The 144,179-nt window shown below is 44.7% G+C and overlaps 2 protein-coding genes across 2 annotated transcripts; one reads left to right on the top strand and one right to left on the bottom strand.

Moving 5' to 3' along the window:
• Nucleotides 1-45,115: 45,115 nt before the first annotated feature.
• CYB5A (cytochrome b5 type A) lies at nt 45,116-77,943 on the bottom strand. The gene is made up of 5 exons (XM_019986849.2): nt 77,689-77,943; nt 53,328-53,456; nt 51,216-51,245; nt 47,356-47,390; nt 45,116-45,487 (listed from the first exon to the last, which is right to left on the bottom strand). Exons 1-5 carry the CDS (start codon nt 77,815-77,817, stop codon nt 45,406-45,408), a joined length of 405 nt encoding a protein of 134 aa, XP_019842408.1. The 5' UTR covers nt 77,818-77,943; the 3' UTR covers nt 45,116-45,405.
• A 13,695-nt stretch (nt 77,944-91,638) lies between these two features.
• Nucleotides 91,639-115,568, top strand: C24H18orf63 (chromosome 24 C18orf63 homolog). The gene is made up of 11 exons (XM_019986405.2): nt 91,639-91,802; nt 94,053-94,131; nt 97,023-97,079; nt 100,349-100,460; nt 101,175-101,216; nt 103,564-103,640; nt 106,153-106,262; nt 107,157-107,253; nt 107,433-107,518; nt 108,430-108,613; nt 114,468-115,568. Exons 1-11 carry the CDS (start codon nt 91,669-91,671, stop codon nt 115,566-115,568), a joined length of 2,079 nt encoding a protein of 692 aa, XP_019841964.2. The 5' UTR covers nt 91,639-91,668.
• The last annotated feature ends 28,611 nt before the right edge of the window (nt 115,569-144,179 follow it).

Here is a 144,179-nt window from a genome sequence, read left to right as displayed (position 1 = left end):
TCTTGCCTGGAAAAGCCCATGGACAGAGGAGCCTGGCGGGTTACAGTCAGTCCACAGGTTGCAAAGAATTGAGCACAACTGAAATAACTAAGCCCGCATGTCTTTTCGCTCTCTTTATTGTTCCTGTTTTGCCCCTTATTTTTCTATCCTGTTACTGGGGGTTGGCAGCTTGTCATTTGGGGACCATTCCCAGCTTCTAGGGGCCACTCCCATCCCCAGTCTCCTGGTTCCCGCCCTCCATCCTCAAAGCCAGCAAGATGGGCCATGCCCCTCTCACACCTCAAACGAAACTCTCCTCCATCCTCCCTTTCCTCCATTCCAACCCAGCCAGCAATGAGGCTTCACTTTTAAGGACTCACATGATGAACGTTGCCCAGTGTCAGGCACCCAGTAAGTAGCAGCACCAGGTTTGAAACCCAGCTATCTCACTATGGAGGCTGGGCCCTTAACCACTCGTAGAGTGAAGGTGTTAGTCACTCAGTCGTGTCTGACTCCTTATGACCCTATGGACCTGTAGCCCGCCAGGCTTCTCTGTCCATGGGATTCTCCAGGCAAGAATGCTGGAGTGGATTACCATTCCCTTCTCCAGGGGATCTTTCCAACAGAGGGATCGAACCCAGATCTCCTGCATTGCCGGCAGTTTCTTTACCATTTCAGCCACCAGGGAAGCTCCTGTTTCCTAATAAAAAACAGCAAAGAGAAATCAGCACTGTGCCAGCCACACTGGAGACCAAAGTGGAGAGAAAAGTCAGTTCTGCTGATCCTATCTTTACCCAAAACACCGATAGTTTTGCTTATCATGGATAATTTGCATTTGCTTTGACTTTTAATATATTTCACAGAAATGTTATTTACCATGATCTCTGGCTCTCCCAGCCCCGCCCCAAAGCTGTGTCCGAGGTGAGGGGCTCCCTCTCCTCGCCTGCCTCCCCAGGTCCTCAGGGGAAGGAGCACACTGCTGGTTCACCCAGGGAGAAGCCAGTTCTGACCCTCTGTTGGAACTGTTTGACTTGCTTTTTCATTGCTGCTGCTGCTGCTGCTGCTGCTAAGTCACTTCAGTCGTGTCCGACTCTGTACAACCCCATGGACGGCAGCCCACCAGGCTCCCCCATCCCTGGGATTCTCCAGGCAAGAACACTGGAGTGGGTTGCCATTTCCTCCTCCAATGCATGAAAGTGAAAAGTGAAAGTGAAGTCGCTCAGTCGTGTCCAACTCTTCGCAACCCCATGGACTGCAGCCCACCAGGCTCCTCCATCCATGGGATTTTCCAGGCAAGAGTACTGGAGTGGGGTGCCATTGCCTTCTCCAACGCATGAAAGTGAAAAGTCAAAGTGAAGTTGCTCAGTCGTGTTCTACTCTTAGCGACCCCGTGGACTGCAGCCCACCAGGCTCCTTGGTCCATGGGATTTTCCAGGCAAGAGTACGGAGTGGGGTGCCATTGCCTTCTCCGTTTTCGTTGCTGCTCTTATTGTAATCATACACGATGGCCGGCCTCAGCGAACCCTGCCTCTCTGCCTTACTGTTCAGCTAAAGTGTCTTTGTTCAGAAGCCTGTCCACCTGTGGATGGCAGGCAGGAAGGAACACATCCCGCCGCCTGAGTTTTGCCATTCTAGGAGATATCCACAAGATTGATGGCCTTTCTGCTTTGTTTCCTCACCTTCCTCCCATCTCTGATCCATAAGGGAACCTAGCACTCAGACCCAGGTGAGATGGTTATGTTCAGACATTTGTCTGTCATCTTCTCGATCAGCCAGTTCTCCAAATAAAGTCACATTCCCTGCCTCAACACCTGGTCTCCCAGCGAGCAGAGTGAGCTTGGCCTCAGTAACATGCTGATTGCACTGCGTGTGAATCTAGGCACACAAGCGTGGACTTAAAAGATATTCACAACCGAAAAGTTGAGAGGTTTTTTTTGTGTGTGTGTGTCTGTGTGTTTTGCTGGGAATTTTTAGGACTTAAGCCCAAGAAGCAGTATCTCAAGTGACCCTGGGAGAACCGCTCTGAGGAGGTGAGAGGGGAAAGCCAGGTTATATAGTTTTGCAGCAAAGGGCAGGTTCAGTTCAGTTCAGTTCAGTCGCTCAGTCATGTCTGACTCTTTGAGACCCCACGGACTGCGGCACGCCAGGCCTCCCTGTCCATCACCAACTCCCGGAGCTTACTCAGACTCATGTCCATTGAGTCAGTAATGCCATTCAACCATCTCATCCTCTGTCGTCCCCTTCTCCTCCTGCCTTTAATCTTTCCCAGCATCAGGGTCTTTTCCAAGGAGTCAGTTCTTCACATCAGGTGGCCAAAGTATTGGAGCGTTAGCTTCAGCATCAGTCCTTCCCATGAACGTTCAGGGCAGGTAGTCAGAACATCAAAAGATTATTGTTAACTAAAGAAAACCAAATGTCTGAAGCTAAGGAATTTAGACTTTTCTGTGTATGGGAAGATGCAAGAGTCCGGGCTCTCTGAAATCAGTCTTTTGAGATGCACCTCAGCTACCTGGGCCAGCGACCCGTGTTTTCCCGTCCTGAGTCTCCCGGGGGCTCACCTTAGGGGAGGGGCTGCAGTCTGATGGCTGCTAGAGGGCAGGTATTCCTTCCTTCCAGAGTGCCCTCAGGGCTCACCAGCTCATCATTAGTTGTGGCTGGAACAATGATGACTCATACGGCAGGAAATATTCCATTTCTCACAAGCAACTTCCCCAGACCCAGAATTATAAGCCGCTTAAAAATAATGACCCCCACATGATAGAAAATGGAAAATGAACCAAAAACTGTTCATAATAAGCAGACACACACAGAGTAGTAAATCTTATCTTTATCATTCTGTCAATCCAGAGGAGAGAAGTGTCATCAGGTAAAGACGACAGGACTACTTCTCCTCACTGGTGTGGGCTGCACTTTTCCGAAAGCGGCCCCAAGCTGTTCAGAATTTCATTTGCTCAGAAGAGGGAACTCTGGTTTTTGCTTCCCCGGCATCTAAGGCTCTGCGTGCTCTGTTTCTTTGTTTTGTAAACAGAGCAAGAGTATTAAGAAGCCTGTATAAAAGGCCAAGTTACTGTCTGAGGTGATCACACCGTGCCTGCTGCAAACGTCTCTCTCTCCATCTCTCCTGTCCTTCTCGCCCATGTGTCCTGGGAACGGCCATCTTGAGGAATGTTTCCCGAGCTTTAACCCTCTGGAGCCACTAGAGGGCAACAGACACCCACCAAAATGAATCAGGGTCATGAACTACAATAAACTGATAATTACAAAGGCATGCTTTTAAGACAACCATTTTTAGATTGTTTTTTAAAGAGTTTGTTCTTTTAGTATTCGTTTTATATATATTATTGTTTGCGATCCCATGGACTGTAGTCTACCAGGCTTCTCTGTCCATGGGATTTTCCAAGCAAGAGTACTGGAGTGGGTTGCCATTTCCTCCTCCAGGCGATCTTCCTGACCCAGGGATCGACACCAGGTCTCCTGTATTGTAGGCAGACGCTTTACCCTCTGAGCCACCAGGGAAGCCCTAAGATTCCCCTATGTATGCTAAGTCACTTCAGTCGTGTCCGACTCTGTGTGACCCCATAGACAGCAGCCCACCAGGCTCCCCCGTCCATGGGATTCTCCAGGCAAGAACACTGGAGTGGGTTGCCATTTCCTTCTCCAATGCATGAAAGTGAAAAGAGAAAATGAAGTCACTCCGTCGTGTCCGACTCTTAGCAACCCCATGGACTGCAGCCTACCAAGCTCCTCCGTCCATGGGATTTTCCAGGCAAGAGTACTGGAGTGGGGTGCCATTGCTTTCTCCAAGATTCCCCTAGGAAGTTCAATTAAATGTAAAGTAAAAAGCCGACTCATTGGAAAAGACCCTGATGCTGGGAAAGATTGAAGGCAGAAAGAGAAGGGGACGACAGAAGATGAGATGGTTGGATAGCAGCACCAACTCAATGGACATGAGTTTAAGCAAACTCCAAGAGACAGTGAAGGACAGGAAAGCCTGGCATACTACAGTCCATGGGGTCGCAAAGAGTCGGACACAACTGGACAACAACAAAAAGCTATTTACACAGCCTCCAAGTGCTCAACAAATGTTTAAACGCTGTGTATGCATTCTGTAAGAGTCTGTGCTGGACAGTGAAATCACAAAATTGAGCAAGATTCAGTCCTTGTCTCTGAGAGCAGACAGATTCGAAGCATAAATAATTCACTACAGCATTGGATGGTGAGCGTCAGGGTAGACCCAGGATAAGGCAGTGCAGATGAGGGAGGTCAGTGTTTTGTAGGTATGTGTGTGTTGGGGGCAGGGGGAGGGGAGTCAGCTAAAGACAGGAGCACAGAGGGAACATGACCAATGACCCCCATGAAAGCAAAGTGCGTGCATTTCCTGTGCAAAGTGGGGCGAGCTATATATTACAGCGTTTATCACCTGAGAGTTAGAGGGTCTGTAATCACCCCTGCACTCTCCCAAAGAGGCTTGTTCATCATCAGACTTATCAGAGTAAACACACAAACAACAAACCAGGGTCATCCCCAAGACCTGACCGCATCAGAAATCTAAAAGGACCTGCCAAGCACCGTAAGAAATGGACCTTTTTGAAACCCTTTAAAAGACATTCTTAATTTTAAAGAAAGCATAAAAACAAAACATATTTTCTCCGAAAGCCATGTTTTTCTCTAAAAACCTCCCTCCCCTCCCACTTTGAGAAGCCAGAGGAATCCAAATCCGGTGGGTGTTAAGCTGGGTCCTTGTGGTGAAGGGGGGAGGCTTTCTCCTCTCTTTGGACTAATGAGGAGGTAACTGATAAGTCATTGAACAAATAAAACGCCTGCCAATGAAAAGGACGGGTGCTGGCCTTTGTCCCACTCGCCTCTGCCCCAGGCTCAGGGCCAGCTCCGATCAGAGGGCAGTCAAGGCAACTCTGAGCCCTGAGAGGTATCGGCTTACCTCTCTGTCCCCAGGAGCTCCCAGCATGGCAAACAGGGGCAGGGGAGCCTGGGGGTGCAGACCCCCTTGGAAAGCCATGTCTGACGCCAGGCTGTGGCCCTCAACTGTCAGAGCCATGGTCTGGGGTACCTCCCCACCTCCTGACCCTGCTGAGATTTGGGTTCTCAGCAGAGGGAGAGAAGGGCAGCAGCCCCTCGAGGCGGGGGTGAGGCCTCCAATCCCCTCAGGTCCTGCTCCTGAAGACTGCACAGGGGCAGGAGTCAGTCCAGTGATGAGAATGGGAGGGATCTAAGGGCACCAAGCTGAAGAGGATGACGGGGCATCCTCAAGGGGGGCTGGCTTCGGGCGCACTGTCCAGCTCCGTGAGTGCTGGGCCCGGCGCACTCCTCTCAGTGTTCGGGCCTGAAATCCCCATGTCCTGGGGAGCAGGGACTGGGGACAGTCACCTAGATACGCACACAGCTTTAGTGCTCAGTGGCTTCCCAGGTGACTGAGACAGTAAAGAACCCTCCTGCCAATGCAGGAGACATGAGTACCATCCTTGGATGGGGAAGAGCCCCTGGAGGAGGGCAGAGCAGCCCACGCCAGTGTTCTTGCCTGGAGAATCCCATGGACAGAAGAGCCTGGAGGGTTACAGTCCAGGGGGTCACACAGAGTCAGACACGCCTGAGCACACACACAGTGCTCAGAAGACAGCGGTGACACAAAGAGCCACCGTTCCCAGCCCACAGGGACCCCAGGACGCCAGTGCCGCTAGAGGCACAGACCCCAAGTGGTCCAGGGGGTCAGACAGAATGACTCAGTCTGGCAGAAAGCGGTTCCTAGGGGCCAGCGGACACCACGTGGTGGGGGGGGGGCTGGGAAGGGACCCCTCCCACCCCCGCCACGAGGTACCCCCGCCTGCCAGAGAGACCACTCACACCCTCCAGAACCTGCAGACAGTCAGGTGCTCTGGTGAGAGCTGGAGGGCCTATGTGAATGGGGGGTCGGGGAGGGGGGTGGCAGAGGGGGCCAGGAAGGCCCAGGTGACCTATGTCCAAGGGGATCTCTCTGGACACAATGCAGAAGATACGCTTCTTAAACTCGGGATCCACGTGTTGTCCCTTTTGTGTTCCTTTGTCACCTTATGCAATTGCGCAGAGAGGAGACAGGCAAGGAGGCTGCTCCTCGCGCGGGCGGGGTCTGGAGGGTCGGTGGGCGGGACAGGAGGGGAGATGAGAGGGGAAGTGTGTCGGGAGGGGTGGTGGGCGGGGCTGGAAGGGCGGTGGGCGGGGCCGGAAGGGCAGTGGGCGAGGTCGGGAGTAGGAAGTGGGCGTGGTCTGGAGGGTCGGTGGGCGGGCCGTAGGGGCAGTGGGCATGACCGGGAATAGGAGGTGGGTGGGGTCGGGAGGGTCGGCGGGTGGGGCTACCGTGGAGACCCGCCCCCAAAGAGGAGGTGTTCCTCAGCTAAAGGAGCAGGATTTGGTTTCTGAGAGAGCAGGAAGGTTGAAGGTTAATTTTAAAATGTCAGCAAGTTTTTGAATTTGGACAAGAAGGACAGATTGTGAACGAGGAGTCTGGTTTGGGAAACACTGAAGGCAAAGGACTGGACAAAAGATGATATGAAGCAGTAAAAAGTCGGAGAATGATAGTGACATATGTCAAGCACACATCCAGGGTGATCACTATCATTTATGTCTATATGCTCAGTCACTTTGGTCGTGTCCAACTCTTTGTGACCCCGTGGACCTTAGCCCATCAGGCTCCTCTGTCCATGGGACTCTCCAGGCAGGAATACTGGAGTGGATTGCCATGTCGTCCCCCAGGGGCTCTTCCCCACCCAGGGATGGAAGCCAGGTCTCTTGAGTCTCCTGCATTGCAGGCGGATTCTTTACCTGCAGAGCTGTTGGGAAGCCCTATGTCAATTACCTATAATAACTAAAATCAAGGTATGCCTACCAGTAGAGCTGCAGGAGACTGGAGCTGATGAGTACAAGTGGCACCCCATGATAAACTATGCTCTGACACCCTTGAGGGCACTTGCAAACATTCCATTAATCTCTTCAGTGTTAGAAACACCTTTGAAATTGTATTTACACCATTAGCGTGTTCTGTTGATGCTGACACTCTCCTAAAGGAAGCTCAGGTTACCTCATCCCACAAACGAGTTCATGATGGTTGAGTGTGACTGTCTAATACTCGACAGGCATCTTAATAAGGATGGTTCCAGGGCTGCCAGAGGTAAACTTTGGTGATGGAGCTAGGTGCCAAAGAGATAAAATGGAGATTGCTAGAAGCTACATTCCAAGGTTTAAAATAGCATCCTTATCCCTCTAACGATGGGCTCTTTGTTCCTGGGATTATTTTTTAATATTTCATCTATTTCTACTGCACTTTGGGGCAATCAAGTTCTAAAAAGAGAGACTTCCCTTGCAGCCCAATGGTTAAGACTCTGAATTTCCAATGCAGGGTGCATCAGTTTGATTCCTGGTCAGGGAACTAAGATCCCACATGCTTCGCAGTGCAGCTAAAATTTTTTTTAAAAAATGTTCCAAGAAGGGAACCTCCAAATATTTGAATTAGAAAGTACAGAGCAGAACTGGAAAAGCCTCATGCCCACCTGGGGCAGCCTTCAGAAGCATTTCCAGTCCATCGCTGTGTGGCTTTCCAGGTGGCGCTAGAGGTAAAGAACCCGCCTACCCATGCAGGAGACATAAGAGATGCAGGTTCTATCCCTGGATGGGGAAGATCTCCTGGAGGAGGAAATGGCAACCCACTCCAGTATTCTTGCCTAGAGAATCCCATGGACAGAGGAGCCTGGCGGGCTACAGACCCTGGGGTCACAAAAAGTCAGACGTGAGTGACGGAATGGAGCAAGCACTGAGCTGAAGAGGTTGCATAACAGGTAAGAGGACCAGAGCCCTCACTTTTACATGTCTGTCCTGCCCGCTTCCCACAAAGCTGGCACGCATGCCACTGATTTGAGAACTCTGGACCCACTGACCACTGTCTTCTCTCAAATCCAAATGCCCTGGGGTCAGGGGGAGGCGGGAAATGTCGCCTCTTCCTCTAGATTGCTCCCTCTAGAGCTCTGAGCTGGGGTTTTTATTGTCTGGATGGAGAACGAGAAGGCAGAAATGAATACAGGAAAAGGCAAACTCGACTGGTGTGCCATTCTGGAAACCTTCAGACAACCAACTCTAAACATCCCCTCGTAATTATTTTACTGGAGTGAGGAGGAGAGTGAAGCAGATGTCACCTCAGAGTTTGGGAAGATGTCACCTTCCTGCACGAGGAGCCTCGTACTCTTGTGACCTGAGAAGCTTGAAACAAGCTCCTCCGTCTCTGTTTCCTCATCTCTGAGCCAGGATACTTACAATCCCTTCAAATCCTTCCGGGAGGAGGACGAGGACGGAGCAGGTATGCCGCAGTCAGAGGACGCCCAGCACAGCAGGTGCTAGCAATCACTGTTATTGTTACTTTCTCCCTGGAGAGAGAAGTAAAAGTCATCCCAGTCCTGTGTGCTGAGTGACAGTTGGCAGAAGGAGACAGGAAAAACGTGTCTTGGTGTAATAATCTTATTTCACAACAACCACATTCTGTGCCAGCAGTGCTCAGGTGCCTCAGACAGGCTGTGAAAGACATAAGCCCCTGATACTGGGGAGAAATGCTGGGAAAGAAGCAGGTCCAACCCCGTGGCCCAGGAGCAGGCGGCGGGTAGGTGCGCTCCATACAACAGCAGAGGCTGGGCGGATGGGACGGAGCTCCGCCTTCCGCTCTGGGCAGGATGCTGGCAGGTCTTCCTGCAGCTGGGGGTCTGGGGGGAGGCAGGAGGTGCCACTTCTATCTTTGTCCACAAAACTCAAATGCATAGATCTCCTGATTTTCTTCCTAAGTGTCTAATCTAAGTGAAGTGAAAGTGTTAGTCGCTCAGTCGTGTCTCTTTGTGACCCTGTGGACTGTAGCCCGCCAGGCTCATCTGCCCGTGGAATTCTCCAGGCAAGGATACTGGAGTGAGTAGCCATTCCCTTCTCCAGGGGATGTTTCCAATCCAGGGACTGAATGTGGATCTCCTGCATTGCATGTGGATTCTTTACCAGTGAATCAGCAGGGGAGCCTTCAGAGGCTTACTCACCTGTAAAATGATGGTAATTGTTGAGGTTAGTTGTGTCTTCCAAAAGGATATAGCTTTATATAGAAATGGAGTCTCTGCAGATGTAATTAACATGTAAATTAAGATAGGTCAGGCTGGATCAGGGACAGCCCTGTATCCAACGACTGGTGTCCTTATGACAAGAGAAGATGAGAGACATGGGGAGGAGGAGGCAGAGACCAGAGTGATATGTCTACAAGCCAAGGATCACCCAGGATTTGCCACCAAAAGTGGAGGAGTCAGAAAGTATCCTCCCCAGAGCCTTTGGGGGAGCCTGGCCCCGAGACACCCTGATTCGGGACTTCAGCCTCCAGAGTTGTTAAAGAGTGAGCCTCCCTGGGACACTTTGTTATGGCAGCTGTGAGAAACTGATGCAGTGACCTGATTCACAGGCTGGGTGGGGAGATTAATGGCGATTGCATAATTAAATGTTTACTGAGTGTCAACTTCCCTTTTCTTGCCTGTTCCCCAGGGACTGGGGCTCTAAATGCTTTCAGGGAGGGCTTTGATAGCCTTGAGAGCTCAAAGGCGAGAGCTCCAGGCTTGGAGCAATCTCATTCAAAATGCACAAGTTACATACAGCTGCCAGCTGCTTTTCCCCTGCCTCTTTCCCTACAGAAGAGAGTCCAGGTTAGAGCTGGTGGCCGAATGTTTCTATTGGCCCAAGTCCTGGCCAGCTTGGTGGGGAGTTTGGAGATGAGCAGAAGGAAGCTACTGAGCTGACTGTCCTCTCCTGTGATGGCAGAGGGACCTGGGGCCCGTCCCCTCCCAGCTTCCAGTGACAGGTCTGTAAGACAAGGGATGCTGGCCTGATGATCTCCAAGTCCTCTTCAAGTGCTGGCTTCCAGGGCAGCAGGAGTCCAAGACTTGGGGCTTCCCTGGTGGCTCAGATGGTTGAGAATCTGCCTGCAGTGCAAGAGACCTGGGTTCAATCCCTGGGTTGGGAAGATCCCCTGGAGAATGGAATGGCAACCCACTCCTGTATTCAAGCCTGGAAAATCCCATGGACAGAGGAGCCTGTTGGGCTACAGTCTACCGGGTCGTAAAGAGGGAGACACAACTGAGAGATTAACGTTTTCACACAGGAGCCCCCAAACACCACCGCCCCCGCAAACTGATGGCAGTTAAATAGTTTATAATTGTGAAAGTTTCCCCCAAAGAAAAGTTATTTTGTGAACAAAAGTCATGAGACAAAAAGCCACCACTGTGAGGTTACTGAAATTCAGGCCACAGGCAAATCTCTAAATGAAGCAGCTTAACTTTGTGGATCTCGCGCACTGATGAGGGCAAGAGTCCTTCTATCGAGTTTCTATTAAAGAATACATCCAGATAAGTTGGAGTTTTAGATCCCTTTGCATTTGGAAGTGGTTTAACCATAAATCAATCTGAGAAGAAAGTTAGCATGTAGCTACGTATCAGGAAAAAGATCAAGTACCTTCTGAGAATATTTCTGAAAGAAAACTATCCAAGAAAGATAAGTTTAACATCTCCTTATATATCTTTAGGAAGCAATCATCTCACTTAAAATGCAATTTAAATAGTTGAATATAAAAATATATATTTTCACAAATTGCAGGATTTCCTTCTTTCTCATGCTTGAATAATATTCCATTATTTATGTATATAATGTATATTATATATGTACTATATTTATTATATATCATGTATATGTGTTATGTATACATTATATATAACATGTGTTATTATACGTCTCATGGCTCAGATGGTAAAGAATCTGTCTGCAGTGTGCGAGACCTGGGTTTGATCCCGGGGCCAAGAAGATCCCCTGGAGAAGGGAATGGCAACCCACTCCAATATTCTTGCCTGGAGAATCCTATGGACAGAGTAGCCTGGTGGGTTACAGTCTATGTGGACACAAAGAGTCATTCAAGACTGAGCAGCTAATACTTTCACCTCACTTTTCATGTTATATATTATATATGTTATGCAATGCTTATATATCATGTATATGTTCTACATTATGTGTATGCATATCGTGTATGCATACGTATGCGGTGTGCTTAGTCAGTGAGTTGTGTCCGACCCGTTGCAACTCCTTGGATGGTAATGGAGTATTGTATGTATATACATGCCACATTTTCTTTATCCATTCATCCCCTGACAAATAGGTTTCCATTTCTGACATGTTGTGCATCACCCAGCATGAACATGGGGTGCAGACAATTCCCCCGCACCCTGTTTTCATTTCCTGTGGGTATATACCCAGAGGTGGGCGGCAGCTCTATCCTTGTTTTTGAGGAAACTCCACACTGTTTCCGAAGTCGCTGCACCGATCTACATTCTCGCCAGCAGCACACCAGCATTCCCTGCTCCCTACATTCACACTGTCACTTGTTCCCTCTTTTCTCTCTGATAGTATTCATCCAAACAGGTGTAAGGTAATGTCTCACTGGGGTTTGGATTGCATTTCCCTGATGGTTAGTGATGCTGAGCACCTTTTCACGTACCTGTTGGTGACGACATGGATGGATTTTGAGGGCATTATGTTAAGTCAAGTCTAAGCCTAATACTACATGGTATCATGTATATGTGGAATCAAAAATGAAAAAGTCAAACTTACAGAAACAGAGCAGAAAAGTGGTTGTCAGGGGCTGGGGGTTGGGGGAAATAAGAAGAGGTTGGTTTTAAAAGGGTACAAATTTTCAGCTAATAAGATGAATGAGCTCTGAGGATCAAATGTACAAATGCTGACCACACTAAACAACACTGTTGTATAATTGAAATGTGCTGAAAGAGTAGGGCTTAAATGGTCTCATACACACAAAAGATAAATACATGAGGTGGTGGTGAATTAACTAGATGAGGGATGCCTTTCACAGTGTGTATGGATATCAAGTCACTACTGTGTACACTTTAAATATCTAACAATTCTGTTCGTCAACTACACTGCTATAAAGCTGAAAAAAATTTAAAGTATGTTTGAAAAATATGTCTAAATTAAGAAGGCTGTGGTTGCACTAGGAAACGTGCTTAGGAGGGTGGTGAGCGGCACAGATTCTAGAGAAAGCCACAATGGAAGGTGAGAAGCGACGCAGGCCTGGGAACCACGGTTATCAGAGGCCCCGCGGCCGGGGTGCCGCACAGCGCAGACCCCCCACCCGTCCCCAATATCAGCTCACCTCCCAAGTGCTAACTTGTTTCTTGAGTGTTTGGATGCGTGCATGGGTGCTGCTCAGGAATAAACTGACACTGTGTGTAACTAATCTTGTGAAAGTCAGGCTTTAGGTTCGAATGTCTGGAACCAGATCAGCAAGCTTAGGCTCAAAAGAAACTGAAAAGGCCGTGGAATCCAGGCTTGAACAGCCAAATGGTAGGGAGGTCACGACCCCTCCCACAGGTGACGGCTCCTCCTCAGCAGAACATCCTAGGACATGGCCTAGGCTTAGCTCAACATTCAAAAAACCAAGATCATGACATCCGGTCCCATCAGGGGAAAAATTGGAAGCAGTGACAGATTTTCCTTTCTTGGGCTCCAAAATCACTGTGGATGGTGACTGCAGCCATGAAGTTAAAAGACGCTTGCTCCTTGGAAAGAAAGCTATGACAAACTTGTTGGTGTATTAAAAACCAGAGACATCACTTTGCCAACAAAGGTCCATATAGTCAGAGCTATGGTTTTTGCAGTGGTCACATACAGATGTGAGAGTTCAACCATAAAGAAGGCTGAGCAGTGAAGAACTTATGCTTTCAAATTGTGGTGCTGGAGAAGACTGTTGAGAATCCCTTGGACTCCAAGGAGATTAAACCAGTCAATCCTAAAGGAAATCAGTCCTGAATATTTATTGGAAGGACTGATGCTGAAGCTGAAGCTCGAACACTTTGGCCACCTGATGCAAAGAACTGAGTCCTTAGAAAAGACCATGATGCTGGGAAAAATTGAAGGCAGGAGAAGGGGATGACAGAGGATGAGATGGTGAGATAGCATCTTCGGCTCAATGGACACGAAGTGGAGCAAACTCCAGGAGCTGGAGGGCAGGGGAGGCTGGTGTGCTGCAGTCCATGGGGTTGTAAAGAGTCAGACATGACTTAGCGACTGAACAGCAATAACAACAACAACAACAGTCATGTGTGGCCTTAATGGGAGCCCAGCAATTCTGCCAGAGACATTTGGTTGGAATGGGAATGGCACGGGAAAGGGGACCACCTCCAAGTAAGTGGCAAGTTGTTGGGTGATGGTGGGGATGGTTCTCACCTGCAAGACACAGACATCCATCACATGGATATCCAAGGTGCAAGTAAGCAAGCTGATTTGGGGGGTTACTTTTTTAAGACAACTTCTGGTGGTCAGATCATACATAACTCAGTTTTTTGTACCTTTTACTCAAGAGTGTTCTATGTTGAGACCAGGGATTCAAAAACATCTTTCCTTCAACAGTCATTTAAGGCATGCCTATGATGAGCTTATGATCAGTGCTGAGGATCCATTGCTCAGAAGACCTGGTCCTTTTTGGGAGCCTTCTTATACTGCCATTGGGTGACTTTGCCATTCAGAACTTCAGTTTCTTCCTCAGAGTGACTGAGACAGTTGACACCCAGCTTCTCCTTGGTAACAAGGAGACACACGGCATAATACCCATACTCTAAAACATCCAAGATCAGTTATGTTCTATTAACTGGTGATATTAAACATGTATTGTGAAAGAGTGTTTTAGTCGCTCAGTTGCGTCTGACTCTTTGTAATCCTATGTACCATAGCCTGCCAGGCTCCTCTCTCTCTCTGTCCATGGAATTCTCCAGACAAGAATACTGCAGTGGGTTAGCCATTCCCTTCTCCAGGGGATCTTCCTGATTGTAGGATCAAACCGTGGTCTCCTGCATCTCCTGCACTGCAGGCAGATTCTTCTTCCCATCAGGGAAGATCTAAGTCTTTGTAGGTGAAGTTAAAGAGAGTCTTAAATTCATATTTTAAATATTTTCCAGTTTTTTAATGTGAGTAATGTCACTCAAGAAACTTTAGATGAGGTGCAGTGAGGTAGAGTTTGACCTTATTGATATGTTATTTTTTAGATGAAACTTATTAAGCAATAGTTGGTCAAGGTTTTAAGCTTTAAGAGCACTTTTAAGTTTCCTGGAGATTAAAAGCTCACATGCTTAAGTGAGTGAGCAACTCACTTTTTCTCAGAGTCATGAGACTAGTAAAAAATTTATCTTTCACTGGCTATGACTGAGTAGCTGGGAATCCATCCTATAAAATGCTTCCATGCAAAGGGCAGCAGGGTTGGGGGAATGGGAGGAGGAGGCAGAGGACAGTAGCAGGTTCACTGACACCAGGGTGTTATCAGCAGGAGTTGACTTGTGAGACGTTAAGTTTTGCTTTTCCAAAGAGCAATTGGCTTAAGATCTTGAGTATTGTCAACCAAAAATAAATCGGTATAGAAGAGTGAGAAATGGCATCTATCAGAAAAAATATACCATTTGTGTGATATAGGAATATTATTTCTAAGTCCATGACATATAATCAAAAGAGGGCAGCATGTCATTGAAATGGCAGAAATTAGAAAGCGGGAAAGATGAGACCCATTAGTTTGGTTCAGTGAACTGTGAAATCGTCCATATTCATGTCTGTTCAATTCCACTCAGTGCTAGAAGCAAAAGTGGCTTCAGAAAATGAATACCCACATTTGATCATAAAAATGCTGAATGTTTAATAATTATTTTACTTAGTTTCTTATAAACATTCATTGGGAAGGTGATATAATTGTATTATGCTGTGTGCGTGCCAAGTTGCTTCAGTCATGTCTGACTCTTATTTGACCCCATGGACTGTAGCCCACCAGGCTCCTCTGTCCATGGGATTTTCCAGGCAAGAATACTGGAGTGGGTTGCCATTTCCTTCTCCAGGGTATCTTCCCGACCCAGGGATCGAACTAGCATCTCTTATGTCTCCTGTATTGGCAGGCAGGTTATTTATCACTAGCATCACCTGGGAAGCTCGATTATGCTGCAAGCAGTCAGAAATAAAAGATCTTCATAGGAGAGATATAAAGGTGAATTACTACAAAATGTTTAATTGAACTAGTGCTTGCAGTGTAATTCATGGTACTTTGAAAATGCAATTATATATCAAAATAACCAGACATAGTTCTAACTGTGGGAAATGATATAGAAAAGAAATTCTATTTTTAGATATGCATGTCTGATAACAGTATTATTATTGTGATCTTAGCCAGGACTCCAGATTTAGAATATTTTCCACTCTCGAAATAGAGCACCTATTGGCATGTGAACTATATCTCGATAAAGCTGTTAAAACAGGGCATGTACCACGTTCAGAACACACATGAACAAAACTCACAGGTAAATCATGTATACTCTCAAGGACTATTTTCTAAACTATGATTCATTATTTAGATTTCATCAATCTGAACATGTTACAATTCTAGCCCAGAATCTGTGCCTATGTGAACATTACCTTACTACCAAAACCCAGGTAAGAGCTAACATTTATTGAATACCCACTAAATACAATAAGATGCTCCAAACACATTACATGAACTCACTCACCGAATTCTCACAGTGACATTAGGAAGTAGGAGCCGTTACCACCTCTGTTCTATCAGAGAGGAAACTCAGACACAGAGTCTGTACAGATCGCCTGAGCTCACCCACTGAGAGACAGGGCCAACTTCTGAGCTCAGGCAGCCTGGCTCCAAGTTATTTAGTTGTGTTTGCCTCTTTGCGACCCCATGGACTGTACCCCCCCAGGCTCCTCCATCCATGGGATTTCCCAGGCACAGATACTGCAGTGGGTTGCCATTCCCTTCTCTAGGGGTTCTTCCCGACCCAGGGATCAAACTCAGGTCTCCCGAACTGCAGGTAGATTGCCTCCCTCCAACCCTAAGTAGAAACATGAACCAATAGGAGTGCCCGCCTTCTCCCCATTTCTGCTCTAAACACCGGCTGCTGCTAATTACTAGTTAACCTGCTTTCTCTTTTGCATTCAAATATTTTCATGTTAAGACTTATTAATAGTTTTCATAATTTCAACCCTCCTCCCCAGGTGATGAAAACATAGTGTTAATCCACCTTCAAACCTTCTCAGGTGATGAATGGGCAGATAAAGGAAGTTTATCTGGAATCTCTCCTGTAAGGCCAGATGCGGGGGAGATGTGACCTACAGCCCTGAGTGGCACAAGGAATCAAGACAGTTGGGTGGCGATTAAGGTAATGTCCAATTTCACGCAGCCCACCTTCCTTTTAAAAAAAAAAATTGTATTGACGTCTACTTGATTAGAATGTTATGCTAAACCCACAGCAAACATTATCCTCAATGGTGAAAAATTGAAAGCATTTCCCCTAAAGTCAGGAACAGGACAAGGGTGCCCACTCTCACCACTACTATTCAACATACTTTTGGAAGTTTTGGCCACGACAATCAGAGAAGAAAAAGAAATAAAAGGAATCCAGATTGGAAAAGAAGAAGTAAAACTCTCACTGTTTGCAGATGACATGATCTTCTACATAGAAAACCCTAAAGACTCCACCAGAAAATTACTAGAGCTAATCAATGAATATAGTAAAGTTGCAGGATACAAAATTAACATACAGAAATCCCTTGCATTCCTATACACTAACAATGAGAAAACAGAAAGAGAAAGTAAGGAAACAATTCCATTCACAATTGCAATGAAAAGAATAAAATACCTAGGAACAAATCTACCTAAAGAAACAAAAGAAAAAAAAAAAGAAAGAAACAAAAGACCTATATATAGAAAACTATAAAACACTGATGAAAGAAATCAAAGAGGACACTAATAGATGGAGAGATATACCATGTTCACGGATTGGAAGAATCAATATAGTGAAAATGCTTATACTACCCAAAGCGATCTATAGATTCAGTGCAATCCCTATCAAGCTACCAATGGTATTTTTCACAGAACTAGAACAAATTATTTCACAATTTGTATGGAAATACAAAAAACCTCGAATAGCCAAAGCAATTTTGAGAAAGAAGAATGGAACTGGAGGAATCCACCTGCCTGACTTCAGGCTCTATTACAAAGCTACAGTCATCAAGACAGTATGGTACTGGCACAAAGACAGAAATATAGATCAATGGAACAAAATAGAAAGCCCAGAGATAAATCCAAGCACCTATGGACACCTTATCTTCCACAAAGGAGGCAAAAATATACAATGGAGAAAAGACAATCTCTTTAACAAGTGGTGCTGGGAAAACTGGTAAACCACTTGTAAAAGAATGAAACTAGAACACTTTCTAACACCATACACAAAAATAAACTCAAAATTGATTAAAGATCTAAACGTAAGACCAAAAATTATAAAACTTCTAAAGGAAAACATAGGCAAAACACTCTCTGACATAAATCACAGCAGGATCCTCTATGACCCACCTCTCAGAGTAATGGAAATAAAAGCAAAAATAAACAAATGAGACCTAATTAAACTTAAAAGCTTTTGCACAATGAAGGAAACTATAAACAAGGTGAAAAGACAGCCTTCAGAATGGGAGAAAATGATAGCAAACAAAGCAACTGAAAAAGAATTAATCTCAAAAATATACAAGCAGCTCCTGCATCTCAATTCCAGAAAAATAAATGACCCAATCAAAAAATGGGCCAAAGAACTAAACAGACATTTCTCCAAAGAAGACATACAGATGGCTAACAAATGCATGAAAAGATGCTCAACATCACCCATTATCAGAGAAATGCAAATCAAAACCACAATGAGGTTCCATCTCACGCCGGTCAGAATGGCTGCTACCCAAAAGTCTACAAGCAATAAATGCTGGAGAGGGTGTGGAGAAAAGTGAACCTTCTTACACTGTTGGTAGGAATGCAAACTAGTATAGCCACTAAGGAGAACAGTGTGGAGATTCCTATATAACTGGAAATAGAACTGCCATACGACCCAGCAATCCCATTGCTGGGCATACACACCAAGGAAACCAGAATTGAAAGAGACACATGTACCCCAATGTTCATTGCAGCACTGTTTATAATAGCCAGGACATGGAAGCAACCTAGATGTCCATCAGCAGATGAATGGATAAGAAAGCAGTGGTACATATACACAATGGAATATTATTCAGCCATTAAAAAGAATACATTTGAATCAGTTCTAATGAGGTGGATGAAACTGGAGCCTATTATACAGAATGAAGTAAGTCAGAAAGAAAAACACCAATACAGTATCAGTTCAGTTCAGTTGCTCAGTCATGTCCAACTCTTTGAGACCCCATGAATCGCAGCATGCCAGGCCTCCTTGTCCATCACCAACTCCCAGAGTTCACTCAGACTCATGTCCATCAAGTCAATGATGCCGTATACTAATGCATATATATGGAATTTAGGAAGATGGTAATGATGACCCTATATGAGAGATAGCAAAAGAGACACAGATGTATAGAACAGTCTTTTGGACTCTGGGAGAGGGCGAGGGTGGGATGTGTTGAGAGAATGGCATTGAAATATGTATATTATCATATGTGAAACAGACTGCCAGTCCAGGTTCCATGCATGAGACAGGGTGCTCAAGGCCAGTGCACTGGGATGACCCTGAGGGATGGGATGGGGAGGGATGGGGGAATGCATTGCACCCAGGGCTGATTCATGTCAGTGTATGGCAAAAACAACTACAATATTGTAAAGTAATTAGCCTCCAATTAAAAACAAACAAACAGAAAAGAATGTTGTGCTAATTTCTACTGTACAGCAAGTGACTCAGTTATATATATCTACGTGTATTCTTTTTCATATTCTTTTCCATTATGGTTTATCCCAGTTTATCATTTGTTGTTGGAAGTTTTCCTCTCTTGAAATGAGAATTGAAGCATCTAAACCATCAGGTTTCAAAGCTGTGAGAACAGAAAGCAAGAACTCTTCTGTGGGTTATTAGGTCCCACCCTGTTGTTCCCAGACAGAGGGCCAAAGAGCATCATCAACCCATCTACTGGCTTAAGACATCGCCATGTCCTGTGGGATGGTACCCAGCGTCCCTAGGGGCTGCCTGCCAGGCTGCTCTGTTCTTTCAGGGCCACTGATGGGGTGCGTGATAGTCGGCTGGAGGGTGAGAAGAGAGGAGCCCAGGGCTACATGTCTTCACCAGGAAGGAGGATGGTCCCCATACAGGGCTCCAGGACCTTGGGCAAGGGGTGTCTGAAGTTCACACAAGCATTTCATTCAGGGAGGACAAATCCATACCCAGAAAGGATGCCTTTCCATTCATGAAGAACCAGTCGTGATGAGAGGAGCACGACATCAGTACCTCACAGCTAGGTTTCCGGCAATGCCTCTCATCTCTGCCCCCCACAGTTACCATGCAATAGCATCCATCCATGGTTGTCCTGCTGGCAGACTGGGCCCTTGGCGGTGGTGGTACCCAGGTTGCCTTGAGAAAGAGGATGTCTGTGCTGAGCAGTTGAAAACCTCCATCTCTGTTCCCATGATGCACTGAGCCTCCATGGAGCTGGAGGAAGATTCTGGTCCACAGCATGGACCATGTCGTCCACTGACTACTGAGTCTTCTCTGCAGTAGAGACCCTTTGACAAGCATTTACAGGGAACAAAAATCCTGGGACCCCCCGGGGTTATAGGTCTAGGGGCAAAGGCAGGTGGTGAGAACAGACGTCAGCACACAGTCCTTATGCAGGAAAGCCTGCTTTCCTCAGACAGGGAGAAATCTAGTGAGACAGGCTGGAGCAATCGGAGTAGGGGTTGTCCGGGTTCTTAGTTGAGTCCACTCAGCTGTCTCCCTCCCAAATCCCCAGGTCCCTCCTCTTCCCCGCTAATGCCATAAATTTAACATAAGGGACTTACTGTGGTTGTCATTTGGTTTTCTTTTTTAAATATATTATTATTCACTTATTTTTGACTGAGCTGGGTCTTCATTGCTGCTCACGGGCTTTCTCTGCTTGTAGCGAGCGGGGGCTGCTCAGTAGCTGAGGCTGGAGGGCTTCTCATCGCAGGGCCTCCTCCTGTTGTTGGACACGGGCTCTGGAGCTCAGGCTCAGTAAGTTACGGCTCACTGTTTTAGCTGCCCCCTGGCATGTGGAATCTTCCCAGACTAGGGATCTGACCCGTGTTCCCTGTGTTGGCAGGCAGATTCTTAACCACTAACCAACCCCCCAGGGAAGTCCTGGTTATCATTTCTTCTGGCCGCACAATTAGATACTGGGCCTGATCCACAGCCAGGCCCGCCTTGTGGCTACAAGAAATAAACCGTTGTTTTGACGCTGACCTCTGAGTGACCTCTTGGATTTGTGCCTAACCCAAGACTTCCAGCTCAGAACTGGACGGCTGTTTCAGAAGCTTTCCAGCACCATCTGCGTGATCATTATTACTGCACATCAGTGGAATGTAGCCTCTAGTTTGTATCCCAAACCCCTGAAACCCAAACCCAAACCCTTGAGCATCCTAACTCAAACAACAGGTGACGGTTTAGCCCAGAGAGGTGGGAGCCATGGCAGGCCTGTCCAACAGAAAGCCAGCACCAGAAAGTGCAGCCACTGCCTGAGACCCAAGGAAACATGGGGAGAAAAGCCCCTGTGGCTTGTCCCTTCTTCCTGCTCAGTCCTCCGACCCTGGTCTCCATTGACTGAATCACCTTTCTGCTGTTTTTGTTCAGTAGCATAGTTGTGTCCGACTCTTTGAGACCCCATGGACTGCAGCACGCCAGGTTGCCCTGTTCTTCACCATCTCCCAGAGCTTGTTCACACTCATGTCCACTGCATTGGTGATGCCATCCAACCATCTCGTCCTCTGTTGTCCCCTTCTCTTCCTGCCTTCAATCTTTCCCAGCCTCAGGGTCTTTTCGAATGAGTTGGCTCTTCGCATCAGGTGGCCAAAGTATTGGAGCTTCAGCTTCAGCATCAGTCCTTCCAATGAATATTTAGTGTTGATTTCCCTTAGGATTGACTGACTAGTTTGAGAGTCTGGGAAATGGAGTCAGGGTCAGCCCCAAGTGACACAGAGCCAAACAGGGGACATATGAGGAAGAAATCTGAGGGCACAAACTGCCAAGGACCCTGCACGGCAGGCTTAGGGTGAGTAGAACCCAGGTACATAAAGCAGGTCATGCTCACAAAACGGGCTCTGATGGGCAACAACCCCAAGGACTCACCATGATGCATCTGAATGAACTCTTGTGACTTGTAAATAGAACTACTGAATGTGAATAAATGTCAAGGGCAAAGAAAACACAACAAAGGTAAAATCGAACAAGCAAATAACCATGTCAGATAAGGAGGTCACCACTCCCGATGTGAGGTTCTGGGTCCGGTGGATCCCTGTAGTCCACCTGGGAGGGGAGTGTGGACTTGCTCCGGGCAGAGCTGGAATGAGCTGGCCCCCTCGCCCACACACCTTCCAGATCACAGGTGCATCCAGAACTCTGCCCTGGCAAGCAGATTTCAAGCACCTCTTTTGCAACCCTCTACATATCTTTTCAAGACACACCAAGTATCTCAAGGAAGTCAAAACCATTGCTACTACCAGAGGTTAGACTGGGGGCTGGGGGTGGGGGAAATCAAACTTTTCAAGCTGCAAGAAGTCTTAGGGTGACCTCGCCTAATAAGGAGCTACCTACAAGTGACATACTGTCTATCTTCAGGAGAAAGACGTCTCGAATGTTACATTCAAAGGCTGATGCAGCCTTGCGATTCCTGATTTTAAGTTGCCATTTCTTCCATTTTGCAGAGGAGACCTGTTAACCCTGTTTTCCCTACAGAGGCCCTTCTGCAACAAAGTGTACTCATCACCACCCAGGGCTCTGCCACTGAAGAAATCTGCACCCAAAGAGGGGCGTGGCTTGCTGCCCAAGGTCACACAGTCAAGGGCAAAGCCCACATTGAAAACCCACCTTTCCTTGCTCCTAAGCCCAGCGCTCCTTCCTGTTTCAACCGGTGCCGGTTGCCAAGAAAAAGATGTGAGCTCTCACTTGAAGCCCAGGAGATTGCGATGAGGCAACAGACCTCTAGCCCGGCCCGATGGCCCCCGAGGCCAGGCCGCCCTGCGAATGATCGATTGCACCAGCCCCAAGCTGTGTCGCAAGACGGCTTGAAATATCAATCCCAACTGTGACATATGGGACTTCAAATGAAAAATTTGAGAGGAAGCCAGACTTGGGGCAACCCAGGCTCTCATTTGGGTAGAAAGCACACAGTACTTTGAATCCTACATGTCACGCACATTTATTTATCTCTTGTCTGGCTCTAGTCCTGGGCTCTCTTGGAACACGGGGCAAACATCTGTGATGGCAGGGGTCCCACGCCCTCCCTGCCTGCACCTGCCCACCACCTGTGCTAAGTGCTCACAGCTCCAGGTCTCTAGAAACGAGTGGTTCCAACAGGGAGCAGCACTTGAAAAATACATGCTCAATAGATGAAAGCGCCAATGAGGAGAAGGTGCTGGTCAGTCATCACGCTTTCTAGAGACTGACGATTCCATAGTTCCAAAGGTGATGTGCCACGTGCTCAAGTTCTGCTGGCATCTTCCATCCACCAGGCAACATATGTGAAGCAGTCACAAATTAATAGTCCTTGAAATCGATTTCTAAATAACCCAACAGCTGAGAAGTATAACTCCTAAAATATTTGTTGGAAGAATATTTACAGATGGCTTGTCATTGTCATAAAATAATATTACATAGCATTATGCCTTAGCACTGTATAAGGGCTAATATGAACATTCTGGCTTTATTTATTTCTTTTTGGCTGTGCTGGGTCTTGGTTGCTCTGCGGGCTTTTCTCTAGTTGCAGTGAGTTGGGGCTGCTCTCTAGCTGCAGTGAGCAGGCTTCTCACTGAGGTGGCTTCCCTTGTTGCTGGGCGTGGGCTCGAGGGCACACTTGTGGCACATGGGCTCAGTGGCGGTAGCTCCCGGTGCCCTGAGGCATGTGGAATCTTTCCAGACTAGAGATCGAACGCATGTCTCCTGCGTTGGCAGGTGAATTCTTCACTCCTGAGCCACCAGGGAAGCTCCCATCCTTGCTTTTAACTTCAGAGATGTTTCTTAAGTAGGTTAATATGAGCAATTATATCTTTTTAAATATGAATTAAGGTTTTATTGAGTGGTTTCCTTAGAAGACTATTCTGAAAAGGAAAATGAAAAGATAACTCAGTGAACATTGGCACAGACACAGATTGGATGGAACTTGAGTTCGTGAGCTTGGGTTTTTGCCATTGAAGCCTGTGATCTGAAACTGGGCTAGGAGGTCCCAGGAGGTCGATCCTGGGACAAGCCCACGAGAACAAGCAGTGCATGTGGGGGGTGAGCCAGGGAAGGGCAGACAGGCAGCCAAGGTTCTGACAGTGAAGCAGGGACAGGGCGCAAACATCAGGGCTCAGCGAGGGCATGGGGCACACTTCAGCCCTACCGAGAGGAAGAAGGGGAGGCGCTGGCCCCCCACTCCAGCCCTCACTGATGGAGCTGCTCCTAGGAGATCGCCTCCCAGGTGCTTTAAGCCTGCCCACCAGCTGGCCAGCCGCAGTCCAAGGCAGACCCAGAGAACATTCCAGAGGCAGAGAACGCAGGGAGCCGACAGCTCCAAGGAGAAGCAGCCAGGGAGGCTAGGAGGATATGGCCAGCTACTTGCCCTCTGGCCTCTGCTCTTCCTAGGCTTGGGAGCCCCAGGCCTCTACAAAGACTTGGTATCATGGAGGCCTCCTCACCGGTGAATATCTCCTGTGATGCCCAGTCATTCTCCAGAAAGTACAGGCCCCAGCTTCCCTGGACGGGTGTGGACACCCTAAGTGAGGGGTGCTGTAGCCTGGTCCAGTGATGACGTTGCTGAAAGACAACCCTTTTATTAATGAAAACCACACGCTCCGATTATATACACTTTCTGCCTCAGAAATGCCATTTCAGAAACAAATACGTTGAGAACCCAGGACACCGAAAGAAGAGACTCACTCATAAAAAACAAAGCCAGGGAGGCAAGTCATTACTCACCAAAGAAATGTCAAATGTGCTAGAAGAAAATATCCTCTAGCTCACCAACTGGCGGCCGATCTGCTAGGTATGAGTGAGCAGTTTGCACCTTTCGGTGGTTCAGGGAGTCCTGGAGAAGAAGAGCGGCCCGGCTGGGGCTTGGCTGGGAACAGAGACACGACGAGGGGGTCAGAGGAGGGGAGCGTGGGGTGCAGACCCGGGCTGGGCAGGGCTGTCCTGGCTCCTGGCAGCAGCTCCGGCAAGCACAGGAGATCCAGTGCAAGCAGCATTCCCAGGCCCACCGTGACATCCCGCAGCCGCCGGGAGACACAGTGCATTCTCACTCGCCACCTCTCCTGCCAGGGCGCCATCCGGGTTCTGATTTTGCCAACAGACCCCTGACACCCTTTACCGCACTTTTCCCTCCAGCACAGTGAGCACCCAGGATCTGGTACTTCATTCATCTACCGTGTCTCCTTAGTCACCGTTACCCTGGAACATTCCAGCAGCTTAAAAAAAAAATCTTTTATGGTATTTGGTTTCTGAAGAATAATTTCCTCCTCCCTTTTGAATAGAATTGCTCTTATTTAGGGCTGGACACCTTTCTTGCCTGTGAGCCACATAAGCAATGCTGTGTTCCCTGCAGACCTGCAGTGGCCTCTGGACCCTCTCTGACAATGCCCATCAAGCGTCACCCAGTTCCTATAGCGTGGTTCCTCTGTGGGCTTCCCAGGTGGTGCTAGTGGTAAAGAACTTGCCTGCCAGTGCAGGAGACACAGGAGATCCAGGTTTGACCCCTGGGTCAGGAAGATCCCCTGAAGGAGAGAATGGCAACCCACTCCAGTATCCTTGCCTGGAGAATCCCACAGACAGAGGAGCCTGGGGGCTTTGGTCCATGGGATCACAGAGTCGGACACGACTGAGTGACTTAGCACATACACATGGTCCCACTGGTTCCCCTGCAAAGGGTGCACGTGTGCTGATCACAAACCTCCCCTGAGACTCAGCATCCAGCAGGAACTCTTGCCTGAGTCCATCTTTACCGTGACGGCTGCACACGATGCCACGGCTGACACTCCTCACACGTCACCAGCCAGCACTGGGCATTCCTGTAATCCTCCTTTCTCTCCCGTTTATTTATCGTGTAATTATCATTATGGACTGAAGGTTGCTATTTTTTAAATAGTCAATAAGTCTCTACTGTGCTTAATTGGCTGCTGAAATTGAGCTAGATTTGGCCGATGAAATCCCATCAAGTCGGCTCCCGTGTCCTTTCAACACGCCCCATCTTGATTTTTAATCGCTCCTTATTTTGTGGCATATGCCATCCCACACTCATGCAGTCTACGCCGTCCTAGCTCTGACATCAGCCATCTCTACGAGGAGTCCGCCTGGCTCCTTTTGGTGGGAAATAGTACTCGACACCAAGGTCTGGGTGCAGGTGTGCTCATTGCTCTGAGGCGTACTTGCTTCTAGGTCCTTCGATGGACACAGCGCTCAACAATGTCTTGAGTGACTGGACAAATTCGTGCATCCCTGTCTTAGGGATGTCCTTTCCAAGGGTCAGCTTTTAACAGAACCGGCATCATAAAACACAGTTCTCTCCCAGGAACAAAGGGTCCTAGAGTTCAGATGAAGAGAAAATCGATACAGACACCGTGATAAAGGACTGGGTTTCCGGTGCAAAGGGTGCGGCTCTGCGCAGGTATTGCCAGGATAAAACGTCCCTCCAGGATGGAGCTGTCAACATCTGAACCCCCGTACGGGTCACTAGGGTTTGAATCTTTCCCGTGACCTTGGACAGCAAGCCACCAGCATACTTTAACTAAAAAACAGAGCAGTGAACTTTCTGGGACCTTCATGGAAACCACGGGGGCGCTCTGCTGTCATGTTGATGAGATGAATTCAAGGATGCCCACGCACGCTCTGCGGCAGCCTGGCACCAAAGAGCATGTAGCCCTTGTCCACAATAAACATAGATACTTTACAGAAAGGCACACACAGGCCTATGGCTGCAGCCGTACACTGTCTTCTAGATGTGGGAATATTAGCCAAGAGCCCTTCCCCTCGCCTTCCTCCTACCCCTCCTCCAGCATTTCAGAGAGTAAGGACTGGACTACATCTAGCTCCAAGAGTACTCTTGGTTATCAGGATACTCATAGCTTTGGGGCTTTGAGATGGTAAATATTCATGATATGTGAAGCAGCATGATTCATAACTGTATGGTCTTAATTACATAAAAATGGATGCTTTGCTGTGAAAATATGCAAGTGAGACCTAGAGGGACACACCAAATGGTAAACTGCCTGTGCTTATGAATGAGTTTGGTTTTTGCTTCTTGTATTGTTTGGTTTCCTATTGTGCATGTGTCAACGTCTAAGAAATAAATGTCATTTTGAAAACCTTAAAAAAAAAATCACATGGCTCATTGTGCTTTTTAAACCACTGTCTTCTGAAAAATTTCAAGTGCACACAACCACGCAAGAACCCGTGTGGCCTCACCCACCGTTCTTGGTTTGTTCACACCCCTTGCTCCCCCATACTTTCTGGCAAGAGAATTTTAAAGCAAACTTTAGACATATTTTCATATACATCTCCAAAATTGAGGACAACACCATTATCATCTCCAACAAAATAAAAAGCAATAATCTAATTATCTGATAGTACCCAGCTGATGGGAAGCTCCCTTGGAGGAGGGCATGGCAACCCTCTCTAATGGACACAGGAGCCTGGCAGGCTACAGTCCATAGAGGTTGGACATGACTGAAGAGACTGAACACAGCACACATGCCCAGTCTATGCTTAATCTTCTCCAGTTATCTCAAAAGTGTCTTTTCACACTTGATCTAAATTAAAATCTAAGCGAACATGACGGGTCTATCTCTTACGAGTATTTTAACCCATAATAGTTCTCCTTCCTTTTTGATCTCATTTAGTTGTTGAAGAAACTGAGTTCTTATAGAAATTCCCATGTCTTGGATATGGCCGATTGCCAGATTAACTCTTAATATATGAGAAACATTTAGTCCAGGAGAAATTCCCCAGCAACCCAGTGCGTGGTTAACCCAGTGGGTGACATGGTGATAAGAAGTGTGATTGAAAGGGCCCGAGGGGGCCATTCAGCAGGTGAGAAAAGCCCAGACAAAGGGGCAGGAAGAAGGAGGCATTCCTAACTCAGGAAAATGCCTCTAGGAACTTGACCTGGGTTCAGCTGACAGAAGGAGGTCCGCGTGGGTAGTTGACAGGTGGGGACCAAGGAACTGGTGTACGTTGGTCACAGGAAAGCCCAAGTCCTCTTTTCCAAAGCTATGGAGGGAGGGCCTTTCCATGGGCATCCACCATGTGGCTGCCAGCCTGCATTTCTGATCCTCTGCCCTCTCTGCACTGGTTCATATTACGGAAAGCATCACATTACCACCATTCTTATCGCCAACAAATGAAAACACGCCTCAGTTCATTTTACAACCATTTTACAAACAAACCTGAATGCACTTTTGATCTTTTAATGTGCACTTATTTAATTAACAGGCTTACTTGAATCTTTCCTACTGTTTAAATATCTGTGTATGCTATGAGGCCAAGGTCCACGGGCACACAGACATGCATGACCTGTGGGAGAACCAGGGCGGGTCGGCCTCTCTTAACCTGGCGTCTCACACGGGGCACCGCCCCATTTCTCCCCTGATCTAGTTTCCTGGAGATGCTGGTCACAAGAGGCCACACACCAAAGGGGCTGAAAACAACAGACACGGACTGCCTGGCAGCGCTGGGGGCCGAAAGTCCAAAACTGAGGTGTGGGCAGGGCTGGGCCCCGTCTGAGCCCAGCAGGGCAGGGGCCCGCCTCCCAGCCCGGGAGGCTGCAGCAGCCTTTGTCTTCCCCGGCTTACGGTTGCATCGCTTTCTCTCTGCCTTCACCAGCACAAGGCGTTCTCCCTCGGTCTGTCTCCCTGAGAGCATCTTATAGGGACACTGATCATACGCTTACGGTTGCATCGCTTTCTCTCTGCCTTCACCAGCACAAGGCGTTCTCCCTCGGTCTGTCTCCCTGAGAGCATCTTACAGGGACACTGATCATACTGGATTAGGGCCTACCCTGCTCTAGTAGACCACATCTTAACAATGGCATCTGCAACCACTCTATTTCTGAATAAAGTCACATCCTGAGGTGCTGGGGCTTTGGACTCCAACATGTCTTTTCCAGAGGACATAGCTTTTAACCCATCACATTCTTCTCGCACATATAATTTCAATACAGATAAGCACACAGGTGTAGCTACAACAAAGTACAGATTATCCTGCCCCCCACAACTGAAAATCATACATCTGCCCTATCCAGACCGACCTATGGAATTCTCCAGGCCACCAGTGTCTGGAGACCTTTTGTTGTTGTTGTTCAGTCGCTAAGTCACGTCCGACTCTTTCACGTCTCCTTGGACTGTAGCTCTGGAGGTCTTTACGATGCCACTATTCTAGAAAGCAGTTCATCACGGTTCCTTTACCAGTAAAGAATAAGTGTACGAGCTCCTATGAGCCAGGACAGGGTGGAAGGAGCACAGAGATACCGGGAACCGGAGGGGGCAGGATGCCGAGAGCAGAGCCGGGTCCAGAAGCCTGCACGCAGCCAGAGCAGTGATTTAAGACACACACGCGTGGGTCCTCCGAGCTGAGTGACCTTCTGCAAGTCCCTGAGCTTTGCTGAGTCTCCTTGTCCTTCTCTGTGAGAGGCTAAGTGGGCTTGCAGGGTTGCTGTGAGGCTGGAGTGAAAGGATGGAGGTGTGATGCTCAGCAGGCAGCGGTCAGGAAACGGCAGGTATGGCTGCCTGCTTCCGCCAGGCACAGACGGCACAGAGGAAATGCTGGAACCCACCCCAAGGACTTGCACGCCCGGGGACTGTCTGAGCTCCCGCCTCCTTGCAGGCTTGTCAGGGTGACTCACGCACTTCAGAGGCAGGCTCTGGGGCGGCAGAGGGGCCACCCCGCAGGGCTGCCCCATCAGGGACGCCTGGGGCTGAGAGAACCGTCGTGGGTGGTTTGAACCTCAAACCAACAGGAAGGAAGTTTGTGGTTCACAGAAGCAGCTCCTCGACCTGGTGTGCACGGGGTAAACTTTGACACAAACTCTGCTCTGTGGAGAGATGTGGAGAAAGGAAAGGTGACCCAAGGGTGCGCCTGTGGCATTCCCGGGGAGGCGAGATGACCAGCAGTGATATTCCTGCCAGCCAAGAGTCTCGTCACCGGGGCAAGGAGGGGAGGAATCGAGCATTGTCCTCGAACAGCTGAGAACTGGAGGTGTAGGTGTCCGCTGGGGCTCAGGGACGGGGGTCGTCACAAAGGGGCGGGGGTGCTCAGTTTAGGGACTGACACATGTTGCCCCATAGAATCATTGCCCCAAACACACAGAAATGAGCGAGAAGGCTCTGGGAATGCAAATGTGAGAATGCCATGTAGCAGAGGGACGGAATTCTGCACGAGATGCGTCCGCGGCTCTTCCCCAGTCCAGCAAATCACACCACTCTGAACCAGAGGTCATGATAATGTGTGACCAAGGGTTCTATCCAAGGTCTAGATGACGGAGCAGAAATCCAGAGCAAATAAACACCTGGCTGATAAGATAAAATCAAACGGGTATGCAGTCTCTGCCAAAGGCTCTTGGCTCACCTGGCTCCCCGGGTGCAGTCTTCCCCACTTGAGCTCAGCAGAGTGGCTACAAGGAACTTGTCTCACATCCCACACCTGCGCCTTTCATCTGCACCCACTGTGCAGGAACACGGCTCACTACTTCCGTGTCGATTCTGGTGGAAGAGTCTCCCCAAAACCTGACAGGCGTCTCAAAGTTAGGGTCAACATAGGAAATATAAGGAAAGATGCAATCGTTCTTTGGAATGAAATGATTTATATTTATATGTTAGGAGACATGGGAGTTACAGGTTCTCAATGCTATCAGACCCTAAGTTGTTGTTTTCGTTGCTACATCATGTCCAACTCTTTGCAACTCCACAGACTGTAGCTGCCAGGCTCTTCTGTCCATGGGATTTCCCAGGCAAGGCTACTGGAGTGGGTCACCATTTCCTTCTCAAATCAGACCCCATATGCACTCTTTTAAAACTAAGATTTTGTGATGCTATCTTAGTCTGAAGTAATTCCTAGATGATAGCACTTACACACTCTCGGAAAGAATCATCATAACAACCTCAATCTAATATGAAGGGAAAATAAAATGGAAGCAGTTCATAATTAAACAGTAACATTTATTTCAACACATTGAATGCTTGAGGACAGTTTTGCCAGAAGACAAAAAGGGTCCACGCATGTGTCCAAAGTACCCGCAAGGCGGCAGTGCGCCGCCGCCAAGACGCACTGGGGCTGCGCTCTGCGACCAGGGCCACGGTTTGGACACAGATCCCCCGACCCAGGAGGGCTCATCCAGGAGCTGCAGAGTCGGTAGCCGACAGTTAGCAGACGCACACAGGTCCTCCCGGCATCTGTACTGGAGAACGCAAAGCAGACCGTCCAGAAGTCAAGACAAGGTCTGGGGACAAACTCACTGGGCAAATAATGGCACAAAAGGAGACAACGGTCGGAAATAAACAGGGAGCCGCGGTCCCCTAGAGACGTCTCTGATCCTGCCCCAGGCTCTCTGCCCGGGTTCCATCACGTGCACTCACTCCCATGCCTTCTCTTTGACACGCTCTGACTCAGCTCCTGCCCCGCAGAGTCAGCCTGGAGTGGAAAGGAAGTTTTGATTAGGCCTGTTTGTTTGAGTCTGCTCCAGTGCTGGCCTGAGAAGTGACAGTGCCAGGGGAGCTCCAGTTGTGAGGAGATGTGACTTCTAAATCTTTGTTCATTACAGACTCAACAGAGAGCTTGAGGCTCTATTTACACAGCGTCACATCTATTGCAAACGCCCGTTCTTCCCAGGTAAAGACTGAAAATTAGATCACTTGACTAGTGACCTTGGGATTGGAGCTGACACAAGCCTGTACCACACTTGCACAGAGCAGATGTGCCCACAGGCCTGCCTGACTCCGCCCACAAGCCTCGCAGCACCTTTGGCCAAGCTCTCCTTCCAGAAGGTGCTGAGTCATGTGCACTGGGAAGGCAGGGAAGGGCACTGCCAAGCAGGGAAGAGGTTTTCAACTGAGAAGGAACAGCAGACCCTGACGAAATCACCCGAGGCCGAAACTATCCATGACAGTCACAGGGTTTCGTTCTGGGCTCTCATCCACTGTCAACCAACATTTCAGAAACTGAGACCTGATGGAAATAAAAAGGTGTTTGCTTTTGGAGTTTGTTCAGGCCATGGACTGCAGCCATGGACACACAAGTTCAAGAAGTACCTGGATCGCATTCTGCCAGACTAAAAACAGCGTGGGAAGTCTATAAAAGCAAAACCCACAAGATTTCAGTTACAAGAGTTATTTATCAAGAATTATCACTGGATCTGGCAAGAAGTGAGGGTACTTGTTAAGTCAGGGTTGGTGGGGGGCTGCAACGGTTGCAGAGTTACAAGAGGGGACTTTGAGACTGTCAGGTTGCAGCTGGCAGGTGTGACTGGTGGTGTCCTTGGTACAGGTCATAGAAGATGGCTTAGGCTCTCAGCGGTGCAGAGATGTGTCTGAGTCCGGATCCTCAGGGGCACGCCTGAGCTGTGATAACTCTGGTATAACTTCACTTTGTCATCACTGCCAGGTCCTTGCGCTTCACGTGCAAAACACACAGTGCTCCTGCTCGCCCGGGAGCCGCTTCTCCATCACAGCTCACGTCAGGCCCTGTGCTTCTCCTGGCCTTGCTCTTGGCTTCCCTGGCTTTCGTGAGGACATACATGTAGGAGCAGACAGAGCCCAAGGAGTCGGATAACCCCCGAACTGCCCACATTAAAGAGGCGACATCTGGACCGGCTGCCTCCGGCCGTGTCCCTGCACGAGCTGGTTCTGGACGCTGCCCGGGTGCCACTTTCCCAGGACAGATAAGCCCGTCTGGATCTAGTAGTCATTTCATTTTAATCGCTTTTCTTCCCCCAACGAGAAGTAAAACCAATTTCTGGCACATTACTTTTCTGCTCTAAAAAGTTAAAAACGTGGGCCCTGGGTCACAGTTTCCCTGAAATTCTGGCCCAGTGTTAACATTACCAGCAGGTCGGGGTGCAGTGATTTCTCCCCAACTTCATATATTGAAGTCCTAACCCCCAGCATGAACTTGTTTGGAAATGAAGCAACTAGCCAAGGCAAGGTCAAGCTGGAGCAGGCTGGCCCCGCATCCGGTTGTGGCTGCTGTCCTCACCAGATGGCCTGGGAGGACACACCCATGGTAAATACTGTGAAGACAAGGGCGGAGACGGGGTGATGATTCTGTGGACCAAGGCCATCGGAGCCAGCGAGCCCCCAGAAGCTGGGAGAAAGAAACACACGTATATACATCACATTAATATACACTTATTTAAATAAATAAATATATATATATATATATATATATATATATATAGGATCTTTCCTGGTGGCTTAGTTGGTAAAGAATCTGCCTGCAATGCAAGAGACCTGGGTTTGATCCCTGGATCGGGAAGATCCCATGGAGAAGGAAATGGTAACCCACTCAAGTACTCTTGCCTGGAGAATTCCATGGATAGAGGATCCTGGTGGGCTACAGTTTGCAGGGTCACTTTATTATTTTCTCATTTGGTTATACTTAAGGACAACTGTTAAATCAGGCACACTGGGTATTAAATACATCATTTTCTTCTCTTCTGCCCACACAAGAATCAAAGGCAGCTTAAGCAGTGCAAGGGAAGGAGTTGGTTCCGCCTTTAAGGAGAAAAGATTACAATGAAAAGACTCATCTCATGTGACTATCAAACACTGCTGAATTCTAGGAACCTGTCTCCACTTCGGAAAGGGGAACACTGACAGATGCTTGGAATCTGACTCTCACTGTAACAGTATAATTCTTTGCAGTTCTTGTTTTGACTCCTTAGGAATAAACTGGGCTTCCCAGGTGGCGCTAGTGGTAAAAAAAAAAAAAAAAAAAAAAACAACTTGCTTGCCAGTGCAGGAGACATAGGAGACACAGGTTCGATCCTTGGGTTGTGAAGATCCCCTGGAGAAGGAAATGGCAACCCATTCAAGTACTCTTGCCTGGAGAATCCCATGGACAGAGGAGCCTGGCGGGCTACAGTCCATGGGGTCACAAAGAGTCAGACACAACTGAGAGACTTAGTATGACGCACAGGAATGAGGTGGTTAAAGACTTGAATAGTCCCCTGGTTGTCAGCCCTGGCAATGCAAGAGATTGCCTAGCAGGAAGTACACCAACAAGCTGAGCTGTCTCCTGTGTGCTTTGTCTCAGTAAGGAACATAGGCAAATTTTTTTTGAGACAGAGTGTAGAAACGACAACCTGATGTCACTGGGGGCAAGGGGACTGTCTTCGACTAATAAACGAGTTTAATTCAATTTCCCTGCCTTGAGGGAAAGAACCATGAAATCGCAAATCCAAAGAATTCTTGATTTGAAATGTTAGGGCTCGGAGCTTTTGTCAACAATGCGTTTCACCCTGTGGTTGGGTTCAAGCCACCCTTTGACGACTGGAAGAGCAAGAAGTGCTAGAGCCTCCACAGACCTTGGCTGGACCAAGAAAAGCCCAGGACTTGCCTTCTTTGGCTTATGGAGCAGGCGTCATCCCTCCTGGACATCAGCTCCTACCCCGGCAAGGGGCAGGAGGGAAGAGGCCAGGGTGCAGTGCCCCACAGGGTACCCCACCTGCCCGGGGCCCCATCAGCTCAGCCAGGAATGGAGGAGGCGCTGTCAGGAGAAATCAGTAAAACAGACACACGTGACGGAGGAGCAGGAGGTGTGTAGACTCTAACTTACTGATTACTCTTCCCCCAGTTAAGCAAATGCTTGTTCCCTGAGGAAACACCATAGGTTAATAATACTAATTAACTACGGTCTCAAGTTATTGAGCAATATGAGGAGGAAAGATCAACTGTCTGACGTATGCATGGTCTAACCCACAAAACCTTCCTTCAGCCAGCAAGTTTGCTGTTGGTCCGACTTACCTCACTGCACCGAAATCCCTTCTGGCTTTTCCCAAGTATTAACTTAGAGTTGAAAAAGCTGCGGGCACCTGGAGGCCCCGCCATCCATCCTAATACATTTCCAGAAGGCACTTGTTTTCAACTGGGCTTCCCAGGTGGTGTTAATGGTAAAGAAGCAGCCTGCCAACGCAGGAGATGCAAGTTCGATCCCTGGGTCAGGAAGATCCCCTGGAGGAGGTCATGGCTCCCCACTCCAGTATTCTTGCCTAGAGAATCTCATGGACAGAGGAGCCTGGTGGGCTACAGTCCATGGGGTCATAGAGTTGGACACGACTGAAGTGATTTAGTACGCATGCATGCTCGTTTTCAGCCACGTAGGTGCTTAAGAGGAGGCAACGTGCATGGCAGATAGCTGTTGTCCCCCTCACCCTCTGAGTCTGAGGACGTTCCCCAAATGGAGGAGGACACTTGCCAGTGAATTCACTCCAAGTCACTGAGCTGGGCTGAGATCTGCTCTGAATCAAATTCTCCCAGGCAGGGACTCTCAGAAACCTGGGGTCGGTTAGTCCGAGCCTGCCCCTCATCTGCCCACCTTGGGCATCCGCCAAGCAGCCTATGGCCATCGCTGCTGCTACTGCTACTGCTAAGTCGCTTCAGTCGTGTCCGACTCTGTGCGACCCCATGGACAGCAGCCCACCAGGCTCCCCCGTCCCTGGGATTCTCCAGGCAAGAACACTGGAGTGGGTTGCCATTTCCTTCTCCAATGCATGAAAGTGAAAAGTGAAAGTGAAGTCGCTCAGTCTTTCCGACTCTAGTGACCCCATGGACTGCAGCCCACCAGGCTCCTCTGTCCATGGGATTTTCCAGGCAAGAGTACTGGAGTGGGGTGCCATTGCCTTCTCCGTGGCCATCGCTGCTACAGAGCAAACCGGTGCGTCTCTGTGTCACCTGGGTGTCAGCAGCAGGGGCCCAGTAGCAGCAACAGTGCCACAGAGGCGTGCTGGAGTGGTCAGCGCCCGGCTTCTCCTTGGTGCGAGGCTCTGAGTTCCAGCCTGTCTTAGCCACAGTTCACATCAGACCGACTTAGACATTCAAAGGGATTTACGAATGTCAACTCTCAGGATGAACCAAAAGAAACTGCCATTCTTATAGGTCAACATCTGTCAATTTATAAGCAGTACCATAGGCTTCTGACCTCAAGAAAAGCCCCATGATAGATCTGAAAGAGAGGCATGATCCCGCAGCTCAGCCAGTGTCTCTAAGAATGCAGATTTTCTCAGTCTTTTCAATCTCTCTTCCATGGGGACAGGCTCATCTCCAGACCTCATGAGTCTCCACCCTAGTAGGACCCAAGATACCTAACGATGCCAAAATGGCTACAGCAACCCATGACATCTACTTTTACATCTATCATTCAGGAGAAGAGAAAGTCTCTTCTGACAGCACACACAGAGGGGGGAAGGAGTTTCACTTCCTCATTATCACTGGCAAACAGCTCTTCTGCCTCTTTGGTTCTGATAGTGCAAAATATTTTCCCACTGTGGCCAAGAGATGGGATTTTTTTTTTTTTTTTTTTAGCTCAAGAAAATTAATCATCTTGGATTTAGGAGTTGGGTCAATCCTACCCATATCACATTGCGGAGAAGGATGAGGCTGGTCTCCTAAGAGACAGATCTGGGTTGTGTTACTGGAAGCACTTGAATTGTGTTTCCCAGGGCTATAGTTAAAAGCATACTAAAAGACATTTGCTTCTTGGGAGAAAAGCTATAACAAAGCTAGGCAGTGTATTAAAAAGCAGAGATGTCACTTTGCGACAAAGGTCTGAATAGTCAAAGCTATGGTTTTTCCAGCTGTCATGTACAAATGTGAGAGTTGGACCATCAAGAAGGCTGAATGCCCAAGAAATTATGCTTCCTAACTGTGGTGCTGGAGAAGACTCTTCAGAGTCCCCTGGACAGCAAGGAGATCAAACCACTCAATCCTAAAGGAAATCAGTCCTGAATATTCATTGGAAGCACTGATGCTGAAGCTGAAACTCCAGTACTTTGGCCACCTGATGCGAAGAACCAACTCATTGGAAAAGACCCTGATGCTGAGAAAGACTGAGGGCAGGAGGAGAAGGGGATGACAGAGGATAAGATGGTTGGATGACATCACCAACTCAACAGACATGAGTCTGAGCAAACTCTGGGAGACGGTGCCACAGTCCATGGGGTCACAGAGAGTTGGACATGACTCAGCTTTAAACGGAAGGGGGACATAAGTGAAGAGAGCTACACACTGACTCTGGCGGGAGCAGGTTCATGAGGAGAGAGATGAAAGTGTTACGGAATCCAGTTTGAACTTGAAAAGTAAAGAACCAATTAAGAATGGGCATAATGAGCAGAAGAGATGATTCTGAAACATAATAAGCAGTCACGGCATTGGAGATAAAGGCAATGATTTCCCTTAAAGTGTTTTGTTCTAATTTATGAAAAGTGAAAGTGTTCGTTGTGTCCAACTCTTTGTGACCTCATGGACCGTGACCCACCAGGCTCCTCTGTCTATGGGATTCTCCAGGCAAGAATACTGGAGTAGGTAGCCATTCCCTTCTCCTTTTCTCCAGGGGATCTTCCTGACCAAGGGATCAAACCTGGGTCTCCTGCACTGCAGGTAGATTCTTTACTGTCTGAACCACCAGGAACTTTAGCCAAAAACATTGAGCTGTTCCCAGTTGTATCTGTTGGGAATTCTCCTATGAGATATCCAGTGTTTCACTGTCTAAGGGTGAGTCAGTGACCAATCTCACACCAAGAGGAAAGAGAAATATGCTTTCTCTAGTTATCATCGGCCTCAGTGGTAAGTTTTGAATACTCAAATAATCAGTTTCCCCAGAAGGAGAGTGTCACTCGGAGCCCTTAAAACCTACAGCTTTTTGTTAAAAGGAAGGATTTTAGGGAGGGCTTACTGCCAAGTAAACTTTACCAGCTTGGAAGAGTCTACAGGCTTAGGTCTGGGGTGGTTGCTGAAGTCATGAGATACTGCAGCTCAGCATAGATAAACAGTAACTAGCAGAAGTTAATCAAACTCGGCTCCAAGAGCACAGAACTTCCCTGACCTCTGGGTGTGTAAGCAGCCTTGCCCTCCTGTTTGCACCTGATAACCTTCCAGCCTCCCTCACCCTCCATCTTTTGGACAGGCTCCAGGGCTAGGTACTAACCTCACTGGCCAACTGGTTCTGACATGCTAAGAATATCAGTGCTTTGTCAGATAACACCTTTCTCCACCTCTTGTCATTGCTGAGAAACTGCTAGAGCCTAAACATACCTGGGCTCCCCTGGTGGCTCAGTGGTAAAGAACCTGCCTACCGATGCAGGAGATGCGGGTTCGATCCCTGGGTCAAGAAGATGCCCTAGAGGAGGAAATGGCAACCCACGCCAGTATTCTTGCCTGGGAAATCCCTTGGACAGAGGAGCCTGGCAGGCTACAAGTCTCTGGAGTCACAAAGAATCGGACATGACTGCACACCTGAGCAAAAATGCACCTGGGCTCCAGTATACAAAACTGGGAGCCTTCTGGCTGCAGCTCTTAAAGTTAATATCCTTACAGGCTGAAGAGCAGCCCTGCCAGGTGCCTTCAGCACTGCCTTAGACTTAGCGCCATCACTAAAGCTTTCATGCAAGAGTGACATCAAAGTGGTATTTTAGAACAATATAATAAAGCAAACAAAAGATTAGAAACAGAGATGTGAGGTGGGAGACCAGCTAATGGACCTCAGTCATTTATTAGTTTAGTTAATCAGTCAACAGACACCTCCTCTGTCCGATGAATTGGACAAGGCTTAAAGGATACACCATGGAACAGAGCTAGTAGCGGGAAAAGGCAGGGAGCATTTGCAGCTGACGTTCAGAAGAGAAGAGCTGAAGGCCTGCGCTAAGGTGGGGACACTGGAGGTAGAGAAGGGAGGGGGCTTTGAGTAGAGAACAGACCGACCAATAGAGCTGTTTCTTATTTTTAACTGCACAAGTTATACATTTTCATTCAAAAAACATAAGAGAACACAATATTAAGTAAAAAGAAAGAGTCCTTTCTCTGTCTTCACACCCCACATCTTTCAAGAGGCCACTTCTACCAGAGTGCTGATTTCAGGAAGTGATGCAGTGTGTGAGTGCGATGCGAGTGACTCCCAAAGCTGGCATGACTGGACGGATGCTTCCAAGATGACAGACACGTGAAAGGACCAATGTCTTGGAGGCAGAAGGTGTTTGAGCTTCCCTGGTGGCCCAGCAGTAATGAAGCCGCCTGCCACTGCAGGAGATGCAGGTAGATGTGGGTTCAATCCCTGGGTGGGGAAGATTCTCTGGAGGAGGAAATGGCACACCACTCCAGTGTTCTTGCCTGGAGAATCCCACGGACAGAGGAGCCTGGTGGGCTACAGTAAATTCTTTACAGAATTAGTAAAGAGTTGGACAGGACTTAGCGACTGAACAACAACAGGGGCTGTTTGTGCTGAATTTTTTTTATAATTTTATTATTTTTGGCTGTACTGGGTCTTCGCTGCTGTGCGGGCCTTCTCTAGTTGCAGTGCACGGACTTCTCACTGCAGTGGCTTTTCTTGTGCAGCACGGGCTCAACAGGTTGGCTCACGGTCTTAGTTGCTCCACGGCATGTGGGATCTTCCCAAATGAGGGATGAAATCCATGTCTCCTGCATTACCCATGTCCACGGGATTCCTTCCCACGGAGCTACCAGGGAAGCCCCGTGCTGAATTTTTATAACAGCTTTATTGACCTATATTATAATCCCACACCATACAATTCACCCATTTTAAACCGCATAATTCAACGTTTTTTAGTACCGATACATTCACAGATATGTGTAGCTATCACCCTAGTTAATTTTAGAACATTTTCATTACCCCCAAAAGAAATCCCATATGCATTATCAGTCACTCCCCACTTCTCCACAGCCGTAGGCAACCCCCTTCTGTCTCTACAGATGTGCCTGTTCTGAGCACTTCATATAAATGGAGTCGTACACAGTAGGGCCTTTTGTGGCCACTTTCACTCGGCGTACTGTTTCTAGAATTCAGCCATGTTGTAACACACATAGCACTTTTTATCATCCAATAATCCTCCATTGCATGGTTATAAAACATCTTTTATCCATTCATCTGTTGATGAACAAATACTCGGGTTGTTTCAACTTTTTGGCTATTATGAACAACGCTGCTGTGAACATTTATGTACAAGTTTTTGTATGAGTTTTCTGTTGTTTTAGTCGCTAAGCTGTGTCCAACTCTCTTGGACCCCATGGACTGTAGCCCACCAGGCTCCTCTGTCCATGGGATTTTCCAGGCAAGAGTACTGGAGTGGGTTGCCATTTCCTTCTCCAGGGGATCTTCCTGACCTAGAGATCAAACTCATGTCTCCTGTTTAGTAGGTGGATTCCTTACCACTGTGCCACTTGGAAAGTCCCTTTGTATGAGTACCTGTTTTCAATTTTATTGAACATATTGAATTTGGGGGTCATAGGTAATTCTATGTTTAATTTCTTTTAAACTGAAGTATAGGGTGGTACAGTGGTAAAGAGTCTGCCTGCCAGTGTTGGAGACGCAGGAGATATATGTTCAGTCCCTCAGTCAGGAAGATCCTCTGGAGTAGGAAATGACAACCCACCCCAGTATTCTTGCCTGGAAAATTCCATGGACAGAGGAGCCTAGCAGGCTACAATCCATTGAGTCCCAAAGAGTCAGGCATGACTGAGCACACACGCACATAATTGACTTACGATGTGTTAATTTCTATCATACAGCAAAGTGACTCAGTTATATATACATTCCCTTTTTAATATTCTTTTCCAATATGATTTAGCATAGGAATGTTTTAACTTTTTAAGGAACTGCCGTCTTGTTTTCATCAGTGGCTGCACCATTTTACATTTCCACCAGCAATGCACAAGGGTTCCAATCTCTCCATATCTTTGTCAACACTTGCCACCATCAGATTTTTTATTATGGCCTTCCCAGTGGGTGTGAAGTGGTATCTCACTGTGGCTTTGACTTCCATTTCCTAATGACTAATGCTGGTTGAAATTAACTCATTTATGTGCTCATTGGCTTTGTACATCATCTTTGGAGAAATGTACACTCAGATCCTTTGCTTATTTTTCAGTTGAGTTATTATCTTTTATTGCATTGTAAGAATTCTTTCAGTTCAGTTCAGTTCATTTCAGTCGCTCAGTTGTGCCTGACTCTTTGCGACCCCATGAATCGCAGCACTCCAGGCCTCCCTGTCCATCACCAACTCCCGGAGTTCACTCAGACTCACGTCCATCAAGTCAGCGATGTCATCCAGCCATCTCATCCTCTGTCGTCCCCTTCTCCTCCTGCCCCCAATCTCTCCCAGCATCAGAGTCTTTTCCAATAAGTCAACTCTTCGCATGAGGTGGCCAAAGTACTGGAGTTTCAGCTTCAGCATCATTCCTTCCAAAGAAATCCCAGGGCTGATCGCCTTCAGAATGGACTGGTTGGATCTCCTTGCAGTCCAAGGGACTCTCAAGAGTCTTCTCCAACACCACAGTTCAAAAGCATCAATTCTTCAGTGCTCAGCTTTCTTCACAGTCCAACTCTCACATCCATACATGACCACTGGAAAAACCATAGCCTTGACTAGACGGACCTTTGTTGGCAAAGTAATGTCTCTGCTTTTGAATATGCTATCTAGATTGGTCATAACTTTCCTTCCAAGGAGTAAGCGTCTTTTAATTTCATGGCTGCAGTCACCATCTGCAGTGACTTTGGAGCCCCAAAAAATAAAGTCTGACACTGTTTCCACTGTTTCCCCATCTATTTGCCATGAAGTGATGGGACCAGATGCCATGATCTTAGTTTTCTGAATGTTGAGCTTTAAGCCAACTTTTTCACTCTCCATTTTCACTTTCATCAGGAGGCTTTTTAGTTCCTCTTCACTTTCTGCCATAAGCGTGGTGTCATCTGCATATCTGAGGTTATTGATATTTCTTCTGGCAATCTTGATTCCAGCTTGTGCTTCTTGCAGCCCAGCGTTTCTCATGATGTACTCTGCATGTAAGTTAAATAAGCAGGGTGACAATATACAGCCTTGACGTACTCCTTAGAAGTCCCTTATTAAATATATGATATGCAAATATTCTCCCCCATTCTGTGTGTAGTCTTTTCACTTGCTTGATGGGGTCCTTTAAAACACAGAGTTGTTAATTCTGAAGAAATTCAGTTTATTTCTTCTTTTGTAGTTTGTGGTTTTGGTATCACTATCTAAGAAATGATCACCTACTCCAAAATCATCAAGAACTATGCCTATGTTTTCTTCCAAAATAATTATGAACCTTGTACTGTGTTTTTGAACTGGTTAACTGAGAAAGTGAATGTGAGAGCAATGCTATGACTTGTATTAAATATGTCCATCTGACAATTCTCAGATGACTTCTTCCTGAAGAGCTATCACATGACAAGCATAATCATAAAGGTGAAATAAATTCAGTTAGGAATAAAATATAAGGACAATGAAACAAGAGTTTTCAAAGTGATTGAATGTTCGCCACAGGATCAATGTTACTTAGACATATCATGTGAATTTTAAATTCTTTCTACCAGAACTTTTCTAATTGTTCAGTTATTACCACAATTCCTCCATGGCTCTAAGAATATCTAAAAAAATAGAATTTTCTTATCTAAAATGTCATTTTAATGGTTTCTTAAATTATTTGGATTGAAGGTAAACAACTTTTGCAGTTGTACCTTTTGTATCCTTTTTTTGGAGGCTGTTAGCTGCAGATATAAGCAAGCTTGTTTCACTTGGGGACTTCTCCGGTGGTCCATTGGCTAGGACTCTGAGCTCCCAATACAGGGGGCCTGGGTTCAATCCCTGGTCAGGGAACTATATCCCACAAACTCCAACTAAGATTTGTTGCAGCCAAATAAATATAAATAAGTGTTTTAAAATTTTGTCTCCAAGCATCCTTGGGATTGGTGCACTGGGATGACCCTGAGGGGTGGTATGGGGAGGGAGGTGGGAGGTGGGTTCAGGATGGGGAACACGTGTACACCCGTGACAAATTCATGTTGATGTATGGCAAAACCAATACAATATTGTAAAGTTAAAAAAAAATGAATTGTACTTCCCCTTGACTGAATATTTTTATTGTCTATGTATTGAACCTATAGATAAATGCACAGCATGCATTCACCATTAATTTTAGCATTTTTGCAGTAACAGAACTAAAAAACAAATGAAACTGTCAAAAAAAATTTTTTTTGTCTCACTTGTTTCTTTCTTCTTTAAGGGAATGGTGCAGTCCACTCACAGCCCTACCCCAAAAGTATATCTGTTCCACCGCCAACCTGAAACATTGAGCCAACTTTAGTTGGAAAAGCCAAATACCACCAGGCGCAGAAACTGACCATGGGATCAGAAAGACCTGCCCTTAACAGCTAACCTTTAAGAAATTCTGCCTCCGAAGTTCACAGGGGTGATTATCACGACTTAAGGGTTCTTTGCATCAGCAACCTCACTAGGAAAGTGGAATAACTAGGAAGATACTTAGGCATGAGGCAACAGCAGACAGAAGCAAAATGCAGGGTTACCTATTTCTCCATTTTTTTGGGACTTTCCTTGAGAGATGCATCATTGCCACCCACAACTTGGATTTGTTTTCTATCTTGATGGAAAGGTTCATGTTTGACTTTCAAAAAAACAAATTAAGACTGTGATTTATGTTTTAGAATTTAGAGAATGACTGCGAGATCTTTCAGGTTCTCAAACAACTGTTGATTACAAAACATGCCTCCAGGTGAGCCCCCCGCCCCTCCTCCAGTCACCATGGGAATCCCTTGAATCGCTTTCTACAGTTTCTAGAGATTGAGGCCAGGCTTCCTGCATAAAACAGCTTCCTCTCCGGTTGCCCTCCCCCCACGTCAGTCCACCCTTGTGGCAGCTGGACACAGCAGACGGGGAAATCCAGCCCGATGCCTGCCATCACGTCTTCTCTTCCATGCCCACTCCTCCTAGGGCTGTGATCAGGCTCGCAGAGGGCAGGGGTGATGTGAAAGCTTGTCTTTGCTAATGCTGGTGGCACAGGAGTGGACCTTGATCTCTAAGGGCGACTGTGGACTACCCCCAGTCCCAGAGCTCCCCACCCTGATATGGAGCCAAACCAAACTGGGCTTCCAGATAAGGTGACAGTGAAGACACAGCAGCCAGGGCAGAGCAGAAAGAGGCGTCTAGAGGCTGGGGCGACCCAGCTTCACAGATTCTGCACACGGATAGGACACGGCTTTTAACTGTAAATACTGCAATCACAGTCACTCTGCCCAAATTTCCCATTCCAAGTATCTCATCCTCATCCTAATTTAAAGCAAGCTTCTCTCTAAGTGATCCAGATGAGGGACATACAAATAATTCACTGGAGTGTGAGTTTGGTGGTCATTTCAAGCTTCACAGGAACCAGCTATGGGGCTGGGGGCCGGGGCTGGGGGTCCTGCCTCAATCGCTTTGGTTATACTGTTTATTTCCAGACACACCATTCATGATCATGCTGAAAACCACATCCGGAGCCGTGAACCAACTGCTCCACTATCCCAGAGGAAGAACTGGGGGACTCGACATGGAAACCCTTGATAGGTAGCATCAAAAAGCAGGGTGAAGGTCCACGGTTACTTTTATTTAGCTGACCTATTCATGACTATACAGTAATGACGGCACGTTACAGCAGAGCCTGCTGACTTGTCTGTGGATGTACCAACATGCAGAGGGAGGCGGGCGCTTCAAGTCCATCACGAGAGGCATGAGTTTTGTTCCAGGAATATGTTTATTAAAATCTGAACAAAGGAGTCCTCTGCCAGGCATTTTCCCATGTGATACAGACACCTCCCCCACCGCCCTCCAACACTCACTCTAACCTCCAGTCACAAAAGAGGCAGAGGGTGGTACATGTCATTGATTATAAAAATCTATGTATGTTCTGAAATTTAAACAACGTCTTTAATGTGCTTTAGATATTTCTGATGAATGCCGTGGCTCGTCAGTCGGCTAGCACGCCAACGGACAATCATCGCTAACTATGATGTATTTCGAGTCTATAAATTCATCTCTCAAGTTTTTTGAGAGGGGAAAAAAAAGCACAGGGTAGAGAATAAACAAGAATGGGATGGTTGAATCAGAGTCACACCAGAGTTCCCTCGGGCCTGTCACTAGAGCTAAATTTCTTCAAAAATCAAGACTCCGAATGTCCCATAATCTCGTGTGTGTTTGTACAAATTAGTGAATCACTAGTTCAAGACATTTTAAAAATTGTCTGGGACCTCTTTGACCCACATGCTATTTGGCAGTGTGTAGTTCCACCTGCAAATATTTTGATATTTCCAGCTTTTTTTCTTTTTTCCATTACTGCCTAGCTTCATTGATTTGCAGTCTGAGAAAATGCTTTGTAGGATTTCTTCTCTTTGAATTGTGACCCATAATGTTGTCTACCTCAATCAAACTTTCGTCTGAGCTTAAAAATGTGTATTTTGATGTAGTAGAAGAAAATATTCTATAAATGCTGATTAGATTTCCGCCCCCCGCCTCCCCGCCACCCCCCCAAAAAAAACCCAGACTCGGGAATCAAGATTTCATCATGGGGGCAGAAAAGCAGTTTTCACTTCCGAAGGAGAGTCTGTAAAACCTGAGAAACTGTTAGCTGAGAATCTCTGTGCAATCAAAACCTTTGTGCAAACTGTTTAAGCTCAGAGATGGGCCAGCGGCAATGTTCTCTCATGGTTCTTAGGCTTCTTGTTGACATTGCTGGTGTTTTTAATCAAAGACGAGATAGAGTATCTTTTCTAGGTCTTGGAGGCCACTTTCTCTTTTTATCATCTATCTGACTGTTTTTTTGTAGAACAATTATTAGAAATCTTTAAGCTATTATTTCTGGGCCTTCTTAAAAAAAAAAAAAACAACCTACACTAGAAACATGCAAAATCTGATGATTCAATTAGATGAAGCAGCACAAGAAATGACCCAAGGACACCCCTCCTTACCTCAGACAACTTGGGTCTGAAAGATGAGCGCATTAAACGACCGCCAAGTAATCAGATTCTAAACATTAAAGACAATTATATACCCAACAGACAGCTCAGCATGGTGGTATGTTTTAAAAGATCATGTCCACAATAAGCAAATGATGTAGTGATGGAACAGCAAAACAAAGTTGGTGAATAAGAAGGCACACTTTAGAAGTTCAATAGTCCAAAGAATGGAACAGTTATGGTTTGTTTTGTGTCTAATGTAGGAGGAAAGGAAAATAGGTGTATTCAGATTATTTTCAGGTGAAGGGTTTGTCAGTTGAAGTTAAGAGTGGTGGCTTCTTTCTCCCTGGACCAAAGCAGTCTTTTCTTCCATTGGCTTCTGAGAATGTGTTTAGTTCTCCGAAGTGTAGAGGTGATATATCAGGGCTACAAACAGCGCTGAGATAGCTGGGATCAGCCAGTTGGTCCACCAGCTGGAAAGAAAGAGCAATGACGCTTGCGTGATGTTCCATGCAGGAGACTCAAAACTCTGCTCCGTCTCCTTACCATGACAGTCACCATGGAGTGTTCTATTACCCCTCTAACCTTTCTGGATGAAAAGCTCACTCTAAATTGCTAAAAGGGAAGTGAGTACAACATATGTCCTGGTATAACACATGTCCTGGTATACCAGGACAACTGCTCCACCCTTCCAGCCTTATAAGAAACTGAATGCCCTTACAGTGCCACTTAGATCTATTTCTATAATTTTACACAAACAGCTATGAATCACTCCCTCAACAGATGCCACCAAGGACTAGTGACTTATCCAAAGGACATCAATTCTGGGTTTCATATCACAAGTTCAGAAAAGTAAACAGGTATTGATCTAGATACGCCCGTAAGTTAACAATGGCACTGAACTGTGAAGCAGAAGAGCAGGTTTCTCATTTAAAGAAAGCCATCAGCAGGCTCCACAGCCAAGGGCAAATTGTGTGCCCCGAGCTGCAAAGCTAAAGGATGTGAAGCACACGGTTACTAAGGTTGCTACCAGCACCGCAGCTCAACATTCTGTGATTCTGGTTAGAAAATCTAATTGCCACTTGTGTGCAGTAGGTTTAATGTGTTAAGAAACAGCATGCCCAAATGACTGACTCTGCAGTCCATAGATGTGAATTCACAAAAATCCCAATTTATATACTGTTCAGTCCCAATACATTGCTCTACTATAAATGACAGATTAATCAGGGGCAGGGCTGGAAAGATCATTAATACAGATATGAACTTTTAGAATCCGGAGAAAGAGCAGGTAACAGCTGACACACACGTGACGGTTTCTGTCATAAACTTCCTGTCCTTTAATACTCTTCACAAATAGCAAGTTCTAAATCAAGATTTAAATTGCAAAAGGATTACGAGTGTAATTTGGTAGGTTTTCAGTTTCCATTTAGGAGGAGACGGATATTTCAGGGTAAAGCAAGAGGAAATACTGCGGGGAATGTACCAGAATATGAGCAGCCTGGGGGCAGCAAACTTAGGGCAGAATATAACAGGCAGGAGTGTGTGGCTTCGAGCTTGGGTCCAAAAAATTGTATTTGATGGCAGTCCATAAGTCAGGATGGTAGAACAGCCAAAAACGTCAGGATGATCTTGTGCGTGCTAGGTCGCATCTGACTCTGCAACCCCGTGGACTGCAGCCCACCAGACTCCTCTGTCCATGGGATTTCCCAGGCAAGAATACTGCAGTGGGTTACCATTTCCTCCTCCAGGGGATCTTACCGACCCAGGGATCGAACCTGAATCTCCTTCTTTGGGAGGCAGATTCTTTACCACTGAGCCACCTGGGAGCTATCAATATGATCTTAAACTATATGAAGAAATCAAGTGCCTAGAACAAGTGACTCAAGCTATTACTTGGATCACTGGGTTCAATTTCAGGACAGACTAGAAAAGGGACAAGGGGAAAACCGAACCATGCTTAGGGAGATATAATCATGACAATTTAAGAAACTGGCCACATATCAAATGAGGAAGGATATGGAATGTTCGCCTAAAGATAGAAAGGTTGTCCAGCCCACAGAGGGGAGAAGGAGCCTCCGTTTGCTCTGCTCCTCCAGGGAGGTATGGCAGCAGGGTGAGATGTGGGGTTGTCTGAAATGTCTGAGCCATCTGACAGTTTAGGAAGGAAGGCCCTGGGCAGTCTGGGTGCTAAGTGGAGAGGACCCCGACCTGTCCACAGAGAGGAGCATGGCGGGAGCTCAAGCAACAGAGATGCCTCGACTGTGGGGAGAGACCCTCTAGCCCAACTCTGATTCTAGGAGCCTTCTGATCGGTCATACTTTTAAAGAAAACTACCACATACCTGGGATTTGAATCAATGGTAGTAATAATACTTTCCTGAAACACAAGAAAAGCTAAGTTAAAGAGAATATCTGAACGTTCATTCAATTGACTATAACCTGCTTTAAAATAAGATCACAACAGTTTATGCAATTCATTAGTCTTATTCAATGCATTCTTCAAAAAAAAAAAGTCTGAAGGGAAAATGACATCATAATCTTCACTAATATACCCAAACTCACCATTTTTTCAGAAGAAAAAAAAATTTAAGAAGGGTCTCTATTTAAATTACTTACAAACATAACCTCGAAAATTTGCAAGAAAATGTTAAAAATTAATAGGCTACCTAATTCTGTACCTGACAGACATTTAAATGCTTAATGTAGAAACTGAACACAGGTATCACTTATACATACAAAAAATGTATCATTATCTTTAAGGAGACCAGTTTCATTCTTCAAAAGCAGGAATGAAATGTTCAATAAAACATCAGTTATTTCATCAAATCTCATAGAAGTAAAAGCTTACCCAGATTATATTAAAAAAGGTGTCAAAACAGCAAAAGAGACACTGATGTATAGAACAGTCTTATGGACTCTGTGGGAGAGGGAGAGGGTGGGAAGATTTGGGAGAATGGCAATGAAACATGTAAAATATCATGTAGGAAACGAGTTGCCAGTCCAGGTTCGATGTACGATACTGGATGCTTGGGGCTGGTGCACTGGGACGGCCCAAAGGGATGGTATGGGGAGGGAGGAGGGAGGAGGGTTCAGGATGGGGAACACATGTATACCTGTGGCGGATTCATTTTGATATTTGGCAAAACTAATACAAATATGTAAAGTTTAAAAATAAAAAAAATTTTAAAAAAATAATAACAAAATAAAAAAAAAAGTGTCAAAAAAAAAAAAGAAGTGGCATTTAAATTGTAACAGTCTGGACCACCTTTCCTGGTCTTCTTTAACTCTGGCAGGTTTTTTTAAAAAACAAAAAAAAACAAAAAAAAACTGGCGGCCTCGCAGGCTGACATCACACCGTCACCCACCAAGAAATCCTCAGATGCCAGGGGCATTCACAGCTGCCTCCTGGTTTACCCTCCAACACCTTCTGAGAAAGGTCCTTCCTATCAGTACCATGAAAATGAGCTGCAGATGGCTCTGGGAAGACACAGTCTGCCCCAAACAATGGGGTAACCAAGGCCAAGTAGGATGTAAGCTTTTTCGGGCTTGAAAAGTTGTTAAGAAGCACTCCTGAAGCTCCACACCAGCAAAGCATTAGTGCCTCACAGGAGGGTAGACGGAAATAATGCAGCTGTAGTTTCCCAAAGCACAAATAAAAAAGCATTAGCGAACATTCACTGATCTGCAGCAAGGCAATGCTACACACAGCAAAGCGCATTAAAGACATTCCCGTAAAAAGGCAGAAACCTTCCAGGGGAAAATCAGGCAAAGCAGTTATGACACCCACCAACCTGGAGACATGGCCTTTAAGATTCCTGACACAGGAGGAGGGAAAAACACAGTCATTCAAATAGAAAACTTCACAGTCATTATCTTTTGAAGCAACATTAAATCTCAAGAGACTACAAAAGTATTCATAACTACTGCAAGATTAGTTTTCACATTTTGTATAGGCAAATAAAATGAACAAGGATTACAAGAGGTAACTGGACAATGTGAAAATATTATTTAGCTATTAGAGACATACAAAGACATAATCAGTTCTGAAACAAATGCAATAGTCCATTTAAGGTGAAGTGTTATTGGCACACTAGAAAGCTAAGCCTGAAACAGTGAACAGAGGTTATTCTGTCACGCCCAGCACATGCACTGCACCAAACGTGCTAACAACTCTGCATGGAAACTCGCTGGCCTGCCTTCCTCCACCTTCGTTGCTACCATGAGTGGAATGCACTACTCGGGTGCGGTGACCACCAGCAACAACAAAGATCCTCCAGAGAGCTGCACTGTAAAAGACAATACGCACTTTTTGATGGCTTATTATCTGTTAGATAATAACCCAGGGATGCTTCAGCGTTAAGACAAGTCTGAGTCACCACTTAGCATTGGGCCCCAGTTGGGTTTTAGTATGGAACTGACTAATGTGTCAAGGAAGATGGGGGAAAGCCTGCGGTCTTTATTACAGGCTGTGCCTCCTGTTCACACAGTGAACTTGAGGGGTTCAGCTTCAGGTAGGAAAAGGGGAGTGATGAAATCAACACGTGATAAGCTCTCATGCAAAGCTCATCCACGTCATTTATAAGTTCATCTGACTAAGCCCATTCCTTCACTGGAAGGCTTCCCTAAAGATACTGCTGATGGAGTGATGCCTTTTATGCAAAGGTCGGAGCCTACAGAGGCTTGAGAGACTCACGAGCACTACGCCTTAAATGGTGCTAGCAGTGGTTCTACAGTGTGTGACCTTGAACGAAGTCAAAGCTTGGAACAAGGTGGAATTTCATTCTTTACATTCTGGTAGGTCCAGGAGCTCCCCTATGATACCTTGAGAATCAAATCAACTCACTTACATAGCAAAGGTTTTAAGACGGCAACCATAGAAACCTATCAGTAGGTACTGCCATTACTGATACCCTCCATGTCAAATTGATAGATCTGGATTTGCTCACTTAAAACTGCACTGTCTCTGTATTTATTAACACAAATAGCTTAACTTGGTAACTCAATCTGTTTCCCTCTGGAGGGTTCAATCTAATACTTGTTGGTACATCTTATTTCACAATTCAGTTTAAGCAGGCAGCATTTCAAAAATTCAGACCACAGTGTATGTTTATCAGCCTGGAAACAGATGGATAGTTATACAGACACAACAAAGAACTCTCTTCTCCTAGTAAGCTACAAGCACAAGAAAGATACACCTAGAAAAGTGTCCATGTGTTTGCTTCTGGCCTTGAAAACCAGCAAGTTCCAGCCCCGCACTCCCCCACTTCTGCTCTGCAGTAAGCAAAGCCATGTATGTTCTAGAGGAGCAAAGAGTGCGTCTCTCGGGAGTAAAGCGATTGTGTGGGAGACCTTAGCTCTGACTGGTGCTTTCTGCTGGCAGGAATCGTGGTTCAGGACACAGTTGGCTCTATATCAGTTCTAAGCTCAGGTGATGAGCCTTATCAAATCCTCATTTTACTATAGCTGAATGATATGTGCCAAGATAACATACTGAACACCTAACAGGAGAAATTACACTTATTCCCTGACAGACTTTGAAGAAAAAGCAAAAGACTTGAAGCACCAGAGAATTTCAGCAGTCCAAAAGGGAGCCTCAAAGAAGGCACTAGGTCATATAAATGAGCTGATCAGTTCAGAGAGAAGGCGGGTGAGCCTGGGCATAAAAGGAACATCACTGGAATTATTTCCTTTCCTAAGGAAAAATGCATCAAAAAGTTATTTAATTAGCATTCAATTCAACCAGTAAATATTTATTGAACACCTACTATGTCCCAGAGATGTGGAGATGAAGAAGACATTGACAGACACCTTAAAGGTTTAAGTATGAAGACTCTACTGAGATTTTAAGTTCTCTGAAAAGAAGACTTTTGTCAAATGTTTCAGTTCAGAAGCACAATGCTACTTATGTAAATAAAAAGTAGAAGTAGCCCTTCAAAAGTTATCTGCTGATAATGATGATGGAAATGTTATTTTAAGTATTGACAATCTTATGAGGAGAACATAAAGCTATCCTAATAAAATATACTGATGGATCTAAACAGACAAAAAATTTTGCTGGAGCCAACAGGGTACATATTCATCTAACTTAGAAAGACCTGTGCTGGTCTCAGGTAAGTAAATGACCTTTGCCCTCCAGTTTGACAGGTATGAAATACAACGAAGATAATGTAGCCACCGAGATACCAGAGATGGTCACACATACCGAAGGCTTGGTTATCTTTGATCTGTCATCCTGCAATAAAAAAACAAAGCCCATTACGAATGGAAAAACATCTACAAAATTACCATTTCTGAAGTGTTCGCTTTTACTGACATTTAAAACACTGCTATTCAATAATTAGCATTTTAGGTTCTACCCAAGTTATTAAATACCCAGTTTGATCCATCCGACTGCAACAATTTAAAGTGCTGAGACGTATTGTGATCTAGAGTTCCAAAATTTAAAATAGTGTTTTTGATAGTCATATTTATATGCTGATCTGTATATACATTTATTAGACTCAGATTCTGATCTGTAATTCAGGGAGCAGCTGAGATCTAATTAGATTTTTCCTTTCTTTCCTCTGAAACTGCCTTTCAGGTGTGTGTATATACGTGTATGGGTGTGCAATCTGTGTGGTATACTCAGTGAATTCCTGCAGTCTCTCAATTGTAGGGTCATAATCTACTCAAACTTCCATCTAAAATAAAGTGCATTAAAAGGGTGATTGGCTCAGTGGTAAAGAACCCGCCTGCCAATGCAAGAGATGAAGATTTGATCCCTGGGTCGGAAAGACACCCTGGGAAGGAAATTGCAGCCCGCTCCAGTATTCCTGCCTGGAAATCCCATGGACAGAGGAGCCTGGCGGGCTGCAAGTCCACAGGGTCACAAAGGGTTGGACATCACTTAGCAACTCAACAACAAAGGCTGATTACAGGTGAGGCAAACACGCTACAGCCACAGCCTGAAAACTCACCTGCTCCAACCCCAGAAGCTTCGGAAGGGAAAGAATAAGGACAGGAGGGAACATTTAAAAGGCAGGCCTCTCCGATTACCATAAAACTACATCACTTCGGTAAAATATGAAGATAAAGATGAAAACATGTGGGTGAATAAACTTTGCTGGGAAATGAAGATGCCTTTCTCAAAGTACCCAAAAGCCCACCTCCCCACTCAATGGAAACCACTCTAAGACAGCTCCAGGCCCTCCCCAGAGAGCCTGCTTCAACCCTCCTTCAACAGCGGCCATTACGAAAAGCAGCAACCAGACACAACACACATCCTCACAGGGTGTTTTTCATAGGGTTTCTCGGTGTGCTCCCTGGGGTCGAGGCTTCTTGCTGTGTTATTTCCTCGTTGGGGCCCACTTCTAGCAGCCCCTCCACCCCTTCAGGTGGGCCACTGGTACCGTGTCCAGAGATGGGGGAGGAGACAGGCAGGCACCAGCTCAGAGGGGAGATCCACACCCTCGCGGAGGTGCAGGGTCCCCGGCTGCCTGCTCCACACTCCAGGTCTGCATATCTCCAAAGTTCCTGGCAACGCTGGCTGATGGGTGAGCGCAGCCACACATGCACAGTTCAAAATGCTCCACAAGGGCCTCAACTCCTATTACACCCATGGGATTATAGAAAAGCTGAAATAAGCCTCTGTTTCCCCAAAGTCAGTCCATGGACTAGCACCAAGGGAGATGTTCTCAAAGATCTCGGGTAGAGTGAGAAGGATGAGGACTGCGTGTGGGTTTTACAGGAGGCAGGGTTTATTCATTTAACAGCTGATCTTTTAAAAAATTTCTAAATCACATTTTAGAATTAAAATATCCTCAAACTAACAAAAGTAGAAAGGAGTTTCTTTTTATATATTTATTTTTCAAAATTTAATTTTAATTTTTCATTATTTTATTTTTAAAACTTTTATTTATTAAAATTTTTTTTAAATAAATACAAAGAAAGAAAAAAAGAAGCAAGCTTCTTAAGAAAGATATTTTGGTCAAAAAAAAACAAATTAAAAATAACACTGCTCTGGGCCAGCACCCCACCTTCTAAAATCCGCTGCTCAGGGGACTTCAGAGTCTGGGATGCACTGTCACCAGGACATGTCCCTGGATGAGAGGGTTCTGAGTGCTCATGAAAAATGCAACCAGGGAGTGCAAAGAAGTTTCTGGTCAGTTTACTTTTTGATGAAATGGTGTTCTGAAGTCAGGAGGAATTGCTTTTTGCTTTATTCCTTGTTACACTTTGTAATATGCAAGTCTAAAGGTTTGAGTAAGGTCAAGCCATAGCCTTAAAGAGAAACAAGGCCGCCCCCCCCCCCCGCCCGCCACCAAAAGGTACTTACCGGGTGCAGCTCCCCAATGATGAACGTTTTGGACAATTCTCGAGCATCTGTAGAGTGCCCAACATCCTCAAAGTTTTCAGTGGCATCACCTCCAGCTTGTTCCCTTAAGACTTCCTCCCCACCAGGATGCTGTTTGAAGAAGAGAGAGAAAAATGAATATTTTCCTCCAGGCAAATGAGTTAAAAGGAAGTGGCTGGTTTACTTAACCAAAAAGGCTATTCTGGCAGCCACAGTGTGGGAGTGTAACTTGTTCCTAAATGAAGCAATTCCTTTGTATTCAGTTTCCTACTTGTAAGTACAGAAAAACTTCCTCCAACAGTAAGATGTTCATTTCTAAGTTATTCACATGGCAACCAAAGCATTAGGCACACATTTGTATCCTTCGAGAATGTCCTCTTTGCTTTGCCATAAAACTCTTCTCAATCTTCAAAAGGGAAAGTGTTAGTTTCTCAGTTGTGTCTGACTCTGTGTGACCCCGTGGACTGTAGCCCACCGAGTTCTTCTGTCCATGGCTTTCTACAGGCAAGAATACTGGCGTGGGTTGCCATTTCCTACTCCTGGGTATCTTTCCAACCCAGGAATCGAACCCAGGTCTCCTGTATTGCAGGCAGACTCTCAATATTTAGCCAATCTATTTTCAACTTATTCATATACCTTCAAGTTTGACTTCTTTTGTCTAATCATGGACTTACTACATCCAAGACAATTCATCTCTGAAAAGTGCTCTGTATGCCTGGCAAGTACAGCAACGTCCAGTCAAGCAGATCCCCTGCCTCTGGACAAACTCACTTTCTAGAAGGAAGAAAAAGCAATGCAAACGTGTGTAGGAGAGACCTGCTCAAGGTGGTGCCACGGGGACATATGACTGATGGGGAACAACAGAGGCAGAGAAGAAAGAGCCCAGCTCTACAGGGGGCAGGGCGGACAGAGCCTCCTAGGGAATCTCAGCAGCCCAGCTGCTTTAACTGGTGCAACCCAGGACGGCCGCCATGCAGGGACCGAGGACTGGCAGGGGCAGCTGGTCACAGACACGGACTCTCAGGTTGGGGAAGAGGGCTTTCAGACAAAGAAGAGGAGGTGCTTGCTCACGTCATCCTGAACACTTCTGCAGGGGGAAAAAACCTTCTTAGATCAAATCCACCCTGCCCTGAGCCAATCACCCACAAGTGCCCAGTTATAGAACAAGAGGGTTCTCCCTTACCTGACTGACTACAGGCTGTTCTTCATCTCTCCCACTAACAGAAGGTGCAGAGGCACAAAGGCTGTAGAAGGTGGACTCCTACCATTTAGACAAATCTAGTGCTACAGAAATTTACTTAATTTTTTCTCTACTACTTGTAAAACCTATCCATCTACAGTATAGAAACACTGGAAAGCACAAGAAAGAAAATAAAAATCACCTAAATCACCCATAATCTCAGCATCTAGAGAAGACTGGATATACACACACATGTGCACGCATGCATGCTAAGCCAATTCAGTCGTGTCCAACTCTGTGTAACGCCATGGACTGTAGCCCGCCAGGCTCCTCTGTCCATGGGATTCTCCAGGCAAGAATACTGGAGTGGGTTGCCATGCCCTCCTCCAGACATATACATATATGTATGAATAATTTTTAAAAGAAGATCATGATCATTACCTAAGGCATACAGTTTTGTTAGATTAAAGGAGACTATAATATATACAGAGACAGTACTGCCTAGCGTTGCTATGTGAACTTGGGAAAATAGTGTACTTATCTCACATAATTTTTGAAAAATAAGTGTGTTACTGTATGTGTTAATATAACCAATAAATATTATCCAGCATTTTTATTAAATACTTTGCAATGTCATTGACTATCTTTTCTTAATATGACTGTTTAAATGACTAATAACATTACATCTTGTATGCATTTCCACACTTATTTAAGTCTTCCACTGGGACACGGGATACTAGAGTCCACTCAGATGTGGGAAGCTGCCCTGGAGGTACAAGCTAGCTCAGTCTGAAAGCCAACCTGAAGCTTCCTCATGCAACTCCAAGGTTGTGACAGTAACAAACACAGCTTGTTAATCCTCAGTCTTTTTAGTCTTGGGCACAGCCTGAGAGGTACAGAAGCAACAATGTGGGAGACACAAAATGAGAAATTATGCAAATTCACAGACTGTTTCTTCCGTGTGGGTGGCTTCACTCATGAGTTCCTTAACTTTTGGGTCCTGTTAAGGATATGGGAAGAACTGATGCTTTCAAACTGTGGTACTGGAGAAGACTCTTGAGAGTCCCTTGGACAGCAAGAAAATCAAACCAGTCCATCCTAAAGGAAATAAACCCTGAATATTCACTGGAAGGACTGATGTTGAAGCTGAAGCTCCAATCCTCTGGCCATATGATGCAAAGAGCTGACTCACTGGAAAACATCCTGATGCTGGGAAAGATTGAAGGCAGGAGGAGAAGGGGACGAGAGAGGATGAGATGGCTGGATGGCATCACCGACTCGATGGACATGAGTTTGAGCAAGTCCTAGGAGATAGTGAAGGATAGGGAAGCCTGGCATGCTGCAGTCCATGGCGTTGCAAAGAGCTGGACACGACTTCATGACTGAACAAACAAAAGTTAATTCAGGTGGTGCAGTGGTAAAGAATCTGTCTGCCAACGTTAAGAGACATGGGTTTAATCCCTGGGTTGGGACAATCCCCTGGAGAAGGAAATGACAGCCCACTTCAGTTTTCTTGCCTTGGAAATCCCAAGAGGAGCCTGGCAGGCTACAGTCCATGGGGTCACAAAGAGCTGGACATGACTGAGCACACGCGCACAAAGTTAACTGACTCCACACACACATTCCGAGTGTCCCCACGTGCCAGACACCAAGGTATGCCAGACACCACAGTGAGCAAAGGAGACCAGGTTTAGTGGGTGGACTGTTTCCTGAAGCACCTGCCCCAGGCCCCGTACTCACTGTGTCCACACATCTGGGAAGCCATAACTCCGTATCTCCTTCTATGAAATCACTACTTATTATCAGGTCACCAGGTACCACCGTGCACCGATAACATAGGAGAATCTCCAGATACAAACCAGGGAATATCAATAAAACAACCAGAATAGCTTTTGGGTTTTTGCACCCTTTTTGTCTTTAAGAGTTATTTGCAGGGAAATAAATACAAAATAGACTTTAAAAGATGAAAGACCGGCATAGTCCATAATTCAGAAGACATCAATCATCACAACCTTTACCCATTCCTAAGGACACTTTCACTAAGATGTGGTGAATTCTTGTGGGATAAACAGGATGGTGGCTACTGGCACTGAGATCACCACCGGCTTCCTATCACTCACAGCATCAATGCTTCTGGGGACGCCAGCAGTGGATCTCTGCTCCTTGAAATGCTTTGTTAATGTGGCTTCCCGTACAACAGGCTCTCCCAGTTCCCCTTGAACTCTGCTGGCCACTCCTGACCTTCTTGGAGTCTCAGCCCCAACACTCAGTCCTTGGCACTCTCCCATCCTACCTGGATGTGTTCCCCTGGTGATCATACCTGTTCTCCAGTACGTGCAGTACATCAGGCTGCTCCTGAGTCCAGACTCCTCCCACCTGCAACAGCCTTCTTGCCCGTGCACGCAACATCTAGGGAGCACCCTGAACATAACGTAACCCAAGCTTAATGTTGCCCTTTGTCTCCAGACACGCTCCTCAGTCTTTATTCTCAGTGAACGCTGCCACCATGTATCCAGTTGTGTGTATGAGCTCAGTTTCTCAGTCGTGTCTGACTCTGTGATCCCATGGATTGTAGCCTGCCAGGCTCCTTTGTCCATGGGATTTCCCAGGTGAGAATATTGGAGTGGGTTGCCATTTCCTCCTCCAGGGGATCTTCCTGACTCAGGGATCAAACCCAGGTCTCCTGCATTGGCAGGCGGGTTCTTTATCATTAAGCCACTTGGGAAGTCCTTCTATTTGATTGCTGCAGCCAAAAACTAGAAATCAAACTTCATTCCTCTTTCCTTCTCATTCCCGTCATCAGCAAATTCAGTTGGCTACCTTCAAAGCATACTGAGAATCTAACCTCCCCTCCCTACTTCCACCGCTACCATCTCAGATCAAAGCACCAGCACCTCCTGAACAGACGACCACAGCTGTCCTCTGCCTGGTCTGCTGCTGCGTCTTGATTCTTCCCACAGTCCACTCTCCTGACACCCTCACGCCATGAGGATGCTCAGATGTTAGCTAAGTGCAGGGGAGCTGGTCAGAGTAGAAGCGGGAGAGGTAACGGGTAAAGTAGAAAAGCCACACAGACACCTTAGTGACAACCTGAGGATGACACCGCCACCACTGCACTCAGCCACGTCTTCCCACAGCCTCCAAGGGACGCACCTGAGTCCTAGCCACACGGCCTGAGGACCGGCTCTCAGACTTGCTAAGACGGTTCCCCGTCTCAGAAACTCAAAGCCGCCTCCTGTGGAATGCTCGTCTCCCAGACCTTGACGAGATTCCTTTATCTCTGCTCACGTCAGCCTTCCACAGACCTTCACCAAGCTGCCCGTCCAGGAAGTCCGCCCTGTCCCCCCAACACCATGGCCCCAGCCCCTCCCTGCCCCCCACACCATGGCCCCAGCCCCTCTCTGTCCCCACACCACGCCCCCAGCCCCTCCCTGTCCCCCCACACCGTGGCCACAGGCCCTCCCTGGGCCCCCCACACCATGCCCCCAGCCTGTCCCTGTCCCCACACGGTGGCCCCAGCCCCTCCCTGTCCCCTGACACTGTGCCCCCAGCCCCTCCCTGTCCCCTCTACATGTGGCCCCCAGGCCCACCCTGTCCCCCCCACACCATGGCCCCAGCCCCTCCCTGTCCCCACACTGTGGCCCCCAGCCCTTCCCTGTCCCCCCCACACCATGCCCCCAGCCTGTCCCTGTCCCTACACGGTGGCCCCAGCCCGTCCCTGTCCCCACACCGTGGCCCCAGCCCATCCCTGTCCCCCCCACACCATGCCCCCAGCCCGTCCCTGTCCCCACACCACGCCCCCAGCCCTTCCCTGTCCCCCCCACACCATGCCCCCAGCCCGTCCCTGTCCCTACACCGTGGCCCCAGCCCCTCCCTGTCCCCCGACACTGTGCCCCCAGCCCCCCCGTGCCCCCCACACCGTGGCCCCAGCCCCGGCTGCATTTTCCTGCACAGCACTTCGTAATCCTCATGCTCTATTTTATCAATCACTTGCAGGATCCAGGAGGATGGAGGCTTTTGTCTGGCTCACTCATCACTGTTGCCCATACCTAGTTCAGTGCCTGACACCTGGCAGATACACAGAAATACTTGTAATTTTGAAGGAAAGCATATGCACAGCTGATTACACACTGGTCTTAGAACTAGTATATACAACTGGTTAAGTGACCACAACTTTCCCATTGCAGCTATTCTCGTTCACACAGCTTTCCTTTTTCTGAACTATACAATAGTTCATACCATTCAGAAAACATATAATTTCATATTCACTTGCTGTTTAATTCACTTTTAAAATTTTTATTTGGAGGATAATTGCTTTACAATGCTGTGCTGGTCTCTGCCATACAACAACGTCGTCCCCTCCCTCTCGAAGCTCCGGTCCACACCCCGTCCCATCCCACCCCTCCAGATCATCCCAGAGCAGTGGCTGAGCCCCCGTGTTACACGGCAGCTTCCCACCAGCTGTCTAGTTCACACACGGCCACATGTGTCTCACATGACCCTCTCCTTCCCCCGCTGTGTCCACAGGTCTGCTCTCTTTGTGTCTCTATTCTTGCCCTGCCAATAGGTTCGTCCGTTCAATCAAAATATTTATGACTACCATGTGCAAAGCATTGTGTGCGACACCCAAAAGTGCACGAAAAATCGACATGATTGGACTCTGAAAAAGCATACAATGAATTTGAGGCTGAAGGAGAAAACATAGGAAAGACCTCGGCCTTCACTGATAAAGCCTCAGAGTTTTGACTATTCCTGAGTGACCCGAGCAACCCGACGGGGCCTACGCACACAGTAGCAAGCATCACTGCTGAAGCAGGAGTCTAACCACTTTCCCTGAGAGGCGGGAGTGAACGGGCACCCTGCTACCGCCAGTGTTTCCCCAGCTCCCCTCATTCACGTCACAGAGCAGCGTGCTAATTCTCAACCAACTTCTGATGCCGCGTCTTTTCTTACAACTGTGATGAAAGCTCCGTTTTCGTGTGAGTGACAGATGGCTTTTTTAAGTCACATTTGGTGAAGAAAAAATCAAGAAGTACAGTAGAGCAGGGCTTCCCTGGTGGCTCAGTGGTAAAGAATCTGTCTGCAGTGCAGGAGACCTGGGTTCAATCCCTGGGCCGGGAAGATCCTCTGGAGAAGGGAACTGCTACCTACTCCAGTATTCTTGCCTGGAAAATCCCATGGACAGAGCAGCCTGGCGAGCTTCAGTCCATGGGGTCGCAAAGAATGAGACACGACTGAGCGAATAAACAACATAACAGAGCGTGGTTTCGTTGGCATACATTAGAAATTCGGTTTCCAAGCAGATGTGAATTCAGAAGTGGCTGGGAGTTACGAGGTAAACAACCCCACCGATGTCATAGCTGTATGGACACAAGCCCACAAAAGTGCAGCTGTTCACGAAGGCTGCTCCAGCGGGCGCTCCAGTCTGTGCTGTCCGCGATGGAGACACTCTAGGTCTACACTGTCCATACGGCAGCCACTACTCACAAGTGGCTACTGAACCGTTGAAATAGAGCTGAGAAACAACATAAATTGTATTTAATTCATTTAAACTTAAGTTGGGCTTCTCTTGGAACTTCCCTCATACCTCAGCCAGTAAAGAATCTGCCTGCAATGTGGGAGACCAGGGTTCGATCCCTGGGTTAGGAAGAGCCCCTGAAGGGGGGCATGGCAACCCACTCCAGTACTCTTGCCGGGAGAATCCCATGGACAGAGGTGCCTGGTGGGCTACAGCTCATGGGGTCACAAAGAGTTGGACATGACTGAGTGACTAAGTGCAGACTTAAGTAGCCACTTTTTGTCTATTAGCTATCATATCAGAAAGTGTAGCTGCGGACAATGCAAATATTTTTCAAGAGACAGGGACAGCCTAGGTGGAAACTGAAAGGGATTTCATTTGCAGTGAAAGACATGAGCACTTATTCATCATGCGTGTGTGTGTGTATGAGAGACAGAGAGAGGAATGATGAGCTCTGTACGTCAAGAAGGGTGCTCCTCTGCATGGTGATGATAGAAGAAGCGATGGCATGAGGGGCGCCCAAAGCCATGTCAGCACCTGGTTTCAAAGTGGGGAGGCCTATAGTGAAGGGTCGCTGGATCGAGGAGGAGCTCAACACAAACCAAACTGTCTTGGAAGAAAAAGCTTCTGTCAACAGACTCATTCAAGGAGAGGCCACTGCAAAACTGAAGATGATCACGGACCAAACCACTCTTCTTCCCTGTGGCAGGTTTCAGGATCCAGAATGACCTGTTTGACCACTGTACCAACCTTGGGCATAACAGGGTCAGAGTAGGAAGCTCTTATCTGTATGATGACAGTGCAATAAAAACTGTCATCTCATACAGAACTGTGGTTTGTATTCATTTAACAAATGTTTTATGGCTTTAGCCTTCCATTTATAATCACTAAAGGTCGGAAGTGGTCTCTTAGGCTTTTCGGTTACACTTTACCTAATAACATAGTTGTAACTGTACTTTTGGATTTGAGGATGTATCAAAGTCAAGGGTTTGCCAGGTGTACAAAAATGAGAGGAATGCAAATAAGGCAGAAAACAAAAAGTGTTAAATGAATACCAAGGAAACGACAGCTCATTCCAGTTGGAGGACAGGTGACAAGGGAACCCTCAACATGTTAATGTGACACGTGATGGCCAACAGAAAGCAAAGGGCACCCTTCCCCGTTACCTGGTCACCTGGCAGAGTCTGTACAGTACTCAATGATCTAAAAGGGGCATCCCTTGATTTCTAAAGAATGAACTCAAAAAGGAAGAAAATACTATGAACTTGGTAAACTTTTCTTCACTGGGCTCCAAATATCCATGATGAATTAAGCCTTATTTATAGTCTTTTGCACGTCAAGGCTGTATATTATCACCCTGCTTATTTAACTTATATGCAGAGTACATCATGAGAAACACTGGACTGGAAGAAACACAAGCTGGAGTCAAGATTGCCGGGAGAAATATCAATAACCTCATATATGCAGATGACACCACCCTTATGGCAGAAAGTGAAGAGGAACTAAAAAGCCTCCTGATGAAAGTGAAAGTGGAGGGTGAAAAAGTTGGCTTAAAGCTCAACATTCAGAAAACTAAGATCATGGCATCTGGTCCCATCACTTCATGGCAAATAGATGGGGAAACAGTGGAAACAGTGTCAGACTTTATTTTTTGGGGCTCCAAAATCACTGCAGATGGTGACTGCAGCCATGAAATTAAAAGACGCTTACTCCTTGGAAGGAAAGTTATGACCAACCTAGATAGCATATTCAAAAGCAGAGACATTACTTTGCCAACAAAGGTCCGTCTAGTCAAGGCTATGGTTTTTTCCAGTGGTCATGTATGGATGTGAGAGTTGGACTGTGAAGAAGGCTGAGCACCAAAGAATTGATGCTTTTGAACTGTGGTGTTGGAGAAGACTCTTGAGAGTCCCTTGGACTGCAAGGAGATCCAACCAGTCCATTCTGAAGGAGATCAGCCCTGGGATTTCTTTGGAAGGAATGATGCTAAAGCTGAAACTCCAGTACTTTGGCCACCTGATTTGAAGAGTTGACTCATTGGAAAAGACTCTGATGCTGGGAGGGATTGGGGGCAGGAGGAGAAGGGGACGACAGAGGATGAGATGGCTGGATGGCATCACTGACTCGATGGACGTGAGTCTGAGTGAACTCCGGGAGTTGGTGATGGACAGGGAGGCCTGGCGTGCTGCGATTCATGGGGTCGCAAAGAGTCGGACACGACTGAGCGACTGAACTGAACTGAACAGAAACAAGCTCAGATTCTCACTTCATTTTTTTTTTAATTGAAATATAGTTGATTTGCAATGTCGCGCTACTTTAGAGTCTCACTTCACCTTTAATTAACAGTGCCACTCCAGTGTTTTCAGGTAAACACCACTGATTACCCACTGTGAAAAACCCACACACTTAAACCAGATGACCAGCATGTCACCCTTCACTTACAAAGCCAGACCAGCCATGATCCCATGCACCCTACCTCTTTCCAAATACTCCCACTGGTAAGAATTTGTTTTGATCTGAAAAAAGTGCTCAGTGCAGATGGAGCTCAAGTGTTCGTGGGACTACTTCTCTTAGGAGAGACAGCAAGGCTATCAGGGTTACCTCCACACTGACAGAAACTACACAACCAGCTTCATTCACAACCAAAGTTCCAAGAATCTCACCAAGAAGACACGTGGCCTGGTTAAAGCTGCGGAACTCCATGGCTTATTCCAAGTATGTGATCAGTCGTGTGTGCTTTGCCCACAGGCTGTAGCACACTGTGGCCTATCAGGCTCCTCTCTCCATGGGATTTCCCAGGCAAGAATACTGGAGTGGGTAACCATTTCCTTCCTTCCTTACCCAGGCATTGAACCCATATCTCCTATGTCTCCTGCATTGGCAGGTGGGTTCTTTACCCACTGAGCCATCAGGGAACCCACCTTCCTCGGCCTCACCAACTAAGGAAGGTTACAAAGACAGACCTGCTTCTATCTTAGGGCTCCGTCTGGCTATGAGGTTTTCCCAGTAAAAAAAAAACCCACAAGGTATGTAGACTCACACTGCAGTACCAGTTGGGTCAAAGTCATTGCCTTTGAGGACTTGCTTATCTGAGAACAAACAAACACAACAGCAGCAAAACCCTTTCCATGTAAATGTAATGTTATGTGGATCCAAAGTCCACCAGTTCTGGAGTTTTAAACAAGACCTTTCAATCCAAACACTTAACACTGCCAGAAAAGATGGCACAAACAGACCATCTATAAACAATGACTAGGCAAAAAAAAAAAATTTATTTAAAGAGATTATCCGTTATCTTCAATAGTTAAGCCAAAAATGAAAACAATCATTTGGAGTGCAATCAATTTATATAGGATTTAGAAAAAAAATAACAAGATAGCTGAATGTTCCCTATCATTTCTAGATGTTGTTTTTCTGAGAGGGCAGAGGGTGATGGCCTTCAAGCCGGTAGGACCCTCAGACCTCTGTGCGGCTCTGCTCCCTGGGGACTGGGGCCTGTGCAGCTTCTCACTGCAAAGCCCCAGGCCAGAGGCTCACAGGCATCATTTGAATTCAGTCAGTTCAGTTCAGTCACTCAGTCATGTCTGACTCTTTGCAACCCCATGAACTGCAGCACGCCAAGCCTCAAACCCATATCCATCAAGTCGGTGATACCATCCAACCATCTCATCCTCTGTCGTCCCCTTCTCCTCCGGCCCTCAATCTTTCCCAGCATCAGGGGCTTTTCAAATGAGTCAGTTCTTCACATTAGGTGGCCAAAGTATTGGAGTTTCCGCTTCAGCATCAGTCCTTCCAATGAATATTCAGGACTGATCTCCTTTAGGATGGACTGGTTGGATCTCCTTGCTGTCCAAAGGACTCTCAAAAGTCTTCTCCAACACCACAGTTCAAAAGCTTCAATTCTTCAGTGCTCAGCTTTCTTTATGGTCCAACTGTCACATCCATACATGACTACTGGAAAAACCATAGCCTTGACTAGACAGACCTTTGTTAGCAAAATAATGTCTCTGCTTTTTAATATGCTGTCTAGGCTGGTCATAGCTTTTCTTCCAAGGAGTAATTCTCCTCATTTCACTCTGAAGATGAGAGATGAAATGTAATACAAACCCATCTTTGCATTCACCCGGCTGGCTTATGAGACGTGCCTGCTCACTCAAATATCTGCCAAGCGCCATGCCAGGCTCCGTCCTTTCCATGGTGGGTAAGTCACGGCCCCTCCCCTCAAGGAGTCACACCGCAGTGACGTGCAGACAGGGAGAGCTAAACACTGTAAGCGCCAGGTGCCGAGCCAGGACACGGGGAGGGAGGGCTGAGCGCTCCTAGACCTGAGGCGAGAAGCGGGGGGCTTCTGCACTCTGGAGTGGAAGGTTCTCTGGTGGTTTGCGAGGGGAAATGGGTGGGGGATGGTCCATGCAAAGAAAACGGAGAACACAAAGGCCCAGATAGAGACACAGCAGCACTTGGAGGAACTGCAGGTACTGTAAGTAACTGGATTCTGAATAAAGACACCCTGTGTGACAACCTTCTCATTTGTTTTTGTTATTGGATGGGGGGGCGGGGGTGCAGGCAATTAGAAAGGAACTCAAGCACGTCACCTCCCAATCACTTTATAAGTAACACTGCCAAGTCCCTCGTCAAAACGTTAAGTCAGACCCTCCCACGGTCCCCTGTTCGTCCACAAGCCCCGGCACTGTGGCTGTGGTTTGGTCTTCAGCTGTCTCAGCCCCTAAGCCCAGGCAGGCAGTACATGCTATGGAAGGACGCCTGGGCTGGAAGCAGAGGAAGCTGGATTCAAGGTCCAGCCCTGCCAAGTCTTGGTACAGCGACCCAGGAAAGTACCAGCTCTTCCTGAGCTGCCTTTTCTCTATCGCAAAATGCCTCTCCCACTTAAACTTCAGAGATTAAATCACGTAACCAGCAGAATGCCTGGAGTGTAACAGGCATTCACCACACCAGTCAATGCTGCCAGAAAGAGCCTCGCACAGACCTCACACAGGACCCAGACCCTGCAAACTCAAGTCCAACAACAAACCCCAAACCCCAAAAGACCCCTTCTTTCCATCCTGCCCTTCAAGAGATTTCCGCGGAATAATTAACTGACTTGATCCTACTGAGCCACAGAACCAATGACAAGAGTTCACAGAAACAACATATCGCAAGGACACAGAACACTTCCTGCCTGAAACAATTCTTAAAGGTCAGCAGGGTGAGGAGAGATAAGCAATGCAGCTGTGAGCTGCAAATATAATGCTATTAGTTTCTCTCCTCAAAAAAATGAAAAGAAAGCAAAATCATTCATGGTTACTTTTAGCGTTGAGACAGGAAATGTGTGGCTCCAAATTTACCATGAATCAGAGGTAACTTGGCATCACTTGACATCGGTCAGTGTGCCTGGACCGATATTTTTAATTCTACCATCACTAAACATGTCTCAGTAGGAAATATAAGTGAGTTCACTGGAGACACAGCAACTCCTTTGGCCCCTGAAGGGAACGTTGAGGTCCTGATCTTGGACTAGAGGATGGGGCAGGGGCACGTCTGCCTCTGAGAGACAAGAGCAGGGGACACTGAGACATGGAGAGGGGCTGGAACACATACCACATGCCGCGTGAGCTGACTCAACCCAGTGTTCCCCGTAAGAACAAGCAAAGCCACTGAGGCTGAGAGCCCAGCGGCAGATGGGTCACGATCTAGAAGGGGCCGTTCCTCTGTTTCCTCTGGGATCCACCTGGACTTGGAACGGCCAGAAGATGAGAGGACAGGACAGGCGACGGCTGAGACCCAAGGTGGACAGAGAAGGGGCCTGAGGGCGGAACCAGTCCTCCTCAACACCAGATCCTCAGGCTGGTCTTTCCTTTTACAGCTAGCATAAAAAAAAATTTTTTTTAAATGGCTACAGCAGGCAACTAGAGGTAAGAGAGAAATAAAACAAGCTGTCAGGAAATTATCCAAGCTAGAGCAACAGCCATTCCACATTGATTTTCTAATATTTTGCACTTATAAACTTCTACTTATTCATTCAATAAATATTTATTGTGCCAGCATTGTTCCAGTTGCTAGGATATAACCAGGGAATAAAGCAGAAAGAAACTCCTGTACTCACAAGTATACATTCCAGAGGAGGGCGACAGATAAGCCACAAACATGATAGGTAAATTATACAACATGTTAGAAGGTGATAGGGAAAAAGAGAAACCAGAGCAGGGTGGTGGGGTCAGGAACACAGGGGGCTGGGGAGATGGCCAGTGGGAAACAGAGGTCAGGAGAGGCCTCTTGGAGCTGGTGAAGGAGGAAGCCTGCTGGGATCTGGGGGATAACTTTCCATATGGGGGGAGGGGTCCTGACAAGTTCACAGAAGAGCAAGGGCATCAGCATGTGTGATGCAGGATGCGCCGGCAGCCAGAGGAGACACCAGAGACAGAAACAGGTGCAACTGGGTGCCAAGCGACGCAGGGCCTTGGAGATGCCTTGGTGGTGGTGGTGTATTCACTCAGTCGTGTCTGACTCTTCGCAACTCCATGAACTGCAGCCCACCAGGCTCCTCTGTGCATGGGATTTCCCAGACAAGAATCCTGGAGCGGGTTGCCATTTCCTTCTCCAGGGGACCCTCCCAACCCAGGGATCAAACCCGCATCCCTTGTGTCTCCTGCATCAGCAGGTGGATTCTATAGCACTGAGCCACTGGTTGCTTTGTTCCCTTTTTATTGCTGAGTGGTATTCCCTCCATGCATCAACCAGTCTAACCAGGAACCCACCAAGGAACATGTGAGCTATTTCCAGTTTGGGGTATTCCCTCCACAATCTACCAGTCTAATCAGGAACCCAATGAGGAACATGTGAGCTGTTTCCAGTTTGGGGCTTTACAAGTAAAGCTGCCAGCCCAACAGCCATTCTGTATCTACTGTCTGACATTGTTTATACTTATCGACTTTTAATTATTCATTCAATTAATCAGTGTCAACTCCTCTTTCTGGGCCAGCATTGTTCTAGTTGCTGGGATCTGCATATAGGCTTTTATGTGGATGTAAGTTTTCCTTTCTCTAGGACTAATGTCAAGGAGGCCTACTGCTGGGTCGCATAGTAAGTCTACATTTAGCATAGATTTTAAAATGTGTACACTGATTCCAATGTGTCTGTACCACTCTGTATTCTCACTAGCAATGCAAGACCAGTTTAGGATTTCCACGTCCTCACCGGCATCTGGGTTACCTGGAGTTTTTTTGTTTACTGTAGCCAATCTAACAGGTATGTTGTAGTAGCTGTGGTTTTAATTTGCATTTCCCTAACAGCCACTGACGGAGAAGGCAATGGCACTCCACTCCAGTACTCTTGCCTGGAAAATCCCATGGACAAAGGAGCCTGGTAGGCTGCAGTCCATGGGGTCGCTAAGAGTTGGACATGACTGAGCGACTTCACTTTCACTTTTCACTTTCATGCATTGGAGAAGGAAATGGCAACCCACTCCAGTGTTCTTGCCTGGAGAATCCCAGGGACGGCAGAGCCTTGTGGGCAGCTGCCTATGGGGTCGCACAGAGTCGGACATGACTGAAGCGACTTAGCAGCAGCAGCAGCAACAGCTAGTGATGTTGGACATCTTTTCACGTTGACATTTGCCATTCATATGTCCTCTTGGAGGAAATGTCTGTTCAAGTCTTTTTCGCCATTCTTCTATTTGGATTATTTGTTTCCTTATTGTTGAGGTTAGAAAATTCTTTATATATTCTAAATATATCTTCTGTCAGATATGAGATTAGAAAAAGATTTCTCCTGGTCAATGCCTCTGTCATTTCATTCTCTTAACAGCGTCTTTTAAAGAACAGAAGTTTTTCATTTTTATGAAGTCAAATTTATCCACTTTTTCTTTTATGGATCATGCTTTCCCTGTTATGTCTAAGAACTCTTTGCCTAATCGTAAGTCTCTTGAAAGTTTTAAAAATTTTATACTTAGATCTATGATCTACCTGGGGTTAATTTTTGTACAAAGTGTGATGTTTGGGTCAAGATTTATATTCTTGACTACTGATGTCCAATTGTTCCAGCACCGTTTGTTAAAAAGGCTGTCCTTCCTGCATCAGATTGCTTTTGCATTTCCGTCAAAAGTCAAAAGCATCCGTGTGCATCTATTTCTGGTTTCTCTACTCTGTTCCACTGATCTGTGTACATGTCTCTCTGGCCAGCACCACACTTTTTTGATTATTGCAGCTATATCCAAAGTTGTAAACTGAGTGGTGTAATTAGCCCCTGAAGATGTTTAAACAGGAAAGGGACATGATCTGACGTCTTTAAATAGCACTCGACTATAAGACAGTAAAAGTCAGGGGCGAAGGCCGCCAAGCGGGAGGTGATGGTGCTCAGAGCAGGGAGACAGCACAGGGGAGAAGACAGACCAGTCAGATCTGACTTCATTGTAAAAGCTGAGCACACAGGAGTTCTGGGGAAAGTGCGGGTGTGAGAGAGACAAAAGGATCAGACAGGACGCAAACAGATGGGCCTGTCATCACTGAGATGGGGAAGGTGCCAGTGGAGCACACCGTGAGAGGAAAGGTCAGCTCGGTCTTTAACACGCTGGGTCTGAGAAGCGTGTCAGAGATCCGAGAGCAGACATGAAGGGGGTTTCGGATGCAAGAATCCAGAGTGTAGGAGGGAGGGAGGTCTCTGTAACCTAGAGGTAGAAATCCAGGAGCTGTCAGCACAGCTGAAGTTGTGACCCTGGCTGAGTCAGCAGAGCCAAAGTGGAAAACACAGAGCCCGGGACTCTCTGACACTGCAGGCTGAGGCAGGAAATCCCTGTGTCAGGAAGAGACACTGGGCGGCGACCTGCAGTGTGTGATGAAGGAGGGCGCACCAGGCAGAGGGAAGCCGCACGAAGTCTCTGGGCAGAAACAAACCCCGCTTGTTAGGGACACAGAAAGGCATGGAGGGCGAGGTGGTGGTAATGCAACAGCTGAGGTTCCTGCACCAGGAGAGGGGCGGCACCTTATTCTACATGCACTGGGAAGAGAAACGACAGTCTGTTTCCAGAAAATGAAGCTCTTTACGTCCTTCCAGAAATTATATCCTTTCATATAATAACAACCTAATAATTATCTGAACTGAAAACTCATAAAGCAACAACCAATGTGATGAAAGTGAAAGTGTGAAAATGTTAGTCACCCAGTCATGTCTGACTCTTTGTGACCATATGGACTGTAGCTCGCTAGGCTCCTCTGTCCACGGAATTCTGCAGGCAAGAATACTGGAGTAGGCGGCCAGTCCCTTCTCCAGGGGATCTTCCTGACCCAGGGATTGAAACTGGGTCTCCCGCATTGCAGGCAGATTCTTTACTGACTGAGCCATGAGGGTTGCAGGACACGTGCTCTGAAGGGGAAGACAGTCTAAGAACTAGAGTCATAAGAAAGGAGGATGAAGACAGGAAATGGCATGAAGGAAGGAGGGAGAGGCCTGCCCGAGGCGCCCAGGAGCCACGTGTGTGGGGGGGAGGCGCTGGCAGTCAAGGAAACACGGTGCCACCCAGAGCACAGAGGATCAGCAAGCGGGTGGGAGGGGCGGGCAGGGTGTCCACTGAACCCACAGAAGGGCTTTATCAGAGCAGAAGCCGCATCCAATTTCCATGCAGGACAAGCCCTTCCAGGCCAGTTATTTAAGAGGGCGTCCAGAGAACAACAATAACCCTCTGCACCCGAGCCCAGCAATCTCCTTCCTGACTGAAATAATACGGCTTCTTAAGATCATCCTGAAGTCATCTGTGTGAGGAACAAATCCTAACACGAGGAGTCATCCTTGAAGACTCCCCCAGAATCTACTAAAAAACTCCCCTGAGGAAACCTGGAATGGCTGGTTTCGCCACCTTCTAGAAGGCGACACTGTAAAATGACAGCAGGGGTGGAGAGAAAAGCACATTTTTGCATTTTGCCTTACAAAGGTTTTCTTTTTATTCTTTCACGACTTTCCTTCACTTTCTCCCTGCTTCCTACGGAGAACGCCAGGATGGCGGTTGCTGCAGAGGAAATCTCAAGCAAATAACAGCGACTGTGTACCACCTGGATGGCTCTTTTCCTTTAAAGCTGTACTAGTTACCTTAGTCCTCACACCCTAATCACAGAATTAGCAAAATCCCTGAGTCCTAGTCCCAGATTTAAACCCTGGCTGGATCGTCACTGGTGGAATGTCTTGAGCAGGTTACTGAACATTCCAAGCCACCTTTTTCTATCCTTTAAAAAGGTGAATACCACGACCACCACCACCACCAACCTGCTTTAAAAAGGTGAATGCCACGACCACCGCCACCACCAACCTGAAAAGATGGTTTCGAGGAGTAAAAGTATCAGTGTGAAGGAGGGTTGTACACACAAAGAGCATTTAGAGTTCTATCAAGCACACACTGAGGGTTGTACACACAAAGAGCATTTAGAGTTCTATCAAGCACACACTGAGGGTCAGCCAACGTTCGCAAAGTTTCCATTCCGTCACTGTTAACCCACTGAGGACTTCCACCAGGGGAAGGCGTGTGACTAGCATGACTTAACGCTTTCTGAGAGCAGGCTGGATCTGTTTGGTGTCCTGGCCAGTTTGTGACAGAGTTGCATGAAGCTCAGTCAACAGCCTGCCCATGGTTAGCAAGAGCAGGCCCTCGAAGAAGCAGGTAGACGCTGGACAGGCCAGGGCCTTCACCACAGAAGGGCCGCAGGTTGCTGGCCTGCACGCCAGGCACAGGGACGCCTGACACCTTAGGCGGTTAGGCCGCCCACTCCCTGAACCACGCAGCTTCCAGATCCTCCCAGCATCAGCACAGGCCACCTGCTCCCTGCCCAGCACAGACTGAGCCCCACCTCTCCAAATCACCCTCCTGGTCCCAGCTCACAACTCTGTGCAAGACACAAGCAGCTCTCAAATAAACACAGGGAAGCAAATGTTTCCAAGAAAACCAACTTCAAAACTGTGGCTTTGAGCCGCTGCTTCTTAAATCCTGAGCTAGTCTGCTGTTACCTCAGGCCAATACTTTGCTCCAATACTTTGGCCACCTGATGTGAAGAGCTGACTCACTGAAAAAGACCCTGGTGCTGGGAAAGACTGAGGCAAAAGGAAAAGGGGGTGACAGAGGATGAGATGGTTAGATGGCATCACTGATTCAATGGACATGAGTTTGAGCAAGCTCTGGGAGATGGTAAATAACATGGAAGGTTGATGTGCTGCAGTCCACGGGGTCCCTAAGAGTCGGACATGACTGAGTGACTGAACGACATACTTCTAGTGAATATTTGTATTTTGAACCATTTCTATTTACTGGCTAACACTGCAATTTCTGTATATGTGCTGCTGAAGCGAGCACATCATTGTAAATTCTGAGATGTGTTCCTACTAAGTAAATATTGGTCCTACCGCAGAACAAAAAGTAATTATGACACTTATTTCATAAGAAAACTTTAAGTGAAATATTAACATACTTTTCCAAGTGTTTTCACACACATTCTTCTTCCAGTGTTCACAAATCTGAAGTATAGGCAGGTGCAGGATATTCCCCACGGAGGAATGAAGAAAATGATTTAAAGTATTTACCTGCCTTGCCTGAGGTCACCTCAAAAATAATACTAGGACTAGATCTGGCTTTCCTCACCCCCAACCCCCCACAATACATTCCCATGAATGTCTAATGCGACAAGGGCTGTTCTGACTCCGTGATAATAACTGGTACTTACTGGCTGTCTTCTGTGGCTTTCGAGGACTTTTAATAGATATCTGTACTAAGTAGAAATGACCATTATTTATTCTTTGACTTATCTAAACTGGCTGGCATAATCTGTTCTCCCTTAGTCAGAACTATCCATCTTAAAGATAAACAAAAACCAGAAGTCTACAATGTTAAATGTTTGATTTTTTTCTTTTTACTGTTTCAAAACAAAGTAGCCTCACAAGCACTCTTGGGCCCTCTTCTCAAAAGCACCAGAAAGTTCCACAGACACAAGCAGGAACTATACAGGAGGCCCTGCCCTCAGGCTCACAACACCATGTGAGCTGAGGCGCTGATGCCCGTTTACCAAGAAGCCTACGCTACCTTTACCACCAGGGCTCCCTTTTTATTTTCCGCCTAAGGATTTCACATTTTCTGAGTTCTACTTACTAAACTACACATGTTGAATAATAATAACCTTTCTGTTTCATACTCAAAGACATAGTTGCAACTGTAGCTTTTTAATAGTATAAGATTCAGAGTATTATCAAACTTCCTTGAAGAAAGGCAAAGGCATTTCGGATTTTAGTACTAAATATGACAGTCCTACCAAGGGTAAAGATGTAGGGTCTTTTGTGTTTTTCAAAATTAAAGACACTGAGTTGTAAGCACCCACACCCACACTCTGTTCCTGGACCCCCCAGGCCTGGAACCATTTGCCTCTGCAAAGTGGGTAGCCATATTCGAGGAAAAATCACAGAAAGTAAGTCCCTAAAACAAAAACTGCTATAAAGTACACTGCCTAAGACTCCAAAAGCAGAAATGAGTCAGGGCCGATAGCTCTGTGAGGCAGAAAGCTGTGAAAAGGACATCTAAGGTGCAGAAACAGAGCACCAGAGCCCCAAGCTCACCAGAAAACATTCTGTAGAAATGTTTCCATTTTGATCATATAAAGGAAGGGGGGCAACTTGACACTAAGTATTATGCTTCTTAATATTTTTCAAGATGCTTGTTTTACAAATGAAACATGTAATGACTTGAACTGAAAGCAATATTACTGCCATCTATTAAGTCATACTTTCTTCTCCTACAGTACTAGTAAAACCTGGATAAATGCTATTGCCTCAGCTGCAGAAAGGGGAAAGCAAATCATTTCTCTCCCTGGCCCCAAAGTTCTATAATCATTAACCTTGCTAACAACACAATCAGAAATGACAAGACTCAACTTCACAAATATGAATTCAAAAACTAGAAATCAGAATTGAAAAAACACAAACCACCTTTTTCGAAATACGTGGGCAATGAGGCTCACAATGTGGTAGCCAGTGTCAGATAGTAACTGAACACCTGTTGCTATTCAGATTGCCAGCAAACGCGAGCCAGTCTTCCCTCTCAGGTGTCTCCTCTTCTCTGGAAAACAAAACAGCTTTATAAGACTATTATTCCTGGAGATGGAGCTCAATGCACAACTTAGAAGCTTCACTGGTATTCTTGACCAGACGGTAAAACTTTCGTAACACTCTCTTGTTTCAATTCAGCATCATGTGCCAAATTTACACCTTCACCTACAATCTCATATTCTCACTCAGCTACGTATGGTGCTACAGAAGCCATGCCCGTCCGTGACTTGCGCAGGTACAGGGGTTTGCATTCACTGTGCAGACCACACGCTTGCTGTCGTGCTGTTTGTTTAGCCAGCATTATTTTAATTCTTATCTTAACCCTTAGAAATTGGTACCATTGTCATCCTGCTGTTTTACATTAAATAAGGCACATGAGGGACAGAGAGCACAGGCACAGACTAGGACTCCCTTCCACGCATCGCAGTACATACTTTCTCAACTGGAATGCACACGTGCCTATAAAGCTATGATATATAAGGAGATCTAGCCCATAAAGACTGAAAGTCCACTTTAGCGGTAGGAAGGCAAAAAACAAAAAACAAACTTCTTTCATATTTGGGTAAATTACGGAGAGCAAAATATTCTTTGATGGAGCTAAGTGGTAAAGAATCCTCCTGTCAGAGCAGGAGATGCGAGATACAGTTTTAATCCCTGGATTGAGAAGATCCCCTGGAGGAGGAAATGGCAACCCACTCCAGTATTCTTGCCTGGACAATTTCATGGACAGAGGAGCCTGGCGGGCTATGGTCCATGGGGTCACAAAAGAGTTGGACGGAGAGACTTAGCAACTGAACACACACACAGAGAATATTCTTTAGTTAGCATGCAAAACTTTGATGAATTTCTGGAGTTTTAAATGACAAAGAAAGGGAGCAGAGCAAGCAGGGAGAAACAGATCTTCCGGGCTCTTTGTTTCAGAAGAAGGGATGGAATTAAACAGCACTGGAATAATAAAGTGATGGAACAGGAGGAATCTAGAAGAAGTGAAACACCAGCAGGGCACCCTGCAGGTCTCTGAATGAGATGTGTGTTTAAGATGCAGGAAGTCACGGGGAATCTTAGGATGGCTGTGCTAGGGGGCAGGAAGCCAGAGACTGACACGGCATTAATCAGAGATGGATACAGAAGGGAAACCAGTGGTAACAGCAAATAGAACGGCTGGCCCCTCCAAGGTTCTGGGAAGGCCGGCCTGCCGATGACCAGCTCGAGCGGGCTGGCGAGCCTCTCTCCTCGCTGCATGCCTTCACCCTTCTGAGAGCTCCCACTGCACAGCCACTGTCCTGGTTCTTACCTTAACCCAGACCAGGTCTGGGAGCCCATCTGTTACCGCTGACATTAGGCCCCACTCACCAGAGCCCAAGCCTGACACCTCACACAGCCACTCTGGGTCCACTCCCCATCACTGAACTAGACTCTGGCTGATGGAGCACAGCTTTCTGTGCTTAAATCCCCGCCCATTGCATTGTTTACTGTGTTATTCCTGCTTCCTCAAACGGAAGCTTTTGAGAATAGAAATGGTATCTCTTTCCTCTCAGGTTCCACAGTCTCCATGATAAGAACTCAGCAGATTCTGGACCACTGATCAAAAGGAACAGTGTTAGTACCAGAGGGTAGTGGTATTCCAAACTCAAGTCAAGGTAGGCTAATTTTTTTTTTAATTGGAGGATAACTGCTTTTTGATGTTGTGTTGGTTTCTGCCGCACAGTGACGTGAATCAGTCATAGTATACATATGTCCCCTCCCTGTTGAACCTCCCTACCACCTCCCACCTCATCCTCTAGGTTATCACAGAGCACAGGTTTGAGCTTCCTGTGTCAAAGAGCAAATGCCCACTGGCCATCTACTTTACATATGGTGATGTGCATGTTTCAAGCCGCTCTCTCAGCCTGTCCCGCTCTTTCCCATTCCCGAGAGCCCACAAGTCTGGTGTCTGTCTGTGTCTCCATTCCTTCCCTGCAAACAGGTTCACCAATACCACTTTCAAGATTCCATATATACATATATATATATATGCATTAATATACAGTGTTTGTTTTTCTGACTTACTTTGCTCTGTATAACAGGCTCTAGGTTCATCCACCTCACTAGAACTGACTAAAATGCGTTATAGGTAGGTAATACTCTCTGAAAGAGCACTTTACCAAGTAGCAATTAAGAAAAGTTTGGTATACATGAAATGCTAAAAATTTGTTTTTATTTATCTCACTACAAACAGTAGTTTTGAGTTACCTAGCTACAAGTATTAGTTATCAAATATTAGTGATAAATGTGATTCATCACATTTTTTTTCTTGAGAGATGTTCTCCCCAAGCTCCTTTTAAAGAGGGTCTTAAAAACTGAGTGAGAAACAGAATCTGCTGTCAGCTGATTCACCCACTGAACAGCTGGTCTGCATCTCTTCCGGTTTTGTTTAAAAACTTTGTGCAATTCCTTTTCTGCCTCATAAGAATGAAATATAAGAGTAAATGGTTTATAGTACAGTTTAATAATCTCTTATCTTCTGAGAAATGTTCCATAAAAAAAGTCATGCAAGATATACCTTAGGGCAGTGATTCTTGACTGGGAGTGACTTTGTTATCCCCAAGGGAACATTTGACAAGAGTTGGAGACATTTTTGGTTGTCTTGCGGAAAGGGGTGAGGGGGTGGAGATGATACTGACATCTGGTGAGCGAGACAGTAATGAACACGACAGACCCCACAAAAAAGAAAAAATGTCAAATGCTTCATCAAATAAAATATCCTGGTGGCTCAGACGGTAAAGAGTCTGCCTGCCGTTCGGGAGACCCGGGTTCAATCCCTGTGTCAGGAAGATTCCCTGGAGAAGGAAATGGCAACCCACTCCAGTACTCTTGCCTGGAAAATTCCATAGATGGAGAGCCTGGCGGGCTATGGTCCATGGGGTCGCAAAGAGTCGGACACAACTGAGCGACTTCACTTTCACTTTTTCACTTGATAAATACTATTTTTTTATAGACACCAATAAAGTATGTACACATTGGATTTTAAAATCCCACAATTATACATACCCTGGGAATGGGGATGGAACAGTTTTAAGTAGACATCTGGCATCAATTAGGCCTGATGTTATGATACAAGATTGTTCAAGAAATTCTAATAGCAAATAAGCTCTGTCGCTCAGCAGAAGGGATAGGACAGATCTGACCCTCTGCTATAAACCACTCTTGACCACATCAAGACACTATTTTACCTTCTGGTACATCACCTGGTAACAATTTAACAGTAAAATATGTTACTAATAAACAACTTCAACCTTTAAAAAAATTAAGCATTCTCTGCAAAACAAATGTCTTTTGATACAAATTGTGATCCAGCTCAGATCAGGCCTCTATCTTCATTTTTCTCACAAACTATGTAAAGAATTCCCATCACTAAACATTCCCATTTATTGTCTGGGGGAATGAAGGAGAGTGTTACATGTTGACAGAAAACAACAAAATTCTGTAAAGCAATTATCCTTCAATTAAAAATAAATTTAAAAAAGAGGGAGGGGATGTATGTATACATATAGCTGATTCACTTGGTTGTACAGCAGAGACTAACACAACATTGAAAAGCAATTATACTCCAATAAAAAATTGTTTAAAAAAAATTTTATGACTGAACCCCGCCCTCACACACACACACACACACACACACACAAAGTAGCAAACAAAAACCCCTTAGAATTTATTGCAAAAAAGTATAATCAATGCAAAGAATCAAGGCTAAGGATTGCTTTCCTCTAAGTTACCCAGCTACTTTACAATTCCCAAAGCTGCCTAAGGGTGAAGTCGCACTGGCTCTTTTCACTTGTCTGTCCCTCCCCCCTTCCTCACTGCCACTCGCCCCCTCACCCCCGACCCCCAGCCCAGCCGCTCGCAGGAGTCCAGGACTGCGCCTCACTGAAGTCAGCACTGGATACCTTAAATATCACTGGGCGCCTTCTAGGTGAACAGCAGGTGACTGGGCGTGGATGGTGGAGTGGCACCGGCTTCAATTAGGAATCCACTCCAGGAATAATAAGTGGCACGACCCTGGTCCTAGATGAAGACCTGGCCTATGCAAACTCAAGATAAAAAAGACCTTCAAAAGTCCTCCCTGGTTGCGCCCTCAATTCCACGTGCGACTTTGCTCCCCACTAAGTGCGAAGCGCGGCTCTCCCACCTGCCCGCGCAGGGTCCGGGGAAGCTGCTCCCGCCCCATGAGGGCGTGCCGCGGTCTGCCAAACTGGCTCACCTGGCCGCAGCACCTATGCACCTCCGGTCGCCCCCAGGTGTTCGCACACGAAGGTGCAGCCTCCGGGGACAAACACGCGGGCGCACAGACTCAAGGGTACAAACTCGGGGTCCGCTCCCAGGTGTGCACTCAGGCAGCGCGCACACAGAGGGAGGCAGAGACACAGGCGTGTGGATGAGGGGAGTGCTCCCAAGTGTGCAGAGCCCGGTGCTCCCGCGCGGGTGAGCACACTCAGGTGTGCACGAGGAGTCGTGCGCAGATCAATCCTGCCCCGCAAGGTAAGTCTCGGCAGGGAGCCCCCCAAGCCCCGATCGGCATCCTGCCTCCATCAACTCACCTCCTCCAAAAATTTGGTCAAATCGTACACTTTGTAGTGCAGGATCAGCCAGGTGCTCTTGCTGTTGTTGTGCTTCTGGATCTCTTCCAGGGTGTAGTACTTAACGGCTTTGCTGGACTCCTCGGCCATTTCTTAACTCAGCGAGCCTAAGGCCCTAAAGGCAGCAGGAGAGCTGGACGGAGAAGAGCGGGCGTCTCTGCGAACTCGTCCTGGGACATTCCCCGCTGCCCGGCTCGGCTCCGCTCCTGAGGAGGGCTGCCCGCACGGAGGAGGGGAGTGGCCGAAGCACGGCCTCTGATGATTGGCCAGAATTCCTGTCGCTCAAGGGCCCCGCCCCCCGCCCGACGCTCTCCACCAACCCGGCGGGCCCCGCCCAGTGAGCGGGTGTTGATTGGCTGCAGAAGATGCCCCTCACAATCACAGTTTAGGAGAGCGCGGGGGGGGGGCGGGGTTTACTCGCGTCTGCGCCGAAGGCGGTGGCCCGGGGTCAGAGCGTCCGGGATCGCGTGGACCAGACCGGGTGACCAGCGCAGAGTCCACCTTGTGCAAGGCAGCGACCCTACATCAAAATCGCCGCGGTTTCCCAATCCGGTCAGACCTGGGCGTTCGTTAATTTGTAACAGAGTCCTTCCGCAGCGAGTGTAGGCGTTCACTGCGAGGCTGAGCGATGCAGAGCAACCTGGTGGACGTGGCCGGACGAGTGTGCTGCCCGGAGCAGGGCTCTGTGACTGCCTGGCCCATCCCCTCCCACCCCAGAACTAACCCATTCTCTCAAGAGAAAAAAAAGAACAAAACAAAACCCGGAAACTGTTCCAAAAAAGCAAAAGCGGCCTCAAGTGTAGGTTCTGAGGACGTCGGTGGCTCTGAAGTTATTCTTTCTTCACCCCTGACTAGGCGAGTACTTGTATTAGTGTCTTATGTCTTTTCTCACCAGTATATTGTTTAAGGTAAATTCTAAATGATTGATAGCTCTTGGAATAGAGTCTGGAGCAGGGCCTCCCCAGCTGAGCATCCATAGGAAGATTTACAAATGTTCCATTTTTAAAAGGCGGGGGAGAGAATTCCAGCACGTTAAAAAAAAAAAAAAAGACTATGATTTTTGTTAAGGCCTTTTTCAGCAATAGTATTTACTTCCAAAAAGAACGACACAGTGGATTACACATGTAGGTCATCCTCCAGGAAACAGCACAGTTCTTTCCACTCGCTGCTGCTAGTGTTGGTTTCCTACCCCCTTGCTTACCTCCTCCGTAGGAATGCAAGGCCAAGAAGACAAGTTCCCAAACATTCCAAATACTCTTTATCCATTTCACATGATGGAATGCTTTGGTTTTCAAATACTGCACCAGCCTTGCATCTCTGGAATAAGCCCTACTTGCTTATGATATGTAATTCTTTTTGTTTTTTTCCAATGTGCTTTTTAAAAAAATTACAAAGGAGGCAAAAATATACAATGGAGAAGAGATAGTCTGTTTACAAGTGGTGCTGGGAAAACTGGTCAACCACCTGTAAAAGAATGAAACTAGAAAACTTCCTAACACCATAACAAAAATAAACTCAAAATGGATTAAAGATCTAAATGTAAGACCAGAAACTATAAAACTCTTAGAGGAAAACATAGGCAGAACACTCTCTGACATAAATCACAGCAAGATCCTCTGTGATCCACCTCCCAGAATAATGGAAATAAAAACAAAAATAAATAAATGGGACCTAATTAAACTTAAAAGCGTTTGCACAACAAAGGAAACTACAAGCAAGGTGAAAAGGCAGCCTTCAGAGTGGGAGAAAATAACAGCAAACAAAGTAACTGACAAAGAATTAATCTCCAAAATATACAAGCAACTCATGCAGCTCAATACCAGAAAAATAAATGACCCAATCAAAAAATGGGCCAAACAACTAAACAGACATTTCTCCAAAGAAGACATACAGATGGCTAACAAACACATGAAAAGATGCTCAACATCACTCATCATCAGAGTAATGCAAATCAAAACCACAATGAGGTACCATTTCACGCCCATCAGAATGACTGCCATCAAAGAGTCTACAAACAATAAATGCTGGAGAGAGTGTGGAGAAAAGGGAACACTCTTACACTGTTGGTGGAAATGCAAACTAGGACAGCCACTGTGAAGAACAGTGTGGAGATTCCTTAAAAAAAAACAAAAACAAAATAGAACTGCCATATGACCCAGCAATACCACTGCTGGGCATACACATCAAGGAAACCAGAACTGAAAGAGACATATGTACCCCAATGTTCACTGCAGCACTTTACAATAGCTAGGACACAGAAGCAACCTAGGTGTCCATTGGCAGACAAATGGATAAGGAAGTTGTGGCACATATACATAATGGAATATTACTCATCTATAAAAAAGAATGCATTTGAGTCGGTTCTAATGAGGTGGATGAAACTGGAGCCTATTATACAGAGTGAAGTAAGTCAGAAAGAGAAACAGCAATACAGTATATTAATGCATATATATGGAATTTAGAAAGACAGTAACAATGACCCTATATGGAAGACAGCAAGAGAGACACAGATGTAAAGAACAGACTTTTGGACTATGCAGGAGAAGGCAAAGGTGGCACGATAAGAGAGAATGGTATTGAAACATGTATATTACCATATGTAAAATAGATTACCAGTACAAATTCAATGCATGGTGCAGGGCACCCAAATCCGGTGCTCTGGGACAATCCAGACGGATGGGGTGGAGAGGGTGTGGAGGGGGGTTCAGGATGGTGGGACACATGTACACCCAGGGTTGATTCATGTCGATGTATGGCAAAACCCACCATATATTGTAAGTAAGTAGCCTCCAATTAAAATAAATAATTTAAAATAATAAATTTTTAAAAAGTATAATTTACAGTGTTGTTGGTTTACTGATTTGTTTCCAAGAGCTCACTTCTGCTGCTACTGCTACTGCTGCTGCTGCTGCTGCTAAGTCGCTTCAGTCGTGTCCGACTCTGTGCGACCCCATAGACGGCAGCCCACCAGGCTCCTCCGTCCCTGGGATTCTCCAGGCAAGAACACTGGAGTGGGTCGCCATTTCCTCCTCCAGTGCATGAAAGTGAAAAGTGAAAGTGAAGTCGCTCAGTTGTGTCCGACTCTAGCGACCCCATGGACTGCAGCCTACCAGGCTCCTCCGTCCATGGGATTTTCCAGGCAAGAGTACTGGAGTGGGGTGCCATGGCCTTCTCCAGAGCTCACTTCTGGCGTCTGATTTTCTCCACTGTTTTTCTTTTTTCTTTTTTGGTCACTGATTTCTGCTCCTGATCAAGTCTTTCCTTCTGCTTGCTTTGGGTTTCTTTTTTTTCCTAGTTTCTTGAGGTGAGAGTTTAGATTATTGAATTGGGATTTTTCCTGTTTTGAAATACATGTATGTAGTGTTATAACTGTCCTAAATGCTTTAAAAACAGTAAATCAGGCTATGTATACCATTACCCTAACAGTTCCCAGGTCTGCTGAATCTCCGCATGACTCTGGCAGAGCAGTGTGTCAGTGACAACTGCCTCTATAATCCAATGTCAAGACTGTTTCAGATTTCAGTGCCAGTTCCGAATAACTCCAGAAGTGATTAAAACAAAACTTTGGTGCCAGTGACCTGGATCCTATTCCTGGTTTAGTAACTTACCAGATGCATGACTATGACCTAATCAGTTAACTCTCTAAGCCATTGCTTATAAAATGTTTAGCCAGGGTCTGGCACAAAGAAAGCAATCAACAGATTTTAGCAAATGCTATTATCAAACAAGACTTCCTTACTTTAAAACACTGGTATAAGGAAACATCCTACATGGCAAGTGCTCCGAGGTGATGTGTGTGTACTTCAGTTGTGTCCAACTCTGTGCGACCCATAGACTGCAATTCCCCCAGGTCCTCTGTTCATGGGATTCTCCAGGCAAGAATACTGGAGTGGGATGCCATTTCCATCTCCACCAAGGTGAAGTAAATTTAGGCAAATTTAGAAACAAACCTAAGAAATTAAAAGGAATACAGATATTTACAAACTTCCTGATGTTCCCTCCAGCAAAGACATTTTAATAAACATTTAGAAAACCAACTCTACTCCTGAAGTTCCTCAGGTGAAATATACTGTAGTAGAAGTTCACTCTTCTACTAAGAAGCAAAAATAAGCAAACATCATTACAGTTTTTATTCCTTTTCTACTTCCTCCTGCCACTCATGCACAAGACACACTTCAGCAGCTCTTTACTTCCCATTGACACATCATTATATTTGCTAAACCATAGAAAGCAGGTTCCCTTGACAAATGGGCACTCTACAAAGATGGACTCCAATTCAAATTATCTACATGGATAATTTGCATTAAACCTATGTCTTTTAAATACGTTAGCATAGGTTAGCTGTTCCCTTCTAAAAATATCTATTTCTCTAGTATACATGTCCTATGTAGTTGATTTCCAAACAAGTCCTCATCTATTAGCAATAATTTCCAAAGCTTACTAAATTTTTTACATTTTCATTCATTTTAAAATGGACTTGAAGTTGTTTTACCCATGTATATTTATAACACACCAGAATGTCAGCTGACAATCTCTAATCAATTGAATATCAGAGGCAGAAATGAGGAGTAGAGAGCAACAGATATCATCTGATCACAAAGAATACAATGTCATATGTTCACTGCTGAGGAAGGGCAACATTCCTCAGTAAGTTCAGACAAGGCAAGCTGATTATATGTAGGAAATCTTATTATAAATACATTCTTAGGCGTATTTCCTTTATGTATTCCTATATATTTCCTTGTATTTAATATGTCCATCTTTAAGTAGAAGCAGGTAAATAAAAAGATTAAATGTTTGATTGTACATGATTGCAATATTAAATTTATTTTTAAAAATCTTTTTGTCTTCAGCACAAGTAAATAGAACAGAGTAAAATGGTATCAGTTCAGTTCAGTTCAGTCGCTCAGTCGTGCCCGACTCTTTGCGACCCCATGAATCGCAGCACTCCAGGCCTCCCTGTCCATCACCAACTCCCGGAGTTCACTCAGACTCACGTCCATCGAGTCAGTGATGCCATCCAGCCATCTCATCCTCTGTCGTCCCCTTCTCCTCCTGCCCCCAATCCCTCCCAGCATCAGAGTCTTTTCCAATGAGTCAACTCTTCAAATCAGGTGGCCAAAGTACTGGAGTTTCAGCTTTAGCATCATTCCTTCCAAAGAAATCCCAGGGCTGATCTCCTTCAGAATGGACTGGTTGGATCTCCTTGCAGTCCAAGGGACTCTCAAGAGTCTTCTCCAACACGGAAAATTCCAGATATGCTATTTAACTTTGTAGAAATTCAGGGTTCTAGACAATTTTATGAAATACAGCTGATGGTGTTATCATCATCAGGTCCGCCAAGTCAGAAGATTGGGAATCATACAGGTCAGTCTCCTCTTTATCCCTACTACCATTGCCCCAGATTTGCCTTTCATGATTAGCTGCCTATCTGTTTACAGTAACTCCCTTACATGTTCTTCCAGCCTTTAGTCTTGAAATTCTCAGACCCATCTTCCATCAATAATGAACCCCAAATTAAAATCTGATCACATCACTACTTGTCTGTATTAGTATCAGTTGCTCAGTTGTTTCTGACTTTTTGCAATCCCAAGGACTGTTGCTTGCCAGGCTTCTCTGCCCATGGGATTTTTCAGGCAAGAATACTGGAGTGGGTTGCCATTCCCATCTCCAGGGGGATCTTTCCAACCTAGGGATCAAACCTGGGTCTCCTGCATTGCAGGCAGATTCTTTACCATCTGAGACTACTTGTCTAATACCTTCCAATGTCTCCCAATAACTAAAGTTCAAATTCCTTGCTGAGAATTTGAAGATCATCCAAATCATTCAAAATCTGCTTCCTCTCTCTAGCTTCATCCTGTCATTTCCCCCTCAAGCCTCATGGCCTAGCAACAGTGAGCTATTTTAGATCTCCCACATGTAGCATTCTTTCCTCTCTTTCACATCCTTGCTCAAGCCCTGTCCTCTGCCACTTACCTTAAGTTTACCTCTTACCCCTTATTCTCCTTACCTCCTTTATCCTGGCCAAAGACTCAGGACCCTATTTGACTCAGCTTAGAAGGCAATGGCACCCAACTCCAATACTCTTGCCTGGAAAATCCCATGGACAGAGGAGCCTGGTGGGCTGCAGTCCATGGCGTCGCTAAGAATTGGACACGACTGAGCGACTTCACTTTGACTTTTCACTGTCGTGCACTGGAGGAGGAAATGGCAACCCACTCCAGTGTTCTTGCCTGGAGAACCCCAAGGACAGAGGAGCCTGGTGGGCTGCTGTCTGTGGGGTTGCACAGAGTCAGACACGACTGAAGCGACTTAGCAGTAGCAGTAGCAGGAGTCAACTGTGGTTAAGGCATGTGCTGAGCACACCCTTCACCTCCAAGTAATGCTTTCTGCTCCTTTATTCTCCAGTCATGCTATCACACACTCACTACATCACCAGTCTATGTGTCTGCCTTTCTCACTGGACCAAAAGTTCCTCAAGGACAGGAACAGTTAGTCACATCTGTATCTTCAGAGCCCAGCACAGTGCCTGGCACTCAGCATATGCTCAGTAAATATTTTTGAATGAATAAGGGTATAAAAGTGATACAGAAGAGAGCAAGTAAGTACTTGGAAAAATCATAATTATACAATAATCACACTGAGAAATGTGGATTAATTTATCTGTCACTAGCAAGAACATCAGTGAAGTTTTTTATGTTTCCATGGACATCTACTGAAACTGGGGGTAATCATCAGTTAGTTCTATTACACCTGTAACCTGCTATCACTGATCAAGTTTGCTTTGTTTTTACAAAATCTTGTGTGTTTCTAAGTGTCACATGGCCTAAATAATAGGAGATGTTTGCCCAAGTTGTTTATTAGGAACTTGGAGTCAGCTGTGTCCAGTTCAAGCTCCAGCCAGTTAAGACTGGTTAAGATGGTAAAAGTGTCCACTTGGTGACCTTTGATGTCTGAAGGCCAAAACCTCCACCCTAAAAACATACTAATACCACCATTTTCTGAGCACGTGTCCCAAGAAGAAGTCTGGGGCTTAGCTGCACAATGATGATTACCTCATTTTTCTTGCCTCCAATTTCCCCATGCTCCTACCACCTCAGATTTATCCCATAACTATCCCAAGTGCCTTGCCTTTGGGGAAGTGGATATGAGATTTGTTCTCCCATCTCCTCACTTGGTGGCCTCGAGAATAAACCCTTTCTCTGCCTAACCTCATTTGGCTTGCTGCATGTCAGACAAACCTGGTTTGTAACACTATTAAAAGTAAAACTGTTTCATTTCTTTCTAGGCCTAGGAAATTAGGGGGAAAAAGCTAAAAGCAAACAGCAGCATGTAAAAAAATTTTAAATGAATGAGTGGATCTAACACTAGTCCAAGGTGCTCAATGCAGCCACCTAAGCGTACAAGTAACATGGATGACGGAGAGGGCAGTAGAGTTCTCAAAAGTTGGGAGCCCCATGTCAGAAACACAGCTTCCTACTAGAATAAAAGTGCCGTATATGACCTCTAGGGCTTCCCACGGAGAAGGCAATGGCACCCCACTCCAGTCCTCTTGCTTGGAAAATCCCATGGATGGAGGATCCTAGTAGGCTGCAGTCCATGGGGTCGCTAAGAGTCGGACACGACGGAGCGACTTCACTTTCACCTTTCATTTTCATGCATTGGAGAAGGAAATGGCAACCCACTCCGGTGTTCTTGCCTGGAGAATCCCAGGGATGGCGGAGCCTGGCGGGCTGCCGTCTATGGGGTCGCACAGAGTCGGACACGACTGAAGCGACTTAGCAGCAGCAGCAGCAGCAGCAGGGCTTCCCAGGTGGCGCTAGTGGTGAAGAACCCGCCTGCCAATGCAGGAGACATAATGAGACACAAGTTTGATCCCGGGTTGGGAAGATCCCCTGGAGGAGGGCATGGCAACCCACATCAGTATTCTTACCTGGAGAATTCCTTGGATAGAGGAGCCTGGAGAGCCCAGTTCATAGGGTCAAAAAGAGTCAGACATGACTGAAGCCACTTAGCACGCATGCACGCGCAGGACCTCTAAGGCTGATGCTAGAAGGAAATAAACGTTCATTTCCCGGTACGCAACTGCATCCCTCCATATCCTTCTGTCCCTGATTCTCTCTCCGATTACTGATACCACTCCCCACCACCTACTATGAATACTACGTTATCTCCTTGACTCTCTGGCATCCGTGTGGATAGAACCCTTTCTTTGCTTTTTACAGCAGGGCCAGGATATTCAAATGAACTTTACTAAAGGATAACATAAAAGAATTTTCCACTCTGAGAACCTGACATCGTTCCTTCACCTTTAATAAATGAAGCAGTGATGCCAATTCAAACAGTCTGTCTGATTGTCAAACCTCAAGTGATTGTGAGGTGCACACCCAGTGAGGACCCTTTTTAGGGACCCACCCTCCCGAGTCCACCTCTCCCTCTGTGTGTTTGAGGGCAGCAGACTATATTCTACCCATAAATACAATCTTAGACATCCAAATTCTTCAAATTCCAGACGAAGGTACATGCTGAACTCAGCCCTATCATCATCAAGGTTTTGTCATCTTAGTTCCAGTTTCCTGTCTAAACAGCTGACTCTTCCCCAGGTAATTTTTCTAGAAATGACCTTCATCTTCATGTGGTACTTGGCTACTCACAAAATATGGTCTTATCTTGCATGTCCTGACAATTTAAACATTATATAAACCAATACAACGATCTTAATCTTCATAAAAGAGATATATACAGTCAAACTATCAGGCAGAATTTTTAGGATTCTTTCCCATCTTGAATGCCTGTAAGTGAGATAAAGGGAAACTTAAGTAACTCTAATCTGGAAAACTGAATAGGCTTGCCAAAAAGCTTGTCATCAAAATGTATCCTGTGAGGAAAGTTTTTCCCTGAAGGAAAATTCTTGCCATGCTAAGTCACTTCAGTTGTGTCTGACTCTTTGCAACCCTATGGGCTGTAGCCTACCAGGCTCCTCTGTCCATGGGATTCTCCAGGTAAGAATATTGGACTGGGTTACCATGCTTTCCTCCAGGGGATATTCGGATAGTCCTGACCCAGGGATCTAACCTGTATCTCATGTCTCCTGCATGTCAGGTGGATTCTTTACTACTAGCGCCACCTGGGAGCCCAGGTGGCCACTATTATGTATGAAACATTACATCCTTATGTATAAAACATGATATCATTACTTATGGATGTAAGTGGATGTGCATATATATTTTGAAGCATATCTAAAAAACGATGGAATGTGCATATATATTTTTTTTTTGAAGCCATCTCAAAAACTACAGAATGATCTCAGTTCATTTCTAAGGCAAACCATTCAATATCACAGTAATCAAAGTCTATGCTCCAACCACTAATGCTGAAGAAGATGAAGTTGAATGGTTCTATGAATACCTACAAGACCTTCTGGAACTAACATCAAAAAAAGATGTCCTCTTCATCATAAGGGACTGGAATGCAAAAGTAGGAAGTCAAGATATACCTGGAGTAACAGGCAAGTTTGGCCTTGGAGTACAAAATGAAGCAGGGCAAGGGCTAAGAGCGTTCTGCCAAGTACTATAAATAAATACCAATGAACACTTCACTTGACTTGGGGACTGTGGGCTCTTCCCATATCTCATTCTTCCGCCTCCCCAAAATCATTGTTATCCTGAATTCTGTTCATCATGTCCTTGCTTAGTAAAAGAAAAAAAAAAAAAAACCATATGGATATATCAACAAACAATTTATTCAGCTTTCTTGGAGAATGATTGAGCTTTATAAAAATGGGATTATACTGTATGTAGTCTTCTGGAACCTTCCTCCCCATTAAAAATCATGTTTTTAAAAATTCATCCATGTTGAATAGAAGGTGAACATAACAAGTGAACGAGAATGGTCTTAGCAGCATTCTTCATAATAATTCTAAACTAGAAGCAATCTAATTGTCCTTCGACCTCAGAAAGGATAAATATATACACACAATGGAATCCTATCCAGCAATGAAAATGAATAAAATACTGCTACCCTCAACAACATGGATGAATCTCATGAACATAATATTTACAAAGAAGCTAGACACAGGAGAGTTTGTGTTGTATGATTCCATTAATATAAGGTTTCAAAACAAGCAAAAGTAATGTATGATATTAGCAGCTGGGACACTAGTTACCTTGAATGAAGTGGGTAAGTGGCTAGGAGAGGGCACCAGGAGCACTTCCTAGATACAGATAATGTTCTACTGTTAGATCTGGGTGGTAGGTATATAAGGATGGTCATTTTTGATAAACCATCTAAGTGTGTACTTATGATATGTTCACATTTTAATTTTGAAAGGTTTACCCATGTTGCACATAACTGTAGTTCATTATTTTTTGTTTGCCTTATATAATTATGTAAATATAATTCAGTTTATCTATCAATTCCCTTGTCCCTGAACATTTGGGATTTTGTTTGCTTGTTGTAGCTACTTACTTTATTCAACAAACAATGCTGCTACAAACATATTTCTTGGTGCATATATGCAAGAATCTCTTTAAGGGAAGTGTATGGAAGGAATTTCTAAGTCTAAGGGTATGTTACAGCATTCAACTTCAGAAGATTACATCACATTATTTTCAAATTTTCATTCCTGCATTCCAACAGTGTATGGGACATCTAATCCTGCATCCTTACGATTTTGTCAATACTATGGTATCTCGTTGTGGTCTTATTTAGATTTGATAATTAACGATGTTGAGTATCTTTCCACAGGCTTATAAGCCATCCTTCTTCTTTCTGCAAAATATCTGTTCATGACTTAACTGCTTTTTTCTATGACACACTGTCTTACCCTAACTGATCTGCAAGAGTTCTTTATATAGTCTGGAAAATAACCACTTGTGGATTACTTTCATGAAAATATCTTCTCCCAATTTGTGACCTGTATCTTCAATCTATTTTACTTCTCAAAAACATAATTTTCCAAAGCTTTTTATTATGGACAAGTTCAAACAAACACAATGAAAGTGGGAAGGAGGCCAGACAGCCCATCTTTTAGTCAGCAGCGGCCATACCCTGAGGATGCATCCTACCTCTGTTTGGGAGACAGCAACGACCTCGCGCCGGCCACACCAACGCCAAAACCAGGTCTCTCTCAGAGAACTGTGGGTGCAGGACGAACGGCTCATGCCAGCAAAAGCTATGGCGGGAAAAACGGGTACACAGCGGCATTCTGGGAACGTTCAGAGCATGCTGGGAGCACGCAGAGTATGCTGGGAGCCCTCGGGGTAAGCTGAGAGAGCTGGGGTACGCTGGGATAAGTTGGGGTAAGTTGGGGGCGCTAGGGGTGGTGAGGGGAGGTCTGGGATGGCCAGGCATGCTGGACACAGTACCCCTGAGCCACGGGGAGGGCGCTGAGGAGCGAGAACACGCAGGCCAGGAGACTGAGGAGACTGAGGCCGGAAGACAACTGCTTGACCAGCCCGAGAGGGAGAGGGAACTGCGGAGGTTGCTCCAGGCCTGGCTTCCAGCCTGCCCCCGCGAGGCTCGAGCGTCGCCTCCTGAGCGGTTCTGATGGCCTTGCTTTGACAGGAGGCGCCTGCTGAAGAGATAGTTGTAGCTTTTGAAAAGGAAAGGCACCAAGAATCGTTCTTTCACGAAGGCCCACGGGTTCCAACATTAGGGCATGTAATTTAATCAGTAATGTATAGAATCGCCTTTTAAATAAGGCACTTACGGTAGGTACAGACCTTGGAGATATTTCCACCAATTCCATGCGGTGCGTAAGAAAATGAGGCCCCAGGGGAGGAAACTTGCCTGTTGACCTTGGAAGCGGTGGGTAGGGCCGGTGGAAATCCGACCCCCAGTGAGGCCTCTTCCCACCAAGGCCCCACAGAGGCAGGCCCAGTGAAGCTCCGGCGGGGCTGGACGCTGCTTAGACGGCAGGTCACTGACTTCACAGCCTGGGCGCTCACCATGACCTTGGTTCTCTTGGGGTTTTGAGTCATCAAATGGACAATTTTGTAGGTACCTGTTCCTTACTGTAATACTTATCGCCAGGGCAGAGATGTGGTCAAAATGTTATTTTGTAGTCAGCAAGTTTTCCATTAATCAGCTTGGATGTGACAGGTGCTACTCTCTAAACAATCTGTTAACTGATCATCTGAATTTCGAGCCTTCCAATGCAGTCCTTACACAATCTAGGGCAAGAAATTTGTACGTTTTAATTTGTAAGTTTTGCCAGTTATGAATTGAAAAAAAATTGTTTTCATGTAATGCTAAGTAATAAAATTAAATAAATTCCTGCCTATTCCCGAAAAGGTCAGAGTTGTTTACTCAGTTTTCTGATCAGTCTTTGAAGTTGACAAGAGAAGGGGAGGACCACTCACAGGAATTTTTTGGTGAATTTGCTGATATTTAAAGGAAGAATGAGGCAGAAAGTAATTTTAGTGGGAAATGTGTTTCAGAAATGAAAGCAACAATCTCTAAATTTCAACTGTCTAACCTATTTACACTAACGTGCACTTTTGTACTTCTGGGCCCAAGCTGTAATCAGTTCTTTGTTTTTTATTTTACTTCATTCATTATTGACGTTCTTTACTTTGGTGAAGTAGATTGAGTTGGCCTTGGAACTTTGTACTTCATTAAAAATTTTTTTTTCCACAACAGCATTTAGCATAGAGAGAGAGTAGAAAAACAGAGAGAAGGAAGGAATGTTTCTATTTTTACTATCAGCAGTCATCTTAATTAGGTACACCAAATTAATTAACACCTTGTGTGACTTTGTGTTAATCTTTATAAGAGTACTCTCAGTTTTAAAAGAATTCCATGATATTTAATAAAGAAAATTTCAAGCACTGTGGTACTTGAGTGAGAAAGACATGTGGGAGCCAGAAGGGCAATGCCACCATTGGTCAAATGGCACCACAAGGGTATTTGGTTACTGAGATCAGACCTAAGGCTGGTCACACTCCGGATTCTAGGACTGTGTTACTACTCCTCTAAAAGAGAGAAAATATGTGGATGCTTAAAAGATTGAAGTACCAGAATACCAGTTACCTTCCCTGGATATGTTTGTGTATCCTAGAGAAACTGAGATTAAATCATTTCACATTGCAGTTTTCTTTTCTGTTATATGTAAGATAGACCCCAAAGGTATGCCCTGTGAATTATCAACTGTAAAATGCATCCCACAGAGAAGTTGGAAAGCCAGAGAATTAGTAGAAAGGGAAGCTAGATAACAATTTAAAGATCTCAGTGAACAATTTTCTTTAGTGTAAAATGGTGAAAAATATATTCTTCAGCTTTGAAATGCTTTATAGAGATAACTTAAAATAACAGAAGGCTTTGCTATACATTTTGATTTTTTAAGAAGTATTGTTGTCATAGGCAAGATTTTGTTTTCCTGAAAACAAAGAGAAACTTAATAGCCAAAAATTTTAGAAAGAATTTGTTAAATAAAAACAATATAGCAGAAACATATCTAGTATCCAGAACAGAGTATGCATTTAATACACATTGCTGGTGGTTCTTTGTAATAGTTGTACTCAAATTATTCTATTTGTTATATAGAACTGCAGGTTTAAAATTCTAGATTTTATTTTTGGGGTGGCAGAGTGTTCTAAAGTGTATTGTGATGGTTGCAACTCTGTGAATGTAGTAAAAGCCATTTAATTATACACGGTAAATAGGCAAATTGTATGTGATATGAATTATATCCTAATAAAACTTGTACCCCCCGAATTCTGGATTATCATTAGAAAACCTCAAAGGTAAAATGTAAGTGGTATTTAACTGCTAATATTTGCTAAACTTGTTTTTGCCATTGTATACCAATGCAATATCAAATATTCTGTGATGGATTGAAATGCTTTACCCTATTGGTAAACTGAATACAAGTTTACTATGTTTTTATTGTTGTTTGTTTTTAAAGGCCTGATTACTGGGGCATTCAGTCAACAGGAAAATATGAATGATTCTAAGCAGCAGTCACTATTCTTCATCACACTTCCTGATTTACACAAACTCTGTGCTGTCAAGATAATATTGAGTAACGGAGTGGCAGGCACTGAGATTAGGAGTAGACAAATGAAGATATGCAGGTAAAAAAACACAATCTTGTAACTAATACTTTCTAAAATTTTACATCTGGAAGAGCTGTTTTAATAATATCTCCTTTAAAGCAAGATACTCATTTGCTAAATCTGTTTATACAATTTTAGAATAAAGGAATTCAGTATTGTTCTGACCAAGTATATTGAATTACATTTAAGGGAGGACTTAAAGTACTTCAGATAGAATATATCACTGTTGAGTCTTTATATTTGTGGCTTCTTGTGTGTTATTTTAATTTAAAAATTTTATAGACATTTATGAATTAAATCAATGGATTAAGTCAAAACTTAGTCTTGGGAGATAGTCATTAATAACTGTTTACCTACTGTTTGTGAAGCACTTCAGGAGATACTGTAAACATCTTACAATAATATAGTTTTTAGATTTTCAGATTGATGTAGGAGTATTTCTCCAAGAATTATCTTGAAATATCTAACCTACGATAGTCTTTGGAAAACACTTCTGGAAGTTGACGCCTGAAGTATAACACTGAAGACCCACCATGTATTAGTCCCTTAAATTGTTTGAGACACTCAAGGAAGAACTCTTAGAATACATAACAAGATTATATCTCTAGTTGAATTTCACAGAGAGGGGCAAACATTTACAAGATGGCTAGGAGTCAGAAGTAAAATACTCTGGAGTGTCCTCCATTTTGCTCTTATTTATAAAACTTGTCTTCTGACCACTGTGTATTTTCCCACTCAAGTACATCCAGGAATCGGAACCCTTCCTGCTAAGGCATAATTTGATACCCACTGAACATTTACTTGTGACCCCTTACGGAAGCAAATAAGTAGAAAACCTTAAGAGAGCTTTTCTGCCATTTACTCTCATATTGAAGGTGGTCTTGCCCATAGAGAGGGGAGCTTTGACTCATCGTCCCAATAACTGACAAAGAGGCTAGAACAGGACAAAGACGTGGTTGTGTCAGACAAAGGCACATCTTATACAAGCATGTCCTGGGAATGTCCCTGGTGATCCAGTAGCTAAGACTCTGTGCTCCCTGGGCAGGGGGCTCAGTTCGATCCCCCGTTGGGGAACTAGATCTTGCATGCTACAACTAAGTTCACACTGCAACTAAAAGATCCTGTGTGCCTCAGTTAAGACCCAGCACGGCCAAATACATAAACATTAAAAAAAAGTAATAATAAGCCTGCTGCACCACAGTTCCAACAAAGATGAGCCTAGCAGAAACACACTGACCCATCTCACGTTTTGACGTAACCCCACACACACACATGCACTCCTAGCCTTTAAAATTTGTTTCCCTGATGATTAATAATCTTGAAAATTTTTGTATTTCTACATCTATTCCCTTTTGGGTTTTTCCCATCTTTTCTAATAAAATTATTGATGGTAATTTGAATTGTAATGATTGTTGCTGTAAGTTCATTTGTCTTTTGAAAACTAAAACCACTACCCACTTCATTTTCCTCCAAAAAATTTCCTTTTTGAAGGAAAAGAATCTAGTCAATAGTTCTGACACTGAGGTAGTTGATAACTACACTGTTCCTTAGACTCTTTTCTCCAGTACTTCTGACCACCACTTTAAAGAAAAAAAAAAAAGGACAACGGAAGAAATAGGAGTTAGAAGAGCTGAAGTCTTCATAGTGCTTAGACTTTTTCAAGTCTATACTTAAAATAGAAATGAAGTTTTAAAAGAGAAATTTTAATTCACAGATGAAAAGGTTAGGAAACAGATGTGCAGACAAGTTTTTATATTAATATCATATCTAAAACTTTATAGTTCTCTCAGTTCAGACCTTGGCTGATGCTTACAGTATTCAAGGTGCCATGCTCAGTGTGGAGAGACATACGGAAATCTGTAATACAGTCCCTGCCTGCTACTGCTACTAAGTCGATTCAGTCATGTCCGACTCTGTGTGACCCCATGGACGGCAGCCCACCAGGCTCCCCCGTCCCTGGGATTCTCCAGGCAAGAACACTGGAGTGGGTTGCCATTTCCTTCTCCAATGCATGAAAGCGAAGAGTGAAAGTGAAGTCGCTCAGTCGTGCCCGACTCTTAGCGACCCCATGGACTGCAGCCTACCAGGCTCCTCTGTCCGTGGATTTTCCAGGCAAGAGTACTGGAGTGGGGTGCCATTGCCTTCTCCGAATCCCTGCCTAGAAGAAGCTTAAACTTTTATGGGAACTAGCAATTTCTAAACGTTCTGATAAAATGAAAACAGAGGGTGGGCAGTCCGCTTTAAAATGAATACATTTCATCTCCACAGGCAGTTGCTGTTTTTGCACCAAGATATCCTTACATCACCTGTACCTGGAATATTTACCCAAATCTGGGCGGTGATGGCGGTTAGTATTGTAACATTTTATACAGTATCATTTATAATTATTTAGAGCAATATTGATAAGCATTAATTTGGGTATTAATTATAGCTCAAATTGAAGACAGTTTATGAAGACTAATTACATTGTGTTGTAGGTTGATCAAAACATTAACAGACTTTAACTTTGATATACCTCATGTTTAAGATCCATTTTTGTGGCTCTAAATTCATATTTAGTTTTCTCTGTCATTGATGTTAAAATAAAGATTATCAATGAATAAAATATGTTAACGGCATGGTTTTTAAGATAGTACAGACTTAATCCTTTTTTATATTTTATTCTTTAGAATTACATTTAATATAAAAGAAGTTCCTTGTTCCAACAGATCTCCAGTTGTGTTTAAAGAACTGGGGCCGACATGTTTTTTTATTTTGGAAATTTCATTAAAATGTTTTTCTTACTTAGTAAAATTAGAACAAGAAATATATTTTCTGGTGCTATATATAGCTCTTATTCTGAGATTTTAATTTCCTAGAAATTAATATTTATTAACAATGCTGATAGTTCAAAATCTTTAGTTTTTCAATTTTTCTCTAGGTTTTAGGTTTATATCTATTTTTTATCTTCTCATACGTAATATGGTTTTTAAGAAAGACCAGATGTTAGTGAACAAGTAGACAGTAATGTCTCTGTATTCTTTTCTACCTGAAAAACTTAGGAAATGAGTATCCTAATCTTAGCAAGAAGAAGAAGAAGAAGAAGAAAGTCACCATATAAAAATATGTTTTGAACTTTCTCTTGATCTTCCACTTGTGTCCATTTTCCTTATTCATGTCTAAGAAATTATTATTTAATAAGGAAGGTATTAAATATTTATTACATGAAATTTACTGACCTTTCCCTATATGGTTTCTGGATTCAGGTCATTTCCAGAAGGGCTTTCCTCACTTAGAAATGTACCCATAGATTCTATTGGGTTTCCCAGAAAGTTCATTTGGTTTTTTCTGTAAGACGACACTTGTAGCACTTCATTGTCTTTAACTTCATTTGAAACAGCTGTTAGACTGTATTGTGACAGCTGTCATATCAGTATGCATTTTTTAAAAAATCAAAATTGATACATTTTTGTGCAGCCATTTTAATGTTGAAGATGGAAGAAAAAAGCAACACTTTCAGTAAATTATACTTTATTATACGAGAAAGGTGGGCTTCCCTGGTGGCTCAGATGGTAAAGAATCTTCCTGCAATGCAGGAGATGCAGGTTCAATCCCTGGGTCGGGAAGATCCCCTGGAGAAGGAAGGCAACCCACTCCAGTATTCTTGCTTGGAGAATCCCATGGACAGAAGATCCTGGTGGGCTACAGTTCACGGAGTCATAAAGAGTCGGACGTGACTGAGTGACTAACACTCTACCAGAAAGGTAAAAAGCAGCTGAAACAGCAAAAAGATCTGTGCAGTGTATGGAGAAGGTGCTGTGATTGACCGAACATATCAAAAGTGGTTTACAAAGTTTCATGCTGGAGATTTCTCACTGGACAATGCTCCACGGCCAGATAGATCAGTTGAAGTTGATAGTGATCAAATCGAGACATTAATTGAGAACAATCAATGTTATACCATGTGGGAGATAGCTGACATACTCAAAATATCCAAATCAAGCATTGAAAATCAGTTGCACCAGCTTGGTTATGTTAATCACTTTGGTGTTTATGTTCCATATAAGTTGAGCAAGAAAAACCTTGACCATATTTCTACATGCAATCCTCTACTTAAACATAATGAAAAGCTTCTGTTTTAAAAACAAATTGTTATGAGTGATGAAAAATGGATACTATACAATAAGGTGGGACTGAAGAGACTGTGGAATAAATGAGCCACCGCCAACCACAACTAAGCCTGGTCTTTATTCAAAGAAGGTGATGTTGTGTATATGGGGGGAGGGGGTGTTGGAAAGGAGTTCTCCATTATGAGCTCCTTCCAGAAAACCAAATGATTCATTCCAACAAGCTGCTCCCAATTAGACTAACTAAAAGCAGCACTCGACAAAAAGTGTCTGAAATTAGTCAACAGAAAAGGTGTAATCTTCATCAGGATAATACAAGACCGCATGTTTCTTTGATGTCCAAACAAAAGCTGCTACAGCTTGGCTGGGAAATTCTGATTCATCTGCCATATACACCAGAAACTGGACTTTAAGATTTCCTTTTGTTTACAAAATTCTCTTAATGGAAACAAATGTCAATTTCCTGGAAGACTGTAAAAGGTACCTGGAATAGTTCTTTGCTCAAAAAGATAAAAAGTTTTGGGAAGATGAAATTATGAAGTTGCCTGGAAAATGGCAGAAGGTAGCAGAACAAAATGATGAATACATTGTTCAATAAAGTTCTTGGTGAAAATGAAAAATGTGTCTTTTATTTTTGCTTAAAAACCAAAGGAGGTTTTTGGTCAACCCAGTATTTCAGGAAGAGAATGATTATCACTTGCTTCTTTCTCTGCTGCTGCTAAGTTGCTTCAGTCATGTCTGACTCTGTGCGACCCCATAGATGGCAGCCCACCAGGCTCCCCCATCCCCGGGATTCTCCAGGCAAGAATACCGGAGTGGGTTGCCATTTCCTTCTCCAGTGCAGGAAAGTGAAAAGTGAAAGTGAAGACACTCAGTTGTGTCCGACTCTTAGCGACCCCATGGACTGCAGCCTACCAGGCTCCTCTATCCATGGGATTCTCCAGGCAAGAGTACTGGAGTGGGGTGCCATTGGCTTCTTCAATGCATGAAAGTGAAAAGTGAAAGAGCATAGAAACTGTTAGGATGATGGTCCTCTGCTGTGTTCTGCTGTATACATGTTTAAATTCTTTATGTAGTGTATTATTTAATAATACATTTAAATCATTTTTATAAATATGGATTTTTTTAATAGATAACATTTTATAAAGCTGGAAAACTTAATGCCTATATGGAAAAATATGGAGCTAAGGTAAGTTTTTAAAAAGATAATAATTCCAGATGTTGTTTTATTGATTTTGTATATTCAACTTATTTTGTTAGTAAACAAAAATTGGAATATCTTTCTCATAAGTTGTTTCTGTGCTTGTGAAAAAACTAATATTTTCTCTCAGGACAATTTTTTTGTGGACATTTAATAGAGAAAGGGGGAAGAGGCTTAATTTTGTTGGGTACTTTATTGCAGGCATTTTATGTGACATAATTTCATTTGTCATCTCTATTTTCCAAGAAGTAAATATCCCATGTTTACAGATAAAGAAACTGAAACCCAGAGAGGTAAAAAAAAATTGTCCACAATCATATAGCTAGTAAGTAAGGGAATAAAAAAATATAGACTGTATTCCCCATGGTGATGAGTGTCTGGATCTTAGCAAAGAAAAAAAGAAATGAATACTTGAAGTAGAGCACCTCTCGTGTCTCAATACTCAGGCTGCTGAGACTTTGCTAGAGCTCCCATCATGTCTCTGTGCAGGTGTCTGAGGCAGTGTATCCTTGGTTATTCTAGCAGCCTGTCCTGGTATCACTGCTGGCCTCTGTTCCTCGATCTAGTGGAGTTTGGAATGATGAGGTTTTTGGTCATCTTCAAGATGAAATGCCTTAAGTTCTAGGAGAATGATGAGGTCTCAATAATACCCAGAGATGCTTTGCAGTTCCCTGAGAAATACTCGAATAACCTGAAAGCTGATTTTAGCCATCATTTACCATCTGTGGGAAAGCAGTGTTCTTCTCACCTGTGTTGAGCCTTCACAATTATGCTCAATTTGTCTTTATCTGGATACTTTGTACATGAGTAACAATCATGGCAGATAGTTATTGAACATCTATGATATACTGAGCACTTTGCTTGTTTCTGGAGATAAAGCTGGGGACCTGATAAACTTCTTGCCCTTGGGAATCTTAACATAGAAAAATATTTTCCTCCTTTTTATTTATTGGGTGATAGTTCTTGGCTCGGAGATGGCAGTGGCACCCCACTCCAGTACTCTTGCCTGGAGAATCCCATGGACGGAGGAGCCTGGTGGGCTGCAGTCCATGGGGTTGCTAAGAGTCGGACACAACTGAGTGACTTCACTTTCACTTTTCACTTTCCTGCATTGGAGAAGGAAATGGCAACCCACTCCAGTGTTCTTGCCTGGAGAATTCCAGGGACAGGGGAGCCTGGTGGGCTGCCGTCTATGGGGTCGCACAGAGTCGGACATGCTGAAGCGACTTAGCAGCAGCAGCAGCAGCACATGACTGAAGCGACTTAGCAGCAGCAGCAGCAGCGGTTCTTGGCTCTCTCACTTTTGTCTTGCTAACAAAGGCCCTGGCAGTGTTTTAGTCTAAGCTGCATTTGCAAGAATGTTTGTATAGCAAATAGCCCCAAGTGTTTGCTCATATGAATATGCTACTCCATATGCAACTGAATACTCAAGGAGGGACTCTGCTGATCTCAGAGTTTTCTCTCTGTGCAGCTCTCTTCTCTCAATACTCTGCCCTCCAAACTCTAGCTCCCGTGGCCTCCATGGACTCTCAGTTCTGTCCATTCAACCCAGGGAGCCTGCTGCCTCTTCCGGGATTCCCCCTCCCTGCACTGCAGCCTGGAAAGCCTCTTTAATCAATATGCTGGGGTCTCATGAGTTTCCCAACTCCTAGGGGTTTGTCTTTTTTTGTTGCTTGATGGCCTGTGTGTTGTGAAACATTGTTTCATTTAACATTTACCCAGTGTTTTAGTTATTTTAAGTAGGACAATGTGTCTGGATCCCATTGGTCCTAAGTGAATACTTTGACCTTTGAAAATGGTGTGCACCACTCCAGTGTTCTTGCCTGGAGAATCCCAGGGATGGGGGAGACTGGTGGGCTGCTGTCTATCGGGTGGCACAGAGTCAGACACGACTGAAGCGACTTAGCAGCAGCAGCAGAGATACTTGTTGCACTCTATCTGGTACAAACATATACAAATTGCTGGTTCCATGTGTGCTCATGTAAACATTTAACTTTTCTGATATTGGAGTAGAGTGAACAGTAATGGATCATGTTACAACATAGTTCTGGCCGGCTTCCTTTGTACAGAGCAGAGTACAAAGTGTAAGTTTCTAGCACATGAGATCCAAAGATTTAGGCTTATTGAGGCAGGATCAGATCAGAGATCAGATCAAATCAGTCGCTCAGTCGTGTCCAACTCTTTGCGACCCCATGAATCGCAGCACGCCAGGCCTCCTTGTCCATCACCAACTCCCGGAGTTCACTCAGACTCACGTCCATCGAGTCAGTGATGCCATCCAGCCATCTCATCCTCTGTCATCCCCTTCTCCTCCTGCCCCCAATCCCTCCCAGCATCAGAGTCTTTTCCAATGAGTCAACTCTTTGCATGAGGTGGCCAAAGTACTGGAGTTTCAGCTTTAGCATCAGTCCTTCCAAAGAAATCCCAGGGCTGATCTCCTTCAGAATGGACTGGTTGGATCTCCTTGCAGTCCAAGGGACTCTCAAGAGTCTTCTCCAACACCACAGTTTAAAAGCATCAATTCTTCAGCGCTCAGCCTTCTTCACTGTCCAACTCTCACATCCATACATGACCACTGGAAAAATCATAGCCTTGACTAGACGAACCTTTGTTGGCAAACTAATGTCTCTGCTTTTGAATATGCTATCTAGGTTGATCATAACTTTCCTTCCAAGGAGTAAGTGTCTTTTAATTTCATGGCTGCAGTCACCATCTGTAGTGATTTTGGAGCCCAGAAAAATAAAGTCTGGCGCTGTTTCCACTGTTTCCCCATCTGTTTCCCATGAAGTGGTGGGACCAGATGCCATGATCTTCGTTTTCTGAATGTTGAGCTTTAGGCCAACTTTTTCACTCTCCACTTTCACTTTCATCAAGAGGCTTTTGAGTTCCTCTTCACTTTCTGCCATAAGGGTGGTGTCATCTGCATATCTGAGGTTATTGATATTTCTCCCGGCAATCTTGATTCCAGTTTGTGTTTCTTCCAGTCCAGCGCTTCTCATGATGTACTCTGCATATAAGGGCAGGATAAACTGGTAGAATTTGGCCATTACAGTCATAATGTCAACGTGAATATATTTTAACACTTCTTTAACTTCAGAACCAGATAGAATTAGCTGGAGTGATGGCTGTAACTTCTACCCAGGATAGCCCAGTTTTGTTGGGAGGTGATCTAAGCACACAGGCATTTTCTCTGAGTTTCTAGGATAGCATAACAATTACTGTGAACTTGCCCATATTTTGTGCTTTAATATTTTTAGGTGGAGGCTCCACAACAAGTAATTCCTATAATTCTTCAAAACTGCCTTTCATATTCACTCACGGCTAGACTTGCTCCAGCCTGGAATAAAGCTGGCCATCTCTTGATACAAGGTGACTTTATCTCTTTCAATCATTAGGGCTTTCTGAACCAGATTACTTCTATTATGTATGTCTGTTTTTAATTTCAAAATATATTGTTTTTAGGGAATGTTTTTTCAAAAAAAACCTTTTTATTTTGTATTAGGGCATAGCTGATTAACAATGTTGTGATAGTTCAAGGTGAACAGCAAAAACGTTCAGCCGTACATATATTATACATGTATCCACAGGGAATGGTTTTTAAAGCATAGCCCCAACCAAACATTCTTAAGCAAGGCCGCATCAACAAAAGTGTCGTCTCCTTCCTTTGCAATTATATCCAGAGGAGGTCTCCTAGTGTTTCTATGGAAAAAAGTGGTTTTATTATAGAATACTTGATGTTTAAAAAGGAACAAATATAAGTTATGGAGCACTATAATAAAACAAACACAAATTATTAGTGTTGTTGGAACCAAAAGTCTATTCTGAATTTTGTGTTGTGATCTGTTTTCTAAATATTTTATACCAGGAAAAAGTATTTGCAGGAAGAATTGAGTATTTCTGTCTTTTTAATATAAGAGATATTTTTGAGTGTTATATTTTTTCTCTGAACTATCATCATATATTCATTTGTATAAAACTGCATTGTAAAGCATTTCTGCAGCTTTGATAACTTTGCATAAGGAAGTTATATTAAGCATGATTTATGAGTTTTAATAATATGGTGTATCCTCTGAATTTTTTAAGGAAGAGAATTTCTTTCTCAGATGGGAAAGCAAAGTGCTGTTGGTAAGTAAAAATATAAAAGTTAATAGATGAAACATTAATAAAATAGTTGTTTAAAAAGTGTTATAAATTGTTGGGTTGTTAAAATCTTGATGATTAGCTTGTATCAAAAGTTAATCAGATACTGTTAAATCACAGTTTCACTCAGAAAATCACTTTTTATTCAAAAATATATATTCTTCATGAGAAAAAAATTCACTTTTCTTAATTGAAATAAAAGCTGCATTTTAAATTTCACTAGTTAAAGAAAATTATAACTAAAAAAGAGTTTAATTTTGTACGTATTTTATAATATATAGTCTCTAGAACCATATTATAAGAATTCTTTAGTACTGTTGTAAATAAAAGCTTTGATTTTTTTTTTTATGAGTACATGATTCTTGTTTTTAGAAAAAGATTAAAGCTCAACATTCAGAAAACTAAGATCATGGCATCTGGTCCCACCACTTCATGGGAAATAGATGGGGAAACAGTGGAAACAGTGTCGACTTTATTTTTGGGGGCTCCAGAATCACTGCAGATGGTGATTGCAGCCATGAAATTAAAAGACGCTTACTCCTTGGAAGGAAAGTTATGACCAACCTAGATAGCATATTCAAAAGCAGAGACATTACTTTGCCAACAAAGGTCTGTCTTGGTCAAGGCTATGGTTTTTCCAGTGGTCATGTATGGATGTGAGAGTTGGACTGTGAAGAAAGCTGAGCACTGAAGAATTGATGCTTTTGAACTGTGGTGTTGGAGAAGACTCTTGAGAGTCCCTTGGACTGCAAGGAGATCCAACCAGTCCATTCTAAAGGAGATCAGTCCTGGGTATTCTTTGGAAGGAATGATGCTAAAGCTGAAACTCCAGTACTTTGGCCACCTCATACGAAGAGTTGACGCATTGGAAAAGACTCTGATGCTGGGAGGGATTGGGGGCAGGAGGAGAAGGGGACGACAGAGGATGAGATGGCTGGATGGCATCACTGACTCGATGGACGTGAGTTTGAGTGAACTCTGGGAGTTGGTAATGGACAGGGAGGCCTGGCGTGCTGCGATTCATGGGGTTGCAAAGAGTTGGACACGACTGAGCGACTGAACTGAAATGAAAGAGACGCAGATTGGTCTAATCTAACTGTTTCGTTGACATGCATGGCTCTATTGCAGGTAGACACATTCCTATCAGTAGTCCAGAGATGGCAGATAGAGGGAAATCCTGAGCCAAACAGACATTGTCAATCATGGTGGTTTTCACCAGCATTTGACCATAGCCTTAAATCTACATGTAATCCACAGACTGTTCCATCTGAGTTGACTTTCAAGCTGAAGCCCGTTTGCCCCTCTTGCTCTGGGTTTGTGTGTAAGTTGGGCAGTGGCAGTCACTGTGCTTCAGCTCTGGATGAATGAGTTCTTTACCTGTCCCCAAACAATATCAGGAGAGTAAGCTGTCGGAGAGTAAAGAGAACAGTTTAGGACAGCAAAACTCCTCACTCATGTGTTAGAACTTTTTCTTTTAGTTTTATTGAATGTAATATTCTATAGCAAAACTTACAAGCTGTAGATGTATAGCTCATTGGATTTTCACAAACTAATAATATCCTTATAACCAGTTCTCAGATCAAGAAATGAACATTACCAGTACACCATAAAAATAAACAAATAAAGCCCCCGCATGCTTTATTTCAGGTAGCACTATCTGACTTAGAGGTTGTGGAGTCACTAAATCAGGTCCGATTCTTTGCGACCGCATGACTGCAGCACACCAGCCTTCCCTGTCCTTCACTATCTCCTGGAGTTTGCTCAGATTCATGTCCATTAGTCGATGATGCTATCTAACCATCTCATGCTCTGCAGCCCTCTTCTCTTTTTGCCTTCAATATTTTATAATTACGAGAAAGCAAGATAGATGCCTTGGGGCTCTGAAAGATTTGAAATATATCTGCCGTTATATTTGAGGACATTTGTTAGTAAGTCAAAAACATGGGATGGTACCTATTCTAATTTAAGAAGAGTCTTCATTTTTCACATATAATAAATGTCAGGCCTCTAGGAGGTGTCTGCTGAATTTTCCTCTCAATTGTGGGATGTCTCATTTTTCTCATTGTAACCGTGCCCTACACATTATACCCACATAAGTACTGTTCTGTGCGTTTGTCTTCTTTTATATGTCTCATCTGTAGACCATCAAATAATATAATATATTCACCATATAAGGTGACTATTTGAATGTTACCATGTGTGAAAAAAATCAATTCTTAACTGAATTTCTAATTGAATAAATTGAGTTGATTTCTTATGTTACTAAAATACTTAATTTGTTAGGTTGGAGTAATAATTCCAGAAAGTTCATGGTTAATAATTTTATTTTCAGTGTTAGATATCAATGTAACATCAACTCAAGTTTGTCTAAGCATAGAAGTTCACACAGTCAGACTGCCACCACCTCAGGTACCACATATTTTCATTTCTTAATATATAATTAATGTATTTTTATTACTATATAATTAATGTATTTATTATCATTACTGATATGCTAGGAGGTTTTAATTTTTAATAAGAGTGATGATAAATTTTTTATTATCAAAATCCATATTATTAAATACTTGACATACTGATATTGTCTTAAATCTGTTTACCAAAGAAAACATCATTCTGTCAGTTTAATACAGATCTACTTATGTTACTACTTTGCTCAAAAATCTTTTTAGGTAGCGTTCAAGACTCCACAATGCTGCCTTGCCTCAGCACCCGCTCTTTGCCTTTTCTTTCACCTCCAAATGTTAAAAGTGCTCTATCAGCTCATACTAAATATATTAATAATAAACCCACATTGGCATTACTATAGTTTTTTTCATCTTTTTTTTTTTACAGCTAACACTTTTTGCCTTCTTAGTAGAAGGATATGTCTTCTATTTTGCTTATTCTCATAGCACCCAGTATAGAAACTTTCACATTAACGGTAACTCAGTGAATGTTATTTTTCTTCTCCTGTGACAGTGGTTCTGAACAGAGAGGGGTGGAGGGTGAAATGAGTGATTTGTTCCCCGTGAGACATCTGTAAAGTCTGCAGAAAACTTGGCTGTCACTAGGTGGGAAGGTGTGTTGCTACTGGCGTTACGTGGATAGAGGCCAGGATGCCGCTGAATCTTCTAGAGCACACCGGAGCACCTCCACTCCCATCCCCACCAAGAGTTTTCCAGCCCAAATGATCAACAGTGGCCACACTGAGAAAGCCCAGGCACAGGACAGAAGACTCCTCTTTGCTTAGAGTGCCCCTTGATGTGCTATACACTCTGCTTGTTCTTCGGGGACCAGCTCAAATGCTGCTCCATTCGTCTCTCTATAATTTTTTGATTACTTGTTATGTTAAGGCAACAGACAAGTCAAAAATGAATAGGATCTCCATTCTGGCCCTCAAGAGTTATGTAAGCCACTAGGAAAGCTGACCTGAATATGTGTAGTTGGAGTTGCTGCTGAGTCCATCCTCTTACTGCTCGCTGCATGGCAGGCCAGTAGATTGAAGCACGAGGTGTTTGGGCAAAGACCTGTCAGCAGCTGGAGAGCATGGTGGACTAGCGTTCCAAAGAACCGTCTTACCAAGTTCCAGCTCAGGTTGCTGTTATACTAAAGAGGGAGCGGGTGTGGCTAGTTGTTACAAACTCCTTGGTGCCCAAATCCTTTGTTCTTGCAGCTGTTGTCCATGTCGGTCAAGTCACAGTCTTCCTATAAACCTCCAGCAAGACAAAGTTTCCACAACTTTCTATCTCTATCTGAATGAAAAGTGTTACACCTTTCAAGGTCAGGCCTGGGAGACAGGGCTTGAGAATGGGCTATCGCATATATTTCAGGTTGGTTCTTCTCTGTCACAGAGACAGTGGCATAATGTGAATATCTTGTACTGACAAGGAACCTCCCTAAAGCTCGAAACCTGCTGTAATCTTTCACCCACTAAAACCTCCACACTGTCCCTCACCACATATATTCCTAGTATCTTCATTCATCTCAGAAACGCAATGGAAATTCAGAGCACAATTAGTCATTGAATGTGGAGGGAAAGGGTCTAGATCTAGGCCTGTAAGGTTTGTATTGGCAGAATGCAGAAAATCAGTGTGGGGGCAGTGCTTTAAGCCAGGGCCTTGTTACAATGCTGATGGCTTGTCCAGGAATTGGAAAATTGGCTGGGTCAGCTGGAGTTCATTGAGAAGCAGCAGGCAGTAGAGTTAGAATGTTGTTTCCCCGAAGATGAATGAATAAGAGTGAGAGATGTGAAACGTTCTCTATGAACGCAGTGTCCTCCACCCTTTAATATTTTATTTTGCACCTCACTTGAGGCCTCTCCAACCTCTGCCTCGCTATAAGAAAATGGCCCACACTACCCAGAGTGAGGGCGCTGTAAGTGGCGAGTAGTTGCCAGACAGGGCACCTGAGGACACAGGAAACAGCACTCCAGATCCTGGAGAAGGGACATGAAAAGAGCACAGGGGCTGCTTCTGCCCCCTTGCCTCCAGAAGACCAGAGGAGGCATAACTCCCTAACACATCCTCCTCCACTTAAAAAAATGTGTTTAAAATTTAATTAAGAAGTTATTCTGACAATGTAAATATCTTCCTTTGGACAGAGATTCAACTCCCACTTAACATAATTAAAGAAACTGAAAGCCAGTTCAAATAAGTACAAAATAGGAGTTTGGCTTTGGACCATAAGAGGGAAAGTATGAAATACTCGATAAACTGTGTAGAGGAGAAACGGGCGCGCTGAAACACTGATTACCTTGTGTAAAGTGGTCATACGTGATTCAATAACAGGCTTTGAAACTGTTTCTTAACTGACGGTGTATGTGTGATAAATGTTTATTTCTTTTTTTTTTTTTAAAGAAATCTGTGTTTTTAAATGTTTCCTTTTGTTTGCCAAATTCTTTGGCGGACTTACTTATGCATTAAATTCTTATTTCTATCAAAAGCTAAGAGAATTTGATATTTCTCAGAGTATTATAAAGAGTTTTGAGACTAACCAGAATGCTGTTATTGAGGAACAGTCCATTTTAAGCAACTGGTGCTACGTTTTGCCAAGGTGAGATTTCAGTTTGTCATATCTGGGGTGGGTTTGGGATATAGTAGTTTTCTCTTATTTTGCTTCAACATTGATATGTGCAAAGTATAAACCATTTTTGTAAATTTTGGAAACTGAATTATAACTCTAAAAAGATATTGAAACAATATTGTCATACTTGGAGAAGCCATCAAATTACTAAAATAATTTTATTATACATTTTATCTTTATTAGACCTCATTTTAAAACAGTAAAATTTATAGATATACAACTATATGTAACATCAATAGAACCTTATAAACATGTACATATAATTAATGATTCAATATCATTTGATATGAGCTAAGTTATAAGTTTATACTATTTTCAAGGGAAAAAATGACTTGTTATTAATATAAATATGACTATTAGCATGAAATTTTAACCAGATTAGAAGTTTAAGTAGTGGCATCTGCATTATGACTTGGTCACTGAAGCAGAGAAGAGGTAGATAGGGAACATAGATTTGCTTCCGATTCATTCAACTCTTAACAAACTTTCCCCTAAAGTCTAAAATTACCAGGCATACCTCTGTGTGGCAACACTGTATTTATTAGTCATTGTTCTGTGTTTGTAACTAGCATATTGTTTGCATCAGTTCAACTTTGTTTTTCCTAACATTTCTTTGTTAAGAATTTAATACAATGTTAATTTAGAACTGGGAGCAAATGAGTAGCTTATTACTTATATGTTGATAGTTGCTATAATTTTTGAATGCTTTCCAAATCACATAGTTGACTTAAACCAACCCAGGGATCAGAACCAGTTCTCTTACATCTCTTGCATTGGCAGGTGGTTTCTTCACACTAGTGCCACCTGGGAAGCTCCATGTCTAAGCACTGGCTCATAGTATTTTACCAACTGTATTTTTCGTAGCATGAAAATGGGACGACTGATAAGTATTCTTCACACCATACCCCCTGACTGTCCTTTTCACTCGTATGAAGATTTCCAGATGCACTGGGATGGCCTGGTAAGGAATAGAAATATATATTACATTCAGTTCAGTTCAGTTCAGTCGCTCAGTCGTGTCCAACTCTTTGCAACTCCATGAATCACAGCACGCAGTAGCTATTTAATTTTGCTTCTTGTAGTTTAACCTCAAGTTTAGCTTTCACTCAAGACAATTTCAACTTTGTTCTTAACTTTTAGTATGGTTATAAGCTTCCAGAAGACCTTGGAACTATTAAAATATACTGCTGCATCTACTTCAAAATGATAGGAGAAAGGCTCTTCACATATCCTTTACAGATGCTCTCTGCCCTCCCTAGGATCCAGGCATGTCTCCCAGTAGAAAGGAACAAAGAAATTGTATAGGATTCTCCTTAGCCAAGGGCTCCCTCCGGTGGCATATTGGACACCATTGAAAGGATGGAATTGAATGTCACTTAATGAAAATTTCTTTTTTGGAGAATAATTTCACAGGCAAAGTTTAGAGGATTTAAATTGCACTTAATGCACCTCATTGATTTGAGAAAATATTTTTCTTGGTGTTAATTTTAAAAATCTATACACAGAGCACAAGTGCTCAGGTGAAACTCTCCCATCTTAATTAATACTGGTTTCATCATTTTTGTGTCTTTGTATTCTGACCAGCTGGTCCCTAAAAGAAAGAGAGAGGAGCCTAGTGTTCTCTTTCTGTATTCTATATTTCCTAACCCAAATCTTAATATAAAGTTGAAGTTAACAGCTATCAATTATTCCCCTTCATTAGATGCCGAGACATTATTCCAAGTCTTCAGAATGTTTTATATCAGAAAAAGTTAACTGCTTTGCTCAAAGAACCACGTTCAGAGCTTGAATGCAATTCATATGTGGTGTTTCTCTGTGCTGAATTTTTACTGTTCTTGGAGATGCAACCTGTTTATTGTTTACTGTGAATATTTACGTTTACAATCTATGAAGATCATGTCTTTTTTATAAATCTTTTTTTGGATAGCGTAGTTTGCCAGTCTGTGGCAAGAGCCATATGGTAATAAGGGTACTACTGTGAGTTGTTTTTATTGTGAAAGTTAAAATTTAAAGTAGTTAGGATTTAGTTATTTGAACCTTTTCAGCAGTTACAATTTTCAGACCTTTTTACATCAGTTAAAAAAAATGCTGTCTCCTATCTGCAAAAAAAGTCCCATTGTTCTTTAACAATGCTCAGGTACCCTCTCAGTTGCGTCAGAAGCCAACCCATACAGTTCTTTCCAAGGGTAGATATGGAAGGTGTGCTGAGAAGTTTTCTTTCAGATTTAAAATCTAAGCTGCCCCATATATGTGGATTTCCCATAAAGATGACAACTAAACCGTGCTACTACACACAAGAACTAACCACACTGCATTTGCAGGTGAGTAGTTTTTCCTGTCCTACCAAATTCTCTAAGACATGCTCTGCACGTTATTCCTCGGATCTTTGCCGTCAGTGATGGACAGCCTAACCCACTGTGCTGGGTCCTTTCCCTCAGTTCGGTGTTTCCCTGCTGCTGTTTGTTTTTGTTGTACTGTCGTTCCTATTATTATTGCATTTACCTTGGTATCATGGTAGTTGTTGGTCTATTTCTTCTAATTAATGTAGCGTGACTTCCTAGAAGGCAGAGAACATATCCTAAGTTCCCGGTACTTAATACATGTTCATTACATGTTTTTTCAAAGAATAAATGATAAATGATAATTACAGGATAATTTGGAAACGTCTGCCTCATACAAATCCAAGTTTTCTTTGAAGTTCTGTCATTTAAAGTCCAATTGATGAGAAAGCCTTTGAATAATTGATAGAAATTGAATTAACTTGAGAAAATTTTTATTGTAAGATGACATGCCAAGTGAAATCTTATTTATGAAAAAAAAAATAAGTAGTGGTTTAAGCAGTACTGATGAAGAAAATAAGATGGCCTGTCTTCACACTCAATAGGATACAATTTCTTTGTCAAAAGGCAACAAAATCAAAAGGGAAGCTTTGGAAGAACAAATGGAAATTTAATTTAAATTTTTTAACAAGATCTTTCTTTTAAATGACAGATATAATATGTTTTCATCAGAAGGAAAGACAAAGGTTTGAATAATTTGAGCAGTTTGAAATATAATATGGATTACTGGAATATTGCTGAGTCTCCTTTCTTGACTTACTAGCGCCTTGTTTTATTGTAGCCTCCACTGCTCAAATGACTTAGGCTTTCATGTATGTTGACTTGCTATGGCTCCAACAGTATGCCTCATGACATTTTTTGCTTTATGTTTTCAAGCCAGATCACATCATCTGTCACTAGCCAGCATGGGGGTCTGGTGTCCTTGGGTTAAGGGTCAACACCTCATATAAATGCTATAAAAACATGACAGGCAAGATATCAGGTACTATAGGCAAGGCCATTTCGCTGGGAGTGTGGGTAGAGAGTATCAATTGACTTCTTTTTGAACTTTATGCATCTTAAAATTTTGGCCAGACATAACATTTTAAAGAGTTTAGTTGTTGGCCAAGTCTAAATCTGAGGAATTTAGAAGATATGTCATTACATCATGCACTTTTTTCAAATATGTTTATATATTTATTGACTACCTAATATTTCCAGCCCATGTCTATTTTGGAAATGGTGAATGCAGACAATGTATTTGTGAAAATTTGCTTCTTAAATGTAAAATAACACTTATATAGAATTTCTGATCTTTATATTGCCTCTGACAATTGGAACATTGACAATAAGAATTTCTCCTACTCAGTTTTATTGAGCGCCTTCTGTATGCCTTCTCATTTAATTACCAAAATAGACCCTTGGGGTAAAAAATTGTTTTCTCAATTTTGCAGAAAGGGAAACTGAAGCTTACAGCATTCAAGTAATTTAGCCAAAGCCACACAGTTAAATACATTGCAAAATTAAAACTGAAACTTGAAGAATCAGATTCTTAGTTCTAAAATTGGAAAATTTAGATTTGTAGTTAAGAGCTCAGGCCCTGGAGACAGGCTGCCTGGGTTTCAACCCCTTATTACTTACATAATCTTGAAAGTGAAAGTGAAAGTTGCTCGGTCGTGTCCAACTCTTTGCGACCCCACGACCTATACAGTCCATGGAATTCTCTAGGCCAAAATACTTGAGTGGGTAGTCTTTCCCTTCTCCAAAGGATCCTCCCAGCCCAGGGGTCAAAGCCAGGTCTCCTGCATTGCAGGCGGATTCTTTATCAGCTGAGCCACAAGAGAAGCCCATGTATAATCTTGGACAAGTTATTTGATCTCTCTGTGCCTCTGTTCCCCCAGCTGTAAAATGGGGCACCACAGTAGTGGTAATGCTAGCGCTCATCACAAATTGGGCTCTCCAGGAAGCCTGCTCTGAGACAGAGTCCAGTGTGTGTGATGATTGTTGAGAACTACCCTTGGAATCAACAGCTATGGAAGGCAGGGAAGGAAGATTGGGTGAAGGGAGAAGTCAAAACCAAAGCAGGTACTAAAATGGCCAATCACGGTGGTTTTGCATTGGCCAAAGTAGCAGGCCTTTATACCGTCTTCCAATCTGTTGCTAGATTTGGGCGACCTCAAGACAGGCAAATTCTAGGGTGAGATGGGCGTCCATAACCGAGGCCGTCTCTGCAGGGGCTGACTGCCAAAGGAGGCTTGCTGATAGCACCCAGCAGCGAGGATCCCCCTTTCTGGAAGGAGCTCTATGCAGCACATCACCGTTTGCTTCCCAGCACCAGACTACACAGGGTTTTGTGGTTTTTATTTTTAGATTAGATAATCCTCCTTGGAACAGTTGCTTGTATTTAAGCCTTCAGTAAATGTTAATTTATGTTATTGCTACCACCTTGTTAGCTCTAAGAGTCATGCAGTAGTACTAAAAAAGAATAAATTTAAAAAATGAAAAATCAATAGATCAAACTGCTTGAAAAAACTCAACTGACTTAAAAAAGAGTTTCATAAATTAGCAGGAGTACCTAGCCCAATTAGCTTAAAAAAAAAATTATGAGAATTCTCCAAGATACATAAAAGTAATTACTATAGTATAATGAACTCTTGTATACCTACCATCTGGTTACTCCTTGACATATTTTTGGAGTGTGGGATAAACTGTAATATTTTACAACAAATCCAGGATATACTATTATTTAATTTATAGAGATTTTAGCATTAATATATGTCTTTTTCTGATGAGAGCTTTTTAAAAAATTATTTAACAGTAGTTCCCGTGTGTGTGTGTGTGTGTGCTTAGTTGCTCAGTCATGTCCGATTCTTTACAACCCCATGGACTCCTCTGTCATGGGATTCTCCAGGCAAGAATATGGAGTGGGTAGCCATTCCTTTCTCCAGGGGATCTTCCCCACCCAGGGATTGAAGCCGGGTCTCCTGCATTGCAGGCAGATTTATTACCATCTAAGCCTAGTTCATACTCTAATTCCCTATTTATCTCAAAGATTTATTTTAGAGGTTTTGTTTAAATCAGAATCCAGGAAAGGTCCACTTAATTTGGTTGTTATATTTTTTTAGATCTCTTTTATTATATAACATCCCAAACTGCTTTCCCTTTTATTTATGCCAGTTATTTGCTGGGGAAAATGGATTTTTTTACCCTGGAAAATGTTCCATATTTTGCATTTGAATGATGGTTTCCTTGTTGTCATGTCTTTTAAACTTAACACTTTCTTCCAAGACCCATATTTCCTACAAACCTCTAGCTAAGTCTGAGCTTAACTGAATCCTGGTTCGACTTTAATTAAAGAAACACTCAGGTGGTGCAAGGCACAGAACCAAATTTTAATAGATAAAGCACATTTGATGCATCATTTTGGTTAGTCTTCAAGCTGTATTAAAGATTTCCTTAATTCTAGGCCTCTATTAGATATCTATTTAAATATAGGTTAAAGCTTTTGGTTTCCCTCTGTAATTTTACATTAATGTACAAAGATATAAACTGTATACAGTTCTAGAAGTTAAAAGTCACCTAAGCCACAGTGACACCTGGCAGAATAGTGGTCATAATGTGGTAAAGCGTATGTTTTCTCTTAGGTTATTATTTCACAAAGCTTTGGTTTTTTGACCATTTATGTATTTTAAGTTCTGTGAATTATTTATGATTTCATCTGCTGTTTACATAAGCCCTTTTTGTAGCCTTTAAAATTTTTTTGAATATAAACCTAGAGGTTTCCCCCTTTGGGCTGTTTACTATATTTTAGAAATTGAAAGAATGCATAAATAATATATTGAAGGGCTAGGGGGCAAAAAAAAAGACCCTGGAAATTATTTCCATCAGAGGTATATTCCTGGAAAATATTCAAGTATATTTAAGTATATTCCTGAAGACAAAACTGGACGTGAATTTAAACGTTTCAGATACATATTCTAGATGAGTTTTATATCAGAATACAAGTAACCTATTCTTATATAAATCTGCCTAGATTGAGTTTTTCTTTTTGTATCCCAAGTAGTATGTATGCTGTTTAACAGTCATTACAGTTTATAAAAACAAAGAGTCTAAAAGTGTTCTTGGATTTTCTGTAATTGATTTCAACTTAATTCTTGAACCATATTTTCGTCAAACAAAATATTCACTCTAGGCAGTTTAAGATGATTTAGTCACTTCTGACAGAGCATCTTTTTGAGATAGAATTTTATGCAAATTTAGACATCATTCTCCCCGTGGTAGCATCTGTGTACAGAGGGAAGCCTCGTAGGGTGAGGTTGGTGGTGTGTGGTGAAGTGCATGTGGTATGTTTACCTAATATGATCCACACCCGGAAAGTGACTGTCCTAAGCTCTGTTTCCAGACATCTACAAAGCTGGTGAATGGACACTTGAACTTCTGCTAACTCTGCCACCAAAATTCCAAAGTCATCCATAAGTAAACCTTTCAGCAGAAACTACAGAAGTATGACTTTACCTCACTTCTCTCTTCCAAATATTGTATGAGTGCATCTGATTGGTTGATCTTAAATCACATCCTGAACCCTAGATGCAAAGGAGAAAATGTTCATTTTAGATTTCTAGGCTCTAGAACGGAGAAGGCAATGGCACCCCACTCCAGTACTCTTGCCTGGAAAATCCCAAGGGTGGAGGAACCTGGAAGGCTGCAGTCCATGGAGTCACTGAGGGTTGGACACGACTGAGCGACTTCACTTTCACTTTTCACTTTCATGCACTGGAGAAGGAAATGGCAACCCACTCCAGTGTTCTTGCCTGGAGAATCCCAGGGATGGGGGAGCCTGCAGGGCTGCTGTCTATGGGGTCGCACAGAGTCGGACACGACTGAAGTGACTTAGCAGCAGCAGCAGCAGGCTCTAGAAAGAGTGCTAAGAGAAGGAAACGGAGTTATTGTTTAAAGCCTCCAAAGTTCCTGTTTGGCATAAAGTTTTATAAATAGTAGTGATGATTATACAGCAGAAGTACAGTGGGGGGTATACTTAATGCCACTGAATTGTATGCTTAAAAATGGTTAACATGGTATATTTGATGTTCTATATATATATTTTTTACCACAGTTTGTTTAAGAAGACTATGAACACTTGTTTCTCCTTGATATATCTGACAAGTCAGTTTGACAAATATTTCCAAAACGCTTCCAAGTACCAGGCACTCTAGTAGGCAATGAAGAGACAAAATGATTAAGACAGTCACTGCCCTATAGTCAATATCGTACTTACTCTGAAAGGCCCAGTGTAAATGCCTCTTCCATTACTTTAATTTCTTTGAATAACGTGTTTTGTTAGTAACTGTGTGGAGGATTTAAGAATGTGAAGGCTGTAAGAAGAAGTAACACATGGTTTTCCTACCCTCAAAGAGTCTAGTATTTACTTAGGGAGAGTGAACATGCATACTAACAGACAAGAGCGCTACACTGTCCTCTTTTTTTGTGTGACAAATACTGACTGATAAATGATCTTTGGGAAGCTGAAAGGGAAAAAAATGGAGAGAAGAGAGATATTCTGAGGGAGAAGGACGCATGAGCACGTTTGAAACACAACGGGAGTAGCTAAGTGTATAGTTTTTACAGTTTAGAGCGCAACTTCATCTTAAAACATTATCTTGAATGGATAGTATCGAAAGTAGGATACAAATCATAAGAAACACACACATGTCCTCAGTAAGGCCTGTTTGCTTTTTGTTTTTCTTTAGCTGTTCTATACATTGTAGTGTTACTTTTTATTCTTATCTTGATGATATTTTATAAATTATTTATTTTCCTTTAAGGATAGTTTTACATTTTCTAATGTTTATCCTTTCAGGGAAACAAAGTCAAGCCGCCCAATCTAACTGCTCAAGCCAAGTCCTCTCCAGCTCACACCCCTTCCACAAGAGCCGCCCGGGCCCCGAGCTTCCCGCCGTGCTCAGCAGCTGCGGGCCACAAGGGGGCGCGCTCGGTCAGCCCGCCGAAGCCCTCGGGGTCCTCCGCTCTGCGCCTCCAGCCAGAGTCTGTTCTGAGCAGCAAGAAAGCGCCGTCTGACCAGGCCGCACAAGTACTGGAAGTACCCAAGCCCACCAGAGGAAATGCTCAAGACACAAACTTTAGCTCCCAACATAATATTGCCCCTAGATTCATACCAGTTTTCAAAAGTCGACCGCTACAGATGACCAAAAGTATCTTAGCACCTGAGAACCTGAGAAGAAAACGTGTTGATACAGAATCTAAGTTGTTTTCACTGAAATCTAGTGAGATCCAGGACGATAAACCAAATTTAGATCCAACTACTAAAAAAAGACCTAGTCATAGCATTCAGATGAAGGCTAAAAATCTGAATCTCAAGACTTGTAGATCTCTGCAAGAAAAAAACACTGAATCCTATGGAAATATGACAAAAAATCCCCTTTCTAGTGGAAAATCATTGATCACGAGTTTAAGTGAAAGTAAACAACTGTCTAATAGTTCAGTATTTCAGATGCCAACTAGCAATTTAGATGTACTAAAAAGTGCTGTTGGCTCCCAAGTGAATGGAAAAGAGAATTTGACAAGCAAATATATAACACAGGTTTTAGGGAAAAGCCATGAGTCACTAAAAGTAAAAAGACAACCACATATTTTTGAGTCAGACACAGATCCGGAAGATTCCCAACCGCTACAGCCGCAATCAGTTGACCAAACTAAAGAAGCTGATGTAACTGACCACCAATTAACAGTAAGCAGAACAGCCCCCAAGTCTAAGAAGTTATGTCAGGACTCTCTAAAAACGTCAAAGAAGCCTCACTCCAATACTGTCCTTTGTGGACAATCCCGTGCTAGGAAACAGGTAAAAAACCAAAATGCAATTTTAATCTGGGGCCACTCATCATGTGATACACTTTTAAACCCCCTAAATAAAGATTTAAATGACTTGCCAAAGATCTCTTAGAAACACACTGAGAATCAGAGTATCTAACACACCTGCAAGTATATACAATTAATTTATAATAAAATGTGATTCTTCAATCTGGTTACAGATACATCACTTGGACAAATCAAAACCCAAGAAGTCTCTCATTCCTAAAGCTTAGGACATGGATGTGAAAGAAGGAAATATCCACCAGGTAACTTCAGTAATATCTTCTGAGTCGTTTTTTATGACATTACCCAAATTGGAATCATCAAGATTAGGGGTCCCCAATCTCATGTACCAAAGGAACTACCTTTAATTCCTTGAAGCCTTAAAATCTAGGAAATAGTAAATGGTGGGGACAGTACAGCCCTTGACGAAGGACTGTGTGCAACAGCTGTGGTGTGTTGTAAGAGGGCCCTAAAGAGGGGTGAGGTAGAGGGGTCCCATCGCTGGCTCCCACCCACTGTGGGGTCTCAGCAGACTAAGAGGAGGGCGCTGCAGCAACTGACTGCCTAAAGATGTAGGATTTCACAGCTGCTAGAGCACCTACCTTTTGGACTCTCACCCAAGATAACAAACTTCAAATGATATTTCCAAAGTTAATCATTAAGTTCAAGTTTACTCCAAAGAATTTTACAGTGCTGGCTGGAGTTAAACATGAGATTTAGCTGAAAATGCTGAGTCCACAGCTCTGAAATCACAAAACCATGCATCTGGAAAAAGCATTTTATTTTGTCCTGCCATCTGGTTAATCTAAGAACAAACATATTACTAAAATATACACAAATACTTTTCTGCATAGAACTGCTGGAATATTTTCAATTCAAATTTACTATAAATGAACTAGAAAGCATTTTCTTATTTTCTCTTCCAAATGCTATTTCTCTCCATAATTAATAGAATTTTAGCCTGATTTGAATTAACCAAGAGATAATTAAGTCTATTTTCATTTATTTTATAATTTTATGTTTCATGTAGTGTTTGATGTCTTTCTTTAAACAACCAGTAGATGGTTGAGGAAAAATTTTTATTTCCATTGTTTAAGATAATGACATCTACTCTGGGTTTCATGTTGTTTTAGAAGTATAGCACTTTGCCACTTTGAATTTTTTTATTGTTTAGTCTCTAAGTCCTATCCACCTCTTGCGACTCCATGGTCTGTAGCCCTCCATGCTCTGTCCATGGGGATTTCCCAGACAGGAATACTGGAGTAGGTTGCCATTTCTTTCTCAAGGGGATCTTCCCAACACAGAGATCAAACCCACGTCTCAGGTTCTTTATCACTAGAGTCACCTGGGAAGCCCTCTTTGAATTACATAAGACCTAACACAATTTTTAACAATTAAATAATCATTCCATCAGCTAGGAAGAATAACATGATGAGAAAAATCATAGGATATTATAGAGAACAATATCCCCAAATATAAAATTAATATAATATATATGCCTGTAAAATTTTTGAATAATACAAAATAGGTTCAAGAAAAGGTAAAAAATAAAAATAAAAAACCACCTGCAATTCCTCTTTGCAGAGATAACCACTCTGAACAACGGATGGACATGCACACACTCCTGTGAACATGGAATCAGGCTCCATATGCTGCTGTGGAAACTCTTTTTTCACTTAACAGGCTTTTTCATCATTGGATAGGATTCCATTGCATGTGGATGTACTATATTTGACTGTTCCTAATGATTGATGTTTAAGTTGTTCCCAACCTTTCACTATAACAACGAGTTACATAATTAGTCTTAGTACAGATCTTTGCAAAATGTCCAGTTATACAGTAGCTTTTTTATTATTGAAACTTGGTTGGATTCATTATTTTTACTGTTAAAATTTTCAACCACAGAACATACAGATAATACTGTAAAAAACCTCTGAGTACCTATCACCCTGCTTCAAGAATTATTAATATTTTGCCACTCTGTTTCATCTATTTCTCACTGATAACACTTTTTTATTATACTAATTTAAAGCAAATTCAGCACATCATTTGGTTTTACCCAAAATATGTTTTCTCATACAGATAAAGCATAGAATATTTTTAAAGAAAAAAAAAGAATGTGTTTATATACATTACATTTTGAAGGTCTACCATATCTTTGTTGAGTCACTAAATTTCATTTTAGTTTAATAGGCAAACCAACAGGAAGGCCTCAATAAAAATAAAATAAATTTCACAGAAGAACTAGAGCCTTCAATCATATAATCAGGATACTGGAGGGTGATTTTATTCGTTCAGTCTTGAAATGATAAGACTGCAGTTGACCGTGTGGCCTCGTGTCCAGCAGTCCCATTCCATTCTGGGTTCCTGGCCAAGATGCAGAAGTATAAATACATCGAAACAAATGTCAACAACGACATTTGGTCTAATATTTAAAAAGAGGGAAACTGAAATGGAGCTTCTGTTCTAACAAGTATTATTCTGGCTTTCAAACATTTTAGATATTTAATTTACAAAATATGATATAATTGTTGTGGTAAGATATTTAAAGAAACCAAAAATCCTTATTGATGTTCCACTGAAATAATCCTTCATTAAAAAAGAGCAGCAGAGGGTCAAATATAAGTTGAGCTTAATTTTGTAGTGTGACTTACTGCTTTTACTACTTCCCTAAACCATTGCAATTAAAGGCAAAAGTGAACACAGATTTTATTTCAAAACTGTAAATATAAAAATAATATAATTAAAATTGTACCTTGTTAGTTTACTGTATACCTTTGCTGTAAACATTTCTATTGTCCAGAGTTATCTTTATAATTATTTTACCATTTTCTTAGGGAAGTGCATCTAGTTTAAACACTATTTTGAACATGCCTTTCTCATTCTAAAACTAGTATGATGGACAACTAGTAGACTGCAGTAAAAAACGGTATGTCACTTTGTGAGGCTATGGTGGAAATATTTGTTTATAAAAGTGCTGTTAATAAGGATAAATATTTGATCACTTGATCAGTCATCCACAACACACTCATTCCTGAAACCAGCATTCCTTCTGTTCCATGTATCTCTAGACTGCCTTCCTGTTACTGTTCTGTTATCATGCCTCAGGTAGGTAAAACTTATTTTACTATTAGACTTAGCAAAATAATTTAAAAAGATAAATCCACTTGATCAAGTAGTGTATTATATCTTCCTGTTCATTATATAAAAAATCTTGATAGCCCCTCCTCCACTCTGTTAGTGTCTGAAACTTAGAATTTGTAGGAAAGTATTTCTTTAGATAAATATTAACCTACATGGCAAAAGCCTGCTTATGTTAGGATCAGTATATTTTCTGGTGTAAAGTAGGTTTATTTTTCATCTTGTAATATTTATAATATCTAAATGAAAATTTACCAAATATATATATACACATATAACATATAAATGCATATACATATATGTGTATATATATGATTTACTATAAAGATAAATTGATTGATAATTTACTAGTCCATATTCAGACCACATTGTGCACAAATTCACTGGAGAAATCAGTGAAGTTTTTTATTCATTTTAAAGATTACAATTTTGAAAGCCAGAATAATTCCAAATCTAATTAAGGAAAACTTAATTATTTTCTTGTTTAAATTTTTGGTAATCTGTATGCATTGTGGGATACCCCTACCTAACTCTGCCCTCAAATCATTTTTCACATTCCAATTGTATGTTGTTAGCTTTAGTACCATTGCAATTTCAAAACCATAAATAAATGATTTTGTTTGCCTAAATACAGAATCTGAAAAGATCAGCCATTGCATTTAAAAACCAAGTATGCTGAAATTAATGATAAAAATCACCTTCATAGACATTAAAATTTTTTTCTACCTTTTATATTTTAAATTTCACAATATTGCTTACGATATCACTATTTTATTTGTATTTTATTATATATTACTATAATTTTTATATCTCATTTTATTTATATTTTATTTATTGCTTACATAGCAAGTAAGAAATATGAGTTAGTCAGTGATTAGCTTTTATCTGACTAGCCAGTTGACTACCCAGTTTTTGCTCTTTTTCAAATTTCACATCATCTGCTGCTATGCTGAAACTGACAATATATTGAGTATTTGCTGCTACTTAAGAATGGTCAATATTGATAAGTGCTTAAAAATGTCATGGTCTTTATTTATTGATGCTTAAAATACTCATGTTGTATCCTACATGGTGTCATAGTGTCTTATTTTTAATGAAAATAATGTATTTCAAATAGATGTATTTCCCTATGTCAGAGTGACTGTAAGTAGGACTGGAAAGGCTTGGATAAATAATAAATTCCTTTACCTCTGTGGTTCTATTTCTTCGCATGCATTTACTGCTGGACCCATGTAAAACAATTTTAGGTTCTCACCCCTTAACAAAACCTTTATTCTCAAAGTTGCACATCCCTCTTTTTAATATAGTTTTATTTATTTCAGCTGTGCTGGGCTTTGGCTGGCGTGTGGGCTTTTGTCTCGTTGCAGGGAGTGGGAGCCCCTCTCTAGCTGCGGTGTGCGGGCTTCTCGTTGCGGTGGCTTCTCTTGGTGTGGAGCAGCAGCTCCGGGGCTCGTGAGCACAGGCTCAACAGTTGCGGCCCGGGGCTTAGTTGCTCTGTGGTATGTGGGGTCTTCCCAGATCAGGGGTCAAACTCATGTCTCCTGCGTTGGCAGGTGGATTCTTTACCACTGAGCCACGAGGGAAGCCCCAAGTCTCACATTCTTTCATTCAACAAACATTTATTTAGTATTTGCTGTGTTCCAAGAGCTATTGCAGATGCTTGGGATATACCAGTGAACACTGGCAGAAAGAGACAAACAGTAAACATAACAAATAAGTTATGTTTTAGAAGGTGACAAATGTAGGAAAAAAGAAATACATATTCCTATATAAAAATAGAAACTGCAGTCATATTCAAGGAGAAATCTGGCAAAATTATTGGCTTTGTGGTTTATTATATATCTACTTATCTCACCATTAGAGTTGTTTGGGAATAAAATATTTAAATCTCTGAGTTAAGCAGCTTTTAAAATAAAATCCTGGGTCTGCACGTAGAGGGAACACATGTCAGTATAATCATTTAGCTAAGATGAATAACGTAATGGAATTTTAAAAACATGCTATTTAAATCATTATAAGGTTTATTTCTAAGAGTAAGGATTTTATATAAATTGCCTTTTCCAAATCCAGTTCTAGGTCTGCCCCTTACCATTACTACCAAAAAGAAAGAAATATGGGACTTTTATGAAGAAAATGCAGCCTCACTGCCCTCATTTCCCTTTGGTTCTCAGCTTGGTGAATGCTTGTTTTGGTCTGGATCAGAAGTTGAAAACTATCTACCTTTTTGGAGTTCCTGTTTTTGATAATGGCACGCTAGGTTATTCAAGCTAACCCTCTCATGGAAAGCAACTAAAAATGCTGGATGAATTTTCTTAGAGTTCGTAGAAACATCCAAGAACCAAAGTGACATATGGAATTACAGTCAAAAAACACTAAGAAAAAACCAGAAAGGTAAACAGAGAATTCAAAATCACTTTTGCTCCTAAGATATGTGATAATCCAGACTTGACATGGAGCTGTGTTTCCACGACATTGAAGAGTGAAGGGAGACAAATATCCAAGTTCAGAGCCCGCAGAGACAGAGAGCCCAAGGGAGATGCCGGCACGCCCTGCAGCACAGGCGCTTTCCTGGACCCTGAAGGCTGTGCCCACAGTGAAGGGACGCCCTTGTAACTAGCTCCATGCTCTCTTCCCCCAGGGACCTGTAAAGGGCCCCCCAGTGGATTTCTGCCCAAATGTATATCACCAAGGTGATCTAAGAAACCTCAAACCAAGAATTAGCTTAAAATAATACCAGACATATAAAACTATTGGAAATGCCAAAACCTTTGGGAAGAAATGGAACTTTATTGAATTATATTAAAAAATACTATCCAAGTAAATGGAGAACTATGTCACGTTCATAGATTGGAACTCAATCTATGAGAAAAATTGAAAGAGATTTCCATCCAAATTTCAACATATTTGTTTTAGAACTTGATAAGCTTCTTATAAAATTGATATGGAATGTAAAAGTCAAGAATAAGCAAAGACTCTTAGAGGAAAAAAGATAAGAAGGGAGCACTTGCTCTCCAGATAGCAAGATTTATACAAAGCTGTAATAATTAAGACAATACGGTATTGGTATGCAGACTAACAAACCACTGGAACAGAGTCCAGAAAGGGACCGATACATATAAGATTGCATACTATCCCAGTTCATAATAGCTCAAACACAATCTAAATGACTGGTACAAATTTTACAAACATAAAGAAGCAAGGTAACAAAAGAGCTTCCATTCATGGGTAATCCAAAGAGAGGACAAACTCAACCGTGTTGTTTGAGGATGAATGCTTACCTGTGTGCTAAGTTAGTCGTGTCTGACTCTGCAACCCCATGGACCGTAGCCTGCCAGCTTTCTCTGTGCATTGGATTCCCCAGGCAAGAACGTGGAGTGGGTTACCATGCCCTCCTCCAGGGGATATTCCTGACTCAGGGATCGAACCGAGTCTCCTGCATCTCCTGAGCCACTGGGGAACCCCTCAGGGATGACTATATAAGTATACACATTATAAAGGAAAACAAAGAAACTGTTGTTTAAAAATCCAGTACAGTGGTGCCTCCCAAGGGAGGGGAGGGACTGTAACCTGGGCAGGTAGATGGTAGGAAGTCCTTCTGGAACAGTGGTAATTTCCATTTCATTTCTTGTCCTGGGTGATATTATACAAGCATTGACTTTATAATTGTCCATTAAACTCTATCTATATGTTTATGCACTTTTGAATGTGTAGGTTATATTTCATGGGGTATATGTGTGTGTTATTTTGAGAAAAATAATACCAAAAAAAAAAAAAAAACAACCTTCACACAGCGTAGAAGCTGGAAAGGTCTTACCTTTGGGGCTGTAAGGTAGTAAAATGGGGCTGTAGTTCATAACGATTGCATTCTGACAGTTCTCTGAAGGATGGTGGGCGCCCAGGGCTCCCAGAATGTAACAGCAGCTTGAAAGCAGAGTGAGCTGCCTTTGGGGGCATGGGGGTGAGCAGCGAGGGCAAGGGCAGCAGCAGTACCGCCTGGGGTGTGGGATTCACAGGGCAGTCCCGTGAGGCTCGTCTCATCCTGCGCAGAGGGATGCACTGCTTCAAGCTTCTCCACCCAGCACTTCAGTTTCTAGAGGTTCATCCTGACAAAGTTACTGGATAAGAAACCAACTTCATGTACACATGCTTGCTAACATTGTTAGCACTACAGACCCTAACACTTCAGACACTCATCAAAGCAGCATCGCGTCCTTCTAATGGGTGCCTACACACTATTACGGAGAAGGAAACGGCAACCCACTCCAGCATTCTTGCCTGGAAAATCCCATGGACAGAGGGGCCTGGCGGGCTACAGTCAGACGTGACTGAGCAGCTGAGCGCACACATACACACATAAAAAGCAGTTAATGATTATGACCTAGACTTTTACGGCATATCTATAAAACAAAGAACTTTTATATATTATAACATTAAGCAAGCTATGTTTCCCAGAGCAATAAATCCAGCCTGCCTTTTCTCTCCTAAGAACTAGTTTTCATACTTCATAAACTAAAGAAAGCCACGCTATACATGCGGCTGCTGAGATGAAACAAAGGAAAAGTATTTTTAGTCATATTTCTCTTTAACCAGATTTACCACATTTCATTACTTTGCTGCCTACTATTGCTCTGCAGTCCCTGAGGAAATAACTAGATGAAACTGAGAGTAAAAACAACATGAAAAAAAAAAAGAAAAAAAAAAAAAAAAACATGAAGTAGGACATTCAATACCCCAGGTTGTATACACCCAATCCGGTTGCACAATGATTAAATTTAGCTCTAGTTAACCTGATTTCAAGTGCAGTTCAAATCTGGGGGCTGTGAGAACCAGAATGCTTGCTCTACGTGATCAGAAAACATTTATATTGAAACATATGGTTTTGAGTTTCCCTCGCATATAGGAACATTAACAGACACCAGGCGGGTTCTCCTTTGAGAGATCTCTGAGTTGTATTTGTACTGCCAACGTGACAGAGATTTTATTTGGCCAAGAAGAGCATCAGCCCCGCAGTCCCTGCCGCTCCCCTCTGTACACCTCCGTCTCCCTCTGTGGCGTCTCCACCCTGCGGTGCTCGAGGAATGGGTAGACGGCTCCCTCTGGATTTGGGGACCGTGACGTTTCCAACAGGCGGCTCTCGTTAGACTCAGTCTCCCAAAGCTTTCCAACTTTGAACGTGTCATCTTACTGTTTGAAAAGAGACCGCAAAGCATAGAGCCTCTGGGTAACTCAAAAGGAAGAATTTTCAGACATTTAAAGTTGATTACATAACAAGGCTGTGTAATCTCTTCCTGGAGAAGGGGAGAGTGGAATTTCTAAGTCAAACTGGGTCACTTTTGCCTGGACTGGCTTTAATTAACTGGCAAATCTTCTGGGAAGTATGGAAATAGACCAAATGTCCCCTCAAGTTTCCTTCAAACCTGCCTGCTCTTTGCTGAAGGACAGAACATAAGACCAGAAAGAGATCATGGCCGAGGGGTCCAAGTCCTCCTCAGAGCAGTGAGGGAACTGAGGTACAGAGTAAATGCTGTTCACGTTATTATTATAATGACGAGGAAAAAATAATTGTTGCTTTCTAGTCCCATCTTGCTCTTTAAAAAATCTAATTGTGAAAGATATCATGGATTCAAAAGACTTTATAAAGTATACATGCGAGGTTCAGTACCTCAGAAGCTTCTCTTCTTTTTAAAAAAAATTTGTTTTAATTAGAAGCTAATTACTTTACAATATTGTAGTGGTTTTTGCCATGCGCTGACATGGATCAGCCATGGGTGCACATGTGGCTTCTCTTCTTTAATATTCATTCACTTACTTGGCTGCGCTGGATCTTAGTTGCGACATGTGGAGTCTTCCGTCTTTGTTGCAGCACGCAGGTCCTAGTTTTGAGCTGCAACATGGACGATCTTTAGCTGTGCCATGCAAACTCTGAGTTGCGGCCTGTGGGGTCTAGTTCCCCAACCAGGGATTGAGCCCAGGCCCTCCACACTGGCAGTGCGGTGTCTCAGACATCGGACCACTGGGGAGTCCCCCTGAGAGCGTCTTCAGTGTCTCTGCCTGACCTCATTCCTTCCCTGCCCCCAGAGAAGCAGCACAGGGAACTCTCCTTGGTGGTCTGTAACAGCCTGCGTGGACGGGAAATCCGAAAAGGAGGGGATACGTGTGGCTTCCCTTGTGGCTCAGCCAGTAAAGAATCCGCCCAAAGTGCGGGAGACCTGGGTTCGATCCCTGGGTTGGGAAGATCCCCTGGAGAAGGGAAAGGCTACCCACTCCAGCATTCTGGCCTGGAGAATCCCATGGACTAGACAGTTGCAAAGAGTCGGATATGACTGAGCAACTTCACTTCCATAGCTGATTCACTTTACTGTACACCTGAGACTAACACAACGTTGGACATCAGCTATACTCTAATACAGGTTTTTTAAACAGTTAGAGCAAGACAGTATTTTTCTCTCTTGGCCAGACAGCCTTTTCCTTTTGCTTTATATATACAAAATATCACGGGAGCGACGCTGTTTAGGTTAATTCCACTTGGTTTTCCTTTTATTCTTATCTGTTTCATCTTCTTCACGGCATCAGGCATGCTTTCCTCGGATGTGTGCCCAGTTCTGCTTTTGCTCTTTCGAGGGTACTGGGTGACCCCCCAGGCCCTCCCAAACCCTCCTCCCAGGAAGCATGAGAGGGGCTCTGCCAGACAACGTCACACACGCCAGCTCTCAGCGCGGGAAGACGAGGAGACGGGAGAGCCCTGGAGCCTCAGAGGGAGTCCCAGTAACTCAGAATTGAGAAACTGCAGATTCAAGCAGTTGAAACCACAAGAGCTGATGAGCTTTCTCAAGGGTGAGTATTTAAGTAATTACTGGAGCAACGGTAAATGTACGCTTCCTGGGAACCACGTGGATCCCCAAACAGAATTCAGGGCCCTTGTTAAGCTGCAGCAGCAAGTGGGTGCTGGGAAATAACCAATGCTGGCTGCAAGCTGTAACCCCAGAACCCTGACCTCATCGACCTGTAACCAAAAACTTAGTGGTCATATTTCCACTAAAAATGAGCTTTCACGCATTCATTTGTCAAATATTTAGAAAGCACCTACTATGTGCCAGGACCCTGGAGAAGGAAATGACAACCCACTCCAGTATTGTTGCCTGGAGAATCCCGTGGACAGAGGAGCCTGGCAGGCTACAGTCCATGGAGTAGCAAGAGTCGGACACAACTTAGCGACTAAAAACACAACACAAATGTGCCAGGAACTGCACTAGGGGCCAGATGTGTATCAGATGTCAAAGACCCAGTCAGTCCTCCCCGAATCCAGCAGGGAAGAGAGGCAATCAGGCTGTGAAGAGATGTTAAATGCTACCAGAAAGGAAGTGTTGGGTTGGCCTAAGAGTTCTTTCTGCAACAGTATACAGAAAAAACAGAACGAACTTTTGGCCAACCCTATATAATGAGCTATTATGGAAGCTATCTAGAGCAGCAGCACAGCTTCCAGAAAGAAGAGACTTTTAAGGATATTTCTGTGGGTGAGAATTTGTAGTGTGCCCTAGAGGTAAAAGAGTGGTCTGCTTGTGTGCTAAGTTGCTTCACTCATGTCTGACCCTTTGTGACCCCATGGACTGTAGCCCGCCAGGCTCATCTGTCCATGGGATTCTCTGCAAGAATACTGGAGTCAGTTGCCATGCCCTCCTCCAGGGGATCTTCCCGACCCAGGGATTGAACCCTCGTCTCTTACGTTTCCTGCATTGGCAGATGGGTTCTTTACAACTAGCTCCACCTGGGAAGCCCAGAAAGAGTGATCTAGACAGAGGAAAACCTGTGTGTGAGAAGACCAGAGAAAGGCATGGTAAGTCTAAGGAACTAAAGCAGGTCTGTGAGGCTAGCAGGAGGCAAGGAGGAAGGAACACTGAGAGACGCTGCTGGACAGAAGGGATGGGGGATTTGGGATTAGACAAAGACAAGGCTGGATACGAGGGTTGCTGTTGGGAGGCTGTGCTAGCATGATGTGGAGAGTAAACTGATTCAGAACACTGATGTTAGAGCTTTCTCTTTTCCAACACAAGCATTTTTAGCATTTATAAATGTCCCTCTAGACAATGCTTTAAGCACATCTCATAATTTTAACATGTGCTTTCATCTCAATTCAGTTTAAGTTGAGTTTTTCTAAATTTCTCCTTAGAAGCTTGATTAATTTTCAAATATTTATGACTTTTCCAGATGTTTTTTCTATTTTTGCTTTCTAGGAAGTCTACTGTGGTCATTTATTTTAAATTTACTGAGACTTGTTTCATACAAGACTTGTTACACCCCGTGTATGGGATACATATGGGCCACCCCAAGTCCAGTTGACACTTTCCCCTTTTTATCTGGCCTTGCTATCCGGACTTTTCCTTCTTCTTTCTCTTTCTTTTTCAATGATCTCACCTCCAGTGCAGAGACATGAAGGTCAGACCTGCATAGATTTCCTACAGTCTGGGGATTTTCCTCAACACTGCCTTTGAGGAACAATGTAGCAACTTCACAAAAATAAATAATAAAATATTGGCATGAATGTGAGAGTTGGACCATAAAGAAATCTGAGCAGGGAAGAATTGATGCTTTTGAACTGTGGTGAAAGTTCAAAGACTCTTGAGCTAGAGAAGACTCTTAAGAGTCCTTTGGACAGCAAGGAGATCCAACCAGTCAATTCTAAAGGAAATCAACCCTGAATATTCATTGGAAGGACTGATGCTGAAGCTGAAGCTCCAATACTTTGGCCACCTGATGCGAAGAACTGACTCACTGGGAAAGACCCTGATGTTGGGAAAGATTGAAGGTAGGAGGAGAAGGGGACGATAGGATGAGATGGTTGGATGGCATTATCGACACAATGGACATGAGATTGAGCAAACTCTAGGAAATGGTGAAGGACAGGGAAGCCTGGCGTGCTGCAGTTCATGGGGTCACAGAGAGTAGGACACGACATAGCAACTGAACAACATGTTGCAGTATAAACCCATATTTGGGAAAGAAAATTACTCTAAAGGATCACAATCTGCAGAAATGTGACGGGCCACAATAATTACAACCTTCATATTACTATGCAGAGGGGTTGGAGCCAGAGCCACACGGCTTCAAATATCTCCTTTCCCAGAAGAGGGTCTTTCCCCATTGCGGTGGCTTCCCAGAAGAAAAAGATATTCAGCCTCAAGGACAAATTCAAATTCTCATCTCTCACAAGGGAGGAAATCGTTGCATTTTTCTGTTCTCTCTCCATTCATCTCTCTTTACAAAGCTGGTCTCATGCACAGTCACTGTGTTTTATTGCTATTTTTCAGTGAGGAAGAGAATCATTGAATTAGAAATTACAGATTCTGCCTTGCTTTCCATAAGTGGTTAGAACATAAAAATAACCTCCAAACTCAGGTGGGTACCTACTGATATCTAATGCCAGCTCCTATCCCCACTACCTTCTTCCTTTCGTAATTGTAATAGTGTCTGGGAATTTCAGCTAAGAACTTATTCCACTTAGTTCTCATGACATTGGAATTCTAGTAAGTTTTAAGACACTGGTCAGTTCTCTTGTTGCAGAAGACGGAGTCCCTTGAGTTGGATCATAAATATTCTTGTGCAGGTCTCTGCCTTGTAAATTAACAAAGGAGCAGCTGATAAAAGTAGGTGAAGACACTGTGGCAGAGGTAGTGTGAATTATTTTAAGTCCTTAAAGTCACAAATTCTGAGGAATCTAGTGATATTTAAAGGGAAGAAAGCAAGGGACATGTTTTTTTTCCCCATCATTCAGAATTTTGTGCTTTAAAAGAGGAAGTGGGCTACAGAAGGAGCTGTGAAATGGGTTACGGAGTCATGTGGCAGCCGGCATCAACTTTAAATAGAACAGCTTGAGGGCTCTTTTTAACTCTCTTTTGATGGTTGTTTCTTCTTGGGGTACGTAAAACCGTCTCTCTCTACACAGCTTCACTAGAAATGGTCAGCCGCCTCCACCCCACATCTGAGTTCGTACAGTGCCTCTGCTGGCACACTAAGTTCCACTCTAGCCATCACCCTCACGTTTGACTTATATTTCTCCTCCAGGCTCCAGTTTGAGTTCCACAAGTCCTGATTAACCACAGCCTAATGAGAGGAGATGTCATGCATTCCTCTAGTCTCTCTAGTGAACACTGGAAAGCTCCACATCCTACAGGCTGGGGAGCCAGGGCAACAACTCAGCTTCTCTCCAGATGCGTGTCTGTCACTGTCCTTAAGCTGCTGGCCCAGCAGTTACCAGCTGTTCATGGCTTCCCTGGTGGCTCAGGTGGTAAGGAATCCGCCTGCAATGTAGGAGACCCAGGATTGATCTGTGGTTGGGGAAGATCCCCTGGGGAAGGAAAGGGCAACCCACTCTAGTATTCCTGCCTAGAGAATCCCGTGGACAGAAGAGCCTGGTGGGCTACAGTCCAGGGGTCAGATCACAGGGCTGCTCAGCCTCCACAATTTCATGATGCAATTCCCCATAATAAATCTCCATACTTGTGTGTGTATGTGTGTGTTTAACAGAAGTACATATACCCAATGGGTTTTGTTTCCCTGGAGAGTGTTGACTAATACAACACCCTTCTTCAAAAGAGTTCTGAGTTCTTCCATGAACATTTTGCATTTATTTATCTCCACCCTATCTTGTAATAGGAATTGTGAACAGATGAACTGTGTGAGCCTATCTAACCTCTCTGGTGGGCGGAGCACCCGGACCTACAGGGAGGTGAGGCAGGACACGGGGAGCTAGCCCCAGGCTGTGCAGTGCTCACAGCCCTCTTGGCCTCACGGTGGCTGCCTCTGCCCGCTTTGACAGCACTCGCTTCTCTCCATGGCCTGGTACCCATCGGGCTCTCTCTGCCAGGCCCCAAGCAAGGACATTCCTAATCCAAGCTGAGAACATTGCACTTTCCTCTTTATGTGGAGCTTAAGGTCAGAGGCTGCTGGTTCTCATGATTTCAGAAACTCACACACACATTCCTCGGTGTGAAGCACTCCTGATTGGGCCTCACGAGCACAGGGAGAACAGGGAGGGGACTGGCAGGGCCAGGCAGGTGTCAGAGCCCTCCCAACCATCAGCACCGCTCGATGCCCACAAAGAACAACTGTTCTTCTGTTCCGTCTTCCCCCTTGAACTTGGGCATGGCCATCCTACAGACGCCAAGCTAAAACAAGAGGGGAAACCAGGACCGGCTTTGCTGATGAGGGGCTTCCCTGCAGGCTTAGACAGTAAAGAATCCGCCTGCAATGCAGGAGACCCAGGTTCAGTCCCCGGGTTGGGAGTATGCCCTGGAGAAGGAAAAGGCCACCCACTTCAGTGTTCTTACCTGGAGACTCCCAGGGACAGAGGAGCCCGGTGGGCTATAGTCCATGGGATTGCAGAGAGTCGGAAATGACTAAGCAACTATCACTTTCACTTTTCATATTGATGAAATGCCCATATTTTATTTTTTTATAGGGCTTAGTTCTTACTCAATTTTATTTACCTTGAAACTTTACCATTGTGTGTTTTTAAGCATTATTCCTCAAGCATTATTTTTTTCAATTTATTGTTTTATTGAAGGAAATAAAAACAAAAGTAAACAAGTGGGACCTGATTAAACTTAAAGGCTTTTGCACAGCAAAGGAAACTATAAGCAAGGTAAAAAGACAACCCTCAGAATGGAAGAAAATAATAGCAAATGAAACAACTGACAAAAGATTAATTTCCAAATTATACAGGCAGCTCATACAACTCAATACCAGGAAAACAACCCAATCAATAAGTGGGGAAAAGACCTAAACAGACATTTCTCCAAGGAAGACATACAGATGGCTAACAAACACATGAAAAGATGCTCATGCGTTAATGAGACCCGGAGACACCAGACAGCACTGGGGTCTTCTGCGGGCCGACGGCGGGGCAGTGGGAACTCAGCAGAACTGCCCTCCTGCTGACTGTCCACAGCCGGCGCTCTCAGCCGCTGGCCGTGGGCTTCTCATCCCTCCTGAGGCTCCGGGCACTTGGCTTCTCCGCACTGCCTCGTGTCCCAGCCCTGCCTCACCGTTCAGCTTGCAGTGTGGACTGCTCGAGCATCCCTGCTGAGGCTCCGGGCACTTGGCTTCTCCGCACTGCCTCGTGTCCCACCCCTGCCTCACCGTTCAGCTTGCAGTGTGGACTGCTCGAGCATCCCTGCTGAGGCTCCGGGCACTTGGCTTCTCCGCACTGCCTCGTCTCCCACCCCTGCCTCACCGTTCAGCTTGCAGTGGGGACTGCTCGAGCATCCCTCCTGAGGCTCCGGGCACTTGGCTTCTCCGCACTGCCTCGTGTCCCACCCCTGCCTCACCGTTCAGCTTGCAGTGGGGACTGCTCGAGCATCCCTGCTGAGGCTCCGGGCACTTGGCTTCTCTGCACTGCCTCGTGTCCCAGCCCTGCCTCACCGTTCAGCTTGCAGTGGGGACTGCTCGAGCATCCCTGCTGAGGCTCCGGGCACTTGGCTTCTCCGCACTGCCTCGTGTCCCAGCCCTGCCTCACCGTTCAGCTTGCAGTGGGGACTGCTCGAGCATCCCTGCTGAGGCTCCGGGCACTTGGCTTCTCCGCACTGCCTCGTCTCCCAGCCCTGCCTCACCGTTCAGCTTGCAGTGGGGACTGCTCGAGCATCCCTGCTGAGGCTCCGGGCACTTGGCTTCTCCGCAGTGCCTCGTGTCCCAGCCCTGCCTCACCATTCAGCTTGCAGTGGGGACTGCTCGAGCACACAGCTCACACGAGCATCGGGCCCCTGCTCCTGGACCAGCTGGGCTCGCCAGGGGCACGCCAGAAGCACGAGGGACAGAGCCCAACACCACGAGACACGAGGGGAAGAGACATGCTCCAGGACTGTAACCTGCGACACTGTCTTATTTCTCAGGCTTGCAAACGTTTGCCCAGCCCCAGATCTCTGGGCGTATTCTCAAGAAACGCTGCTACTTCCATCTCTTATAAATAAGAGCTCCAAAGGGAGAGCGGGGGCCAGGACGGAGGATTCCAATTTATGTTTTATGGCCTCAGATTTCCCAACTTGAAATACCACAGTTAATTATCCACATTACAAACGCAGCATTCAGGGTATTTACTAAGGTTTCATTTAATCTCACAGGTCTCTGGCACCTGGAGAAATTAGGAGCCTGGGGAAAACAGTAATTAGCAACCATTCAAGACTTAAAGGGCCCTGCAGTTGCAAAAAGCACTTTTAAATGCTTTTCAAATATGTATTTATCAGCACCTCTCCCCTGAGAAGGTAGCTCAGCTCCGGAAAAGGTAACCTGGGCAATTTTTACAGACGAGGGAGATTAGAACTCTCCAGGTTTTCAGTCCAGGTTCTCCTCTTTGTGTAAAACGTAGGGGACACTTCCTCAGCACAAAGCCAGTACAAACCTGCAATCAAGGGGTCTCTCTCTGCAGCTGTCCACCCTGTGAGCAACAGAGGAAGGAAACCCCTCACACAGGTAGATGTTTGTATACAGAAAATGCAGATTACTTGTGTTAGTTTTCTGACATGGTCAATCCCAACCTCCTCATACTTTTTCATCTCATTCTATGACATTAAAGGAATTCAGAGGGCCAGAATCTTTGAAATGACACAAGATGTCCTTGCAGGAGCTGTGACTCTCTTTGGTTGTACAGTCAAAATAGCCCTGGGTCTGAGGAGGCCCAGCAGCCACAGAGAGAGCACAGTATAAGTGAAAGTGTTTCTCAGCGTCCTTTTTAAAAAAGGGGGCAGTAATGCCTAACCTCAAAGTGCTGCAGTCCATGGGGCCGCAAAGAGTCAGACACGACTGGGCAAAAGGACCGCACCGCTAATCGTGGAACTGTATGTCCTGCAGGGGTTATGGAGGCTGGGAGAGGGATCCTGTCCGTGAATGTCTCAACTCAGACAGTGGAAGCTGGACCTAGGGATGACAACGGTTCCTGCAGACTAGGCTCCTTGACTGTCCCAGAGGAGGACGATTCTCAAATGTACGACTCTGGGCTGGGAAGCTGCATCTCCTGCAAGCTCCCAGGTGATGCTCCTCTGAGCACCACGGGGCTGGCACACCTTCCTCAGGTAACCTCTTGTGTTTGTAAAAGCATCTAAGCCTGCCTTCACTCTTTACTCACTGTTGTGTTGACAAGCACCAGATTTGAACCATCGTGTGTGCCCCAGGGCCCGCTGGCAATATTGTGCTTTATAGCAGAGATATGGGCTTCCCAGGAGGTGTGGTGGTAAACACCTGCAATGCAGGAGACACAAGAAAGGCAGGTTCAATCCCTGGAAAAGTGTATTTGGCCATTCAGATGAGAAATAGTGTGAGACATATGTACTTGGTCATTCATCCACTGTTCCTGGCTCACAGCTCCCCAAACTCTTGGAATTCCCTGAGCAATAAGGGCAATGAGATAATATGCGGCCTCTTGTCTTTAGTTCCGGAAAACATATCAGGGAATCCCACGCAGGGGAGGGGCTGGTTGCCATGAGAACCATATGATTAGAGAATGGAACCCTCAGTCCCGCCCCCTTATTTCCAGGAAGGGAGGGGGCTGGCTGTTGAATCAATCACCAGTGGCCAACAATGTAAGCAATCACGCCTGTGTAGGGTTCGGTTCAGTCATGCCCGACTCTGCAACCCCATGGACTGAGCACGCCAGGCCTCCCTGTCCATCATCAACTCCCAGAACTTGCTCAAACGCATGTCCAGTGATGCCATCCAACCATCTCATCCTCTGTCGTCCCCTTCTCCTCCTGCCCTCAATCTTTCCCAGCATCAGGGTCTTTTCCAATGAGTCAGTTCTATGCTTCAGGTGGCCAAAGTATTAGAGTTTCAGCTTTAGCATCAGTCCTTCCAATGAACACCCAGGGCTGATCTCCTTTAGGATGGACTGGTTGGATCTCCTTGCAGTCCAAGGGACTCTCAAGAGTCTTCTCCAACACCACAGTTCAAAAGCATCAATTCTTTGGCGCACAGCTTTCTTTATAGTCCAACTCTCACAACCATACATGATCACTAGAAAAACCATAGCTTTGACTAGACGGACCTTTGTTAGCAAAGTAATGCCTCTGCTTTTTAATATGCTCTCTAAGTTGGTCATAGATTTCTTTCAAGGAGCAAGCGTCTTTTAATTTCATGCCTATGCATTGTTATTTAGCAACTAAACAACGAGTAAATCAATGATCTAGTGAGAAAACAGGTGTCCCGAGTTCTGGGAGCCATCCTAGCACATGAATGGAACCTGCAGTGGGGTGGTGGGAGCCTCTGATTTATAGCCGGTGGGTCAGAAGTGCAGGTAACAACCTGGCCTTGAGATTGGTATCTGACACAGAGGCCGCCTTCTGGGGCTGAGGCCTTGGCCTGTGGAATCGGAGTCTGTCTCCAGGTAGAGGGCCTCAGAGGTGAGTTGAATTCATCACCTGGCATCTGAGAATGGTATGTTGGTGTGAGGAAGCCTGCACACACGTCCTGGAATTGGGTCTGGGGACCCAAAGGCCGTCCCCACCCCCATCCCACCCCCATCTTTTCTGTTTACTGTATTGAAAGTGATAGAAGTCAAACAATTCAAGGGAAGAAAAAGAAAAAAGCTTTTAAGGTTAAAAAAAAGAGAGAGAGAGAGAGACTATGAATTGCTTTGGGTTCTGTCTTTAAAGAAAATTCCTAGGCTTTGGCACGGTCACCTTGAAAATGGAAACATGCCCATCTATTCCTGTTGAGAGTCTCGAGTTTCCCGAGCAACGTGTTCCTTTCCTGCTTCCTAATCTTAAAATTCACACTTCCGAAACAACTAACTGCTGAGCTTATCTTGTCTGTCCAGCCACCAAATTATGTAAGGGCTGTTATTGTTTCAAGGAAAGAGAGAGGGATATTAAAACGCCACATCTAACAGAGGAAAAAGATGCAGAAATGATGTGAAGTTCTAGCACATTTCTGTGCTTACAAAAACCCAGTTCCAGGCTGCCTGATTTGTTCCAAAATCCCCTCCTGACTCTACTCACAGCTGCGTTTGGAGAATAAAAGAAACATTGCCTTGCCATTAGTCGTCTTTCTCCTCCCTTTCCTCTGCTAAGTCCTGGAGGCTTCTCAAGTAATCAAAAAATAAGAAAATGAGGTAGAAGTTAATAATAAAGAATAAAGAAGGTGATAATAAAGATAAAAACCAAAGAAGGTGCAGGTGTGTGTGTATGCGCCCTCTAAAGATGGGGCTGTCATCCTTCTATGGAGCAAAGTCAGTGTCCAAGAGAAGCCTTGTATCAGACCGTCAATGAACACTTAGCAAGCATCCAGCCGGTGGAGGCAGCGCTGCCCCTGCCGGACTTGAGGGCGAAAAAGGTGGGAATGAGAAGGACCAATACCGGCCTTACTTCAGCGTCCCACAGTGTACGGGGCGGGGCCAGAGTGGAGACCTGGCCAATACCGGCCTTTCTTCAGCGTCCCACAGTGTACGGGGCGGGGCCAGAATGGAGACCTGGCCAATACCGGCCTTTCTTCAGCGTCCTACAGTGTACGGGGCGGGGCCAGAATGGAGACCTGGCCAGATGCACCAACCCAGTTCACAGAGACTCTGAGTGTGTCGCCCTGTACACACGCACGTGTGTGTGTGTGTGTGTGCACAATTGTGTCCGATTCTGCAACTACATAGACTGTAACCCTCCAGGCTCCTCTGTGCATGGGATTCTCCAGGCAAGAATACTGGAATGGGTTGCCATTTCCTCCTCTAGGGGATCTTCCTGACCCAGGGATCAAACCCAGGTCTCTTGTGTCTCCTGTATCAGCAAGTGGAGGCTTTACATGTCACCTGTGTGTGTTTAAGTTGCTCAGTCATGTCTGACTCTGTGCGACCCCATGGACTGTAGCCCACCACGCTCCTCTGTCCATGGGATTCTCCAGGCAAGAATACTGGAATGGTTTGCCATGCCTTTCTCCAGGGGATTTTCCCCACCCAGGGATTGAACCCAGGTCTCCCACATTGCAGGCAGATTCTTTACCGTCTGACCTACCAGGGGAGACTCATGTCACCTTACGCGCCATAAAGTGCTTTGCAGGCATGATTAAGTTGAAGATCTTGAGTCTGGGACATCATCTCGGAATATTCAGGTGGATCCAGTGTAATCACAAGGGCTCTTCTAAGGGCAAGAGGAGGACAGGGGAGTCAGAGAAGGAGATATGAGGATGGTTATGTTTCTGGCTTTGAAGATGAAGAAGGAGCCAAGGAATGAGGGGCTGGAAAGACCAGGGCTCCCAGAGCCTCTAAAAGGAATCTGATCCTGCTGACACCTTGATGTAGCCCACAGGACCCATTTCAGACTTCTCCAGAGCTGTCAGATGGCTAATACGTGTTGCTTCACAGAATAAGTCGGTGGCAATTTGCTACAGTGGCAACAAGAAACTGATCAGAGGGAAAGGGAATTAGAAAACCCCAAGCAGCCTGGGTCCCCCACTCCTGGCCCTGATCAGGGCCTAGACACAGGAGTCTGTTCCCAGGTAAGGGGAACACGACCTGGGTTTCCATCTGTAGGGTGAGCAGCCCTGCCCAAGGGGTTTCTTCACCCCCAAAACATATAGTTGGTTCCTTTGCCTCCATTCTTGACGAAAATATTTTAGAGACTTAAAAGGCCTTATGCTAATCAGTTCAGTTCATTCTCTTAGTCATGTCCGACTCTTGGCGACCCCATGCACGGCAGCACGGCAGGCCTCCCGGTCCATCACAAACTCCCAGAGTTCACCCAAACTGATGTCCACTGAGTGGGTGATGCCATCCAACCATCTCATCCTCTGTCTTCCCCTTCTCCTCCTGCCCTCAATCTTTCCCAGCATCAGGGTCTTTTCCAATGAGTCAGCTCTTTGCACCAGGTGGCCAAAGGACTGGAGTTTCAGCTTCAACATCAGTCCTTCCAATGAACACCCAGGAGTGATCTCCTTTAGGATGGACTGGTTGGATCTCCTTGCAGTCCAAGGGACCCTCAAGAGTCTTCTCCAACACCACAGTTCAAAAGCATCAATTCTTTGGTGCTCAGCTTTCTTCACAGTCCAACTCTCACATCCATACGTGACTACTGGAAAAACCATAGCCTTGACTAAGACGGACCTTTGTTGGCAAAGTAATGTCTCTGCTTTTTAATATGCTGTCTAGGTTGGTCATAACTTTCTTTCCAAGGAGCAAGGGTCTTTTAATTTCATGGCTGCAGTCACCATCTGCCCTGATTTTGGAGCCCAAAAAAATAAAGTCAGCCACTGTTTCCACTGTTTCCCCATCTATTTGCCATGAAGTGATGGGACCAGATGCCATGATCTTAGTTTTCTGAATGTTGAGCTTTAAGCCAACTTTTTCACTCTCCTCTTTCACTTTCATCAAGAGGCTCTTTAGTTCTTCTTCACTTTCTGCCGTAAGGGTGGTGTCATCTGCACACCTGAGGTTATTGATATTTCTCCCGGCAATCTTGATTCCAGCTTGTGCTTCCTCCAGCCCAGCATTTCTCATGATGTACTCTGCATATAAGTTAAATAAGCAGGGTGACAATATACAGCCTTGATGTACTCCTTTTCCTATTTGGAACCAGTCTGTTGTTCCATGTCCAGTTCTAACTGTTGCTTCCTGACCTGCATACAGATTTCTCAAGAGGCAGGTCAGGTGGTCTGGTATTTCCATCTCTTTCAGAATTTTCCACAGTTTATTGTGATCCACACAGTCAAAGGCTTTGGCTTAGTCAATAAAGCAGAAATAGATGTTTTTCTGGAACTCTCTTACTTTTTCCATGATCCAGCGGATGTTGGCAATTTGATCTCTGGTTCCTCTGCCTTTTCTAAAACCAGCTTGAACATCAGGAAGTTCACGGTTCATGTATTGCTAAAGCCTGGCTTGGAGAATTTGGAGCATTACTTTACTAGCATGTGAGATGAGTGCAATTATTCAGTAGTTTGAGCATTCTTTGGCATTGCCTTTCTTAGGGATTGGAATGAAAGCTGACGTTTTCCAGTCCTGTGGCCACTGCTGAGTTTTCCAAATTTGCTGGCATATTGAGTGCAGCACTTTCACAGCATCATCTTTCAGGATTTGAAATAGCTCAACTGGAATTCCATTGCCTCCATTAGCTTTGTTTATAGTGATGCTTCCTAAGGACCACTTGACTTCACATTCCAGGATGTCTGGCTCTAGGTGCATGATCATACCATCATGATTATCTGGGTCGTGAAGATCTTTTTTGTACAGTTCTTCTATGTATTCTTGCCACCTCTTCTTAATATCTTCTGCTTCTGTTAGGTCCATATCATATCTGTCCTTTATTGAGCCCATCTTTGCATGAAATGTTCCCTTGGTATCTCTAATTTTCTAATTGGAAAATTATGCTAATCAGGAGGGATTAAATATTATGGAAATCCTAGTACCGTATTTTTCAGACCGTCCCCCCACCACCCCAGGAAATGGAATCTGAGAAGCAGTTCCTCCAGGGGAGAACCACTTAGGATTCTCCATCAGCCTAGGCGAACAGGCTGCACAGCACCCACGAGGAGGGTGCCAGCTAAGCAACAGAAAGATTTATTAACAAGGGACACTTTCCAGTAGTACTCTGAATACTACATGCAGACAAGCCCTAAATTAAGCACTCGGGACAGAAGAAGTTGATTTAAAGCCATTCACTGAATGAGCCAAAAATAGTTGCCCAATAGGCTTGGGATAAAGCCAACAAAAGCAGGGAGCAAAGCCCACAGAAACACATGAAGCCCTGACATACATTTGCTTCAAAATTGGTAGCTTACCAACCATTTGAAGTTGGTTCTCCCTGTCCTGCTTCCTACTAAAAGGAGACCAAAAGGAGGGAATACACGACCCCCAAGTGCAGGTCAAGAGGAATGAGGAACTCCCAGTGGCTTGGAACATAACCTTGGTTTAGTCAGTTTCTTTACGTGGCAAAGAGATCAGCAGCATGATAGAAGTGCGGCCACAGGGAAGAGAACGAGGTGTCACTGAGCTGAGCTCCTCAGGCATCCATGCCACCAGCTGCTCGATGCCCGGGCAGTGGGGCCATGGAGGCAGCTGAGGCCCTGTGCTCTCTAGAATCCTGCCGGTGAGGAGGGGTGGGGAGTGGCGCGGCTGGAGGTGTAAGCCATTAACTAAGATCTGAAATGTGGAAGAATGATGTGGGGCCCTACAGGGAGGGACTGGGTGAGCAACTGGTGGTGTTGTCTTGCTCTGGCCGGGCCAGAGTGTGCAGGTTGACAAAACTTTGAGGTAGAGTGGGAGAAAAGAATGGTTGGCCAAGCTTAAGAGGAGATAAGAGGGAAAACAGAGGAGATAAGGGGTGGAAGAGAAAGAGAAGGAGTGAACAGCTGCTACAGGAAAAAGGATCTTGGAGAAAGAATATTTTAAAGAGGATTTTTATGAATTTGTGTGATTTGCGAGGGCTTCCCAGATGGTTCAGTGGTAAAGAATCTGCCTGCCAACGCAGGAGATGTGGATTTGATCCCTGGGTTGGGAAGATGCCCTGGAGAAGGAAATGGCAACCCACTCCAGTATTCTTGTCTGCAAAATTCCGTGGACAGAGGAGCCTGGTGGGCTACATAAGTTTCCATCAAGTTGGTGATGCCATCCAACCATCTCATCCTCTGTTGCCTGCTTCTCCTCTTGCCCTCAATCTTTCCCAGCATCAGAGTCTTTTCCAACGAGCTGGCTCTTTGCATCATATGCCATCTTTGCTCTAAAGTTTTGGAGCTTTAGCATCAGTCCTTCCAATGAATATTCAGGGTTGATTTCCTTTAGGATTGACTGGTTTGATCTCCTTGTTGTCCAGTGGACTCTCAAGGGTCTTCTCCAGCAACACAGTTCAAAAGCATCAATTCTTCAGTGCTCAGTGTGTTTTTAACCCCCAACTTAACAAGGCAGAGACTGGAACCCAGTGAGATTAAGTCACTTGCCCAAGGTCACTCAGCCAGAAATCAGCAAATTCCATCTGAGAATTCTATCTGAGGTTTGTCCGAGCCCCTTGTTCCCCCTACTGCTCTCTGGAAACTTCTCAAATGTTTGCCAAACAAATGAGTGTAGAGGAAGAAGAAAATGTATTCTGCACAGTCTCCATGGTCAAATGAGGTTAATGGGCAGAAGCTAAATGGAAATTGACTTTGACTCATATGAGAAATTTTTATACCAATTAAAATGACCAAATGAGCCTCCTAGGAAGGTAATGAGCTCCCGGGCATTAGAAGAGCTGGGATGTTGACTGGATACCCTGCTGGGATGTTGCCAGACGGAATTCCAGCAGTCGGCTGAGCCGAGTGGTCCTGCAATACTGGAAGGTTTTGTTTTCGGTCCTGTGTGACCCCTGGATTCTGGGACTCTGGGACTCCAGCAAAAGCTGTTTTCACATCTATTCAGAGCGGGCCATTCACTGGACTATAATGCCTCTTTGATCTAACTGATGACCCAAATCGCTCTGAGCAGCTCTCAGCGGGTGGCCCAGCCTGTGTGCAGGGTATCCAGTTGAGGGAGCGGCAGACCGAATCGTGGGCACAGGGCTGGCGCCCCCCAGGGTCAGGATGAAGGAGCCCTGTAGCTGATAGGGCCCCAGCCTGTCCCCACAACCTCACCAGGAAGCCGGTACGTGTGCTGACTCGGTGGCTCGGGTGACAGCATTGATGCACAATTAGCCCCAGTCCAACAAGACAGGTTAGCTCCTGGCTCCAGGGTCCGCAAGGCAGGACGTGCCTGTTGTCCAGGTGGAGGAGCCCCGAGCGTTACTGTCCTGCGGGCTTTGGGTGCCCAGGGCTGCTAGGTCCAGTGACGGCACTTCCTCTCAGCCACACACAGAGCTCAGCGCCCTGGATCTGAGCCTGGATCAGCGATCACCTTTGTGGGAGCAGATAGAGTCCTCCCCCACGTCCTCCCGTGCCAGCTGAGCCTCCATGCAGCTCCACGTAGTACCTTCACCATCGGCCTCCAGGGCCCTGGCCTCCAGCCCTCCTCTCCCCTCCAGGGTCCTTGACCCTTGGCAATGCGAGAGGAAGGTAGTAGATGCTGTCGTGGCTCTTGTCTTAGGAAGCCTCTCCTTCCTGGAAGCTGCACGTGGACAGAGGCTTCCAGGATGCTTGTTTGAAAGAGGATACTGAGGTCTGAGGTCCCCCGAAAATTCACACATTGACACTTCACCTTCAAGGTGGTGGGGTGAGGAGGTAGGGCCTTTGGGAGGTGAGAGGGTATGAGGGATTCCCAGGTGGTGGTCGTTGTGAAGAATCCGCCTGCCAATGCAAGAGATGTGGGTTTGATCCCTGGGTTGGAAGATCCCCTGGAGAAGGAAACGGCAACCCACTCCAGTGTTCTTGCCTGGAGAATCCCATGCACAGAGGAGCCTGGTGGACTACTGTCCACAGGGTCTAAAAGAGTTGGCCATGACTGAGCATACACACACACACACACACACACACACACACACACACACACACAGGTCATGAGGTTTGGAACCCTCGCAGGTGAGATTAGCTCCTCATCAGAGACTCCAGAGAGCTCCCGTCCCCCCGCGTCACGTGGACAGTCAGAGGACACCACCCAAAAACCTGCAGGAGGGTGCTCACCAGATACGCCTGGACCGTGGACTTCCAGAACCGTGAGAAATAAATGTCTGCTGTTTATAACCCTTCACACGCACCCCGCCAGTCAGTCAAAGTCTGCTACTGTAGCCGGGATGGATGAAGACGCATAAAGTGCTGACTGATCTATCCTGAGCATTGCTCACAGGCAGGCCGAGGGCTTCCTCTAGAGAACTGTCACAACCACTGAAACATTGAACATTTCCTTCCACTCGTTGAGCTGAAGATCTCTGCACTACAATCAGCCTTCCCCTGTCACCCTGGTCTGAGCGCTGGGACAGATGGGAAGAAGAACCCTGGAGAGAAGTAGACACCCCAGGTGCCAGAGATGGAGAGCCCGTCAATCCTTTGTCTTACAGCCACAGGGGTGCAGCTGCTCTGGGAATGAGGGAGTGAGTGAGAATTGCTCAGTCGTGTCTGACTCTTTGTGACCTCATGGACAGTAGCCGGCCAGGCTCCTCTGTCCATGGGATTCTCCAGGCAAGAACACTGGAGTGGGTAGCTGTTCCCTCCTCCAGGGGATCTTCCCCACCCAGGGATCAAACCCAGGTCCCCTGCATTGCAGGTGGATTCTTTACCAGCTCAGCTACCAGGCAATTCCTGGGGAGCTTGAAATCTTGACCGAAGTCGCTTCCGGGCCCAGGTTTCCCGTAGAAAGAGGAGAGGTCCCCCGAGGTCACCGGCAGGCCCGCACGGTCAAGGTGAGGGTCCCTGTGGCCTTTGCTGCCCTCGGGCTGGCGGGGCTCCTGGTAGTGGCGCCCACAGAGCCCCTGGGGCCTCGGAAGCTGTGAGGCCTCGAGGGTGGGGGTTGGTTCATCTCTCAGGAGGAGGTCAGGTCGATTCTGAGGTCAGCGGAGGTTAAGCCCGTGGACGGGGCAGGCCTCCTGGGAACCAGGGCCCACTGAGAGCATTTCAAATGCTGCAGGGCTCGGGCCCTGGGGGCCTGCGGGGTGTGTTCCTGGCAAAATGTCTGTTCCTTTTGCTTCTTCCAAGCAGACGTGGTCTTGTGAACCACTCACAAGCCTTTCAGGTTAGATTCCTCGGTAACCCAACCTGGCGCTGCCCCAGCTCCTGACAGGTGCGGATGGGGCCCGAGCCCTGGCAGCCTCTCGGCGGCCGGAGCGGCCCTCTCGGCTCCTCCCGACCCCGTGGCCCCGGGTCCGCTTGGCCGTCTCGGGCGTTCAGCCTGAACGAGGACCGCCCCAGGCCTGGCTCCTTTGTTGGTGCCCAGCCACAGGGCCGCTCTCTGGCCGACGGCGGCCTGGGTGCGGGGCTTCGGGGCGCCAACCACACGCGGGCGCGCTGCCTGTGAGGCGGGAACGCAGGAGCCGTGAACCTCCGTCCCCGCGGCCCGTCCCAGCCTCCCCGCTGAGGACGCAGACTCCTCGAGAGGCGCCCCGAGGCCGCGCCCTGCTGCCCCAGGGACAAGCTGGGGATACCCTCCCCGGCTTCTCCTCTGCGCCTCGGGCTGGCCCCACAGCTCACCGGCCCTTTGGGAGCCTCTGCGTAGAGCACATTCCCACACACTCGGGGCAGGGGGCACAGACACCCATGTCTAAGTCGGTTCCAGGCATTAGCAGCTCGAAGGAGTCTTTCATCCTAAAAGACTTTATTTGGTGTCCAAGACAAAAACAGTATTATTCACGTATGGCTTTAAGGAAAAGAATGTCTCTTTTTAAAATACAGTTATTTGAGTTCCCTGACCTGCTATTCATAGTCCTGAGGTACTTTTAAAAAATACTCCCCTCACTGCGACCTCCCCAGGAAGACTTGTGGACAGGCTCCCAGTGATTTGTAAGCTGTTGGTCTCTATTTCAACAGTCACAGCTGCAACGCACAGAAACTGCCCCCTCTCCCAATGTTTGCATGAGTGAACTCCTGCTTCACATATGGAGAAATATTCTCAGAGCAGTGTGCTGTAGGTTAAAAGGACAAAATAAACCAAGTGAAAATCGAGTATTTCCTTTCGGGAACCTGATAGCTCAGGCCACAAATGATCTTCAGAGCAGGTTGAAGCAATGATGGTGTGTGTATGTGTGAGTGTGTGTGTTTGTGTGTGCTTAGTCATTCAGGCATGTTCGATTCTTTTCGACCCCATGGACTATAGCCCTCCAGGCTCCTCTGTCCGTGGGATTTTCCAGGCAAGAATAGTGGAGTGGGTTGCCATTTCCTCTTCCAGGGGATCTTCTCAACCCAGGGATGGAACCCATGTCTCCTGCGTCCCTGGCATTGCAGGTGGATTCTTTCCTCACTGAGCCTCAGGGATACCCACTGATATCCATGTGAACCAAAAGGTTCCCAGCCTGCTGAGTGGAGCAGGCCCCTCAGACATACCCCTGCAGAAGCGAGGTCTTTGCTCTGCCCTTCCCCTCCCCGCTGCCTCCCCTGGCCTGGGGCTTCTCAGGCCCGGGTCTGGAGTCCATTCAACTCCCGCAGAACCCCGCAGCCCCTGTCTCTGCATGCCCTGCCCAGGCTTCATTCAGCTCCTTAATTCTCCTCATCAAACAGTGTGCATCGCTCCCTGGGGCTGACTCTGGCTACATTTAGGGAGGCAGTGAATCTGATCCATACCTGCCTTTGGGCCTTCGCTCAGGCCGGTATTGCAGAGCACTGACCAGTGACCTCCCCGAGACATCCACATTCTCTTTCCTGAAACCTGCGAATGCCTCCTTAGGTGACAAAAGGCGCTTCGCAGATGTGACCACATTAAGGACCTTTCGATGGAGAGATTATCTTGGCTTACCTGGTTGCCCTAAATGATACTAAGTGCCTCCCTAAGAGGGACACAGAAGGCTATCAGACTCCAGAAGAGAAGGAGGCGAGGCGATGATCACAGGGTGTGGGGTTGGGGGGGTGGTGTGTGACCTGCAGCCCAGGAGCAGTGGCAGCCCCCAGAGCTGGATGAACCGAGGAAAGGGCTGCTCCAGGGGCTCAGGAGAGCCGGGCTGTTCAGACTGTGAGTCCAGCCCGGGGAAACCGGTTCTGCACTTCTGGGCTC

Source organism: Bos indicus, chromosome 24 (genome assembly GCF_029378745.1).
Source record: "Bos indicus isolate NIAB-ARS_2022 breed Sahiwal x Tharparkar chromosome 24, NIAB-ARS_B.indTharparkar_mat_pri_1.0, whole genome shotgun sequence".
NCBI classification, from domain to species: domain Eukaryota; kingdom Metazoa; phylum Chordata; class Mammalia; order Artiodactyla; family Bovidae; genus Bos; species Bos indicus.
The sequence above is the reverse complement of the archived record's forward strand: the minus strand, read 5'-3'. Positions and strand labels throughout refer to the sequence as shown.

Coding starts and splice junctions, on each gene's coding strand:
- CYB5A (XM_019986849.2), bottom strand. CDS start 77,817: ATGGCCGAGGAGTCCAGCAAAGCCGTTAAGTACTACACCCTGGAAGAG. Junction 51,246..53,327: donor TCATTGGGGAGCTGCACCCG/GTAAGTACCTTT, acceptor TTTTTATTGCAG/GATGACAGATCAAAGATAAC. Junction 47,391..51,215: donor CAAAGATAACCAAGCCTTCG/GTATGTGTGACC, acceptor CTTGTGTTTCAG/GAAAGTATTATTACTACCAT.
- C24H18orf63 (XM_019986405.2), top strand. CDS start 91,669: ATGAATGATTCTAAGCAGCAGTCACTATTCTTCATCACACTTCCTGAT. Junction 107,519..108,429: donor ATAGGAGAAAGGCTCTTCAC/ATATCCTTTACA, acceptor AACAATGCTCAG/GTACCCTCTCAGTTGCGTCA. Junction 108,614..114,467: donor TAACCACACTGCATTTGCAG/GTGAGTAGTTTT, acceptor TTATCCTTTCAG/GGAAACAAAGTCAAGCCGCC.